General features: G+C 46.0%; 2 protein-coding genes across 2 annotated transcripts; one reads left to right on the top strand and one right to left on the bottom strand.

The window, feature by feature from the left end:
- The first annotated feature begins 34,487 nt into the window (after positions 1 to 34,487).
- On the top strand, positions 34,488 to 123,533 carry LOC147716816 (twisted gastrulation protein homolog 1-A-like). Its single transcript, XM_086923759.1, has 5 exons — positions 34,488 to 35,090; positions 80,758 to 80,926; positions 81,713 to 81,812; positions 112,527 to 112,739; positions 120,321 to 123,533. The coding sequence occupies exons 2-5, from the start codon at positions 80,801 to 80,803 to the stop codon at positions 120,605 to 120,607; spliced, it is 726 nt and encodes a 241-aa protein (XP_086779885.1). The 5' UTR covers positions 34,488 to 35,090; positions 80,758 to 80,800; the 3' UTR covers positions 120,608 to 123,533.
- On the bottom strand, positions 85,700 to 87,244 carry LOC147716817 (endogenous retrovirus group PABLB member 1 Env polyprotein-like). The gene has a single exon (XM_086920440.1). The coding sequence runs from the start codon at positions 87,242 to 87,244 to the stop codon at positions 85,700 to 85,702; it is 1,545 nt and encodes a 514-aa protein (XP_086776566.1).
- Positions 123,534 to 144,179: the final 20,646 nt, after the last annotated feature.

The following is a 144,179-nucleotide window of genomic DNA, read 5'->3' as shown; positions in this document are numbered from 1 at the left end:
GGAATGAACACACCCATCGCACCTCTTGAGCCCCTGGTGCAGTTCAGAGAAAATAATACACGTATAGATTTTCACGGCTGAGGGGAACCACCTAACATACGGGCATTTACCAGGGATCATCTAAAAGTTATTTTCATGTTCTAGGCAGAGGTGAGCTAGATTGTTGTAAACCCGGGCAGATTTGAATTATGGTAATATTTCAGCATTATGCGTTTACAAGAAATGTGTGCGTTACTCTGAATTTTTATAGGACGATTTTTGCTGTGGGAGACTGGCCCTAGGCCCTAACACTGCTAAAATGAGGTGACATGGAGACAGGAATGATAGTTACTTAACTGGCCCTGAGCACGTGCACTCAGCCCCTTTTATTTAGCAGGGTCATCTGCCTGATGACGCCTGTGGTGGGCGGGTGTTCAGTGTGTGACAACATGCTGAACACTAGAACGTATCCAGTGCGATACTACATGGTCTACGCAAAAAATGTCTCGCCGATTCTTCGTGTTTTGTCATACGAGACACTTTAAACTATAAGGGTAAGATCTAGAGGTGAGCGAGCCAACAAATTAACTGTGAGTGCAAAACCAAAGCTGAACAAAGATCGGCTGTGGCTTTAAGACCCCATGCACGAGGCGAACCTTAAAAAAATATGGCATGCAGTGCCGGTCCTAGGCCTTCTGAGGCCCTGGGCGAAAGGGAAGATGTGAGGCCCCTCTAATTGCATATTGTGTCGCAAGAAGTGACATCACAGAAAGTGACGATGGCTTCTGGGAGAAAGGCTGTCATGCTGTCTTGACTATATACACCACTGTCTCCTATATTATCCTCACTGTATACACCATTGCCTCCTATACCATCTCTATACTATATGCGGTACTGCCGCCTATACTGTCTTTACAGTATGCAGCACTGCCATCTATACTATATCTTGACTATATGCACCACTGACCCCTCTACTGTATTTTCACCATATGCAGCGCCTCTTTTACTGTCTTCACTGTATGTACCACTGACTCCTTTACTGTCTCTACACTGCATACAGCACTGCTTCTTATGACTGCATCTTTACCGTCTGCAGCACTGTCTCCTATATTGTATCTTAACTCTACGCACCACTGCATACTGCACGTTATCTTCACCGAATGCACTGTAGCGCCTCCTTTACTGTGCTACCTGTATGCACCACTGCCTACTATATTATCTGCACTGTATGCACCACTGCCTCCTTTACTGTCTTCACAATGTATGCAGTACTGCCTTCCGTTTACCGTATGCAGCACTGCCTCCTATATTGCCTTCAGTGTATGCACCATTGCCTTCTATAATTTCTCTAGAATGTATGTATCGCTGCCTCCTATGCTATATGTTCACCGCCGTATTATGCACCACTGCCTCCTACTCTGTGTCCTCCCTGCATGCACCACTGATTAACACTATGAGTGCATGCACCACTGGCTGGTATACTGTATTTACTGTTTGCACCACCAACCTAAAACAGGATCTGCCCTGCACAGTATTCACTGCAAGCTGCAGCGCCTGCACCTTACCCTCAGCATGTATGTAACACTGGTCCCGCCCTTATGAATGACAAGCGATGGTGGATCAAGAGTCTCTCTATAGTATGCAATCATCATCATGTATATATAATATAGCGGGAGGTCTCATTTCAAAAGACTGCTTTTGTATTAGTAAAGTTATGTGGTAATGTGCAGCTAGGGCAGGAGTCGCAGCGTGTGATGTGCGGGTGCTCGTGGGGGCGAGGGTGTAGGTGTGTGCCCCCCAGGGGGCAACCGGGGATGTGCCACCGTTTCGCCTTCTTTTACACCGGTGATTTTAATATCACGTACAAGATTTAGAATGTGTGCAAACGTTCTGAACCCGTTTTCCTGAGCCGAGGGTTTCTCCTGAAGTAGCCTGTGCATTGGGTGAATGGGTGCTCGAGCGTTACTGCCTGAACGTGTGTCTTTCTCTGTCTTCGCCCGGTGCAGGGTTTCTTGCCTTTGAGGAGCTGCTGTTTATGGCACTGAGGTTATATTGCACACAGTGTTGTGCACACAACACAGCAGCCCTCGCGTTAAGTACCTCAGCAGGTGCTGCGTGCTGGCATAAAAGAAACCGCTCATTTCAGGCGACCACACGCTTACCTTAAGACGTCACGTTAACCAACTTATGCATAATGCCAACCAACAACGAACTGGGCCCGTCCCGAACCGACTCTCCTCCTGGCCAGGGTGCGCGCGCCGCCTATGGGGTGCATGCTGCGTCACAGACAGTGCTGTTAACTGCAGAGCGGGGGCTGGCCAAAATGATGTCAAGGGCCGTCATTGGTAGCGCTTTCACCCGCTACCAGATTGATGGCCCTGCACTGCGCACGGCATCTTCACCACCACTAAGGCACCACCACCACGAAGCTAGGTGGTCACGTCACTAAGCTAGGTGGTGGGGTGGGTGCTGCATTCACGGTGTCTGACGGACTGCAGCCTTACTGTAACTTATTGCCTCAGCTGCACAAGTGCGCGCAGCGCTTTTTAACCTAATTTGACGGTCCGGCCGGCGGTGGGCCCCCTGTTCTGCGATCTACTGCGGGGCCGGCGGCGGGGCCCCCAGGAGCACGAGGCCCTGGCCAGCTGCCCATACCGCCGATTCCTAGGACCGGCCCTGATGGCATGTAAATCATGCAACAAAAATCATGTTAATAATATTATAAAGTAGCCTCAGAATTAAAAAAAGTTTATCCATGGAAGCCATTCACCTTAGTACCTCAAATTATATTTGTGCTTTGGGAAGTATTATTAATAGTGAGCGTTTTTAAACATGCACTGAGAAATATTCCTGCTCCGCCCTGATGACAACACTAATAGCGAACTAAAATGCGAGTCAGTTGCTATGTGTACCTCACATGTGGCCTAAGGACCTCAGTTACAACAAAATGACACAGTGCTGTGCCCCAAGCCATTATGATGCGCTGAATTGGCTCACTTTAAAAGCACAGGATGCATCGTATTTACAATACAACACATTTGTTTGCTTTCCCTAGCGCTGGCGTACAATTGGCTGCTGTGTGCCAGTGCAGGCCTCCTTGCACCATGGTACAAGGGTGCCTGCATTGCGGGTATGATTGTTATTGTGCAGGAAGTGTAATCTTCCTGCACAAAAACAATCAATAGAGGTGGAAGGGGACAAAACGAGGAGAAATTAAGGTATTTCTCCTTGTTGCGCCACTCCTACAACTTCCCTGGGGAGGCATAGGAAACTGACACATTACCAGGTTTATGAACCTTGCAAATCTGGGAATGCAGGAGACTCCATGGATGTTGTGTGGGAACACCCACAGTACCACCCATGGAACGCCCCTTTCATGCAGATGTATGCGTGAAAGAGGAACATATTTCCATGGCCACGAAAAGCCAAGCATCGTGTCTTTGTGTGACCTTGTAAATATGAGCCACCACATTGCACCGCTAGTGCATCAAAAAAAGTGACGCCCGGCAGCTCAAGAGCATTGTAAATGTGGCCGACAGTACACATCTTGAGCTTTTCTATTCAAAGGTGCTCTCAAATGTGATAATGCACAATTGGAGGCTCAGTGAACTAAAGTAACCAAGGATCACACAGATTGGTCAAGCTTGGAAGCCGGGATTGATCCCAACCATATTTTAAAGTTTCAAACTGTGCAATCCTAGATGGGTACCTCTTTCTGACATTAAAGGTTAATGCATTGTCCTTAATTCTTTTATGGTGAGTTTAGAGCATGGGCGAGCGAGCCTTGCCTAAAGACATTATGTAGGAGAGTAGGGTCTGCTTCCTATGTTTACCCCTACTTCTGCTGTGTTTCACTGGTTTTTCGACTTTAGTCTGGCTGTGGCCCTGCTAATCAGGACCACAGCCTAGCTGTTCTCGCTCTAAATTGATATCATGTACTTTAGGCACATACCAGATTGGTTACTGAGTTACCTTGTGAGCCCCTAGTATATGGTACCCTAGGTACCAAGGGCATAGGGACCCCAGAGGCCTACCAGGGGCTGAAGCATGAATTATGCCACCCCTGGGAAGCCTTCCAAAATGACACCACAGGTCTGCACTTGCAGCCTGGCTAAGTTGGTTTAAGCACCCCTTAATTCGATATAGTATACCTATATCTACCTATATATATAGACCCATATTAACCTATAAATCACTCCTATGGCAGGCCTTGACAATCCTGAAGGTAGAGTACTTTGTTTTGTGTGAGAGGGTGCCCTAGCATGAGCTGAGCCCCTCTGCAGATTTCCAAATCCATTCCTTATAGCTGATCTATGATATAGCCATACCATTAACTCTTAAGTGCATTATAATCCTCGCGGTTAATGCTAACTTTGGTTGGCTTCAAAAAATGTCGTGTTTGGTGTTAAACATGTTGGAATCCTCCCCCCCCCCTCCACCAGTTCTGGCGGCGGGGGTAGAATTCCACCCTTCTAGAGGTACTGGTACACCCGGTAAATGTTTTAAAGAGCCTCAGCATCACAAAATGGATGCTGCTGCCACAGACATGAGTCTGACCTCCTGCTGCTGGACAAAACTCCGGCAGGGTCGGCCTGAACAATAGGTTTCCTGTCCAGGGAGGTGCCAGCACCTCCCCAGACAGGCTTTAGTGTATTGTGGCAGGGTGGGTTGCATTCAGTGAATGCTTTTCAGACACTGCCTGGGGCACACAAGGTGCTCCATGCATTTCCCAGTTCAAACCGGTTGCTTGGGCACTCAGCCCCAGCTCTGGCGTGAAACTGGACAAAGGGGAAGGGGTGTAACCACCCCCTCCCCATGTCCTCCCAAAGGTGGGGCCATAGAGTTAGTCCATCCCCTAAATTTAGTATAAGATTAGGAACCCAGACCCTAGGATTTTAGATTACCCTCGGCGAAAGTCTGAAAATGAAATCTTGGACGTTCGACATTCCATATCGACTGGAAGATGGAAGAAAATCTCCCTTGGGGTCAAGGAGTGACTTCCATGTGCAAACAGGCACCAAAGAAGCATCTTGCCGGTCTGCATTTTTGAGGCTCCCGCCGGATCCCGAAGAATTTGCGACACAGGACACGAACTTCTAGAGGCTGACACAAGTCCCCAGCAAAGCTGAGACCTGTAGCTATCACGAGAGACGTGGGACCGGAACTCCTGGACATCCTACAAGTTTGCAAGTGCACCTACTTCCCGAAGTTTCCTGAAGTTGTGCAGTGGGCTATTTGTTGCCCTTGCCCGAGCACCTTTTGCACCGAAGCTGAGAGGCCTACACTCCATGCCACCACAGCTCGAGGCTCCTTCACGATCTCTAGTCCATTGGCTAGTGGGTCCCCACGAAGGATAATCCTTTGTTCCTAGTTCCTTGAGCTTTCCTGGTTGCTCCAGATGTGCTCTGACTCCCCTCCAAAGGGTGAGTCCCTCAGGCCTTGCTGGTCTGCACCAAAGCCAATCATGTAATCTTGCGTGGGTTGCTGTTGCCATGGCTTGTTGGGTCCAATCCGGATTCCGACGATGCAGCACTCGACATCCTTTGAGGCACAGCTCAAATCCAGCTCCTGTTCATCATCGACACCTCGTGGTCCTCGTGGCTGAATAGTCAATCTTCCCCTACGTCACCTTAAAGCACCCGACATTGGCTGGCATCTTCCTGTCGCCATCCTGGTCACTGGCTAGTGACCCAGACTCTGTCCCCTCTGCTTTCAGATTCTTCAGATCTCCGATCCACCCTTGGATCCACCCGGACACTTCTCCTCTGGTCGCCTGCAGCACTTCTTCGCAGCTCTCCATTGGAATCAACTATAAAACCCGACACGAAAAGACACCTATGCACCCGGCTTCCCTGGGTGAGGTAACACGAGTACTCCGGCACTCCTAAGTGTCCTTAAACTCTAAAATTCTAACTTAAACTTTCTCCAAAGAAGTCAATGGTGATTTGTGGCTGTTTTTAGACACTGTACGCGTCCCCCGTGGGTCTCCTACATCCCTACCTTGGGTGGTTCCTGGTTGCCCCAGCGGTTCTACAGGCCCTAGGCGTGGTTCTTATACCACTATTTTAGTATATGGTTTGTGAGGCCCCTAGGGCAAAACGTATACTGTGCTATTTACTGTGTGCTTGTGGAAAAAGGTAGGGCCGATGACCTTTTTCGGAGTTGCCCGGCGTTAACCGCCTCTATACCCACTCAGGTTACCAAACAAAGAGGCAGGCGCTGGAGACTGGAAGGCAGGAAACAGAAGTTTTATTCCGTCGGAGCAGAACACCTCAAATCAGACAACAGGGTATCTTCTCGAGGTGCTCTAATCGCATCTCCGAGGCCTTGGCCTCTTATACACAAGTTTATTGTTTTATTACGTCAAACACATCTCTGTCACTACTTTGATGTACGGAAAGACATCCTCGGAATCCCCGCTTCAGGCCCGTTCCCACACACATTTACAGTTGAAGTCCCCACCCCGGTCACAACAGGTGATGATTATCGCGCAGCTGGACATTCCGCCGATTCACGGAATGTATGTGGTTGATCGGATCTCATGGGGTGGGGGCTTTGATCAACTCATGGATCCTTTGATGGGGGAAGCTTCCTACTGTACAGGGGGGGGCAATAAACAGTATCCGCAGGGCCAGGTGGCGGCCTGGGAACGAGTAAGATAAACGGGCACAAAGGAAAGGGGGTTTTATCAAAGGATCCGGGACCATGAAAGGAATTGGAGGGAGGTGTCGCGCTGGGAACAAGATGGGGTTCCGAGGCAGAGCTGCGCTGAAGAGGGGTTTATGACCCAAGGCGTGTGAGAGCGGGGGCTGTCATCGTGTGGGGGATGCTTTGCGAGGTCAGGAGAGAGAGAGAGACGCGCTGGCTATCAACGATGGGCAGAGAGGCCATGGTATTCAAAATGGCTGCCGCTTACACGCACGAATGGGCTCGAAAAGGGGCAAGATGGCGCCGATAATGTTGAAGCTGCAGCCTAAGTTTTAACAGTCCTCCCTTTTCAACATATCTAACCAGCTTGCCTACTCGATATCGATCTTCATTAAGTTCCTAACCTCGGCATCATACAATGCTCCCATGCGTTCATTTCCAAAGTCCACAGTCTTAGGGCAAATACAATTTGTACATAATGAACACAGAGGTGGCAGGCATTGAATTCCCAAGCATAGACCACATATTACAACTACAGGAATCAGGATAATGGTAATCAGTCTCCAGCCCCAGTTCTTAACAGTACTCCAGAACCATCCACCAAGTGACCATTCTTCCTGCTCCTGGTGGACTTCTGAAGAGAGTCTGTGGAGATGTTCGATGGCTTTGTACACTGAGGGTGAATTGTCCGGTATATATGTACATAGCTGGACCAAATAATGCGGCATGCTCCACCACGGTCCCAAAGAACCACATCTAGGACAAGGCGGTTCTGGAGAGCCACCAAGCGGACCGCTTGAAGCTCGGCGGTGTTGTTAGCAAGGATACCAGCTGTGATGTTCATTGTTGTCTCGACTGCCTGAGTCAGATGTCGGATGGCACAGCTGTTTGCCATCGGGCCCCAGAGCGGAACAAGTCCCTTCATAGCATCGAGGAACTGTGCTCCTGTTGAGTCGGCTTGTTCAATGTCCTTGGCTCGTTTTTGTCTATGGTGATTCGCTGGAGCCACATAAGTCGGAGGAAGGATGAAGGAGATGAAACAAGTGCCCCCCCCAGCCTTTGGGAAGCCAGGTGTAAGCCTTTGTGCCGCAGACGAAGTACATGTTTGGAGACGATACGAAGGAAGGTGGATCGGTGGAGTCCAAGGTTCTGGTAAAACGGCAAGCACTGCGGCCTACCAGCTGTGTCCCAAGCCCTTCTATGCACATGTGGCCTGTGACGTTGATGACAGATAGAGCCACAGTCAGGGTGGCAGCCGTTCGTTTCCGTAGGTAGGAGAAGGTGGGTCTGGTTGGATTGTTGAACACCTGCATTTCAATTCGTTCTTTAGCAGGGATGTCCATGTGGATAGAGTCGTTGGAGGTCTGCGGGCAGAAGTGAGTCTTGGTTTGGTTTCGCCAGACCCCATGAAAGAAATGCGTCATTGTTTTGCTGGAGGTGGCATTGTCCTTATAGCTTTCTTGCAGGAGGATCAGCCAAGCAAGGCAGGAGCCGTGAATTGAGAAGGGTGAAGGGATGAAAGGTATTGAATGTCCAGTGGTGTGGGGTAGCAACCCACAGATCCAACAGTTGGTGGCATTGGTGGCAAGATTGTGCTGGTGCAGCAGCTGTACAAAGGAGTTATTCCAAAACTCCTTTCGCCTCTCTCTGAGTTGAGGAGAGAGCGAAATCAGATAATGTTCCTTCATGGTGGTGGGCTGAGCAGTGGTCAGGAATGTTTCATGAGCAGGTGCATTTTCTTCCACAATCCAGAGTGTGGTCATGAGGAGAAAGCAGAAAAGGATTGCGATGAAAAGTGCAATTGTCTTTGAGCTGTGGAGTCTGTCTGTTTTTGGGTTTCTGTAGTGGGTATTTCCAGTTGCTTCCATCATCTTCTTATTTGGCGCTTCCATCATCTTCTTATTTGGCGCTTCCATCATCTTCAAGGTGCTCGGTAGCGGGTAGAACCACAGACTTCGTTTAGCTTCTCTCCGGGTGACCCTTGGTGGTGTTTAGGTCACCGTTCTGAGATTTAACTCAGTCCGTGGTCTACTTAGCCGAAGCTCCCTCCTTTCGACGCAGGAAATACCCTTCTCTGGATGGCACAGTGGGATCAGAGAATTTTGCAAGTTCAAGTGCCTCGGTATCAGGATAGCAGTTCAGCGATGGTCGGTCCTTGTTCAGGAGCTCTTCCTGGTTGTCGATGCTTTCTGTTGTGGCCAAGGTCGAGGAGACCTTTTTGCAGTGGTGCGCGTGCCGCCAGTGCCGTTTCCCCTCCACTCGAAGAGCCGTCCGGGTGGTGATCAGTACTTGCCAGGGGCCCGTCCACCGGGGTTCCAAACTCTTCGCCCGTTGAAAATTTCGGATTAGTACATAATCCCCCGGTTGGATGTCGTGGCCCGGACCCCTGGAAGCATCGGGGATGGCCTGCTGCACCTGCTGATGAATGACAGACAGAGTTTCAGTCAACTTATACAAATAATCCGACATTAGGACGTCCGGGACGTCATGAATGGAAGTCGGTTTTGGTGCAGACCAGACGCTCATGGGTCGGCCGAAAACGACCTCGTAAGGTGTCAAGTGGTGTTTGGTGGGAGTGGAACGCATCGATAGCAATGCCAGGGGGAGAGCGTCTGGCCATTTCAGTCCTGTGGTGGCCACTATCTTGGCCAATTTTAGTTTTAATGTGGCATTGTGTCGTTCGACAAGTCCAGCAGACTGGGGGTGGAAGACTGCGTGGAACTTCTGCTTGATACCCAGCCCCTTTAAGATGAGCTGGATGACTTCGGCTATGAAGTGGGGGCCATTGTCGCTCCATAAAATTCGACAAAGGCCGTAGCGAGGGAAGAATTCTTTTAACAGTACTTTTGCAGTGGCCATAGCAGTGTTGTCACGGGTTGGGTATGCCTCCACCCACTTGCTAAATGCACACACCACAACAAGTACGTATTTCAGGCCTTGGCATCTGTCTAGCTGGATGTAGTCCTTCTGCAGGACTTCAAACGGGTGATTTGGGACCCCAAACCCTCCCCAGGGTACCACAGACAGTGAAGGTGGTGGCAGTAGAAGGAATCAAAGTCAGGATGGTGGTGATGTCTGAGACCACGGGGTACTGGGGTATAACCACTTTGTTGATCTCTCGAAGGTCAATGATAAAGCGGTATGCTTTCTGATCTCCCTCTCCTTGTTTCTTGATGATGGGCAAGATAGGGCTGTTGCAAACGTTGCTAATCACTTCCTCTACCATTCCTGCGTCTATCAGTGACTGAATAATCTTTACCAATGCCTTCTCGCCCTCGGGCGATATCCGATATTGTGGAAGTTTTGGCAGTATCGCGTCCGGCCGGACAGTAATGTGCACTGGGTCAATCATCATGCGCCCTACGTCCGAATCTGTCTTGGCCCACAGATACGGAGGCAGAGTGTCAAGCAGGGATGTGTCAGCGTCAGTGATGGAAAACATGCGTCGGGGAGGGCAATGTCTAAGCAGAACGGGGTTGTCGTAAAGGAAAACTCGAACTCCGTCTTGGGAACATCTAATGGTCGCTCGGAGGTGTTTCAGTAAGTCAAGTCCCATAATGGCGTCAGGGCTATTGGAGGAAAGCAAGAACGTGGTGTCAGTGGTGTTGTTTTCTAAGTCGAAGAGGATCGGAGCAGACAAAGGGTTAGTGGAGGGCGTTCCATCGAAACCTGTCGATGTTATAAGTGAGCCAGACAAGGGTGCCCTTGGAATCAGTCGTTTAGATAACGCACTACGTGTTGCGCCAGTGTCTACCAGAAATGGAGACTTTGTACCCAGGACCTTAGCAGTGACATAAGGGCCTTGCTGGTCAACATAGAGCTCGACTGGATCCCTCCCTTGCCCTTGGCAGTCCTATGCAAAGTCGTGGGCGTCATCGTAGTCAGATTGCTGGCACTGGTTCTGTCTGGGTCGGTCAAATGTATTTGGTCTGCTTAATCTATCGTTAGTCGTGTCATTTGCGGGCCCTCGTTGCTGTCCCCTATTTCTCGGTCCGCTTGCTACGTCCTTGGGGTCCCTATTTCTGATTATTTCCAAAAGAACCGGGCACTGGGATTTCCAATGGCCGGATCCTTTACAGAAAGCACACTGGTCCTCTCTAATGTCTGTACGTCCAATGTGGGGAGTCGAAGTGCGGTCTTTGGGAGGTGCGGTCTTAGGGACAATCGTCTGATAGTTTCCTCTGTATTGATCTCGTCCTATAGTCACCCCTTGCAGTTGTGCCATCATCACCCTCTCTTTCAAGTCTTTCTTCTTTTTCTCTGTTGCTCTATCGTTTTCATTTTTCTGGTGTTCGTAGTATTGGGCCATCTGAAGGATAGCCGCAGGTTTGGAGGCTGCCCAACTACTCTCGCTGGCCTGCAGTTTCTGGGAGACCTCTGGTGACAAACCCTTAACATAATTCTGGACAAACAGGTGGTGTCCGGTTGCAGTGGTCATGTCCTGGCCGCTGTAATCGGAGAACACCGTTTCAAACCGGGAGAAGTAGTCCGATACATCCTCCTGGGGTTTCTGACAACAGGCCGTTACTATTGACCAGTCCACTTTCTTTTCTGGAATCAGGGTTTTCAATTTCTGTACGATTTTATCTGGGAGGTCTAAAATGGATTTCAAAGGCTTCTGTCCAGGTTCTCGTTGCCTATCTATGCCATCGAGTTGTGACCAGGTATGTCCAAACAGCTCAAGGTGGTCGACTTTCCGGATTTGCTTCCACACATCAGCTGGTAGACATAACCCGAAAAACAAGTCGATGTCAGCCAGGGTCATAATGGTTGAACCTAGGGCTGTACCTAATTCAGTATAGAAGGCAGTGGGGTTTTTACGTAGATCAGGCAGAGATTTCCGGAACGTCAGAATATCTTGCCGATCCCATGGCTGGTAGACCCAGTTGTACACTACCCTCCCTCTGGCATCTTTGTGGTTGACATCATCGTTAGTTCCTTCACCTCGTGGAGGAACACAGTAAGGGGCAGCCTCTCGTATTGGCATCATGGCGTTAGATCGCTCAGTTTGTGGTTCGGTTGCTACAGATGTCGTGGGTTTAGCTTCCGATTCTTGTTCAGTGAGGTGGCGGAAAACCTCAAGCGTACGCGTAAGGAGGTCTGTCACATCACACTCACCCTCATCCCCGATATCGACCTTCCTGTACAGAGTCGTTAGGCTCTCGGGACCTTTGTCTCGATATCGGTCCTCGTATGCGTTCAAGACATGATAACACAGTCGTACGGTAAAATGTCGTCTGTGACTCCCTGCATACGAGTTGAACATATCCGTGATGTACTCTTCACCTTCCTTTCTTTCTACCAATGTCCTCGCTATCTTGTCAATCCCTGCTCGCTCATCCTTGCTTAATCTATTTGTTCTTGCGGAACCAGCCTTTCGGGTCTCAGGGTCGCCTAACGTTGTCGCTTGTGTAGTATCTAATACAAGGAATTCAGCCGGCACAGAGGCCATGGGGGCCGAAGCTGTGGCGCTACTCTCGTTTGTGCTTGGGGGTAGCGGGTGCTGTGCTAAGGGTTGGGAAGGGGCGTATGGAGGGGGCATGTAGATGATCGGAGGGCCTAACAAAAGATCATCGTTGGCCCGTTGTTTTAAGGGTAATTCAGGATAGAGCATAGAGGGCGTTCTAACCGGACACTGGTTTGATGTTTCTACCTCTGGTTTCTGTTTGGCTTCCTCTCTTTCCTTAATCTCTTCTTCTAGTTTCTTAGCAGCTAGGTGGGCTGCCTTTCGCAGCTCTTTTCCCAACCTACTCTCATTTCTCTTTTTACGCTGTTCGGTTTCTTTGCGCCACATGCCAAGACTATCAACCATAGTGGGCGTTGTCTTGTGTTTCCCAAGGGCTGTTTCTAGCGCGCTTATTTTATCCTCATCAAAGGACCCTATCAGTGGCCACTGACTTTCTCGATCCTTTTTCGTATATTTATGCCACAGCTTGCTATACGCTATAGCGGTCAATCCATGCTTCATGAACATGTCCTTATTAGGGGTGCCTTCCAGTGGAGCCGGATGGTTCATCTCTAATAAGCGGTCCGGGCTAAACAGGCTACCAATCAGTGGGGAGAAGACAGGCATGACGGATTACAATAGGGACAAAAGTCTGCACTACCTATCTTATCACTGCGTGCAAAGACTAGACAGAATATTTCTATTCTTCGTTGTTTGCAGGCAGTGAATACCTCAAAAGAACCGATATCGAACAGTCAATGTTCAGTCAATCAAACAATCAATGGGGAGAATAAGTAGGCACGACGGGTTACAACGGGGACAAAAGTCTGCGTTACCTACCCTTTCACTACCTGCAAAGAGAGAACCTGTTCTTTCCTGTTTGCAGACAGAGAATCTCCAGAAAACAATCCGCGAACAACAGTTCGGGTCAAACAATCAATCAGTGGGGGAGAAAAGATAGGCACGACGGATTACAATGGGGACAAAAGTCTGCGTTACCTATCCTTCACTGCTTGCAAAGAGAGAGCCTGTTGTTTCTCCATTTGCAGACAGTGAATCTCCAAACAAATCAACAAAAGAGTAATACTAGTATTTTCCAAACAAATCAAACAATCACTTCGCAATTTGTCGTGTTTACACGACCTTACCCGGACCGCATGGACAGTTTCTTGTCTTCTGAATCCAGCGCCCGATCGTCCTCTATTCTTCGTGATCCTCGCGGCACTCCTGATGGTTCCCAGTCAGGACCATAGATCACTCGAGAGAGGTCTGTTCGGAACCAGTGAAGTTCGGATGATCGGCTGTCAGACGAGGGTCTATCGGACAGGAGCTCTCCCGATCGTTGCAGTCGTTCACTCTGTCGTCGGGACCTCTCCCACTGGATCCACGAGTCGCTGATGGGCCCCACGTTTGGGACGCCAATTGTGGAAAAAGGTAGGGCCGATGACCTTTTTCGGAGTTGCCCGGCGTTAACCGCCTCTTACCCACTCAGGTTACCAAACAAAGAGGCAGGCGCTGGAGACTGGAAGGCAGGAAACAGAAGTTGTATTCCGACGGAGCAGAACACATCAAATCAGACAACAGGGTATCTTCTCGAGGTGCTCTAATCGCATCTCCGAGGCCTGGCCTCTTATACACAAGTTTATTGTTTTATTACGTCAAACACATCTCTGTCACTACTTTGAAGTACGGAAAGACATCCTCGGAATCCCCGCTTCAGGCCCGTTCCCACACACATTTACAGTTGAAGTCCCCACCCCGGTCACAACAGGTGATGATTATCACGCAGCTGGACATTCCGCCGATTCACGGAATGTATGTGGTTGATCGGATCTCATGGGGTGGGGGCTTTGATCAACTCATGGATCCTTTGATGGGGGAAGCTTCCTACTGTACAGGGGGGGGGCAATAAACAGTATCCGCAGGGCCAGGTGGCGGCCTGGGAATGAGTAAGATAAACGGGCACAAAGGAAAGGGGGTTTTATCAAAGGATCCGGGACCATGAAAGGAATTGGAGGGAGGTGTCGCGCTGGGAATAGGATGGGGTTCCGAGGCAGAGCTGCGCTGAAGAGGGGTTTATGACCCAAGGCGTGTGAGAGCGGGGGCTGTCATCGTGTGGGGGATGCTTTGCGAGGTCAGGAGAGAGAGAGAGACGCGCTGGCTATCAACGATGGGCAGAAAGGCCATGGTACTCAAAATGGCTGCCGCATACGCGCACGAATGGGCTCCAAAAGGGGCAAGATGGCGCTGATAATGTTGATGCTGCAGCCTAAGTTTTAACATGCTATTTAAAGTTCTTGTATTGTACTTTTTCCTCTATCCTCAAAAAGAGACTAGAGGGGTTGTGTTTAGAATAAATACATATATATTTGATCTATACCTTGTGTGGTGTACTTTCATTTGATCTTTCAAGAGATTATAGACTGGTAAAACAAGCTGCTTTAAATTCCTTCAAGACTTAGCCCGAAGGCTGCTCTCCACAGCTACCACTAGGATAGCTTTCTATAAAGGTTGTCTTAAACCTACCATCAATAAGGGTCGTTTGGACTGGTGCAAGGTGCCCACTAGAATAGTGAACATCATATGCCAGTCCAACTTCTCACACATAAGTCAAGTCAAGTCAAGTCAAAAAGATTTATATAGCGTGCTACATACCCATAGGGTCTCAAGGCGCTTGAGGAGGGGTGGGGAATTACTTGTCGAATATCCAAGTTTTAAGTTGCTTTCTGAATGCTAGGTGGTTCTGAGTAAGGCGAAGGTGAGTAGGAAGAAAGTTCCAAGTTTTAGCTGCCAGGTAGGAGAAGGATCTGCCTCCCATGGTGGTTTTGTTGATGCGAGGTACAGTGGCAAGAGCTTGGTTGGAGGATCGTAGCTGACGGGAGGGGGTGTAGAAGGACAGTCGTGTGATGAGGCATTCAGGTCCAAGTTCGTAAAGTGCTTTGTGTGCGTGGGTTAGGGGGCGGAAAGTAATCCTCTTATTTACGGGGAGCCAGTGGAGGGTTTTCAGATGACCAGAGATGTGTTCTTTACACGGGATATCTAGTATGAGCCTGGCAGAGGCGTTCTGGATGCGTTGGAGTTTTTTCTGGAGTTTTGCGGTGGTACCGGCGTAGAGGGTGTTTCCGTAGTCCAGGCGGCTAGTGACCAGTGCGTGGGTGACCGTTTTACGAGTTTCGGTGGGGATCCAGCGAAATGTTTTTTTGAGCATGCGAAGAATGTTGAAACAAGATGATGAAACGGCGTTGACTTGTCTGGTCATCGAGAGTGAGGAGTCCAGGATGACGCCCAGGTTCCGTGCGTGGTCTGTCGGGATGGGTGCCTTTCCAAGGGCCTCTGGCAACCAAGAGTCATCCCAGGCGGAGGGGGAGGTGCCTAAGATGAGGACTTCTGTTTTGTCGGAGTTCAGTTTCAGACGGCTGTGCTTCATCCACTCGGCTACTTCTTTCATTCCTTCGTGTAAGTTGGTTTTGGCGGTGTTAGGGTCTTTGGTGAGTGAGAGGATCAGTTGAGTGTCGTCAGCGTAGAAGATGATGTTGAGGTTGTGTTGGCGAGCGATGGTCGCAAGGGGGCTCATGTATACGTTGAAGAGGGTGGGGCTGAGAGAAGATCCTTGTGGCACGCCACAAATGACTTCAGTGGCCTCTGACTTGAATGGTGGGAGGCGGACTCTCTGGGTTCTTCCGGTGAGGAACGAAGTGATCCATTCCAGTGCTTTTCCTTGGATTCCGACGTTTCTGAGGCGCTGTAGAAGGGTGCTATGACAGACTGTGTCGAAGGCAGCGGAGAGGTCGAGGAGGATGAGGGTGACTGTGTCTCCGTTGTCCAGTAGAGATCGAATGTCGTCAGTTGCAGCGATGAGTGCGGTCTCAGTGCTGTGTTTGGCTCGGAAGCCGGACTGTGAGGAGTCGAGGGATTTGTTGGTTTCGAGGAAGGCGGCGAGTTGATTGTTGACAGCTTTCTCGATGACTTTGGCAGGGAATGGAAGAAGTGAGATGGGGCGGTAGTTTTTGAGTTCGGTGGGGTCCGCTGTGGGTTTTTTCAGAAGGGCGCTGAGTTCTGCGTGTTTCCAGCTTTCCGGGAAGGTGGCGGAGTTGAAGGAGCAGTTGATGACATCTCGGAGGTGTGGTGCTATGATGGAGTCTGCTTTGTTGAAGATGTGATGAGGGCATGGGTCAGTTGGGGATCCTGAGTGGATGGAGTTCATCAGGCGGATGGTGTCCTCAGTGGAGATTGGGTTCCAGTCGTTGAGGGTGTTCAGGGGGGGTGAAGGTCCTGCAGAAGGTTGGGTGGGTTGGTCTCTGGGTCGGTTGTCGAAGCTGTTGTGGATGTCTGCGATTTTGTTGTAGAAGAAGGAAGCTAGGGAGTCGCATAGGGCTTGGGAAGGGGTGATGTCGTTGGAGTTGGCTGATGGGTTGGGGAATTCTTTGACGATGTTGAATAGTTCCTTACTGTTGTGGGCGTTGTTGTCTAGTCGGTCTTTGAATGCAGCTTTCTTGGCAGACCGGATTAGTTGGTGGTGTATGCGGGTGGCGTTTTTGAAGGCGTCCCTGGTGCTGGTGTTTGGGTCTTTTTTCCAGGCCTTCTCGAGGGAGCGACAGAGTTTCTTCGATTTCTTAAGATCATCGTTGAACCAGGAGGCGTTTTTGCTGCCAGGTTTGCTTTGACGTTTTTTCAACGGGGCTAGAATGTCGGCGCTGTTGGATATCCATTGGGTGAGGTTAGTGGCTGCTTGGTCGGGGTTTGAGGAGTGGACAGGAGGGTTTTGAAGAAGCGAAGAGGAGATCTGGTTGATGGTGATTTTGTTCCAGTTTCTTCGCATGGTGGGTTGAGGATGGTTGTAGATTGTGGACTTGTTGTATTTGAAGTGAACGCAGCTGTGGTCCGTCCAGTGAAGAGCTGTGGTATGACTGAAGGAGACATGTTTGCTGGAAGTGAAGATAGGGTCTAGTGTGTGGCCAGCAATGTGGGTGGGGGTAGTGACCAGTTGTTTGAGTCCGAGGTTGGCAAGATTGTCCAGAAGGGTGGTGGTGCTGCCGTCGTTGCTCTTTTCCAGGTGAAAATTGAGGTCTCCCAATAGAATGTAATCCTCGGAGGGGAGGGCGTGTGGGGTGATAAAGTCAGTGATGTCTTCACTGAATTGTGCACGGGGTCCTGGACGCCGGTAGAGGAGGGTGCCTCTGAGTGTGGTTTTGGGGTCAATGTGGATCTGGAAGTGGAGGTGTTCGGCGTTGGCGAGGTGGGCGTCAGAGCTGGTTGAGATGCAGATGGAGTTCTTATGGACGATAGCGATGCATCCTCCTGTTTGTTCAAAGCGGTCCTTACGGATGATCTTGTATCCTTCCGGGATGGCAATGGTGATGTCTGGGGCTGATGAGGCATTCATCCATGTTTCTGTAAGGAAGGCGACGTCCGGTGAGATGGTGTCGAGTAGATTCCAGAGGTCGATGGCGTGTCTGTGGACCGAGCGGGTGTTGAGCAGGATGCATTTTAGGTGGTTGGTGTCAGGTCTCTGAGTGGTGTTGGTGGATGAGGAGCTGGATTTGGTGCCGTCGAACTTGCAGGAGTTGCAGGAGAAGGGTCCATGGGTGAGTCCAGGAGCGGCTTGGACGCAGTTGGGGGGACGGCCGGGGTTAAGGGCTAGGAGGGTGGAGGCGTCGTAAGTAATGCGGGAGGGCTGGGCATAGCGTGGACCAGGGGGTCTGGCACTGGGCGCGGTCCAGGCGCGGACGGGCGTAGACGGGCTTACCTTTGGCGCACCTTCGGCGCGGCCGTAGCGCGTGGACGCTGCGCGTTGGAACATCTGACATAAATGGACAGTGGAGGGGGCGGAGCGTGGGAGGGGCAGCAGGGAGGCAGTAGTGTGGCTGAGGGGCGGGCCTGGGGAGATCAACAACAACAAAATGGAGGGTCCGAGGGCAAGGCACACAGGGGTAGCAAACACAGAAATACAGCGAGTGAGCAGTAAGCACAATGTGTACAAAAGCGCTGATGAAATTAAACACCACAACAAGCTATCGAGTGAGCAGCAATCCTGACATCACATGCGCAGACAAGCAATAGTGATCCCAATAGCGCTGAAAGAGGCTGATAATCAACAGATTAACAACTGAGATTGCATGTGCTGCCAATCCTTTTACTCACTTATTTATAGTTAGAACACCTGACCATTAAACAAATGTTCCTAAGACCAAAGAGTGTCGTTTTACTTATATTTTATTTTGAAAAAAGGGGTTATATTTTATTATTAGAATATCAACCGATTTTTGGGAATTTTCAAAGCAGAATTTTAGACCTTATATACAACTAACAAATCATCATTATATAAACACAACAAAACTTTTTCAATAGAAATCTTTTTTAGACTTTATGAACAACATATAATACAAAACACTCAGTCATACTACTCACAAACCACACTATTTACATATCTACAAACAATACAAAGAGAGAACATACAAATTATATCTACAATGTAATCACTTTTGATTTACAATGAAGCCTAGAACCTAGTCATATATTTACAAAGCTATTCAAAAGTAAATATCATCCATTTTTTTGTTTTGTTAAAGGCTTGAAAAGTCTACGCGTTTTGAACTCATATGAGTGAATGAGTTCTCATCAGGACCAAGGTCTCTCAGTCACTTAGAAACCAGAAAAACAGCGAGTAATCTGGACACCCAACCATATAATTCTGGTGGGGCCAGGCTCCCTGACGACTTTGGGCGGTCGAGCTCCGGCTCGGGGCTTGGTGCTGTGTCTTCAAGCAGCCGGTTTGGGATCAAACAATGGTCCGTGGCACTTTGGAGTTAATCTACCGGCAGGATTGTTGATACCAGGCAGCGTTCTGTTTTGCCAGTCGTCCGAGTCTTCGGGGTCCGCAAAGGATCCTGGGAGTGTAGGCGGATCCAGGATACCAGGAAGCGTCACAGCTGAAGCACAGGAGGAGCGTGGTGGAGCGACCGTACTGAAGCTGGTCCAGGTGGTCACAGTTAGGCTGGGAGAGAGGAAGGCTCGATGAACGTGGGTGGGAGGGGCAGCAGGGAGGCGGTAGTGTGGCTGAGGGGCGGGCCTGGGGAGATCAACAACAACAAAATGGAGGGTCCGAGGGCAAGGCACACAGGGGTAGCAAACACAGAAATACAGCGAGTGAGCAGTAAGCACAATGTGTACAAAAGCGCTGATGAAATTAAACACCACAACAAGCTATCGAGTGAGCAGCAATCCTGACATCACATGCGCAGACAAGCAATAGTGATCCCAATAGCGCTGAAAGAGGCTGATAATCAACAGAAGCGCTACGCGTGTGAGGCGCCAAAATACAAAGGCAGCAGCAGTTCAGCGCGTTACAACGATACCAGGAAGCGTCACAGCTGAAGCACAGGAGGAGCGTGGTGGAGCGACCGTACTGAAGCTGGTCCAGGTGGTCACAGTTAGGCTGGGAGAGAGGAAGGCTCGATGAACGTGGGTGGGAGGGGCAGCAGGGAGGCGGTAGTGTGGCTGAGGGGCGGGCCTGGGGAGATCAACAACACCAAAATGGAGGGTCCGAGGGCAAGGCACACAGGGGTAGCAAACACAGAAATACAGCGAGTGAGCAGTAAGCACAATGTGTACAAAAGCGCTGATGAAATTAAACACCACAACAAGCTATCGAGTGAGCAGCAATCCTGACATCACATGCGCAGACAAGCAATAGTGATCCCAATAGCGCTGAAAGAGGCTGATAATCAACAGAAGCGCTACGCGTGTGAGGCGCCAAAATACAAAGGCAGCAGCAGTTCAGCGCGATACAACGATACCAGGAAGCGTCACAGCTGAAGCACAGGAGGAGCGTGGTGGAGCGACCGTACTGAAGCTGGTCCAGGTGGTCACAGTTAGGCTGGGAGAGAGGAAGGCTCGATGAACATGGGTGGGAGGGGCAGCAGGGAGGCGGTAGTGTGGCTGAGGGGCGGGCCTGGGAGATCAACAACAACAAAATGGAGGGTCCGAGGGCAAGGCACACAGGGGTAGCAAACACAGAAATACAGCGAGTGAGCAGTAAGCACAATGTGTACAAAAGCGCTGATGAAATTAAACACCACAACAAGCTATCGAGTGAGCAGCAATCCTGACATCACATGCGCAGACAAGCAATAGTGATCCCAATAGCGCTGAAAGAGGCTGATAATCAACAGAAGCGCTACGCGTGTGAGGCGCCAAAATACAAAGGCAGCAGCAGTTCAGCGCGATACAACGATACCAGGAAGCGTCACAGCTGAAGCACAGGAGGAGCGTGGTGGAGCGACCGTACTGAAGCTGGTCCAGGTGGTCACATAAGACCACTCCATAACTGACTCAGACTACGTTAAAACCTTTTTAGATAGGAATATGCTGCTATGATATTCACGCAGCATCACCTCAGCACAGCACAAACTTAGCATCACTCAGCATTACCTGAGCCTAGTGCAGTGGCACCACCTCAGCATGATTCAGCATCACTCCCCACCACTCAGCATCAGCACAGCACCATCTCAGCACAGCACATCCTCCTCATCAGTGCACCACCACCATTCCCGCACCACCTCAGCATCAGCACAGCACCAGCAAAGCACCACCTCAGCACCAGGGCAGCACCACCTCAACATCAACACAGCAACATCTCAACATCAGCACAGCACCATCTCAGCTTCAGCGTAGCACCACCTCCTCATCAGTGCCCCACCACCAGCACAGCCCCACCTCAGCACCAGCAGAGCCCCACCTCATTACTAGCGCAGCCCCACCTCAGCACCACTTCAGCATCAATGCAACATACCATAGCACATTACAAACTCAGCATCATTCAGCGCCACCTCAGCAGCAGCTCAGCACAACCTGAGCACCAGTGCAGCACCACCCCCACAGGCTCACTCAGCACCACAACAGCATCACTCAGCATCACCTCGGTGTTACTCAGCATCAGCTGAGCATCACCTCCGCACCAGCACACCACCAACTCAGCCTCAATAAGAACCACCTGAGTACTATTCAGCATCACCTGAGCATCACTTCCGCACCACCACATCAGCTCTACCTCATCATCACCCAGCACCACCTCAGTCTGCATTCAGAATCTGTCAACTGTTTATTCTCCCCTAGTGTCCGTCCTCTGCTCGTGTTGTAATTCAGGTACTATTTCCAAACCTCCACTCTCCCTTTGTTTATGTCCTCCCTCTCCCCCAAAACAAAAAAAATGATAACAGACAAGCATTAGGAAAGGAAAGAAGTTGCCAGCATTGCAAGGACAAGTAGCGAGAAGACAATTTTTTATGTTAATTATTTTTTAATATGGCCGTTCAGTTGCACATAATGACTTCTTGGTTATATATAAGGTAACGAAAATGCTTAGAACGCTTTTAATATAATTGTTCAACATGCTGCACAGCAGCCATGCTGCACTACAGACATGCTGCACTACAACATAGCTTTAAAGACATTGCAAAAGCCAATAGCACTAACTTAGCATTTATAGGATTCCAAAGGTCAGACCTATTGGCTATGACAATGCTTGTAACATAGTACTTTCAACAATAGTTTTGTAACTTCATAACTGTATTACTATTACCAAACTCTGCATCCACCTTACCAGAATGGCTTACCCAGGGCCAATCCAAGACTCTATGCTGACTATAAAATCAGGTGTTTAACTCACTCTTCTGTTATAAGATCCAGTGTGGATCTGCAGAGGTTACAAACACATACTCTACTTTTCCCGGACAGCTCTGATGGCGTAGCGTATGCTGCAGCTATCTGTGTTTCTCCTGAACCATAGACTAGATTCCCCACAAGCAAAGGAGTAGCCAGAAAATTAAAATGCCTCCTACTTTGAACTAAACTTCTAATAATACCGAATCAGCAAAACAAGTAAGCCCAGAATTCCTAGACAGGTTGCCTTCACCCTTTCATCCTTGCTTCCTTTCTTCCATCTTTTTACCATTCCATCCTTTCACCTGTTGTAAATTGGCAGCGATTGGGTTAGCATTAGCAGAAGCCATCTGGTATTTAGAGGCTATCTTGTCCATTTTGTGGAATCCATTTTGTATTTCTGGCAGCCATTTTGTTTGCCATGGGCTGCCACGTGCTCACCATGTGCTCTGTCCTCCCTCAGTGTTGACTGCTCTTGTAATCTGCCTAGAAACGAACTATATTTAGCATCTTCCACCTTCGCACATACTCAGTTGAGTTTGCAGCCGTCCTTGCAGCTGTTAGTAGTATGTAACTGTCAGGATGTGTTCACTAGCATTGGTAAACTGTTAACTCCTCCTACTTGTCGACTGTGCATTTCTATATGACCTTATATGTACATAAAACCTTCTTCTGTACTTGTACCGCCTTCTTTTGAGCCCCTGTGTGGGTATAAAAGGACCATGCTCTTTCTGTTCGGGATGCTACTTCATACATTACCGAAGGGTGCTGTGTGAATGTAGTTCCACCTCATGAGGTTTATTAAACTTTGTATTTTCTATTCCAGTTTCTGTGCCAACTTCTTCCTATTGGTCTGAGGACTTGTGCAGAGAAGGGCGAACCCCTTGCACTGGTAGACCTTGCTGAGGCCACTTCTACAAATTGGTGCTCCAACATGGGGCTCATCTGCGACTCGGATGCTCAAAGGACTGGTCGAAACGAAGGATTGGAATCTCGGTTTGGACGCGATCGCTGCCTGAGGAGACCAGAGTCTTCGCAACCACTGCATTTTTCCTTTCTTTCTGATCTGACCATCCAGGTGGTGCCAGTTCTCGACTGAGATCTCCTCTGTTGATTCGCCATGCAGTGACCATTTGGTCGATTTGAGAACTTGGCAGTTGGAACCTGGACACCATTTGATTGGTAAGAGTCGTTCTGCGGCACTTGCTGTTGGGTTTTTGGATGCCTTGGATTGGTAAGGTAGTTTTAGTAACACTTACTGTGGCTTAGATTTGCGTTGGCCAACTTTTGATTAGTATGTATGTATATATAAATTGCAACTTATATAGGCAGGTAATGAGGAAATTTTCTCTGTCTGAATTTGTTTGAACTGCGCAACGTACGAAGAGTACCTTAAGCGCTACTTTGATTATAATACTGCATATTTTACAATATTTTTGGCATTCCTGTTTTTAGCACACTTCGTAGGATGGGTTGCTTTTGTAGTGGTACCAGTGTGAGACTCGATGAATCACAACCGCCCCCTCCGGAGGGGACGCCTAATAGGAATATATATATTAAGTATGGTCTTTCTTCTATAATGTACAGCACATTATGGAATAAATACACTTGTAAGGATCCTGAGTTGCGTTGGCCTATGCATGGGTCATTTGATTTACGAAAGATTCAGTATGTGGAACAATGTATGTTTAAGAGAAAGACTAGGCAAGATATGTTTGACTGCGTGCGAATGTGGGAGAAAGAAGTGCCTGAACGAATGAAGCGTGAGCAAGCCTTGCTTGAAAAAGAACAGCGAAAGAAAATTTATGCCAAAGCATTAGAGTTAAAAAACAAGGAAACGAAAGAACTAAGAGAGAGAGAGTATAGGGGCGCCATTTACAAGTAACTTGCCAATACGCTGTTAGGCAGTCCCTTTATCCTATCCTTAATAAACCACAAGATGATTTCTTGTTATTAGATCGTTCTCCACCTCCGTATATTTTCCCTTCCGCTCCTCATAAGTCCGATGAGGAATCTTCTACAGATCAGGACAAAACACGAGAAACTCGTTCTATGTTGACCACTGGGCGTTCTGTTGAGCTTAGATCTGCTGCTCGCAAAGCCATCCGTAATTCTGCCTTTGCACTTTTAGATGACATGAAGAATTGGCAGGAAAGGGAGCAAGTATATTTTACAGGGGTGTTTGCCGCAGAAGTAGTTGAATGGTTTAGGAAACATTCAGAGGAATTGGAGCCTGTTGATATAGAAAACGATTGCAAGCAAATGCGTGATGGTCTTTTTCTCTTTTCTCAGGTGCCTGACTCTATCAGGCGTTTGGTTACATTACGTGTTGAGGCAGTCCGTTTGCGAGAGGAGAAAATGGCATCAGACGCAGTTGCACAAACATCTCAAACCGGCTTCACACAAGCTTCTATCTTCGGAACAGACAAGACTATGATAGTTCATGCGAAACCCATGCGGGGAGCCGCATCTTTGTATGTTCCTCCTACAAGCGAGGGAACATATGATGATAAGAGTTCTGCCGATTCCAAGGGTTCTTTTATTTATAATTGGGTTGGAATAGAGCGGATGTTATGGCCCTTAAAACTGCATTGCCTGATCCGCGTAAAAATCCAGCAGCTTTTAATGAGGAAGTTGAGGGTGCTATTAGCTCTTGTACCATGACTTTGCCTGATATTGATTTGTTTTTCGGCTTGATATTGCCACCTGACATGTGGAGAACTGTGCGTAAAGTTGATGATCCTGCAACTTTTCGGAAAGAGTTAGAACAAATGGATGTAGAGCGGGAGCCTGCATAGAAACCGTGTTAATTAATTTTAGATCTCCCTACAGCTATATTAGTTAAGTTAAAGACTATTATTCCCCCTAAAAAGATAGATTGGACTGTGTTTGCGTCGTGTAAGCAAAAGGCAGATGAATCAGTTTCAGATTTCTTTACACACTTTGAGGAGGCATTCCACGATTTTAGTGGCCAGTCATTGACAGATGACATGGGTAGGCATCTGTTTGTCGATAAATATGTCACAAATCTTTTGCCAGGAATAGCTAGTCGCCTAAAGGCCAGTGAGAGTTCAAGGACTACCACCTCTCCGGTTTCTTTTTTGACTATGGCTCAGTATTATGAATACCAGGAATTAGAAGCAAAGGGTAATGAGGATAAGAAGACTAAAGAATTAAAAACGAAGGTATGTTGGCTCAGGCTTATGGTCCGCCTTCTAGAGGTAATGATAGAGGTAGATGTGGATCTTATCGTTCGTCTTTTCCTTCCTATACCCGTTCGAATTTATCTGTTGACCAGTGTGCATATTGTAAGAAGTTTGGACATTGGATTTCTGATTGTCCAGTACTACGTGCTCAGCAGTGCCTGAGTGGTCGGGGACAAATGAAAAATCGTTCAGGATATTAAGTGCCTAGAGGAAGCACGAATGATTGTGCCAGGTTTGATGCTAATACATGTGGACAGGATGGGTTTAACACTTTTGATAGACGGAACCAATATCAAATGTCTGACTGTGCCATCTGATTTTCAAGATTCTGCTTATGTATAGGTTTGCCTAGGATGGGGTAAGGAATCAGTTGAAGTTCCAGTAGATCAGAGGTGTCCCTATGTTACAGTACATGTTTTGGGTTCTACTGATCAGTTTCTGGTTGATACAGGAGCTACTCGTTGCGCCTTATCTAAACAATTGGTTCCAAGGGCTCCCCTGTCTGGCTCAACCATTACATCGATAGGGTTCGATGGAACACCTTCCCTTAGCCCACTGTCACAACCACTTGTATTCCATGTTGATATGTTCACTGCTCCATGTCCATTTTTGCTTTCTCCGAACACACCAGATAATATTGTGGGTCTTGATATGCTCAAGTATTTCAGGGCTACGATACGATGTTCTCCTGAAGGAGTGCGTGTTATTTTCAATGACAATTACCCCACACTTGAGAGATCTTGTCTTGGTAAAGAGGCTACTGCATTAGCTTCACTCTCTAGTACTTTGTGGGCTACTTCAGACACAGATGTAGGGCAGATGGTTAATTATCCCACCAGTGCATATTAGTGTCAAGGAGGGCGCTTCATTGCCACGCTTACCTCAATATAAAATTTCTCAGGAAGGCGAAGAAGCACTCATTCGCATTGTCCATGATTTGATTAAAGTGGGGGTTATGGAGGAAGTCCCTTACAATGTTTGTAACAGTCCTATACTGCTCATTTTGAAAAAGGATACTGATACTAGAATTTACAGATTCATTATTGATTTGCGAGAAATTAACAACAAGATTGTACTACCACAATACCCAGTGGTTTCTGACATAACAACACTACTTACTTTGGTTCTCCCGACAGCGACTACATTTAGCGTGATTGATTTGAAGAACGATTTCTTCTCAGTCGCTATTCATCCTGATAGCAGATATTAGAGTTCCTCAAGGGTATACTGAGAGTCCTTGTATTTACAGCCAAGCATTGAAAAGACAGCTTGATTCTTTTGTTTTACCTAAATAAGTGGCTCTCATTCAATATGTCGATGACATCTTGTTGGCAGCCGATACGCCTGAAAAGTGTGAGGAATGTACTTTGTCTTTACTTTCTTTTTTTGCATTGCACCATCACAAAGTGTCTCGAAAGAAATTGCAATATTGTAGACCAAAGTTAACCTACTTAGGTCACCTTCTGTCTAAGGAGGCCCGTGCACGTACCTCAGATCGTATTCAAGCAATTTTAGATACACCAGTACCTTCTACTCAGAAAGATGTTTGTGCATTCATTGGTCTGACTTCGTTTTGTAGGCAATGGATATTAGGGTTTTCGCACATTGTCAAACCCCTGTTAGCGCTTTTGACCAAAAACACTCCAGTGCCCCTTCCATGGACAACTGAATGTCAGAATGCTTTTCATAAGTTACGTCAAGCTCTTTGTTCTGCACCAGTGTTAGGCACTCCAGATTACACGAAGGGTTTTACACTCTATGTACATGAGAAAGATGGATGCGCGTTGTCAGTTTTAGTGCAGACACATGGTGATAAGCAGCGACCCTGTGCATACTTTTCTGCAATTCTGGATCCTGTTGCTCGTGCATTACCTGGGTGCTTTCGTTCAGTTGCAGCAACAGCTGTGTCCATACGTCAGAGTGCAGGGATAGTTTTGTCACATAAACTGTTGGTGCTAGTACCCCATGCAGTAGATGCCCTTTTGAATCAGACCAGACACAACACTTAACTAGTGCCCGTTTGACAGGATACAAATTAACACTGTTAGCAGCTCATATTACCTTGAAGAGATGTGCAACACTAAACCCAGCCACTTTGTTGCCATATCCTGTGACTCAGTCTCAGCCAAAGGAGCCTCACAATTGTATATTCCTTACTGAGGAACAGACAAAGGGTTGCATCGATTTGCAAGATACGCCCCTTTCAGATGTAGATGGGGAACTGTGGGTTTATGGGTCCTGTTTGAAGTTACCAGATGGCACGACCGTAGCTGCATATGCAATTACCACACTTTAGACAGTAGTGGAAACAGCTTGCATACCACAGAAGTCAGCCCAAGCAGCTGAGCGAATAGCTCTGACACGAGCATGTGAACTCAGCACTGACTTGCGTGTGAACATCTATACAGACAGCCGCTATGATTTTGGAGTGGCCCATGATTTTGGCCTGCTTTGGAAGGAAAGAGGCTTTCTTACATGCCATGGGAAGCAGATAAGGCATGGAGAATTAGTGCATAACCTTTTGACTGCACTGACATATCCGAAGAAGATAGGGATTAAGTGTAACGCACACAAGAAAGTGACTGATAAGATAGGACAAGGTAATGCCTTTGCAGATTGCGTAGCTCGAGAGACTGCGATGTAATGGAGCACTACTTCCATGTACGTAGTGAAGTCACAAACTGAGCGATGGCATGATGCTAGAGAGGAAGTACTAGATGTACAGAGATCAGCTTCTGTAGCAGAACTTGAGCAATGGGCCAAAGAAGGAATATTGGACGATGAGGGTTGTTGGCGCAACAAAGACGTGGATAGATGGAAACTGCCTGCAGCTTATTTACAACCTATGATTCAAATGGCACATGGACTGGCACATGTTGGAGCTCTAGTGATAATGAAATTGCTTACACGAGTTTGGGAGCATCCTGAGATTACCAGCACAGCTAAGAGAGTAGTACAGTCCTGTTTGAATTGTTGGCAGTATAATCCTGGTAAAGGGACACTAACTCCTACAGGAGGGTTTGCTACACACAACTGCACCTTTTGAAGTTTTGCAGATGGATTACATCCAAATTGAACGCTGCAATAACTTAAAATATGTCCTAGTGGTGGTATGTGACTTCAGCAAATGGATAGAGGCATACCCTACTGAGGATAATACAGCTCTCACTACAGCTAAGGTGCTTCTTAAGGAGTTTTTCCCTAGATACGGTGTTTGTAAACTTTTGTGGAGTGACAACGGACCTCATTTTATTGGGCAAGTTGTTGAGCATGTCCTGAAAGGATTAGGGATCAAGCAGAAATTCCATGCAGTCTTCCACCCACAATCAGCAGTATTAGAGGAGAGGTACAATTATACTTTGAAACTAAAGTTGGCGAAAATACTGGCTTTCACGTCTCTGAAATGGCCAGATGCACTACCTCTGGCATTGTTATCCATAAGATCGGTGCCACACTCACGATCTGGCCTTACACCATATGAGGTGGTATTTGGGAGAGCAATGAACATTTGGGGAGTTCCTAAGCAACGCCCCATACATGATGTACCTTGTGTTCTGATGAATGAATATTTGGCACAGTTAACTGACAGTTTGATTTCTATTCAGCAACAGGTTCGAGAAGCTCTTTCTGACAGATCTGCAGGTGAGGCCCACGATCTCCGACCCAGCGACCACGTTATGGTCAAAGTCTTCAAGAGGTCGAACAGCTTGGAGCCGAGGTGGCGAGGAGCCTAGCAAGTGCTTCTGGCCACTAGAACCGCAGTTCGAGTGACGAACCAGAAGAACTGGGTCCACAGCACACACTGTAAGCGTGTGTCCCCTGCCTTGGTGGAACCTGCTGTGCTGACTGATCATTGAGAGATCCTGGAAATGGAGAAAGACCAAGCTATTTCATCTGACGAATCTGAAGGAGTCTTCCCGGACCACACGATCGCTGGAGAATCCCGATATCAACTGAGACCAAGGAAAGAATCTGCTTTGCCGAAAAAGACTGGTTGAGCTACCGCCCTCAGTTAGTGAAACGGAACGCCGATATGGCAAGGGTGGGATCAGTCCTGCGTAGTGTAGTGACACCCGTCTTGACCCTCGTGAAGAAATCAGCGGCTGCCCAGGGATAAGAGCTCCAACGATTATTTCAACGAGTTTGTAGAAAGATCAATTATCACTATTGCTAAAATGCTGTAGGGTTTGTTGTTGCTCTGGTGGTTATGACAATAATCACCTGTTTTGTTGAGAAAGTGGCTCCTGCTCGACAGCTTTTTGTTTGCACTACTCCAGTACCAATGGAACATCACTACTTCACGCTTCCATATCACGAGCAGAAGCATCGACAATCCTACCTAAACAATACATTCATCCAGTTGTTGCATCATACTCATAATGCCACGAATACTATCAACTGTTGGGTGTGTGGGATGATACCTGCACATCAAAAGAAAGGAGGAACACCTTTTATTCCTCTTCCATTTTCCCATAAAGGTTCTTGTCAACCTTGGTATGCGCTTTTGTTTGCATCTGGAAGACGAACAGTAGGCGGGATTCTTTTTCGCCTTAATAAAGTATGCTACCAAGATAAGGATGGTTATCCTCAAGCCAAAGGGGCCAATTCGGAAGAGTATCAACCGGACAATATTTCAACACCATATGTCTTCACGAATATGAGAACTTTTACCAGTAATGAACAATTTGTGATTTCTGTTACCAGAGCTAAAGCAGATCTATGTATAAGTAGTACTGGGAGAATTCCAGTGGGGATAAGTGAATGTACTATAATTCTGACTATTGAAGGTGTTAATAACAGTAGTTTTATAGCCTCACATAATACTTATTTTATCTGAGGTAGCCAAGGATATCATCAACTACCTGCTGTGTGGTCAGGTGTGTGCTATGTGTCCTTTCTATTGCCCCCTGTGTTTCTGGCCCCTGCATCATATCACCGGGACCTTAAATTGTTTGACGATATCTCTAGAAATAAATACAAAAGGACAATAAGTGCTGACAAAGTAGACCAAACTGACACTACTCTGCAACAATATGTCGAATTTAATTTGGGGTTGTTCTTCTTTGTGGGTGCTGCATTAAACAGTAGGAAAATAAGACGATTGACTAGAGTTGTGGAAGCTGTTACCAATCAGACAGCTATGGCACTTGGGAACATTACAGAGGAGCTGTAAATTGCAAGAATTGTAGCTCTCCAGAACCGAATAGTTCTAGATGTGGCTCTGGCTGATCGAGGTGGTGCATGTCGCATCATCGGTAGCAGCTGTTGGGTATTCGTACCGGATCACTCACCTTCAGTATATGACGCAATATCAAAACTGCATAAGATTTCTGCAGAAATTCATCCTGAGACTGGTACTTGACTTTTGCTGGATGGTTTTGGACTCTTGTTTCTGCTTGGGGCTGGAAGCTACTGACTATCTTGTGTGTAATGATTACGATACTTTTTACATGCTGTGTATGTATCCAATGTGGTCCAATGCTTTGCTCCATTTGCATCTCTGCTTGTATACCTGCCAAAGGGAATGTTGCAGAAACAAAGGCCCAACAAATGTTGAATAAAGAGGTGGCCGAAATAATGCTAATAGTTGTACGGGATGAATATTTAGATTACCCCAGAGGAACGAATGTCTTCAGCCATCTGGTATTTAGAGGCTATCTTGTCCATTTTGTGAAATCCATTTTGTATTTCTGGCAGCCATTTTGTTTGCAATGTGCTGCCACGTGCTCACCATGTGCTCTGTCCTCCCTCAGTGTTGACTGCTCTTGTAATCTGCCTAGAAACTAACTATATTTAGCATTTTCCACCTTCGCACATGCTCAGTTGAGTTTGCAGCTGTCCTTGCTGCTGTTAGTAGAATGCAACTGTCAGGATGTGTTTACTAGCATTGGCAAACTGTTAACTCCTCCTACTTGTCAACTGTGCATTTCTATATGACCTTATATGTACATAAAACCTTCTTCTGTACTTGTACCGCCTTCTTTTGAGCCCCTGTGAGGGTAAAAAAAAGGACCATGCTCCTTCTGTTTGGAGTGCTACTTCATACAATACTGAAGGGTGCTGTGTGAATGTAGTTCCACCTCATGAGGTTTATTAAACTTTGTATTTTCTATTCCAGTTTCTGTGCCAACTTCTTCCTATTGGTCTGAGGACTTGTGCAGAGAAGGGCGAACCCCTTGCACTGGTAGGCCTTGCTGAGGCCCACTACTACACACCCATCTATTCTTTCACCTTTCAGTTCATCAGTTCACCCATCCAATTTTCGACTTTCTATCCATCCATCCAGTTATCATTTAGTTCACAAGTCAATTATCCATCCTTTCACTGTTCCATCCATTCATCCTTTCACGTTTTCATCCATCCTTTCACCTTTCCATCCATTCATGCAATCATTCATCCATTGATCATTTCGTTCACACATTGATAATCCATCCTTTCACTGTTCTATTCATTCCTCCTTTCACCTTTCTGTTAATCCTTCCATCCACCTATCAATTCTTCAACCCTTTCAACTGATCATTTCACACTTCAATCTATCCATTCTTTCATCGTTCCCACCATCCAGCCTTGCACCCTTTCTTCCTTTGTTCTTTTCACCCTACATCCCTTCAACTTTTCCATTTACATTTCTTCTTCCATATTTTCTACATTTCGCTTTTGACCCTTTTTTCCTTTGCACTTCTTTTCCATTTTCTTTCCTCACATTTTGTTTCTTTCCTTTCTCTTCCCTGTGGCTCTGTTTGCTACTGTCTGCTCTTTTTGGATGTTTTCCTAATTTCTGTCTCCTTCATTGAACTTGACTTACTCAGACACCTTTAGCAGGCCCCAGATTGCAAACAGGGTCATGGGTTGAAGTGGCTACCCCCCTCTTAAGCTGCTAAAGCAGGGGGTCAAAATGCCACTGCCCATAAGGGTGACACTGCCATACATACCAACATTGTAAAACTGGGATGTGGGAGATTTCGAAATGAGGGTATCATGTTTTCACATTGTTGGCTGAGTCAGATCTGTTGGCATGTATGCACTGCTGTTTATCATTGGAGTGTTAACAAGCAATGGTAAATTCAATCGGTCTTGGTTGCATTTTAAATACTGAACGGAAAAAATATATATATATATATCCAAATCAAGTACCGGTAGCCCAAGTGAAGCAAAACCACACGAAGTTTCAATTAAGCACATTTATTTGCATCCATTTCACTGCTCGCTCCAGGCAGCTAAACAGAGTCGTCTTCAAACATGAAAGCCTGACGCGTTTCAGAAAGTAATCCTTTCTTCAGAGGCAATGTTCGTAAAGACTTCGAAACAGTTTTGGATCACGTTTAATATTGCTCTCACCTGCCACAGTGGGCCAGAAACGCGTCTGGCTTTCAGGTTTGAAGACGGCTCTGTTTAGCTGCCTGGAGCGAGCAGTGAAATGGATGCAAATAAATGTGCTTAATTGAAACTTCGTGTGGTTTTGCTTCACTTGGGCTACCTGTACTTGATTTGGATATATCGGCTGTTGCCCAGCCGAGAGGCGAAGCCCACCTTTGGCGAGGGTCCGTGCAGCCTTTGTGAAGAGGTTTGCACACATAAGAACGAAGGCAAGCGCAGCGCCAACGCAGGTGGTGTTACCTAGAGCACAATTTCGCTGCTGCAAAGCGCTTTCAGACGGCTATCAGCGCTGGGCTCACTCCACTTGGAGAACACTGGTTCAAGATTGTAAAGTTTGAAAGCAGCCCCACTGTGGTAAGAGGTTTACGGACTACGAAGCACAGGATGCAGTGCGACATAGCCACGCCCACTGTGGCAGGTGAGAGCAATATTAGACGTGACGAACATTGCCTCTGAAGAAAGGATTACTTCCTGAAATGCGTCAGGCTTTCATGTTTGAAGACGGCTCTGTTTAGCTGCCTGGAGCGAGCAGTGAAATGGATGCAAATAAATGTGCTTAATTGAAACTTCGTGTGGTTTTGCTTCACTTGGGCTACCTGTACTTGATTTGGATATATCGGCTGTTGCCCAGCCGAGAGGCGAAGCCCACCTTTGGCGAGGATCCGTGCAGCCTTTGTGAAGAGGTTTGCACACATAAGAACGAAGGCAAGCGCAGCGCCAACGCAGGTGGTGTTACCTTGAGCACAATTTCGCTGCTGCAAAGCGCATTCAGACGGCTATCAGCGCTGGGCTCACTCCACTTCAAGAACACTGGTTCAAGATTGTAAAGTCTGGAAGCAGCCCCACTGTGGTAAGAGGTTCACGGACTACGAAGCACAGGATGCAGTGGACATAGCCACGCCCACTGTGGCAGGTGAGAGCAATATTAGACGTGACGAACATTGCCTCTGAAGAAAGGATTACTTCCTGAAACGCGTCAGGCTTTCATGTTTGAAAACGGCTCTGTTTAGCTGCCTGGAGCGAGCAGTGAAATGGATGCAAATAAATGTGCTTAATTGAAACTTCGTGTGGTTTTGCTTCACTTGGGCTACCTGTACTCTAAAAATATATATATAATATTTGAATACATTGCATTTACGAGTTAGTGAATGTAATTGGTCACGATTCAATGTACACTTGAAATACAAAACAGTCTCACTTGTATTGCAAGGCAAGCACTCTAGGTGGCAGAATGATGCACCAAACAAGCATTTGCATGAGGCGCAGCCAAAGTCCACACTGTGTACATTTCAAACAATTGCTAACAATAGGCCGCGCAGACAGCTACGCTATCAAGCCAGACCAAATAAAAAAAAGGAAAAACATTGTTTGGGTGGGTTAGAGGTAGTCCTGTGTCTTTACCGGTCCATTTCGCACATACTTGGGCTTCAGTTTATTAGCTGTGTACCCACACGCAGCCGGTGTCATAACGCTGTTCAGAGTGACGCAACAAGACACTGAAGTCAAATCACGCATTGACAGTTGTAGCAGAACAGATTATACCTAAGTACAATAATTGGTCAATGATAATTACCCAGGTAAACAAGATGCAGAGTAAAGGAGTTAATAAGAAGTACATGTCACTGCCAGCATGGTGTACGTCACTGGAGTGTCAGCTTGGTGTACGTCACTGCCAGCATGGTGTACGTCACTGCCAGCATGGTTTACTTCACTGACAGCATGGTGTATGTCACTGTCTGCATGGTGTACGTCACTGTCAGCTTGGTGTACTTCACTGCCAGCATGGCTACTTCACTGACAGCATGGTGTACTTCACTGACAGCATTGTGTACTTCACTGTCTGCATAGTGTACGTCACTGTCAGCTTGGTGTACGTCACCTCCAGCATGGTGTACTTCACTGACAGCATGGTGTACGTCACTGCCAGCATGGTGTACGTCAATGTCAGCATGGTGTACGTCACTGTCAGCATGGTATACGTCGAAGCCAGCATGGTGTACTTCTCTATCAGCATGGTGTACGTCACTGTCAGCATGGTGTACGTCACTGTCAGCATGGTGTACGTCACTGTCAGCATGGTGTACGTCACTGTCAGCTTGGTGTACGTCCTTGTCAGCATGGTGTACGTCACTATCAGCATGGTGTACTTCACTGCCAGCATGGTGTACGTCACTGTCAGCATGGTGCAGAGTTTCAGGATCAACACAACCGGTCTCAACAAACCAGGTTAGAAGTGGTGAGGAGGGCACCTTGTGTGTCATTCAAACTCAGTTAATTTCACTTTTAAACGGAGACAGGCCTTCCCTTGCTCTCGCTCTCGACGCTGCATTAAAAGATTGAGAGAACTATAAGATGATTGCTTAGATAGTGGTTTCAGCTTTACTAGAGTATGTGGGCTCCGCCTCCTTCATCTGCTGTGTGTGTGGCATTCAGTCTGGAGTGCAGAAACGTGAACTCAGTCTGTGCCTGGGGAAGACTGGCCCCCTGAGAGGGGCTCTGTCCTCCCTCCTCCCGCTCAGGCCTCCATCCAGATGTGCTGATCCTGTTTTTCCGACTCTGAAGAATTAAAGCTCTGTGTGTAGCACCGCTCGCCCCTCCCCCTACCTTACCGCCGCACCAGCTCCCCGAGAGAGGAAAGACACGAAGTGTGAGCGAGTCAAGTAAAGAAAACACTGGGACAGGAGGCGAAAGTAAAGCTCCCGCCTTCCCAGTACCCCTCACTTGCAAGGACAGGAAGTTACACACACAGAGGCAGACGACGGGCATCTCTCCAGGTAAGAACCAACGCGAGTTCGAACTAAGAAACTGAATATGATAAAAATGTACGCAGGAGACTAAAAGTGTAAGCTAGAAAAAGAATCGGGGGAGAAAAATAGAAAGAGTGTGTGGAGGATTACAGAAATGAAGAAGAGAGAAAGAAAAGGGAGAAGGTAGAGAACTGGAAGGAAGAAAAAAAGGAGAGAGTAGACAGACGAGCAGAAAGCAGAGCGGGAAGCACAGGGGAGGGAGAGGATGACGGTGAAGAATGGAGAGGCAAGCTGTGGGGAAGACAGCAGACACAAAGGTCGGAGAGGAAGGAAAGGAAAAGTGGGTGAGAGAAGAATGGAGAAGCAAGCAAAAGGGAAGAGTGCATGAGAGAAGGAAGGGGGATTCACACTGAAGGAAGAGGAAACGGAAATGGAAGATGGAGATACGCCATAAAGGGGAAACAAGGAACTCTCAGAGTAAACGGGGACAGGGGAGGCAAGGTGAAGTGGGAGGGAGAGCTGGGAAGAAGGACATGAGGTGAGAGAGAATGGAAAATAATGACTTGAATAAAGTTCCGTATGACTGTCAGTGTTGTCTTCTGTATCTCATTGTGACACTGAGTATGTGTGTTAGTATTTTTTTATATATTTGTTTTTATTGGTATTTTTCCGATTACAATAAGAAGTATGACACACGGGATTCTACAATGACTTGTGGAATTTTAGGATTACAATTATAGTAACAAATTTCAGTGCAGCATAACACAACAATGCCGGCAAACTGCGTCAGCTTAGTGCAGACAGAGCTAATAACATAACAGTCATTTGACGTTGTTGGTGGGCACTGGCAGCTTTGAACTTTGCCCTGGGTGCTGTGTGTGTTGTCTGTTGGGCCTGGTGTGGTGGGTGTGGGTGGTCTGAGGATTGTTTCTTGCTTTTTAGGCAATCTGGACATTGGCTGCTGGAAATGGGTGCGGGGCACTGGGCGTTGAATTCATTGATGGGCACTGGGTGTTGAATTCAGTGATGGGCACTGGGGCATTTGGGCAATCTGGGCTTTGGTTTTTTATGTACGCTGCTCTTTGGGTGGTGGATGTGAATGCGGTGGGCAGTGGGTGAGTGTCTTATTGTGTGGGAAAAGTGGGTGCGTTGGGCACGGTTGTTGGAGAGGTTTTGGGCATTAGTTGTAGTGTTTTGACGGTCATTTTGGGTGTTTGGGCTATTGAGGGTTGTGTGTGGGTGGCCTGGATGCTGTACACAAAGGTCTTCGTTGAGTGGCAGGATATCCCATACCTCCGGGTCTGGAATATACCAGGTGCGATAATTAGCTCTAATTCTACCTTTTCCCCACCAAAAATGAGGAATAACGTGCATTTCCCCCGTGATAAATGTTGGCAGGTTAAGCATGCCTACCAGAGGAAAAATACAGGGGATGTGGAAACTGATACATAAAGCAGAAATCTGACCTCCGCAGACTGGTGGTTGTGCAGGGGCCGGAACCGGTACACTCATGATCAGAAGGAAAAGAATTTACCCAGAGTGCTGGACCTTGAGCGTAGGTTGTGTGTGCTGTGAGCACTTCATATTAAACGTAGGTGTTCTGAGCAAACTGACGATTTTAACAAAAAAAGTGATTGTACTCAAACGGATCAAAAGTTACTATTTTTTTTACCTGTGTTGCTGCGAAGGTTAACTGGTCACTTTTCTAACAGCTGCTTTTGTATGTTATACTGGTACTAATGGCGCAAAAACTTTACAGCGACTGCTAGTATGTGTAAAAATGGCAACATAATAAAGTTTCATAAAATTTACCGCATTATGCTTCAGCCTTATTTTGCTGCATACGTTAGTCAACACTACGACATAATTTTGTATTGCATTGCTGCATAATTCATGTCTCCCCAAAGCAGGCAGCACACAATAGAACTGCTTGTACATGAAGGAGAGAGACCGTGACGTTTGAAAACTTGGTTTGGTGTGCGTTCAAATCCTGCATTGCTGATCCGTAGTTGGTTGTACCACTACAGCTGAAACAAGGCTAATGGAAGTACCAGTGGGTGAAGAGGGCTGGCCTCCAGGGTCCTGTGACCTCAGTTACAGAGTCACTGTTGCTCTAGGGCAGAGGTCTTCAAACTTTTGGATGCTGAGACCCCCCTGTCAACATTTTGAGGCGTGAGGACCCCCTCATGACAAAAATTTCTAAACCTGTAAGCAGGGCTACTGGAATTGAGGCATGGTACATATTATTTGTAGCAGGCACATTAACCCTCTGCACTGTGTGGGTGACAAGAGTCCCCATGTGATGCACGGTAAGCGATGCAACAGTGTGTGAGTAGGGTAGAGGAGTGACTTCCGGGTGAGTGAGGTGGCCGTATGAATTTGGGTGCGAATGCAAGTTCAGAATGGGACGAATGCATTTATGATTACTGACGGGCTTGTTTGAGTGAGTTGCATATTGAACAGTGAGGGGGACAGGTGAGTGAAGTGTCACATGAGTGCATGGCACTCACTCTCTACCTGGGGAGGTACAGCTTTGGTATCCTTTCTCAAGGGAGGTCTCTGCGGTTAGAATTATCCAGTAGAAGACCCAGGGGCATATTACCAAGCAATAGCAATAATTTTCGCTATTGCTTGGTTAGAGACAAAAATGTATCGCCGACCTGCGGCGATTTTTATCGCAGATAAACCTTGGTATTACCTTGGTTTATCGCAAATGCGATAGAAATCGTCCGCAATGCATGAATATCACTGAAAAGTCCGCGATATTCAGCAATGCTCTTAGCCATGTATACACCTCCCTTTGGATAACATGGCTAAGAACTGCTCAGGGCAGGTGTTAGCTTTTGGAGATATTCGCGCTTAGCATGAATATCTCCAAAAGTTGGTAATAGGAGATAGCGATGTTAGTGACTTTTTCCAGTCGCTAACATCTTGGCACGCCCACTTTGCATGTCATTAGTGATAAATATCACTGACATGCAAAGTGGGGCCCAAGATGGTCGCTATCTCCTACTAGCTGTCGCTAATTGGTGTTAGCGACAGCTAGGTAATAGGGAGATAATTTTATCTCTGCTTTCTTGGCTTTTAAAGTAAAAAAAGCGGAGATAAACCCCCTTGATAATATGCCCCACAGTTCCTTACAACATTATTGCTCTTTCTGTAGGATACTCTGTCTGCAGATTCTTTACCTCCTCCCACCTCCCCGTTATGTGGAATGGCCTCTTTTTAACATATGAAAAGGTCCCATGTTGGAGATCAGCCCGCACGCATCTTTCATTGACTTCATGCAGACCTTTCCTCATATAATTTCCTATCTTCCATTCTTCCTTTTAAAACTAACACATTTATTTATTTATTTCTTTATTTCGGCCAATTTGGCCATAAAAGACACATATACACATTAAAAAGCAGAGGATCATAGCAACATGCATACAACAACACTTTAAGACAGTAAATTTAAAAAATAATGCAAGAAATAATTTTTAACTCCTCAATTAAAAACACATTTCATTTTGACTGCAGATTTTTGTAAACATATACAGAGGTCCTACTCAGAGTATCTGACCATGTTTCCTGCGAGTAATGTAAACAGAGTAGAGGAACCTGCTTATACTAAATACACTGAACTGAGTTGTATTGCTTTTTATGATCCTATATGCTGTAGAACAGGATCTGGTTCCTAAAAGAGTGCACATGGGTTTTAACCATTTCTTTCAAGCCTTCGAGTAAGCACTACATATAAACAGCATATGAACCTCATTCTCCATACAGGGGTTTAAGCACATGGAGCAGCACCCGCTTTTGACATTCAGGTCTCCCAGTCTTTTCTGTGACCAGCGTTCTGTATTATAATTCAACATGAGGATCCCATATCTGAACTTCAAATAAAGGGACTTTGCAATAGGTGGCTCTATTTCATCCAAAAAGGATTCAAAGCGAAATTCATCCTTAAAGGATAGAAAATCTTGAATTAGAGACCCAACTCTAACACATTTAAATTCCCTACTCTCTTTTCATTCTGCCTTCTCTCCCCTACTGCAAACTACCCCAGACTATTCATATTTTTCTAGGCTTTCTTCATTCTCAAAAGTTAACCCCTATCTCTCTATACCTTACCTTCTGACTTCCTAGTAATCATTTGTTGAATTGTCACTGGGTCATTATAATCTTCTATTGGTAACATTTGGTTAATCGGATTTTCTCTTTGCCACAACACAGGATATTCAGCTCTTCAGTCCTGTGCACATTATAAAAATGCTGAATAAAGTGTATACGCCTATTACCTTTGTCAAAGGATATTGGACATGCATGCAGCGCCTTTGAGCAGGTAAAACCAGGAATGAGAAGATATTAAATCAGCGTACGCACTGTGAGCAGTGCAGTAAATACCAGCTGATTTCCTACATCTGACGGGACAGCCTATGCAAATGGTCTTTAAAGACCTGTGAAAAACTCGGGCGTGCCTGAGCAAAGACTCCAGTCACTGCCCAGCTGAGGCCCCAGCAGCGCGAGCTGCACTGCAGCAGCCCGGGCTGACTCACAGGCCGGAGGAAGAGGGGGGCTGAAGACCTTGGCAGAAGTGTGACTGGGAGCGCGACCCCCTTTGCATCGCCCCACGCCCCCCTGGGTGGTCGCGCCCCACAGTTTGAAGACCCCTGCTCTAGGGTGTGCTTCTTCGTAGGCCCGGTGCAAGACTGGAGGTGAACTTCAGTATAGATTGTGGTGGACAGGCCTTCAAGGTTAACCCACATTTGCCACCACTAGGGTCCACCTGCTGATGCTAAGACACCGGGGTCTTCTAAGGTCTAGCATTGGAATGTGCTCCCTCAGGAAAGTGGTCTGTTCATGAGGGCTGAACTTGATTCCCCACTCCAAATTCAGCAGCTCTGGCTGTAGTGCAACATCCTCTCCCTTACTGAACACCATACTGCCCCACTGAGAAAAACTCGCAATGCCTTCAGCTAGAACCCAGTTGTGCCCTGCTATAAACACCTGGATGTGACTCAATTCAAATTATGCAATAGACAAGAGTAATATGCTGCCTGGAAAAAAAATTAACATTTTGGAAAAAGCAAACACTCATAGGTTATTATTCAGAAATCAATGAGTTTTTTGCCTGCAATGTTAAGGACATGACTACAGGGCCTGGAAGGGACCCATTTCAATGCCCATTGCTTATATCCTTACAAAAAGTAAGCAGTATGGTTTAAAAAGACCACATACTTGAACACAGAGCTGCAGTACACATTTTATAAACTAAAATAAGGAAAGCAGCTATAAGGATCACATGAAACATTTTCCACTCCAAGCATTAACCAGGTATTGCAGTACCTCCAGGAATGGTGCACTTGTCCTCCTGAGGAAAACAATGCTGACAAGAAAACGAAAGTAACGCCTCAGCTGGCAAACTCTGCAAAGTGGCTCTAATGTGTCTGAGTGGGAATAAAACCTATCTCACCACTTTGCAACCACTCTGTTGTGCTTTATTTAGCTTTTATTTCCTTCGTATTTTGAACCTTTTTTTTCTTTCCATCAGGAGGCTGCACTTTGGAATAGAAAAATGCCAGAAAAAGACGATATTTCCAACAAAAGTGTTTCTTTCTTTTTTGGATCCATTTCACGGGGAACGAATGTAGGAAAGGAGAGAAAAGAGAGGCCAAGAGCCATTTCTTGAATTCAAGGTTTTCAGCAAGTGAGGAGGCCGAGACAGAAAGAGAGAAAAGAGGAAAAGAAAGAAAGAAAAGGGGGCGGGTCAGCTGATAGCGGCAGAGCAGGATAAGTGGACACTGCCCTTGTCTTCTCTGGGCAAGAGGGAAAAGGCAGAGTCCTTTCTTTTTTCTGCCCACCCATATTGTCCCTCAACCGCCGACCATTATCTATAGGCCTCGGCTATTTCTGCCATTCTGGGATGCATTTTTAAAAATAAATAAGTAGGGGAACAATAATATTAAATAAAACAAACTACGGGCACTCCGTGCCCTGCCGATCTCGCCCACTTCTACCACTGGTCAAGCATTATTTTATATACACAATCAAGACTGATACACACACTCAGAGACTAAATCCAAACCAATTGGGAATGTATAAAAAAATATATACTTGTATTTTATTTCTAGAACCAAGCAGGACTTTGAACAAGTAGGTAAAAAATACTTTAAATTGTAAACCTTTACACAGAAATACATTTGCGGATGGATTTGCAATTTTTACAGGTTCGTATCACATTAAAAAGCAGTTTGAATGGCACAGGAATTACATTTAGAATACTTTTTAGTTGCTCTTAGCTTTGAGTTAAAGTTTCTGTTTTACCATGCAAAACACAGTTCAACACGTAACATTTTAGGCCCAAAATCTCATAACATGGATTCCTATGGGAAAAAATGGTTATCGGTTTTGCAGGTAAGTAAACGTCTTACGAGTGGGAGTTTTGGGGGCTAGGATCAAGGTTCCCCAAGGTCTAGATAGGCATTCGAGTTATACCACCAGCGGCACTGGGGCAGCCGGGTGCAGAGTGCAGGGGCCAATTGTTAGGCTGTGGGGCTAAGGGGGCCTTCGGTTAGGGACTGCTTACGAGCAGGCCACTTGGATGTGGGAGCAAATCTCCTGGGGTTAAGATCAGCACTGTATGGGCCAACAATTAGCACAGGAGCTGCACCACCAACAGATCTGGGGAGCTGAGTGCAGGGTGCCGAAGGAGACGTCAGGGGCCCTGTGCTTTTCAAAGGAGACCTTCAGTTCGGCAAAGTCGCTGCAGGCTCAGGCAGGGAGACTTCCTGAAGGTGACCACTGGCTGGAAAGGTAAGTTGGGTTCTTGGAAGATACCTAGACACAGTTGGTTTGGCCACTCAAGGCCGTGGGGTGTCAGGTGCAGTGGTATCTTCTGGCGTTGGGTTTTCTTACCAGCTCCGGTCGCGGTAGGGGAACGCTTCAGGTTGGGGCTGCAGTCGTCGTCTTGAGGCTTGAGGGAGGTCGGGGATCACCAGATACCAGGTCAGGATCACTGGGGAGATATCCTGTGGGGTTGGACCACTCAAAGTCGGGCCGTCGGCGTCTGGTGTGGAGTGGTGCAGAATTGCGGAGTCGCCGGAATCCAGATTCTGGTCTTGGAGTCTTTGTTGAGCAAATTCGGTGCTCTCAGGAGACAGAGTCTGAAAGGTGAGTGCACGGCAGGTCCTCTGGGCTCTGGGGGACTGCTGGACACACTGGTTTCTTTGCTGTAGACAGGTTGGAGGCAGACAGGCCGTTAGGGCTGAGGCCAAAGCAATAGTTGACCTCTTCTTCATGGGTCAGCATGGCGCTTCGGTCCTTCTTTTTTCTTCCTCGAATCTGAGGACACATGGTTCGGGGTTTGCCCCTAAATACTAGATTTAGGGGCGTTAAAGGGGTGTTCAGGTCGGGACCAATGGGTCTCTTCCTAGGTGTAGGTACACCCCTTATCATGCCACCCTCCACTCTCCTTAATTGGCTGATTCCCCCCATCTCCAAGATGGAGGGGACTGAGAAGTGTGCTTCACCTCTCTTCCGATCCCGTAGGGGTGTGGTTGGCAAAGAAGGGCCCACTTCTCGTCCTAACTTGGTTTTCCCACTGATTCTCCCAACCAAAGTGGGGACCAGAACGGGTGACTGGCAGGAGCCTAGCGCACACTCAGTCAAAGTACATCAGCAGTTCGGCAAAACATGGGGGCAACCATGCAGAAACAGGGCACTTTCTCAATCCTATCATCTAGACTCTCAAATTACTGCCCTCCAACACTGCTTAGATCCAGTGACAAAGTGTTGCTGACAGACCCACTGGTCAGAGGGGCCTGTACAGGAGGCATGGTTTTCTCCTATCTAGCCCTTCTGTACTGAAATGGATCACCTTTGCACATTCACATGTGTGTGGATCATCTAGAATTTAGAAAATTACTGAGGACAGTGGTCTTTTAGTGTAGTAATGTCTTGTTGGCTTGTGTTCTGACTCGGGTCGAGATACCCCTCTTAGGGTGATTTGCATGCCATATAAAATATATTAACATAACAGACAAAACCATAAAACAAAACGGTTCCATCACCTAAAGGTGATTTACTCACTAAGGGAGTTGTAATTGAAAAAATATAGGATTGGGATCTTCTCATCTCCAGTCAGACTCTAGAATTCGCCTCCTGGCTACATATAAACTTTGTCATAAGGTAGGATGCTTCAGTGAGTTGAACATTCGCTGCTGAAAATGCAGCCACCTGATGGTCATACAAGAGACGCAGACTCAGCCTTATATCCTTCTTGTGAGGAAAGAGGTTTATTAAATGATGTAGTTTTGCAAACGCACCATGTAATATACTCACAAACCAATCTTGGGTCCAGTCCTGCTTGATTGCAAAACCTTAGATCAACACTGGGTAGCTATGGCTTCGAGTAGTCAGGCTTTATCAAAGAAACAAGTGTAAAGTATTTAGAAGTACCAAAACAGTTGAACAAGAAAGAAACATGGCACAAAGAAAATTCAACACCAATTCATAAAAATAGCTCACATTTTAATGAATGTTTAGATACCAAAATCCACCAGCGGGTTCCAGAGATATAAATGATTAAGCACATGATACATCACTTCTTTTCATTCAAACCGCAAACAAGCATTTGCAAGTACCGCGGTTAGTGGTTATTTTGAAAAATGTGAAAACATGTGTCAAGTTTTGTTAAGTCGAGTTCAGTTACTCTGGTGCACTTTGGGTGACCAACTACAACAGGGAGAAAATCACAGGGACCAGTGAGGCTTGGCAGAAAAATTACTTTGTAGTCAAATCAAAGATACTCCAGTCCAGTTGCAGGCTCTTTGGGTGAGCCTCCATAGACATCAATGGAGTGGTACTGAGCTAGGGATACAGGATGCTGAGGATGTAGATATACGGTACAAAAGGTGGTAGTGATGGACGGAGCATCTGAATCAATCAAACACTCACACCCAGTCAAAAGATCTGGGTTTAATCCATCACCGTTCCTTAGCCCACTCTGCCACCCCAGTTCAGACATGGCTATATGCAAATCAGTCTGACCCTGTGCCTCATGGGAACAGTCCAGCCCGAACTGCCACGCCATGTCTTTCCTGGACCGGAAACAAGCTTCCGAGGACCGCTTTCTGGCATTCCAGCCGTCTTCAGTCCGGGGTGCTTGAATCCAGTGGCAAAGTGAGCAAGGGACTCACGTCTGAGCATACCCTGCCACACTTATGGCGGCCAAAAGTGAGTACAAAAGGGGGTGGTGATGGACGGAGCATCTGAATCATTCAAACACTCACACCCAGTCAAAAGATCTGGGTTTAATCCATCACCGTTCTTTAGCCCACTCTGCCACCCCAGTTCAGACATGGCTATATGTAAATCAGTCTGACCCTGTGCCTCATGGGAACAGTCCAGCCCGAAAGAAAACATGAGCAACAGACATGCAACTTTCTAAAGAAGCCATTTGGTTAAGAGTTTCATTAAATTCAATTTGGGCATCACGTCATGTTTAATGTGACTATTCTTTTGATGCCTTCTAGTACCAACTTTAGTAGTCCCATTCAGAAGTTAGCACAGCTGAGTTATCAGCCTGTAACCCTGTGCTTGTCAATGGGACTACTAGTCTTTCTACGGCAAACACAATAATTTTAGGTTTTTACTGTTAGGACCAATAAAACACATGTCCTACTTTTTAATACACAGCACTCTGCCTTAGGGCTCGGTAAGCCTACCTTAGGGGTGACTTATTTATTAAAATGGAAGGTCTGCACTTTGTCAGTAGTTTAAATGACAATGATGAGTTTTTTTTTTTTTTTTTTTTTTTTTTTTTTTGCGCAAGACCTTTATTTAAAATCAATCATTTGACACAGCATGAGCCTACAACCCGGAGGCCGGCCCGCTACGTTTATTCCATTAACCATCATTGTGATCCAATGTTACACAAGTTCCAGAATATTGCAGAATGTTGCACGTATGGTTAATAGCTGGCATTCGAACTGAGTCTCACTTTTTTTCACTTTTTATAACAAGAACATTAAAACAACATACCCCAATTTGGCCGTATCGTGTAATCCTAATGTACTATCCAGCAGTCGCGTCAGTTTACCTAGGGTCCCTCTCCCCCCGCCGCCATCTCACACCTGTCCCATCAGCACTCATGCAGTCATGCAACCCATTCAGTCTATGTGTGGAAGTTCCTCATTATCCTGCAATGAGGTCAAATAGTCCTCTAGATAGATCCACATGTTTTTAGGTCGAGACTTAGCCGGCAGCAGTTCTTCGAAAGTTTGCAACTTGTCACGACATGTGGACATGTCATGCAACCATGTTTTTAACTTCGGCACTTTCCGACTATGCCAGCATTGTGCCACTTGTCTCTTAGCCAATAAGAGCGCTATCGCACAGAACTTCTTCTTCAAGGCTCTTAACTGCGGTACTATCCCCAGTAAGCAGAGTTTGGGTGTGCAGTGTACCTCCTCCTCCAGCATGACAGATAAAGTAGTAGTCACCTGCCCCCAGTATCCTGCCACCTTTGCGCAGTCCCACGCTAAATGTGCAAAGCCCGCACCCTCCGTGTTGCATCTTTTACATCTGTCCTCCTCTTGAAGCCCAAATTTAAACAATTTCTCTGGTGTGTAATATACTTGATGGAGGAATTTAAAGTGAATCAGCCTCAGATTACCGTTCGGTGTGAGTATTTGTGTCAAAGCGCATGTGTTAGCCCACTCTTCATCAGATAATGGCGCTTCTAGTAGTGCATCCCACCGCCCTCTCGCTTTCAACGCTTGCCCGTCCAGGTCCAATTGTGCGGCCGAGTACAGCCTGGACACCAGGTGTGATAAATCATTAGTTGTGATTAACAGTTGCAGTGGTGCAAGGCATTGCGGTTCTGAAGGGAACGTGGGGTAGTGCTCCCTCAGGGCTCTATTGAGTCTGTAATATGTGAAACGAAACATGGTTGTCTGGTTATTAACATAACCTAGGTTGTCCAGGCCCACGAACTCCCCATCTCGGAACACGTCCCCCATCCTATCGATACCGGCTTTGGCCAGTAGAGACATTCCGACGCTCTCCCCAGTCACCGAGAGCTCCTGGTGGTGGTGCAGCATCATGGCTGGCGCATACAATGGGGTCTTGTGAGCTAATTGCCCTAATTTATGCCAGGCTTTGACCGTGGCATCTACCGTGTTGATATCTCTAGCGTGTAGCGGGGGGCGGGTGTGTGAGATGATTGCCGTGAGTGGAATAGGGTGTGCGTCGCTCTCCTCAATAGCGGTGTGGGTGAGGTAAGGAACTGCGTGATACCAATACGCCGCATATTGTGCTTGCGCGCACAAGTAATACAGGAGAAAGTCAGGTACCCCGAAGCCGCCTCTTGCAAGTGGAAGTTGCAGAGTTCGCAGATCCACACGTGCCTGTTTACCCGCCCAGATCAAGGTCCGCACCAAGGAGTTAATGTGTCGGAAGATAGTCTGCGGTGGAGTGATTGGTATGTTGTTAAACAGGTATAATAGCTTGGGCAGTATGTTCATTTTGACAATCGCTATCCTGTCCGCCAATGAAAGGGGCAGATGTATCCAACGTTGTACACTTTCCTCCAGTTTCGTCAGCACTACTCCGTAGTTTGCCCTGAGCACCTCATCCGGATCTCTGTGGTACATGACCCCTAGGTATCGTATAGGATCCTGTTGCCATCCCAGCGGAAAGTCCACCACAAACTCAGAAGTGGTGTCCGTGAGGGGTATTATAGATGATTTGGACCAATTTATGGCTAGACCCGAATGCCCCCCGAACCTTATGTATTCCCTGAGTATGGCGTTCAAATGAGTCTCCGGGTCCCGGACGTATAGCAACATGTCATCTGCATATAATGAGATGTGAAGCGGCCTGGCTATGAAGTTCAGTGCCGATTCTCTGTAGTTTTGTCGTATCAGACACGCCAAAGGTTCTAGCGCTAATGCAAATAATAGCGGCGAGAGTGGGCAGCCTTGCCGCGTCCCTCGCTCAATCGCAAATTGGTCCGAAATGTACCCATTAATCCTGCCCCTAGCATTCGGTTTCGTGTAAAGCAGGGTGACCCATTGCACAAAGCGTTTGGGGAACCCCATTCTATTGAGGACTGTGATCATATACCTCCATTCAATAGAGTCAAACGCCTTCGCTGCGTCTAGCATGACCGCTACAGCTTTGACTGAAGGTTGTAGATAGTGCGATAGCGCAAATAGAGTCCGGGTGTTATGTGCTGTCGATCTGGTGGGTACAAAGCCGGACTGATCCGGTAGTACCAGACTAGTCATCAGTGGTGATAGCCGCTTGGCTATAAGCTTAGCAAGAATTTTCGAGTCTACGTTGATTAAAGATAACGGTCGGTACGAGTCACACTCCTCCGGATCTTTAGATGGTTTCAGGAGAGCGATAATCATGGCTTCGCGTAGCGTGGGGGGAAGTATGCCTTTCTCAAAGGCGGTGCCAAACATATCTACTAAGTGTGGCGCTAGTATGTCCGCATATTGTTTATAAAATTCCGGGGTGAACCCATCCGGGCCAGGTGCCTTGCCATTCGGAAGTGAGCCTATTATCTCTTTAACCTCATCTGCCGTGATAGGCCTTGCTAAGTACTCCCTGTGTGCGTCTGACAGCCACCCTATCGCTACATCTTGCAGGTATGTGTAAGTGTCATCCGCCGGAGCCGTGGGTTGTGATTTGTATAGGGATCCAAATGAATTTACAAAGCATTTCAGTATGTCATTAGCATGGGTTTGTGTGTTGCCCTCCCCATTCTTAACCCTAAGTATCGTAGTCTGGCCTCGACCTGTGCAGATTTTCCTAGCCAGTACAGCCCCCGGCCGACCACCTTCCCCAAAAGCTCTAGCCACATGTGTGCGGTTTAAATATTTCATTTCAGAGTCTAGAAAGGTCTCGTGTTCCGTGTGTATTTCGCGAAGCTTGGCCAAGTGCGTGGTGTCCTGAGTGGATTCATATAGGGATTCCAGGTCTCTCATTTGCTGTTCGCATCTTCGTATCTGAGTTCTAATATCCTTCAGAACCCCCACTGTGGTGCTTATACAGACCCCTCTTATCGTGGCTTTGAAAGCTTCCCAGAGGACGCCAGGATCTTCAGTCGATGGGGCATTAAGGTCAAAGTAATCTCTAATCGCCTTCTGAAGCGTGTCTGCATAAACGGCATCTGTAAGAGCACGCGCGTTAAAGCGCCATTGGAAGGGGGGGGTGTGTATAGTGGAACGTCCAGCTGTAGTAGGACAGGATTGTGATCGGACAGTGTGCGAGGGAGCACCTGTAGGTGTCTCACCCATAGTGCCAGATCAGAGGAACCTAGCCAGTAATCCAACCTGGACCAGCTATTGTGGGAAGCATTAACGTGCGTGGCCCCAGGTGCATCAGTGTATCTCAATCTCCAAAGATCCTCCATACTTAGATCCTTCATCATGTGTCCCACCATTGTGCGTGATTGCTTGTGCTGTTCCACCGAATTAGCTGAACGGTCTAAACCGTCCCGGAGTGTCACGTTCCAATCCCCACCACACAATATATGCGCGCTATTGTGTTCCTGCAGGTGTCCCCATACCCCCCTGAAGAAATCCGGGGCATCAGTGTTAGGACCGTACACATTCAGCAATGTAACTTTCTGCCCCCTCAATGTCCCTGAAACCATTAAGAACCTGCCTTCAGGGTCCTGTGTGACTGTGTGACTCACAAAGCCCACCCCTCGTTTCACCAAAATGATCACCCCCCTAGAGTAAGAAGAGTACGAGGCCCTGAAAACTTCCTCCGCCCATCTTGCCCCCAGTTGTGCTTGTGAGTGTGGGGCCAGGTGAGATTCCTGTAGGAAGGCTATATCCACATTCCACCTCGTCAGGCTCGCAAAAATCTGTCGTATTTTACGCGGCTGTGAGAACCCTCTAATGTTCCAGGTTAGTATGTTTAAACTGCGTCTACACACCTCCCTAGTCCCCATCAGTTTCCAATGACATAATGCCTGAACGTTCAGTACAAATCAATTGCAGAATGATTATGAGCATCACCCCAATAAGTGCTCCAATCGATCCAGCAGTAGCGGGGACCAACTCGGAACCAGTACAAAAAGACATTACACATTCTGTCGGCCTAACAGTACAATCACACATCCCGCCCCCCCAGAACCCACCCACTCCAGCAACCCCAACCTGCCGAAGCCTTTCCCGTCCAGTGCACCAAGTCAGAACTCCCATAAACAGTAACATAGTGCCAGAACCAAATTCTTATTGGGTAATACCCTTGTAGAGGTCCGCCAGGGGCACAACTCACCACCCGGTGTACAGGTGTGGGCGATGCTAAAGCAGCTTTATGAATCGCAGTTCTGGTGCATACCCGCCGCCCCCTTCCCCCCCCCCGCCCCCCGAACAACCAACAACCAAGCCACCGGCTAAGTGACATGACTGGCATAGCGTGTCCCCATTGCAATTCAAACAGTTCGTCAGCAAGGCACATTATTCCACCCTCCATATCCTGACTGCAAATCCTGACAAAGTGCATTGGGCCTCTCTCACAATCAGCGACGGAGGCTTTCCATAGTTCAACTATATCGAGCAGAGTACATCAGACAAAGGGGCAGTTTCTCGCCAGTCGCGCATTTGCCTGCATTGAGAAGTCGCCACCTGATGATAGCGTCACTCCATTGTGTATGTCAACACCGCCCTATGGGTTGCGCATGAGTTGTAGTGTATTCCCAGTGCAAAGTTAGTAGTGAGTCGCATCTCCGAACAGAGGCCTCTTAGCCCCAACTGGGCCTCTACACTCAGGCGCTCCGCGCATTTTGAGTCAATCCCACCACCAGGCAATCTGGAAAACAAGTTCTTAGCAGGCTAGCAAATGTGGAAATGAAAGGCCATGCTAAAACGCATGATGTAGTAACTGAATTGTACACTCACCAGTGGCATATCATGAAAGAACCCTTCATTGTTAGTCCGAGTCTTGTCGTTGTTCACGTTGCAAATTGTCTCTGATCTCCCGTTGAACCCTTTTGACAAATTCTTGTGCTGCTTTCGGAGTCGGTAGTATCGTCGCTTTCTCCTTCCACATCACTCTGAGGCGAGCTGGGTACATCATGGAGTAGACAATGTTCAACTCACGCAATTTAGATTTCACTGTAGTATATTCCTTCCGGGCCTGTTGGACCGCAACTGTGTGGTCCGGATAGAATTCCAAGGAATTCCCTTGATGTTGGATCTTCCCTTTCTCTCTTGCTAGCCGAAGGATCGTGTCCCTGTCGCGATAATTGAGGATACGCGCAACAATCGGTCTCGGCGTGGCACCGGGTGGTGGCTTCGGGGCTAGTGATCTATGAGCACGTTCCACAATAAAGAGGGGCGACAGGGCCTCAGCTCCGAACAGATCCCTGCACAATGTTTCCACGTAGGTTTCCATGCGGCCTGTGTTTGTGGACTCCGGCAGGCCTGCGATCCGTACGTTGTTGCGCCTCGAGCGCGCTTCTAAATCCTCCTCCTTCGCCTTTATAACCTCCAGTAGCCTTTCCATATCTGCGCACTTTGAGGTGGAGGCCCGCGCCTCATCTTCGACCGCAGATATCCGTGTTTCGGCCTCGTCCAGCCTTTCCCCATGCTTTTCCTGTCGCGCTGCCATGGTGTCCATTCTACAAGTTAAGTTGTCTAACTTGCCATTAATATCCTGCAGGTTTGACTGTATCGCTAGCAGGATCTTTTCGATGTTGTTATTGGGCGCCTGACCTGCCTCCTCCTCCGGTACCCCGTCAGTGGATTTCTGCGTTTTCTTCGTCTCAAAAGGCAGGCCCTGTTGGTGCTTGTCTGGCTTGCCCATGCTCGCGGATGGGGAGGTTGTCTTTCTGTACGTGGATCCCGAAGCCCTCGTCTGTCTGGTCGCTGACGCCGTGTTGAACCCCACCCTTGGGGCGAATGCCGCCTAGCAAACCCCCTCCACGTGGTGAACTTCAGGCTTCCCAACCTCGCAGAGGATATCACAGGCCCTCCGAGGCCCACAGTTGGTATGGCGTTGTTCTACGGCCAGCACTCTCCCCCCACTCAGTGTTAGAGTAGGCAGCCCTCCACGCTGGTGCGACGCTTCTGCAGGGCCAACATATGCCAGGCGTTGTCTCTCCGTGTGGCCCGCGCCGGCCTGTAGGTTCGGGGTCTGCGAGCGTCCCACCAAGAGGGGTCGCCCCGCACGTGGTCGTCTGGGAGGATACGCTATTTACAGCAGGCACCAACCCTGGCGCAAGAACAAGCAGTGATCTGTTCACATGTGCTGATGGGGTCCAGCAGCGGCGGCCACAGGTCTCCTAGCAATGGGCGAGCCCCCGCAGATAATTTGGCAGCACTGTCCACCGCCGACTGCTCGTTACTCACAGCACTCACCTCCAGCAGCCAGTACCACTCACCCTGCAGGAGCGCGAGTTCGACTACCTCTGCGTTAGCGCTCCGCACTGTGCACAACGCTGTGTGCTCTTCTGTTAGCTGATCTCCCCTCCGCTGTAACAGGCCACCTCTAGTATCACGCCACTTCCACAGGAGTCGGGGAGTAATCAATTATGCCCGCGTTTTTCGGTTTTCCGCCGCCATTTTGTCAGGCAATGCTTCCAGCGCTGGAATATGGCAATCCGGGGCTTAGCAGCGCCACAATTTCACATGTAGGGGTAGCGGGGGGGATATCCCTCAGAGTCCTACCTCCGCCATGTGTCCCTGCTCCTGGACAGTAGTGGGGCGCCTGTCCTCTGTCCGCCCGTTGCGTGGATGTCTCAACACGGCGGCCATCTTGTCAGGCGCCCGGGTTCCCCGCTACGGTTTATCGCAAATTACCGGGTTGCCTTTGTTCGCCGGTGGCCGGTTCTCATCCCGACATGCGCTCTAACATGTCACACATCGCGCTAGGCTGCCGAGGGGCCGGTTGCTCGGGCGGGGGCGGCGAAAATCACCACATTATGCGATCGCCCGACGGAGCTGCTTCTCAGGCAGCCATGTCGCCGTGCGCCCCCTAGCGCCTCCCAAATGACAATGATGAGTTAAAAGTTTGAAAACTCCTCTGCCAAACAGCAATGGCAGGGCGGAAGTCTTGCTTTGCCTTGTCATACTTATGATGGCATAATAAATGCTGCAGTCAATGAGGGGCACTATAATTTACAAGCCCTTGGTACCCCTGGTACCATATACTAGGGACTTATAAGCAAGTTAACTTATGGCAATTTTGGGTGAGCCAATCAGACATACATGTTTTAATGGTCAGAACACTGACACAGAGGTCTGGTTGGCAGCCCTGAGTGCACCTTCAGAGTTGAAAACCCAGCAGCATCAGTCCAAAACTTTGGGGGTGATCATGCAAAAAGAGTCATTTTCTCACACTTCTGATGTATGTAAAGTTCCGACTCCCGAGGTCGGTAAATTTAGTACTGTAAATTTGATAACAACAAATGTTATTTACAGCATTTAGAAACCACATAAGCATGGTGTGAAGTGCTATATAAAAAGCAAGTTATTATTACCTTAACCATAGCATTAAGAAGTGACCATTTTAAGATATGCAACACGCTACAAAACAACCTTTTTTATAGATAAATTTCTACGGCAGAGAAAGAATATTGAGGAAGAAATATCTTATTGCATAAATATCAAGGTAAAAAAATCGTGGGTCAGGAATATCGACAGAAAAATTCTCGTGGTCAAGATTTTAGGTAAGTAATATCCATTTATAAAATATCGATGTGTATAATATCGTTTACAAAAATATAAGGCCAGATGTAGGTAAATCTGAAATACCGACTACTTAATAGCAAATTTTACCGATTCGCTATTAAGAAATCGGTATTTCCTATGTAGGTAAAGATTTGGTAAAAAATACTGAATCCTTAATATTCCTTCTTACCGAATCGGTAATTGAGATTTGTAATAAGGAATACCTAACCATTCATTTCTTTGGGCATAGGAATGAATGTGAAGACATTCAGTATTAGCAATTCGGTATTACTGAATCAATAATACCGTCCTGATTTCCTCAGACACGGTCGCTCCTCCTCACGCTGCTCCCTGACCTGACTCCAGACGGGTATCGTTATTGCAAGTCCACCACCTGCATTGTAGATGCATATAATAATATTTTAATTAGCATCGTACGCCGCCTTTAAACCTGTTAAATCTGACTAATTAGCATAGCACCGTAGCGCGAGTCGCCCATAGCGCGCTGCAACGCTCTTGTAATTTGTGCTGCCTTTATTTTCACTGTGTGCCTGACTGTGTCATTATATTAGCGTTTTACCATTTTTGTGTCCCAACCCTGCATCGCTTTTGGCTGACTGCCATTTTAGTTTGTTTGTTGTTGTTTTGCCTTCCCTCCCCGGCTCTCCACCCCGCCTCCCGCCTCCCAGCTGCTCCTCCCTCGCCCCTCCCCTTCCACTATCCACATATGACAGATGCTTTTTTCGTGCAGCGTTCACGCGCAGCGGCCGCGCCCCATGCGCGCCAAAGGTAAGCATGTCTACGCCTGTCCGCGCCTGGACGGCACCCAGCGCCAGACCCCCTGGCCCTCGCAAACCGCACTCATCCCGCATAACGTACGACACCGCCACCCTCCTAGCCCTTATCCCCGGACGCACATCACAATGCTACGAGGCTGCCCCAGGACGTACCCACAGCCCCTTCGCCTGCCACTCCTGCAAGTTCGCCTGCATCAAGACCCCCACCAAATCCACAAACACAGCTCCGACCCTAACCACCTGAAGTGCATCCTGCTAAACACCCGCTCGATCCACAGACACGCCACAGAACTCTGGGACCTACTCGACACTGCTTCACCGGACATCGCCTTCCTTACAAAAACCTGGATGAACGCCTCTTCAGCGCCCGACATCGCCATAGCCATCCCGGACGCTTTCAAGATCATCCGAAAAGACCGCACCAACCAAACAGGAGGAGGCATCGCCATCGTTCATAAGAACACCATCAGAATCACGACCAGCTTCGACGATAACCTTGCAACCGCCGAACACCTCCACTTTCAGATCCACACCGACCCCAGGACCACACCTAGAGGCACCTTCATCTACAGACCACCAGGAACCCGTAAACAATTCAGCGAAGACATCACTGACTTCATCAGCCCCAATGCCCTCGCCTCCGAGAACTACATGCTACTGGGAGACCTCAACTTCCACCTGGAAAAGAAAAACGACAGCAACACCACCACCCTTTTGGATAACCTGGCCAATCTTGGTCTCAAACAACTTGTTGACACCCCCATCCATAAAGCCGGACATACGCTCGACCCAATCTTCACCTCCAGTAAGCACATCTCCTTCGATCACACCACAGCTCTCCATTGTACGGACCACAGCTGTGTTCACTTCAACTACAAAACCACCTCGACCCAAAACCCCCCACAACCTATTCCACGAAGAAACTGGAACAAAATCACCACCGACCAACTCCTCACATCGCTCAAACAAAACCCTCCCGCCCTCTCATCGGACCCAAACCAAGCGGCCACCAAACTCAAACAATGGATCACTCACAGCGCTGACGATCTAGCTCCCTTGAAAAACCACCAAACCAAACAGGGTAGCGAAAAAGCCCCCTGGTTCAACGAGGACCTTAAGAAATCCAAGAAACTATGCCGTACTCTCGAGAAAACATGGAGAAAAAACCCAACCACTGACAACCTGACCACCTTCAAGACAGCCACCCGCAAACACCACCAACTGATCCGATCCACCAAGAAGTCAGCATTCAAGGATCGACAACAACGCCCAAAACAGCAAGGAACTATTCAACATCGTCAAAGAATTTACCAACCCCACCACAGCCTCAAACGACATTACTCCCTCCCAAAAACTCTGCGATTCCTTATCCTCTTTCTTCTACAACAAAATCGCCGACATACATAACAGCTTTGAGAACATTTCCAAAAACAGTCCACTCCACCCACCTCTGAACCTAAACCGCCCTCCAACATCCTTAACGCCTGGAACCCAATCACCACTGAAGACACCATCCGCCTAATGAACTCCATCCATTCAGGCTCGCCAACCGAACCCTGTCCCCACCACATCTTCAACAAAGCAGACTCCATCATCACACCCCATCTCCGTGATGTCATCAACTGCTCTTTCAACTCTGCTACCTTCCCAGAAAGCTGGAAACACGCCAAACTCAACGCCCTCTTGAAGAAACCCACAGCGGACCCCTCTGAACTCAAGAACTACCGCCCCATCTCCCTCCTCCCATTCCCTGTCAAAGTCATTGAGAAAGCCGTCAATAGACAGCTCGCCGCCTTCCTTGAATCCAACAACTCCCTCGACTCTTCACAGTCCGGCTTTCGAGCCAAACACAGCACCGTAACCGCCCTTATTGCAGCGATAGATGACATCCGAACACTACTGGACAACGGAGAAACAGTTGCCCTCATCATTCTCGACCTCTCCGCCGCCTTCGACACAGTCTGTCATAGCACCCGCATACAACGCCTCAGCAACATCGGCATACAAGGAAAAGCCTTGGACTGGATCATCTCGTTTCTCGCCGGGAGACCCCAGAGAGTCCGACTCCCCCCATTCAAATCAGAGGCCACTGAAGTCATCTGCGGAGTACCACAAGGATCATCACTCAGTTCCACCCTGTTCAACGTTTACATGAGTCCCCTCGCATCCATCGCGCGACAACACAACCTCAACATCATCTCTTACGCTGACGACACCCAGCTGATCCTTTCCCTTACCAAAGACCCTAACACCGTCAAAACCAATCTTCATGAAGGCATGAAAGAAGTAGCCGAATGGATGAAAAACAGCCGCCTAAAACTTAACTCAGACAAAAAGGAAGTCCTCATCCTAGGATCATCCCCCTCTGCCTGGGACGACTCATGGTGGCCATCGGCCCTGGGCACGGCACCCATACCCACAGACCACGAACGTAACCTAGGCTTCATCCTAGACTCCTCCCTCTCGATGACCAGACAAGTCAACGCCGTCTCATCCTCTTGCTTTAACGTACTTCGTATGCTCAAAAAAATCTTTCGTTGGATCCCCACCGAAACAAGAAAGACTGCCACCCACGCTCTGGTCACTAGCCGACTGGACTATGGAAACACCCTCTATGCCGGAACCACTTCCAAATTACAGAAAAAACTCCAACGCATCCAAAACGCATCAGCCAGATTCATATTGGACATCCCGCGCCAAGCTCACATTACCACTCACCTGAAAGACCTCCACTGGCTTCCTGTCAACAAGAGAATAACGTTCCGTCTCCTCACCCACGCACACGAGGCCCTCTACAAACTAGGACCCGAATGCCTCAACACACGACTGTCCTTCTACACACCGACCTGCCAACTAAGATCCTCCAATCAAGCCCTCGCCGCAGTTCCACGCATCCAAAGATCCTCCATGGGAGGAAGATCCTTCTCCTACTTGGCAGCCAAAACCTGGAATTCTCTCCCCACTCACCTCCGCCTTACCCAGAACCACATTTCCTTCAGGAAGGAACTTAAAACCTGGCTTTTCGATAAATAATGCACCCCCTTCACCCAAGCGCCTTGAGACCCTCTGGGTGAGTAGTGCGCTATACAAATTCCTGAACTTGAACTTGATACCAAGAGGTATTTCAAGGGTGCCACCCTTGAAATGTGCATGTGTGCACATGTGGCGCACATACATGCCCTGAGGGCATGGATGTGTGACACATGGCACTTTAAAAAAAGCAAAAAAGTGTTTTTTTAAAGGACATCGGTAATTACCACCAACTTGAAGTTGGTGGTAATTATCGATTTCTTAAGGCTCAAAAGCACTCTTTAATGTGCTTCATATGTTGCATTTAAGTAATCGGTATTACCGATTCCTTAAATGCAAGAGCAATAAGGAATCGGTATTAAGGAATCTGTATTTACAGATTCCTTACCCACATTAGGAGTGGCTAAATGCCTGACGGTAACGCTGAAATTTACAGAATTTCGGCGTTACCGACCGGTATTTAGCCACCTACATCTGGCTCTATATGTGTTAAAATATTAGTAGTTAATAATAAAATATTTTTTTAAATGTAATTTTGTGTTTTTAGTTCCATAGCGGGTTGTGGGTTTATAGGGGAATAGGGTGTGAAGTAATTTAATTATATAAAATGTATTGCTTATTCATAGTAGTTATTAGTTATTTTTGTATTTGAAATTTGTGTTTAGGTTCCGTAGTTGACTGTGGGTTTATATGGGAGTAGGGTGGGAAGTAATTTTTTTACATACAATTTATTGGATAATTTATATTTATTAATATTTGTTTAATTGTGATGTTATAGTGTTAAATGTGTAAAAAAATAATATTTCAATAATTAGTTATTAATTAATTTAAATTAATTAATTAGTAATTATTTATGGTAATTGTGTAATTAATTTTAGGTATGTGTTGTGGTTTTTATAGGTGTAAATGGTGTGAAGGGTGGAAAGTAATTTATTTTTTATTGATGAATTATGAATTAGTTGGTAATTAATCTAAATGAATTAATTAGCAATTAATTATGGTAATTCTCCAATTAATTTATTTTAGGTGTTTGTTGTGGTATTTATAGGTATAAATAGTGTGAATGCTGGAATATGGCAATCCGGGGCTTAGCAGCGCCACAATTTCACATGTAGGGGTAGCGGGGGGGATATCCCTCAGAGTCCTACCTCCGCCATGTGTCCCTGCTCCTGGACAGTAGTGGGGCGCCTGTCCTCTGTCCGCCCGTTGCGTGGATGTCTCAACACGGCGGCCATCTTGTCAGGCGCCCGGGTTCCCCGCTACGGTTTATCGCAAATTACCGGGTTGCCTTTGTTCGCCGGTGGCCGGTTCTCATCCCGACATGCGCTCTAACATGTCACACATCGCGCTAGGCTGCCGAGGGGCCGGTTGCTCGGGCGGGGGCGGCGAAAATCACCACATTATGCGATCGCCCGACGGAGCTGCTTCTCAGGCAGCCATGTCGCCGTGCGCCCCCTAGCGCCTCCCAAATGACAATGATGAGTTAAAAGTTTGAAAACTCCTCTGCCAAACAGCAATGGCAGGGCGGAAGTCTTGCTTTGCCTTGTCATACTTATGATGGCATAATAAATGCTGCAGTCAATGAGGGGCACTATAATTTACAAGCCCTTGGTACCCCTGGTACCATATACTAGGGACTTATAAGCAAGTTAACTTATGGCAATTTTGGGTGAGCCAATCAGACATACATGTTTTAATGGTCAGAACACTGACACAGAGGTCTGGTTGGCAGCCCTGAGTGCACCTTCAGAGTTGAAAACCCAGCAGCATCAGTCCAAAACTTTGGGGGTGATCATGCAAAAAGAGTCATTTTCTCACACTTCTGATGTATGTAAAGTTCCGACTCCCGAGGTCGGTAAATTTAGTACTGTAAATTTGATAACAACAAATGTTATTTACAGCATTTAGAAACCACATAAGCATGGTGTGAAGTGCTATATAAAAAGCAAGTTATTATTACCTTAACCATAGCATTAAGAAGTGACCATTTTAAGATATGCAACACGCTACAAAACAACCTTTTTTATAGATAAATTTCTACGGCAGAGAAAGAATATTGAGGAAGAAATATCTTATTGCATAAATATCAAGGTAAAAAAATCGTGGGTCAGGAATATCGACAGAAAAATTCTCGTGGTCAAGATTTTAGGTAAGTAATATCCATTTATAAAATATCGATGTGTATAATATCGTTTACAAAAATATAAGGCCAGATGTAGGTAAATCTGAAATACCGACTACTTAATAGCAAATTTTACCGATTCGCTATTAAGAAATCGGTATTTCCTATGTAGGTAAAGATTTGGTAAAAAATACTGAATCCTTAATATTCCTTCTTACCGAATCGGTAATTGAGATTTGTAATAAGGAATACCTAACCATTCATTTCTTTGGGCATAGGAATGAATGTGAAGACATTCAGTATTAGCAATTCGGTATTACTGAATCAATAATACCGTCCTGATTTCCTCAGACACGGTCGCTCCTCCTCACGCTGCTCCCTGACCTGACTCCAGACGGGTATCGTTATTGCAAGTCCACCACCTGCATTGTAGATGCATATAATAATATTTTAATTAGCATCGTACGCCGCCTTTAAACCTGTTAAATCTGACTAATTAGCATAGCACCGTAGCGCGAGTCGCCCATAGCGCGCTGCAACGCTCTTGTAATTTGTGCTGCCTTTATTTTCACTGTGTGCCTGACTGTGTCATTATATTAGCGTTTTACCATTTTTGTGTCCCAACCCTGCATCGCTTTTGGCTGACTGCCATTTTAGTTTGTTTGTTGTTGTTTTGCCTTCCCTCCCCGGCTCTCCACCCCGCCTCCCGCCTCCCAGCTGCTCCTCCCTCGCCCCTCCCCTTCCACTATCCACATATGACAGATGCTTTTTTCGTGCAGCGTTCACGCGCAGCGGCCGCGCCCCATGCGCGCCAAAGGTAAGCATGTCTACGCCTGTCCGCGCCTGGACGGCACCCAGCGCCAGACCCCCTGGCCCTCGCAAACCGCACTCATCCCGCATAACGTACGACACCGCCACCCTCCTAGCCCTTATCCCCGGACGCACATCACAATGCTACGAGGCTGCCCCAGGACGTACCCACAGCCCCTTCGCCTGCCACTCCTGCAAGTTCGCCTGCATCAAGACCCCCACCAAATCCACAAACACAGCTCCGACCCTAACCACCTGAAGTGCATCCTGCTAAACACCCGCTCGATCCACAGACACGCCACAGAACTCTGGGACCTACTCGACACTGCTTCACCGGACATCGCCTTCCTTACAAAAACCTGGATGAACGCCTCTTCAGCGCCCGACATCGCCATAGCCATCCCGGACGCTTTCAAGATCATCCGAAAAGACCGCACCAACCAAACAGGAGGAGGCATCGCCATCGTTCATAAGAACACCATCAGAATCACGACCAGCTTCGACGATAACCTTGCAACCGCCGAACACCTCCACTTTCAGATCCACACCGACCCCAGGACCACACCTAGAGGCACCTTCATCTACAGACCACCAGGAACCCGTAAACAATTCAGCGAAGACATCACTGACTTCATCAGCCCCAATGCCCTCGCCTCCGAGAACTACATGCTACTGGGAGACCTCAACTTCCACCTGGAAAAGAAAAACGACAGCAACACCACCACCCTTTTGGATAACCTGGCCAATCTTGGTCTCAAACAACTTGTTGACACCCCCATCCATAAAGCCGGACATACGCTCGACCCAATCTTCACCTCCAGTAAGCACATCTCCTTCGATCACACCACAGCTCTCCATTGTACGGACCACAGCTGTGTTCACTTCAACTACAAAACCACCTCGACCCAAAACCCCCCACAACCTATTCCACGAAGAAACTGGAACAAAATCACCACCGACCAACTCCTCACATCGCTCAAACAAAACCCTCCCGCCCTCTCATCGGACCCAAACCAAGCGGCCACCAAACTCAAACAATGGATCACTCACAGCGCTGACGATCTAGCTCCCTTGAAAAACCACCAAACCAAACAGGGTAGCGAAAAAGCCCCCTGGTTCAACGAGGACCTTAAGAAATCCAAGAAACTATGCCGTACTCTCGAGAAAACATGGAGAAAAAACCCAACCACTGACAACCTGACCACCTTCAAGACAGCCACCCGCAAACACCACCAACTGATCCGATCCACCAAGAAGTCAGCATTCAAGGATCGACAACAACGCCCAAAACAGCAAGGAACTATTCAACATCGTCAAAGAATTTACCAACCCCACCACAGCCTCAAACGACATTACTCCCTCCCAAAAACTCTGCGATTCCTTATCCTCTTTCTTCTACAACAAAATCGCCGACATACATAACAGCTTTGAGAACATTTCCAAAAACAGTCCACTCCACCCACCTCTGAACCTAAACCGCCCTCCAACATCCTTAACGCCTGGAACCCAATCACCACTGAAGACACCATCCGCCTAATGAACTCCATCCATTCAGGCTCGCCAACCGAACCCTGTCCCCACCACATCTTCAACAAAGCAGACTCCATCATCACACCCCATCTCCGTGATGTCATCAACTGCTCTTTCAACTCTGCTACCTTCCCAGAAAGCTGGAAACACGCCAAACTCAACGCCCTCTTGAAGAAACCCACAGCGGACCCCTCTGAACTCAAGAACTACCGCCCCATCTCCCTCCTCCCATTCCCTGTCAAAGTCATTGAGAAAGCCGTCAATAGACAGCTCGCCGCCTTCCTTGAATCCAACAACTCCCTCGACTCTTCACAGTCCGGCTTTCGAGCCAAACACAGCACCGAAACCGCCCTTATTGCAGCGATAGATGACATCCGAACACTACTGGACAACGGAGAAACAGTTGCCCTCATCATTCTCGACCTCTCCGCCGCCTTCGACACAGTCTGTCATAGCACCCGCATACAACGCCTCAGCAACATCGGCATACAAGGAAAAGCCTTGGACTGGATCATCTCGTTTCTCGCCGGGAGACCCCAGAGAGTCCGACTCCCCCCATTCAAATCAGAGGCCACTGAAGTCATCTGCGGAGTACCACAAGGATCATCACTCAGTTCCACCCTGTTCAACGTTTACATGAGTCCCCTCGCATCCATCGCGCGACAACACAACCTCAACATCATCTCTTACGCTGACGACACCCAGCTGATCCTTTCCCTTACCAAAGACCCTAACACCGTCAAAACCAATCTTCATGAAGGCATGAAAGAAGTAGCCGAATGGATGAAAAACAGCCGCCTAAAACTTAACTCAGACAAAAAGGAAGTCCTCATCCTAGGATCATCCCCCTCTGCCTGGGACGACTCATGGTGGCCATCGGCCCTGGGCACGGCACCCATACCCACAGACCACGAACGTAACCTAGGCTTCATCCTAGACTCCTCCCTCTCGATGACCAGACAAGTCAACGCCGTCTCATCCTCTTGCTTTAACGTACTTCGTATGCTCAAAAAAATCTTTCGTTGGATCCCCACCGAAACAAGAAAGACTGCCACCCACGCTCTGGTCACTAGCCGACTGGACTATGGAAACACCCTCTATGCCGGAACCACTTCCAAATTACAGAAAAAACTCCAACGCATCCAAAACGCATCAGCCAGATTCATATTGGACATCCCGCGCCAAGCTCACATTACCACTCACCTGAAAGACCTCCACTGGCTTCCTGTCAACAAGAGAATAACGTTCCGTCTCCTCACCCACGCACACGAGGCCCTCTACAAACTAGGACCCGAATGCCTCAACACACGACTGTCCTTCTACACACCGACCTGCCAACTAAGATCCTCCAATCAAGCCCTCGCCGCAGTTCCACGCATCCAAAGATCCTCCATGGGAGGAAGATCCTTCTCCTACTTGGCAGCCAAAACCTGGAATTCTCTCCCCACTCACCTCCGCCTTACCCAGAACCACATTTCCTTCAGGAAGGAACTTAAAACCTGGCTTTTCGATAAATAATGCACCCCCTTCACCCAAGCGCCTTGAGACCCTCTGGGTGAGTAGTGCGCTATACAAATTCCTGAACTTGAACTTGATACCAAGAGGTATTTCAAGGGTGCCACCCTTGAAATGTGCATGTGTGCACATGTGGCGCACATACATGCCCTGAGGGCATGGATGTGTGACACATGGCACTTTAAAAAAAGCAAAAAAGTGTTTTTTTAAAGGACATCGGTAATTACCACCAACTTGAAGTTGGTGGTAATTATCGATTTCTTAAGGCTCAAAAGCACTCTTTAATGTGCTTCATATGTTGCATTTAAGTAATCGGTATTACCGATTCCTTAAATGCAAGAGCAATAAGGAATCGGTATTAAGGAATCTGTATTTACAGATTCCTTACCCACATTAGGAGTGGCTAAATGCCTGACGGTAACGCTGAAATTTACAGAATTTCGGCGTTACCGACCGGTATTTAGCCACCTACATCTGGCTCTATATGTGTTAAAATATTAGTAGTTAATAATAAAATATTTTTTTAAATGTAATTTTGTGTTTTTAGTTCCATAGCGGGTTGTGGGTTTATAGGGGAATAGGGTGTGAAGTAATTTAATTATATAAAATGTATTGCTTATTCATAGTAGTTATTAGTTATTTTTGTATTTGAAATTTGTGTTTAGGTTCCGTAGTTGACTGTGGGTTTATATGGGAGTAGGGTGGGAAGTAATTTTTTTACATACAATTTATTGGATAATTTATATTTATTAATATTTGTTTAATTGTGATGTTATAGTGTTAAATGTGTAAAAAAATAATATTTCAATAATTAGTTATTAATTAATTTAAATTAATTAATTAGTAATTATTTATGGTAATTGTGTAATTAATTTTAGGTATGTGTTGTGGTTTTTATAGGTGTAAATGGTGTGAAGGGTGGAAAGTAATTTAGTTTTTTATTGATGAATTATGAATTAGTTGGTAATTAATCTAAATGAATTAATTAGCAATTAATTATGGTAATTCTCCAATTAATTTATTTTAGGTGTTTGTTGTGGTATTTATAGGTATAAATAGTGTGAATGGTGGGAAGTAATTTATTTTTTGTAAACACTAATTAGTAATTATTTGTTAATTAGTTTACATTAATTAATTAGTAATTCATTATGGTAATTGTGGAATTAATTTTAGGTGTATATTGTGGTGTGTATAGGAATAAATGGTATGAAGGGTGTGAAGTAATTTATGTTTTAAAGATGAATAATAGAGGGGCGTGGCCAAGATGGCGGGGTGAGCGGACGCTTCCTCCCGTAGCTCCTCCGGCCCGGCTCAGCTCGAGCCCCGTTTTCTGCGCTTCTCTCCCCCCGCAGCTGCCCAGCGGGTGAGAGGCTTGTGCCGGAGCTCCTGGCGCACACATTGATACCACTTTGACTACCAGCCACACAGGAGGAGGAATCGCTATTGTCCATAAGAAATCAATCCGCATATCAACCAGCTCTGACGCCAACCTCTCCAACTCCGAACACCTTCACTTCCAGATCCACATCGACCCCAACACCACACTCAGAGGCACCCTCCTCTACAGACCACCAGGACCCCGCGCAAAATTCAGTGAAGACATCACGGACTTCATCCCTCCACACGCGCTCCCCTCCAAAGACTACATCCTTCTGGGAGACCTCAACTTTCATCTCGAAAAGATCTACGACCGCAACACCGCCATCCTCGTGGACAACCTCGCCAACCTCGGACTTAAACAACTAGTCACTTCCCCCACTCACATCGCAGGTCACACACTCGACCCCATCTTCACATCCAGCAACCATGTCTCCTTCAGCCACACTACGGACCTCCTCTGGACTGACCACAGATGCGTTCACTTCACCTACAACAAACCAAAACCCAGCACCCACCTCCAACCATCCCTGCAAAGAAACTGGAACAAAATCACCACGGACCAAATCTCCGCATCGCTCCTTCACAACACCCCAGCACTCTCTTCTAACGCTAACGAAGCCGCCACCAACCTCACCCTATGGTTATCCAACACCGCTGACACCTTAGCACCACTGAAAAAAAAACGTCAAAACAAACCTGGCAGCAAGAAGGCCTCATGGTTCAACGATGATCTCAAGAAGTCCAAGAAACTCTGCCGTTCCCTTGAAAAGGCCTGGAAAAAAGACCCAACCACCAACACCAAGGACGCCTTCAAAAACGCCACCCGCTCTCACCATCAACTAATCCGAAAAGCCAAGAAAACAGCATTCAAGGATCGTCTTGACAACAACGCTCACAACAGTAAGGAACTTTTCAACATCATCAAGGAATTTTCCAATCCCTCGGCCAACTCCAACGACATCACCCCCTCTCAAACCCTCTGCGACTCCCTAGCCTCATTTTTCCACAACAAGATTGCAGACATCCACAACAGCTTTGACAACCAACCCGGAAACCAACCCACCCTACCACCCTTTGCTGATCATCTTCCCCCCGTGAACACCCTCAACGACTGGAACCCAATCTCCACTGAGGACACCATCCGCCTGATGAATTCCATACACTCAGGATCCCCCACAGACCCATGTCCTCACCACATCTTCAACAAAGCAGACTCCGTCATAGCACCGCACCTCCGAGACGTCATCAACTGCTCCTTCATCTCCGCCACCTTCCCGGAAGACTGGAAACACGCTGAACTCACCGCCCTTCTGAAAAAACCCACAGCGGACCCCACCGAACTCAAAAATTACCGCCCCATCTCGCTGCTTCCATTCCCGGCCAAAGTCATCGAGAAAGCAGTCAACAACCAGCTTGCCGCCTTTCTCGAAGCCAACAAATCCCTCGACCCCTCACAATCTGGCTTCCGAACAAAACACAGCACTGAGACCGCCCTCATCGCAGCAACAGACGACATTCGTACTCTACTGGACAATGGAGACACAGTCGCCCTCATCCTCCTTGACCTCTCTGCAGCATTCGACACAGTCTGCCACAGCACCCTCCTACAACGCCTCAATAACATCGGAATCCAAGGAAAAGCACTTGATTGGATCACCTCGTTCCTCACTGGAAGAACCCAGAGAGTCCGCCTTCCACCATTCAAGTCCGAGGCCTCTGAAGTCATCTGCGGCGTACCACAAGGATCCTCTCTCAGTCCCACCCTCTTCAACGTATACATGAGCCCCCTCGCGGCCATCGCACGCCAACACAACCTCAACATCATCTCTTACGCGGATGACACTCAACTGATCCTTTCTCTCACCAATGACCCCAGCACCGCCAAAACTAACCTACACGAAGGAATGAAAGAAGTCGCCGAATGGATGAAACAAAGCCGTCTGAAACTGAACTCAGACAAAACAGAAGTCCTCATCTTAGGTACATCCCCCTCCGCATGGGACGACTCCTGGTGGCCGGAAGCCCTCGGAAAAGCACCCATCCCGACAGACCACGCACGGAACCTAGGCGTCATCCTGGACTCTTCACTCTCAATGAACAGACAAGTCAGCGCCGTATCCTCTTCCTGCTTCAACATTCTTCGCATGCTCAGAAAAACATTTCGTTGGATCCCCTCCGAAACAAGGAAAACAGTCACCCACGCTCTGGTCACGAGCCGTCTGGACTACGGAAACACCCTCTACGCAGGTACTACCGCAAAACTCCAGAAGAAACTCCAACGAATCCAAAACGCCTCAGCCAGACTCATATTAGACATCCCACGCAGCGAACACATCTCTGGTCACCTTAAAGACCTCCACTGGCTACCCGTCAATAAGAGGATCACTTTCCGACTGCTCACCCACGCACACAAATCACTCTACGACATCGGTCCAGAATGCCTCAACTCTCGACTGTCTTTCTACACCCCCTCCCGCCAACTACGTTCTTCCAGCCAAGCCCTCGCCACTGTACCTCGCATCAACAAGACCACCATGGGAGGCAGATCCTTTTCATACCTGGCTGCTAAAACATGGAACTCACTCCCCGCTTACCTTCGCCTTGCCCAGAACCACTTAGCATTCAGAAAGCAACTTAAAACGTGGATATTTGACAAGTAATCCTCCTCCCCTTCCTAAGCGCCTTGAAACCCTCTGGGTATGTAGTGCGCTATATAAATTCTTTGACTTGACTTGACTTGACATCGCCCCGGAGGAAGTACTTCGAAAGTTTGCTCAAAGATCGAAGCACGGAGGAGAGCCTAGGGGGCGGAGCGAACTGCAGTGCTGTCCAGGCGCCTCGGCTGGGCCTGGTGCTGAAAGCTGGCGATCCCGAGGGATCGGACCCGCCGCGCTCCGAGGAACAACGGAGCCCTCCATCCGGTGTCTAAGTGGCCGGTGTCGCCGAGGCACAGCGGACTTTGGACCCGAGTTGGCGCTTTGGCCCCTCGCTAGCGACGATGGCACACGGTGTGGTGCGGACCCCCGACTTGGAGGCGAAGGCCGAAGGCATCCTCACGGCGGCCGGCCTATATGGGCCCTCCGGTGACATTGTGGGGCATTGGCTACGGACTTTCTTTGATTACTGTGCCCCGGGGGCCGCCGGTGGTCCTGCCGGCCCAGGCCGCTCTCCCTGGCCCCGCCCTGCCGCCATCTTGCCCCTGAAGAGCTGGCGCTGGCGACCTCCACCCGTGCCTCTGGCGGGCGGGTGCTCACTTTTGCCTCGGCTCCCGGACTAACTTCCCGAGGGGAGTACTACGGAAGGACCCTAGCTTTGGCCCCCGGTCGCCACCCTGGCTGGGTGTCGCGACTGGCTTTGCCCGGGCCGGACCGCCATTTTGTCGCTTGTGACGCAGCACCCCTGCTTTCGGTGCGGACTCTACATCTGGTGCCCACGGACGACTGGGCGCCTCTGCGGCGGCCGGACTTGAGCCTTACCCACTGCAGCGGTCAAGATGTCTGGAAGAGGAGGCTCGAGGAAGGGGGACCGCACCCTGCCGGACATGCTTGGCAGGGCCCAGCAGCTTCGGGACAGAACACAACCGTCGCCGGGATCCTCCCGGGCCTCGGCAGACGCCACTGGAGGCGAACCGCCGGTCACGAGGTCCTTTATGGAGGACTTATTTAGCTCCCTCAAGGAAGACTTCCAGACCTTAAAGAAGGAAGTGGCCAGCGAGGTCCGCGAGGTGCGCAGGGAGGTAGCGGGCCTCGGCGAGCGAGTTGACACGGTGGAAACAGCGGCCCAGCGCCGAGATGAAGAGATAGTTCATCTTCAACAGGAAGTTCTCCGCCTCCGGGAGCAATGTGTCGAGCTCCAGGCCCACTCCGAAGACCTCGAGAACAGGTCCAGACGGAACAACATCCGGGCGCGGGGAGTCCCGTCCGCAGACGAGGGGACCGATTTGGTGGCCTATCTACAGGACTTGTTCCGTGAGATCTTGGGGGAAGATACAGATTTCCCGATTCGCATCGACAGAGCGCATAGAGTGGGCCGACAGCGCCAGTCATCGGCGCCCCCCCGGATATTTTGGCGTTCTTGCCCGACTTTCCTTTGAAGGAGCGCATCATGGCAGAGGCCCGAAAGAAGCAGCCTTTAACTTTCAGGGAGAGGCCTGTGGCGCTCTACCAAGATCTGTCCGCCATCACGCTGCAGAAGCGCAGGTCCTTCAGGATTGCCACTGACTTTTTGCGTGAACATGAGACGCCCTACTCCTGGGGGCACCCCTTCCGTCTGATCTTTAGATGGAATGGAGCGCTCCACCAGCTGCGCTCCCTGCAAGACATTTGCGGAGTATTGGGACTCACAGCCACGGAGGAGGACGGTGCGACGCCGTCGTGGAGGTGCCCAGAGAGACGGAGTCGACGGAGATCGACGAGGCGACAATCACCGGCGAGTGCGAGTCGCCCTGATTCCCCCACCATCAGGGCGGATATGGCGGAAGCTTTGAGAACGGCGGCCAGGAACTTGCCTGACTCCAATGGCGTGGCCTTGACGGCCTAACTTCACTCTGGGGGAGAGATTCTTAGCCTCTACGATGCTGGGTTGGGGCCGGGGGTTGGGGGTTGGGGGGGAGCGGTTTGAGGTGAGTGGCTGAACGTCCACTTGGTTGGTTTCTACGGACTTGCCCGTTCGGGCTTGACTGAGACAATGGGGTGTTTCTACTTGTTTTTGGTTTTGGCTAGTTGCCATGAGTATGTTTTGGGAGGGTGTAAGAGTTGTTTTGTTGTTGGGGGGGTCCCGTCCGATGTTGCCCATGCACACGCTCGGCCTGTCTTGGCCTTTCCCGCGCGCCTGCCCCATGCGCCCCCCCCCGCTGATCCCTTGCTTGCTACATAGCGCTTCTGTTCCCCGGGTGAGATGCCATCCTTAAAGGTAGTGACCCTTAATGTTAAGGGTCTGAATAATCCAGTGAAACGCAGAGCGGTCCTATCCCTGTTGGAGGGGACGCAAGCGGACATATGCCTTCTGCAGGAGACTCATCTGCTGCCCAAGGATTGCCATAGGCTGCGCTCTGCCAAGTTCCCCACCCAACTCTTCTCCTCAGCGGCGACCAAGACTGCAGGCGTAGCCATTCTTTTAGCTAACTCTTTCAGGGGCGAGGTGCTGTATAAGTATGCCGAACAAAAGGGGAGGCTTCTAGCATACCGCATGCGACTTGGGGGAATTGCTTTCACGGTAAGCTCCGTTTATAGCCCGAATGATCACCAGGATCGCTTCCTGGATTCCGTATTGGTGGACGTCACTGCCTCGCCCGATCGCCATGTTGTCCTGGGGGGAGAACTGAACATCGTCTTCGACTCAGCTATGGACAGGTCTGCACAACGCTCCCCGCAGACGGGGGAACTTTCCCGCGCGGTGCAAGACCGGATTGCAGAGATGGATTTGCACGACCTCTGGCGCGCTATGCACCCCACCGACTATTCCTATTTCTCCCACGCGCACCGCACTTACTCGCGGTTAGACTACCTCCTGGTGAGTGGCCCACTACGCACGGCCGCCACGGCGGCGGACATCGGGGTCTTGTCCCTGTCCGACCATGCGCCGGTTTCCGGCGTTTTCGCATGGCCTGCGGCCTCCCCCTCTCGAGGGTTGTGGCGGCTTCGTGATACTCTTCTACATAAGAAGTCTGTTGTGAAGCGCGTAGGGGAGGTCATTCAGGATTATTTGGTCCACAATGGCAACTCCGACACGTCTCAGGCGACGCAGTGGGCGGCCTTGAAGGCGGTCCTCCGGGGGGAATTCATCTCCATCTCCTCGGCCGAGAATAGGGAGAGGCAGTGTAAGAGGGATGAACTGACTGCGCAGGTCAGAGAACTTGAGCAGGTTCACCGCCGCACTGGGGCTCCTCGAGTTTGGAGGCAGCTGAAAGCGGCGAGAAAACTCCTGTCTGCACTAGACCTAGATCGGGCAGAATATGCCGCTTTGCGCCTGAAGCATGCCTTTCACACGGGGGGAGACAGGTGTGGTAAGCTCCTGGCCCATCGGCTCAGGGTTGCACAGCAACGTAATGTGGTGAAGGAACTAGTGGGTGCGGATGGGGTTACTGTTTCTGGTGACGCTGAGGTGTCGGACTCCTTTCGTAGCTTCTACGAGGCGTTATATGCCGCGGAGCCCTCCTCACCGAGGGACGCCGAGGACTATTTGGAGTCAGTGGCCCTCCCGGTGTTAGAGCCCGCTCAGGCGGACCACCTAGAGAGGGACATCCATGTGGATGAAGTCATCTCCGCTATAGCGCGACTGAAGCACGGTAAGGCCCCGGGCCCGGATGGCTACACGGCCTTGTTCTATAAGACCTTCTGCTCCGCTGTGGCACCAATCCTGACTCGCCTGTTCAACTCCTTCTCCGAACCGGGCGCTATCCCACCGGACCTTCTTAAGGCGACTGTGTCGGTCATTCCGAAACCCGGGAAGGATCGGACCTTGTGTGGTTCGTACAGGCCTATTTCACTCTTGAATGTTGACCTTAAGCTCTACACGGGGATTCTAGCGTCCAGGCTTGGACTACACCTGCCGGGCCTAGTGGAGGCGGACCAAGCTGGCTTTGTACCCGGTAGACAGACGGTTGACAACACCAAGAGAGTGACGCACATACTGGAAAAGGTCTCACGCGTTCCGGGGGAGCGGATGTTGCTGTCAGTGGATGCGGAGAAGGCCTTTGACAGAGTTCATTGGCCGTACCTTGAGCTGGTTCTCAGGAAACTGGGAATCGGCGAGAAGTTCCGCACCATGGTCTTCAACTGTTATAAAAGACCATCAGCGTCGGTGCGGGTCAATGGGCACAGCTCTGGCAGTTTTGTCATTGAGCGCGGTACGAGACAAGGCTGCCCCCTCTCGCCGCTTTTGTTCGCCCTCTATATGGAGCCGTTTGCCCAGAGGATTCGCAATAATCCTGACGCTATTGGGGTTAAGATGGGTCAATATGTCCATACTGTCAGCCTTTACGCGGACGATGTCCTGCTGACCCTGGACGACCCCAGGAGGTCACTCCCTGCTTGCGTCCAGGAACTGGACGCCTTTGCACGTGTGGCCGGCTTTAAAATGAATATGGCCAAATCGGCAGCACTGGACGTGTCGCTAACCGCGGACACCAGGAGAGACCTTCAGCGTCTTTTCCCCATGCAGTGGTCCTCGTCTACGGTGCCATACCTGGGGATCCTGTTAGCGCCCTCGCTGCCTGAAATGGTTACAGCTAGCTACTCTTCCCTCAGCAGGAAGATTAAAGAGGAACTCGGCAGATGGAGCAAGGGCCTGCTTTCGTGGCTGGGCCGTATCGCAGCGGTGAAAATGACGGTGCTGCCCCAGATCCTATACTCTTTCGCGCTCTACCTCTCCAGCCCCCTGTGGGTTGGATACAGCAAGCGCAGGCTGACATCTCCCGTTTTGTGTGGCAGGGTCGCAAAACACGGATGAAGATGGTTTTTCTCCACGCTTGCTCCGGAGGCGGGGGGTCTTGGTATCCCGGATCTCCGGAAGTACTTTCAGGCGGCGCAACTCCGATACTTGGTGGAGTGGAGCAGGTGGGAATCCGACAAGCACTGGCTCTTTCAGGACCAGGCGGTGGCGGGCCGTACCCTCCAGGAGGTTCCATTCCTGCGCCGCGCGCATCGCCAGACTAATCTTTATGCCTCTTATGTCACCCGGGTCCCCCTGCGGGTGTGGGATGCGGTCTGCGAGCCCTGTGAATTAACTACCTTCCCCTCACTGTTTACACCTATCGTTGGTAACCCGGACTTTGCCCCGGGCTTAGAGCCGGGAGCTTTTTCCCACTGGGTGAGTGCAGGCTGCAGGGCACTTTTCCAGATTTACGGGCCGGAGGGCGTGATTTCTTTCCAACAACTCCGACAGGACTTTGGCCTGACGGAGATGGACAGATTGCGCTACATGCAGGTCCGACACTGGGCTCTCCAACCCCAAGTGCGTGACGTCGCAGCCCGTCAAATCACACCTTATGAGCGGTGGCTGGTGACCCGGGCCTCGGACGCCAAGCTCATTACCGATCTGTATAAATTCCTCCAACCCCCAACGTTTCACTATCATAACCCGGGGAGGGAGCGCTGGCATAGAGAATTGGGCAGGACACTAAGCCACAAGGAGTGGGACAAGATTGCATATCGGGCGAGGCATTCTGCATACCACACTGGGCTTACGGAGACCTTTACTAAGGTGTCCACTTATTGGTATTACACCCCGGAGAGGCTATATGAAATGCACAAACATACTGACAAGGGATGCTGGCGGGGCTGTGGACAGGAGGGTACCCTGTCGCACATTCTTTGGGCTTGCCCAGTGCTGACTGCTTATTGGAAGGAAGTCTTGGATGAGGTAGATAGGCATTTCGAGATTGAGCTGCCGCGCTTCCCAGCGTATGTTTTGTTTGGCCTTCCCAATGACCTAATGTACCCGCTGAAGTCCCGCAGAGGTAGACAGATTGCTATTGCGCTAGGCTCAGCGGTCCAGAATATCCTTGTCCACTGGCGCACCCCCACTGTCCCCTCCATTACTGGTTGGCTACATAGACTCTGGCAGGTATTGGGTATGGAGAAGATGTCGCTTACAGTGGCAGGGAATGTAGATCAGTTCGAGGAACTATGGCAACCCTTCCTGGCGCTACTGTCCACGGAATTCCGGGAACTCACCTGCCCGAGGTACCTTCGTCTTCTTAGGCTGACGCCACCGGCAGCCCCGGCGGATTAGGACGAAGAGGGAATAGGGGATTAGGGGGCGGGGGTAGGCTGTTTGGGGCGGGTTATTCTACTACGGGCCATTGGACGAAGGGGTTGGGGTATTGTTTCCTTTCTCTTTTTTTTCTTTCTGGGGATGGGGGGCTCGAAGGGACTGAGTTGAGTTTTGTTGGATCGCTGTAAGCTACTCGCGCTCAGCTTTGGGTGGGGGGTTGGGGAACAAGAGAGGGTTATGTGCATTGCCTTATTGCCTTACAATTGATGTCTTCCCCTCCTGGACCTCCGACCTCCCCTTGATCATAACTGTTGACACACGCTTCTTTTTCTTTTCATGGTGTTGTATGTAACCTTAACCTCCTACTCCCCCTTCCCCATGTTCCTTTTGTTTCAATAAAAATGCTTTAAACCTAAAGATGAATAATAATAATTATTTGTTATTTTAATTGAAATTATTGAATTAGTAATTATGGTAATTGTGTAATTAATTTTAGGTGTATGTTATGGATATTATAGTGTTAAAGAATGTATACTCAAACAATGTTTATGTTTAAAAGAACACAGCCGACTTCTTCAGGGCTGTAAATTTAACAAACATAAATATACACATATATATAACATATAAACACTACATAACACAAAGATCATGATACAACATATGACATCCTAAGTTTTGTATATAGCAGTCCTATCTCAATGGCTTTATATGTTGTATCATTATCTTTGTATTATGTAGTGTTTATATGTCATATGTATATGTGCATATTTATGTGTATATTTATGTTTGTTACATTTTCAGCCCTGAAGAAGTCCTTTACTGGACGAAACACGTCAGCTGTGTTCTTTTGAACAAGAATTTTTGTGAATAAAAGAATATACTAAAGAAAAGTTTTATGGATATAGACCAATTACTTCTGTTCTTATTTGTTTAGTGGTGCACCTTTGCTTTTTTTTTAATCTGTTATTATCCATTATTGAGTTGCACCGTGGCAGTGGGTATATTAACAGTGTGCACACATGGACCTAGGGGGAACTTCCATTTAACATATATTAACCAGGGATAACAGATCAGGTGCTAGGTCATTACAGGGTACACTGTCAGCCGGTCTTCTTATTCATGAATGTTTATCTTTTTTTAATGTTGTATTTTTTATTCATGGTTAATTATGTTAATTATGGAAATAAATGTAAATAAAAATGTTCATATCTTTTTTTATTTGTGTGGTGTTATAGGATAGAAATACAATAAATACATTCATGTTTTAAATAATTTGTTTGTTTGTTATTATTTTCTCCTTTTAAGTAACTACTGTTTATAAATGTATTTATTAATTTATTTATAATGTATCTTTTTGTTTTATGTAATTAACATTATAATGTGTTCTTTTTATAAGTTTCCTATATTTAATTGTATATTTTTTAAATATTGCTTATTTTTAAGAATTTTTATTTTTTTAATTGTTTAAATGTTATTAGTAATTTATATTTCTCTGCTATCCAACACTTTCTGTACTGTTGCACTAATTGGAGTGGGAATAGTATTTTCTACCCCTTCCACTATCCAATACTTTCCCTACTGTTGCACTCACTGGAGTGAGAATATTAATTTTTACTCCTCAGCTATCCAAAACCTTCCCTACTGTTGCACTCATTGGAGAGGGAATACAAATTTTTACCCCGCGACTATCACATACTTTCCCTACTGTTGCACTCACTGAAGTGGGAATAGTAATTTTTACCCCTCCGCTATCCAACATTTTCACTACTGTTGCACTCATTGCAGTTGGAATAGTACATGTAATTATTTTGCTGTCCAACATTTTCCCTACTGTTGTATTTATTGTATTGTGAAATATGCATTCTAATTTTGTTTTATCAGTTTAATGTTTTAATTAATAATAGAAGGGTTTTTATTTTAAATATTGATATATGTATATATTTTATTTTTATATAATTTAAACGTTTAAAAATGTAGTGAAGATTTTAGTTAATAAATTATTTTAAAGTAAATATATGTATATGTATACAATATAATATTTGTGTGTTAATTTTTTTAAATTAAGTTTAATGTTTATATTTAGTTAAAATGTATATCAAATTAAATTAATTTTGTTAAAGGTAATATTAATAATTTATAATTTAATATATATTATTTTATTGATATTTCTAAATCGATGTTTTTTTACATCTATGTTTTTAACTTTGATATTTTTGATTGATATTTTTGTACTTACCTGTTTAATTATAGGGAGTTGATATTTTTACAATCTATATATTTTTTTCGATATTTTTACCATCAGTGTTTTCACCATCGATATTCTATCAGTGAACCCATTTCTACACATTGGCTGTTGGAAGAGGGTGTTGCACATGGATGCTCTTGATAGCTGATATTAAATAGGAAGTAATCAACATTTGATGCTGAGTGTTGGTACTAAACTTTTGTTAATTTGGGTGGTAAGCTCGGGATGCAAAGATTAGGGTTCTAGTTTCTTGTTTTTGAGTTTAGATGCTTGGCAGCAGGTTGATTGGCAGTAGCCCTACTGCCAATCCCTACTTGGAGGATCTGGAATCTGAACATTGGTTCTGTGTTTTCTGGACTTTGACAGACACCTGGGTCTTTTGGGAAGTTGGTGTTACATTTGAATGCTGGGCATTGACAGTTGGGATTTTGAGATGAGAAGAGGCAGCAGAGGGTCTGGGGCTATCAATGCAATGGGTGCGTGATGGTGGCTCTGCTTATCACAGTGATAAGAGGCCTGGGCCCACACACCAGCATTCATTTTTGGGAATTGGAATTATGTTTCATCCTCAGAGTTTGACCCAGAACTAGACAGAATCAGGTAGAAAGGATAAAAAGAGAAGGAGGAGAAAGAAAGAAAAACAGTGGCAAATAGAGAATGCAGGAATGAAAACGAACCTCCAAAAGTCAGATAAATGGCCAGGGAGGTTGTGTTGATAGATGAAAGAAGCATGTGGTGAAAACAGGACTATAGCAACCATTACGTTACGAAAAGTTGTCAGTTGGCAGCAATAGCAGCAGACTCACGCAAAAAAGGTTTGCAAATTAAACTCTGTTCTGGTCTCGATTCAGAGTTCAGAGATGAAGGCCAGTTCTTGATCGGAATTCGGAGTTGTCCAATAACTATCGCCTCCCTGCTGTATTCTTCCAACAGAATTCGCAAGGCAAATCTGGGTGAATTCTGGAGGGTAAAATGGCAATAAAAATACAAAACTTGCGGATTTCAGTGTGATAAACGTGTTAGCCGCAGGTTATGCCCCATTGCAGGGTTGGATTGGGATTGAAAATCGGCCCGGGCACGCAAAAAAAAGTGGCCCACATTTGCATATTACATTGCCGCAAAACACTGCTTCAGCGAAATGTTATTAAAAAGGTGTGGGGGAAGCGTTAAAAATAAAATGCAAGGATTAGTTAACACTGATGAAACACACCTGAAGACGAGGGAGGCCACTTTTGCTCAGGCCCCTACCCCGCTCAATATGCATACATTAATGGGCCGGACCAGCAAAACAAAAGGAGTGACACCTCTGCCCCTTGGTAAAAGGGAGGTAATGGACGCCCATTTACCTCCAGAAAGGCCACTCAATCAGAACCCAACTGGGCCGTTGGTGGCATGGAACAACTCAGAAACCGCCCAAATCGGCCCCCAAGCTGCTCAAAAAGCAGCCCACAGCTGGAGCCCTGACACCGCCCCCTCGGGCATTGCCCGAGTGCCCTCATTACCAATCCGACGCTGCCCCATTGAGATGTGGGTAGACTTCGAATAAGAGATATTCCATGCACTTAGTAAATACCTCAGCCTATGGTGTAGGCGTTTACCAAGTGCAGTAAACACTTGCCCCCATTTTGTGTTACTTTGACTCTGATCCTTGTCTTACCACTGAGGTGCTAGCACAACCTGTCGACATGTAGTATGTAGTATGAAAACATGTAAACTAGTAGTAGTGTATGGCCCTTGCTGATAGTAGTGCATGGCCCTTGCTTTGTTTCCTTGATCATCACCTTATAATCAATAAAGGTATTACAACATATTTATATGTAGGAATGTGTGTTGATGATGGGTTTAGAGTTTTGAGATGTAGTGCTTTGCTTCTAGTTTTGATCTGTGTTTTTAGGCATGTGTTAAGTTTGGTTACACTGGATATTTGGTGTAAGATAGGAGTGCTCTGCAACCCCAGTGCCAGCAACAAAGACATCACACCCTCGCAAGACCTCTGCGACTCACACACCTTGTTCTTTCACCGCAAGATCGCCAACATACACAACAGCTTCGGCTCACAGACCAACGACCCAACCACTGAACCAACGCACCCAACCGCCACCCTCTGCACCTGGAACCCGGTCAGCACCGAAGACACCACACGCACCATGAACACCATCTACTCCGGCTCCCCTACCAACCCATGCCCACACCACATCTTCAACAAAGCCGACTCCATCATCGCACCCCAACTCTGCGATGTCATCAACAGCTCCTTCGCATCAGCCACCTTCCCAGAGAGCTGGAAGCATGCCGAACTCAGCGCCCTCCTGAAAAAACCCGACGCGGACCCCACGGACCTTAAGACCCTCCGACCCATCTCGCTCCTCCCGTTTCCTGCCAAAGTCATTGAGAAGACGGTCAACAAACAACTCTCCGCCTTCCTCGAGACAAACGGATCCCTCGACCCATCACAGTCCGGCTTTCGAGCCAACCACAGCACCGAGACCGCCCTCATCACAGCCACCGACGACATCAGGTCTATGTTCGACAACGGGGAAACCGCCGCACTCATCCTCCTAGACCTCTCAGCAGCCTTCGACACGGTATGCCACCGCACCCTGATACAACGCCTCAGCGACACGGGAATCCAAGGCGCCACCTTAGAATAGATCACCTCGTTCCTCGCCGGCAGAACCCAGAGAGTCCGCCTCCCCCCATTCCGGTCAGCAGCTACCGAAGTCATTTGTGGCATCCCACAAGGATCCTCGCTCAGCCCCACCCTCTTCAACGTCTACATGAGCCCCCTCGCAGCCATCGCATGCAAACACAACCTCAACATCATCTCCTACGCCGACGACACACAGCTGATACTCTCCCTCACCAACAACCCCGCCACCACCAGAACCAGCCTCCAGGAAGGAATGAAGGATGTCACGGAATGGATGAAGCTCAGCCGCCTGGAGCTGAACTCTGACAAAACGGAAGTCCTCATCCTCGGACTCTCGCCCTCCGCCTGGGACAACTCCTGGTGGCCACCTGCCCTGGGCACCGCACCCAAGTCAACAGACCTCGCATGCAACCTGGGCTTCATCCTGGACTCTTCCCTCACGATGACCAAGCAAGTCAACGCCGTCTCATCGTCCTGTTTCAACACCCTGCGCATGCTCCGAAAAATCTTCCGATGGATCCCCACCGCACCCAGGAAGGCGGTCACCAAGGCCCTCGTCACCAGCTGCCTGGACTACGGAAACACCCTCTACGCCGGGACCACAGCCAAGCTCCAGACAAGACTACAGCGCATCCAGAATGCCTTGGCAAGACTCATCTTGGACATCCCACAGCCACATCTCTGCCCACCTGAAGGACCTGCACTGGCTCCCCGTCAGCAAGAGGATCACATTCCAACTCCTCACCCACGCACACAAGGCTCTCCACGGCGCGGGCCTCAGGTACCTCAACAACCGCCTCGCATTCTACACGCCTACCTGCCAGCTCCGCTCCGCCAGCCTCGCCCTCGCCACCGTCGCACGGATTCACAAAACCAACGCTGGAGGAAGATCCTTCTCCTACCTGGCAGCCAAGACATGGAACTCCCTCCCCACCCACCTCCGGCTGACACAGGACCATCTTGCCTTCAGGAAGCAACTCAAGACCTGGTTGTTCGAGCAGTAGCGACCCCCTCTGCGCCTTGAGACCCTAAAGGGTGAGTAGCGCGCTCTACAAATTCCTTGATTGATCGATTGATTGATTGGGTGTTGGGTGTGCTTTGACGTTGGCACTGCAGTTTGATTTGGGTGCTGGCCATTAATTGTTAGATTCCGTTTTTTATGGAGTTTGCTTATTAGATTTGAGTGTTCTAAACATGTACGGTCTAACTCACACAAAAAAAGAAAATGTGCACCCAGAAAGATTCTCGTACAAATGGCTGTAAACGTGCTACTTTTTTAGAATTCTAAAACATTGGCAGTAATAGTCTTGAAAGCTAAGCTAGTTGCAGGTTTTCTGTTTACTACTGTCAAAGACATGTGACATCAAGCGTGCAACGCCCATTGGGCTCAACAGGCTTCATCCCCCTTAAAACCCCCCACCCCACCCCCCTCCCCCCCGTTGTGTGTGACAGCCCGCCTGAGACAGCTTGCTGGGCTGACACACAGACACTGTTTGAGCAGCCAGTCGCATTCGAGTACTTCACAGGTCACAATCAAACCCCCACCCCCGAAACTTTTATCACCCCACCCGAAATTTGTCTCTAGTTGTGCCTCTGTGTGACATTATTACGTGTTGCTATTTCTCCAATGTGTAATTGTCTACAGCATACATATTTACACAATTGGCAAAGGCAGGCCCTTAGATAATTGCACTCTTTTTCCTTTTTTTTCCTAAGCAAAAACATTTTTCTTATGGCAAATATCTTACATCTGCAAACTCACCAACTTTGGAGATGTTTCTGTTCCCCTTCACAACCTGGAAGTGAATCTACTATAGCTTTGTGTCAGGGCAAATCTCCAACCATTTCCAAGTGGGGAAAGGGTCGAAGAGGACTTTGTAAATATCTACAATCTCTCACGACCAGCCACGCCTTGATCCACCCACTCCTGAAATCCAGCATTGGATTTACAACTGTATCATTGTATGAAGTCGTGGCATACATTTACACAGAGGTAAATGCAGTTATGCCTGCTAGAAATGTATCTTTGTGGATACCAGGCAGATGTAAATGGAGACATTGTGAAAATTAAGCATAGGATTAGCACCAGAATGGCTTTGTAATTTTGGCGTATAGTGTTGTATTCCAGTGCTTTTATCGTGGAGTGCATAGTTTGGGAAACAACCTTTTACAACACAACTTTTACAACGCACTACCATTACAACGAAACTTTTACAACACAACATCCATTTCAACGCATGCATTTATAACGCACCCATTACAACGCATGACACTACAACGCACACCACTACAACGCATGTCATTACAACACAGTCATTACAACACATACCATTACAACGCATAGCATTACAACACATAGTACCCTTACACTATCCAACACTTACCCTACTGTTGCACCCCCTGGAGTTAGAATAGTAATTTTTACCCCTACACTATCCAACACTTACCCTACTGTTGCACCCCCTGGAGTTAGAATAGTCATTTTTACCCCTACACTATCCAACACTTACCCTACTGTTGCACCCTATGGAGTTAGAATAGTAATTTTTAACCCTACACTATCCAACACTTACCCTACTTTTGCACCCCCTGGAGTTAGAATAGTAATTTTAACCCCTACACTATCCAACACTTACCCTACTGTTGCACCCCCTGGAGTTAGAATAGTAATTTTTACCCCTACACTATCCAATACTTACCTTACATGCAATGTAATGTTATGCGTTGTAATGGTATGCGTTGTAAATGTAGTATGTGTTGTAGTGGAATGCGTTGTAAAGTCAGTTTCAAAGAATTCGTTGTAATGGCATGCGTTGTAATGGTATGCGTTGTAATGGATGTTGCGGTGTAAAAAATGCGTTGTAAAGGTAGGCGTTGTAAAAGTATGCGTTGTAACGTCATACATCCCATAGTTTGGGTGCTGGATATTGAGTGTTGGAAGTGGGTTATCTGGGTGCTGAATTTGGGTTTTGTAGAAATTGAGTCTCATATTTAGGCGATCTAGGCATTTAGACTCTGGAGTATTATAGTTATAATATAAATGTGTGCCCAGAGCATAATGGTATTACGTTTGGATGCTCTAGAAATTGGATTTTAGAAGCGTGAGCTCTTGGCATTGGATGCTGGGAATCAGGTGTTGATCTTGGTTGGTCAATCCCTGTCCCACTTCCTCACATTTCTCACTTCTACTTAATTTCTTTTCTCTATCTCTTCTCCTTTCAGAATACCTGGAAATTCTATTTCAGCACTTCCATAAATGCAGTGAATGAAGATGTGCTGGCCCAATGGCTGTGCGCTGATCCTGGCGGTCATGTGCTATTCTCTCATCTACCCTGCGAATGGCTGTAATAAAGCCCTATGCGCCAGTGACGTCAGCAAGTGCCTCCTGCAGGTAAACAACAGGAGACAACTAACCATTTCTTCACATAAACATACTGGCTAGTAAGTAGATTGGGATAGTCAAGTGTCATGTCAACGCTAACCGACACTAACGTCATAACGCTGAGTGGGAAAAGAAATGAAATTGATATGTTGACATTTCACATGAAGGATGGGTTATGTTGCTGCCATAATTGTGTTGGAAGCACAACTATGTCTACCTAAAAAGAGAGGCCAAGAACTCGACAAGTAGCTAAAGACACATCTCTTAACGGAGCACCACATCTGTCACTGTTGTGAACCTCCCTGCTCCAGTGGGCTTTGGAGTCAACAACCAAGCGACTCTCCCACATGTCACACCTTCCACAGCTGCTGAACGGCTATTGGATCATTCCAGGCCTCCCACTTACACGTACAGCACTCTTTTACTCCCTATCTAACATTGTGCTTGTTGAAGGAAAATCACAAACAAAGTACTTTTCCTGGATTGGTTATGCTCGTTTGATTATTCAGTAAAAAGAAAGTGATGGTCTCACATGGCGAGGTTAGGAGGAAACTATTAAACACTGGGTGCCCGTGACTTATTTTCCTTCTTGCTGCCTTGGGGCTAAGTCAGGGAAAAACACAGGGTGGTTATTCACAAGCCCTTTGCGCCGCCAGTGCGTCACTTTTTTGCAATAGAAACTTTGCCTACTTTGTATTTTGCCTAGTCTTTGCTAGAAAACCCTGTTAGTTTTTCAGTGGCTGTATTTGGTACTCCTCCAGGGCAGGCTGTGACATGTTCTGGTGCTCTCCACAGGAGTTGTGCCAGTGCCAACCCAAAGAGGCAGGCTGTCCATGCTGCAGGGAGTGTGCCCTCTGCCTAGGGACACTGTGGGAGCCGTGCTGTGGCTGTGTAGGTAAGTATAAGAACACACTTCACATCTGGTATGGTGTCTCCAACATGGCGTGAAAATGAAATGTGGTGTTACAGATGACCGGGACTGAGTGACCTCCTAGGGTTTCCTGGTGAGGTTGATGTGCGCCGATGAGTAAGGTTTCTAGCAGAGGGTGTTGTAGCATACATGACTAATATTTCTAATGGGAAGGTTCTAAATGGCTGTATGTATGTGTCCTGTAATATTCTGCTTATATGTGGATGATTTTCCCATTTGGGGTGCTGCTATCCCTGGGTAGTGGGTCAAGGTGGGATTAATATTTTAACTGGGGTGTTTTCTGGAGCTCAGTGTAGACTGTCCTGCAGGAGAGAGATGTAACCAGTAGATGATAGTGTTTAAAATGGGGATGATATGACCACATGTGGTGATATCTCAAGATGGAGTTGAAATGTCTAACTGAGAGGACCTGTCTTCAGCTGCAGGTCGTTTATACAGAAAATGATGATGTTCTCAGCTCGGGTGGTGCATCCAGATGGTAATTCTGCATTCAGCTGTGTGGTGCTTAACTGTGGGTGAGGTGTTCGTTGGTGGTATGCTAGCCAGGAGCAATATGCATGCTATAAGCGCAGTATATTCGGCTGTGGGTGAGGTGCCAAAGGTGGGAAAGGGTTGTGTTAACCAGAAGATCAGGACTGAAATGGTGTAATGTGGCCACCTGCTTTATGGTACTTTTAAAAGGATGTGTCTAGCATTGTCTATCTGAAGGTGTTGTGTCCTTCTAGAACTAATGATGTATTGACCTTAGAGTTACCTTTTTCATGGAGGGAGAAGGGGTGATGTGTCCAACTGAGTGATATATATTCAACTTCTTTTTGAAATTAACAAACATTATCAGTAGTGATCCTAGAAAGGTATGCAAGTTGCAAGATTTCAGTCTTACTACTGCCCAAATGGCATGAACAATTTTATGAGTTGCTACTTCTCTAGGTGTAATTGCATGCACTGTACATTTACACATTGGGTAATGGCAGCCTACTGTGTAATGAAAAATTACTTACCTTTGGTAGAGACTCTTTCTAGCTGCAGATTCCTTATGTTAGAATTTTACCTAGGCGTCAGACTGGACCCGGAAGATTTTCAAGTACCCTGTACGCCGGTGGCATAATTCGGCAATGCGTCGGCATTGTGCGCGCTGGAAGCAAACAAGAGAACCTCAAATAAAGGTACAGAAAGAGCGTTCAATGTTGTGGAAACCACACCATGATACAAACTTATCTCTATGGCAGGCGTATACCGACTTGATGGAGGGATGCCTGGCTGCCAGAATAACATCACAGAGTTCGGGAGGAAGGTTGAAAGCTGTCAACCTATGCTGCTCAATCTCCACACATGAAGGTGAGGGGGTGTGCTGGTTGGTGTGTAGGACCCTCCCCCATTGCTGTAACAGAAGATCCTCTTGAGGAGGCAGCCTGACTGGAGACTGCTGGTCATGCTCAACAGCGTTGGAAACTAACCCTTCATGCCCAATCTGGAGCCACAAAAATGACTTGGGCCCAGTCGTTCCTGATTTTCTTGAGAACTCTAGGCAGGAGTTGCATTGGCGGAAAGGCGTAGGAGGCCAAAGCTCCACTCAAGAAGAAAAGCCTCTCCGAGAGAGAGTCACCTTGGAAACTCCAGGATGTAAAACTGCAGACATTGAATGTTTTTGGAGGTGGCAAACAGATCTAACCAAGGCTCTCCCCACTAAAGAAAGAGACCTTGCGCCACCTCTAGTAGAGGCACATTTCAAGATCCGCTAGGCATCTTCAGCTGAGTTTGTCCACTTTGGTGTTCAGAGAGCCAGCCAGGTATTGAACCATCAGGGAATTGCCCTGATATTCTAGCCATGTCCAAAAATGCAGGGCCTCTTGACAGAGGGTCCACAACACCACCCCACCCTGTTTGTTGCAATACCATGTGCCATTGCCCTTCAACACCTGCACCAGCCTTCCCCTGATAGAAGGAAGAAAGACTTTCAATGCCAAGCTATTCACTTGAAGCTCCAACGTGCTGATGTGGAGCTTGGACTCCGCCTGAGGCCAGAGTCCTCTGATCTCCACCTCTCCCAGATTGATGCTCCAGCTCAGGAGTAATGCATCTGTCACTACAGTCAGATTTGATTGGGGAAGACAGAGGGGTCTGTCACTGACCCAATCGTGGTTTGTTAGCCAGCACTGCAGATCTCTTGCAGTTTTATCCCAAGATCGGAACCGTGTCGTTGAGATTCCCCTGTTACTCTGACCACTAGACTTCAAGTCACACTGCAGAGCCTGTATATGCAACTGGCATGATTAACAAGCAGGATGGATGAGGCCCAAAAGCCACAGTGTCAGTCTCACCAAAATGCAAGATAGAGGCAGAAACATCGGATTCATAGCCTGAATATCCTGGACTCGCCACTCAGGAAGATAAGAACTGCTCCAATGGAAGGGAGCATTTGACACGGAGTTGGTGCGACTTTGCATGTTGATAACGACCTTCAGCGAGTGCAGGAGGTTCCCCATAGTCTGTAGGTAGGAGACAACTTCCTGGGGTGAGCCCTCCTTCAACAGCCAATTGTCGAGGTACTGTAAGACTGGAACCCCCTACCTCCGCAGATGAGCTGCAACCTCTGACCATCACTTTCACGAACTCCCGACCACACTCCGAGGGGCAGACAGGACTTGGGCAAGTGTGAGCATTTTGGCATTCTCTTTTTTCCCGAAGAGGTTGAGAAGGCACAGATCTAGAATAGGACAAAGTCCTCCACCCTTCTTTGGCACAAAATGTAGCAGGATTAATAGCCACTACCTACTTCTGATGCAGGCGCTCTCCCTATGGCTCACCTGGCCAAGAGATCCTGTACTTCTTGACAGAGCAAGGACAGCTGCTCCGTATTTTTCTTGAATACGCTGCTGTGGTGCAGCACAAATTCACAGTTGCCCTGAGAGCAGCGTGAAGGACTGGGCTATTCTAAGGCCCAGCGGTGCCAGGGAACAACACCTGAAACCTTCGTGGGTTACCTGTTCCGGCGTACAAATCACAGAGACACGGGACACTTCCTTCGGCGTCAAAGATCAGCGTTTATTTACTGCAGGGATACAGAAATCGCAAGAAGTGCACTACGTGTAGGTTCTGAGAGACTGCTTCGAATTGCAACAGTGGATCGCTCCTTTTATACATATTTTAGTCATGGCACAACATGGCGAACAAAAGGTTACAACTCATTCCCACAGTAAACTTCAAAAGGGTTGCTTTCATGTATTCAGGAGCCCGGAACATAATTACAGTAGCATCGCCGGTTCCCAACTGTAAAAGTACGTTATCCCACCATTAAGTACATTCTATTCTAGCTGTAAACGAGTTAAGAAAAGAGACAGAAACAGGTCCAAGGAAAACAAGGATAAACAACAGATTGAAAAAGAGTGTAGGGGGCAATATCGGAAGCATGATTTCAGGATCAAAGGATTCGTGCCTAATGCATGCACGACTGAAACAATAGACCGGCACGGCAAGATGAGCCTCGAGCGGGGCCATCTGCCTTTGCAGTGTCATCCCCCTCGTCATAAAGACACCCTCAAAGAAACACGTGTCTTCCGCAAGAGCTTGGGAATACCAGGGTCACGAAGCGGACAGTGTCCGTTCGTTGGCTACTTGAGGGCAAGAGACAAAATGGATGTCATATCTAAAATGGAACCCGTGGGTTCAGATGAAGAAACCAACGAATAAGACGAACGATTCAAGGCAGCGTAGCGAAAACGCGTACACCCACTAAACTCGTCATTTGCGGTTCATAGATACCAAACTCGTCCATATTCGAACAAGTCAAAAACGCCATTATGATTCTCACGGAACCTCAGACGCTCCTTTTGCCCTCATGTAGGCAAGCACTAGTCTTTATCAGAATCGATCTCGATATTCATCAGATCGTTCAGATGTTGCTGTAGCATTATTCTATCCATCAATGCTTCCTTGGTAACAGATGGCCGTCTTATACACGTTGTAGCACAGAGGCCACATAAGGCAGGACCACACTGCACGCAAAGACAACAAGTGAATAGAAACGTGACAACAACCCCGATGATCATCAGAATCTTCCAACCCCACGTCGACATCAGGCCCCAAAACCATCCTAGTAACGTCCAATCACCTACGTCCACGTGTATGGACTCGGAGATCTTATGCAACTTCGAGATGGCTTGATATACAGTTGGAGCGTTATCAGGAATGAAAATGCAGCAACTCGAATGGATCACCTTGCACACACCACCTGCAAGAACAACGTCTAGAACCATACGGTTCTGCAATATCATAAGCCTATCCGCCTGAAGCTCTGCTGTCAGATTACCAAGAGCACTTGCAGTTATGTTAGCAGTCGATTCGACCACACGAGTCAACTGTCTCAGGTTCCTACTATTAACCATAGGTCCCCAAAACGGCAGGAAACCCTTAAAGAAGTCTCCTGCTTCTTGACCGGCAGTGTCCTCTTTGCTAATAACGCCTCTCACAACTCTAATCTTGTGATAGTCCGAGGCAACTGTGAAAGTCGGTGGCAACAGATTCGCAATATAACAGGTGCCCGAGAAGTCACGGGGCAACCATGTATATGCGCGATCGTAACATACAAAGTATGTACCCTTGGCAGTCAGGAAAACAGGGGAAGAGAGCATCGGTAAAACATATGTTTCAGTACAAGCACTCTTCCCAAGCTGAGCTCGCGGATTTCGACCAAGACCTTGCAAGCAGAAATTACCGAGATGGGGTACGATCCAGATCGGAGACGAGCTTTTAAGCTGTCTATCACCCACTGACATGCTATACTCAGCCTTACTCAGGTCCTTGTATGCTCGCACCTCTTCCTCCGGAATAAGCGAAGCATCAAAAATATCTCTATCTAAGTCAGCAATCGCTATTGCCAAAGTCTTATGGTACGGGCCGGGACCAAGACCTGCAGAGCGTGGCTCTCGATGGGGGTAGGAATCAAGTGCACTACGGAACATAGTTTGGAATGCCCGAGCTGACCCCTGGGAGCTGTAAGGAAGGACCAAATACGGAATACCCCTATCCATGGTATGTGGCATTAACCCACACACCCAACAGTTAGTAGTATTCATCACCAACTGATGCTGATGTAGGAGCTGGACAAAGGAGTTGTTCATGAATTCTGCACGTCTAACCTGTTCATGTTGGGGCAGAGGATGAAAGGAATGTGGAGAAACAGTGGGAGTAGAATTCAGTTCAGAAGAAGAAGAAGTAGGTGAAGCGGAAGGCAATAACGACTGTATTCCAAAATACACTCCACCCACCAATAACATAGAAACAGTCAGAAACAGCAGGAATACCTGAAACAGAAAGCATTTTGTTTGTACAACCTTATGCAACTTCGATCTTTGAGCTGACATCCTCTCTTCTTCCGACAACTTAGAGAAATCCATCCTCTAAAAACCGTCCGTAACGTTCTTGACGCACTTCGTTCTGAGTAGCGATTATCAATTCCCAGGAGTTCCCCAGAATCGACAAAAGTAACCAACCTAGTGTCTGGAACCTGCTAAACAGAAGGAAGTACCCGCATGGCCCTATGGTCAACCCGGATGAAAGGTTTTCTTAATCAAACATTCAATTTTAATACAAATCTCCTAGCTGTGGAAAAAGAGAAACCCACGTGAAAAAGAACTCAAAAATTAATAGAAGATGCAATTGTTCATAATGTTCGTAACAACAGTAAGGGGGTAATATGAATTCAAAAAGAAAAGCAAAAAGGGATTTCTTTATTAGTCTTTGTCACGTGAACGAAGGAAATATCTACTTCTTCCAGGACGAGTCTGTTCTTCAAATAATTGGTCAGATTGCGAAACAGCGTTCGATCGATCAGATGACAGTTCAGGCCTTGAATTCTCCAGTGCTGACGATTCAACAGATGTATCTGGCTGCAATGAATTGTTTCCTACAGGTTGAGCATCACTAAACGGCACAAAACGTAGAGGGGTCTCTGTTTCCGTTGCGGCAATTCCAGTTCAAACCCAAGAATCTGTTGGCAAAGGGATCGGGACTTTCTTGGTGTGGGTGACATGCACCCAATTCTTTCTGCCTTCCAACCGAACTGAGTCCTTGTTGCCAGCAAAACTTGGAAGGGACCCACAAATCTTGGCTCCAAATTGCGCTTTCTCCCAAAGTTGCGGGTGACAACCCAGTCACCCGGTTGGAGCCGATGTCCAGGACCCTCTGTCTGTGCCGGTAGAGCTTCAAAAACCTGTTGACGAATTAACCTCAGTTTAGCAGTCAGATCATGAAGATAATCAATCAACATTGGGTATTCGAGACTATCAAATGCCTTAGGCCTCGGGACTCCCCAAATGTTCGCAGGACGACCGAACACAATCTCATATGGGCTAAGCCCTACTCGAGAGTGCACAGTCGCCCTGGTCGACAAGAGAGCTAGGGGCAAGGCATCGGGCCATGACAAACCAGTCGTAGCTTGAATCTTAGCAAGTTTCAGTTTCAGAGTGCCATTGTACCCTTCGACTAAACCTGCCGACTGGGGATGATTGGCGCTATGGAGTTTCTGTTGTATTCCAAGGCCCTTACACACACTCTTCATCACACTCCCCACAAACTCACTTCCGTTATCCGACCATACAATCCATGGCATTCCATACCGAGGAAAGTATTCCTTCAGTATGACTTTCGCTGTGGACAGGGCAGTATTATCTTTAAGAGGATAGGCCTTAATCCATCTTGAGAACGCGCAAACCACAACTAAAACATATTTCAGGTTATTGCATCTCTCCATATGGATGAAGTCCAATTGGATAACCTCAAAGGGACATGTAGGAGGAGCAAAATGGCCAGGTGGAGTGGGGGCGCCCTTGCCAGGATTATACATCATACATACCATACAATTCTTAACCACTCTCTCAGCACACTTAGCAATACCATCATTCTTCCATACAGGGGACAACAACTTACATATACATTTCACGCTAATATGTGACAAGCCGTGAGCCATAGTCACAACGGCTAGCACATATGCATCTGGTAACATCCACCTCTGACATTCCGACAAATCAATTCAACAGCCATGCGCATCTAACTTTCCCGTGCTTTCTTTCCACTTAGTTTTTTCAGTTTCGGTGGCCTCATTCTGAATCGCTTTCACGCTTTCAACAGTGTCCTCACACATACCAGTCTCCGCCGGCCACCTCACTGAACTGGTAACATACATTCGGGTTGCAAGATTCTTAGCTGTTTCCTTAGCAATCTCATCCGCAAACGCGTTACCACGACCAACATCATCCGTAACCTTTCGGTGCGCGCTGCATTTAATGATTGCCACCTGCTTTGGCAATGTAAGTGCATCCAAAAGATCGTTCACGAGCTGTCCGTGTTGGATCTTCGTGCCATGCGATGTCATAAATCCTCTTTCTCTCCACAATCGACCAAAGCTATGTGCAACACCAAACGCATATTGACTATCTGTAAACACATTCACTCGCTTTCCCTTAGACAAAACACACGCTCTCGTCAACGCAATCAACTCTGCCGCTTGCGCTGAATTCTGGCTTAATCTCGCAGTTTCCACAACCGTACTCAACGTCACCACAGCATACGCAGTCGTCACATCACCATTCGGCAACTTGAAACACGAACCCTCAACATACAAAGTAACATCGGGATCTGCCAATGGACTGTTTTTTAGGTCAACACAACCCTTCGTTTCTTCCTCAGTTCGTAAATAGCAATCATGTGGTGGTACATCATCTGATTCCATATTAGTCGGCAACAATGTCGCCGGATTCAGCACATTACAACGCTTGATCTGTATATGACTTGCAAAATGCGTCACCTCATAACCAGACAACCTTGCATTCGTCAAGTGTTGAGTTTTTGTTTGATTCAAGAGAGTGTCAACTGCATGCGGAACCATCACCGTAAGCATATTATCCATGACCAGTCCTGCAGATTTGCGGATGGACACCGCAGCTGCCGCTGTCGCTCTTAGAGAACTCGGCAATGCTCTAGCTACTGGGTCCAAGGTCGAGGAAAAATATGCACATGGACGCTGCTTACCGCCAAATTGTTGCGTCAAAACACTCAACGCACAACCTTCTCTCTCGTGAACGTATAGTGTAAACGGCTTACTGTAATCAGGAGTACCCAACACAGGAGCCGAACACAACGCATCACGCAATTCAGAAAAACTTTTCTGACACTCTTCAGTCCATGGCAAAGGAGTCGGAACATCCTTGTACGTGAGGGCTAACAATGGCTTCGCTAGCAATGAAATATTTGGAATGCATTGCCTTCAGTATGACGTGATATCTAGAAAGGCACGCACATCTCTCTGAGTTGTTGGCACAGTCATTCGAGCAATCGCTGCAATTCTTTCTGGGGTCAACCTTCTTCCCTCCTTTGACAATAAGTGACCTAGATAGGTTACTTCTTGACAACAATATTGTAGCTTAGAAGGTGACACCTTGTGATGTAAGTCACAAAGATGCTGTAACAGCGATACTGTAGCCGTTTTGCAAATCTGCTTAGTGTCAGCAGCCACCAACAGATCATCAACGTACTGAATCAAAGCCGCGCCAGCCGGTAACACAAACGCATCAAGTTGACTCTTTAGGGCTTGGCTGTAGATCGATGAACTCTCACAGTAGCCCTGTGGAGCGCATTTAAACCTGAAGCTACGACCACCTAATGAGAAGCCGAATAGATCTCTGCTTTCCTCAGCAATCGGAATGCTAAAGAAAGCATTCTTCAAATCGATTACCGAGAACCAAGAGGCAGAGGCTGGAATCAGAGTCAGTACAGCCGTAATGTCAGGCACCACAGGAAATTGTGAAATCACAATTTTATTTACCTCTCTTAAATCAATGACAAAACGGTACACAGGAGGCTTGGATGGATCAGTTCGTTTCAAAATAGGTAACACCGGACTATTACACACATTTCCCCGAGTTTCCTCAATAACATCCTTCTTGATCAAGTCATAAATGATCGCTAATAGCGCTCGTTCACCATCAAGAGAGATACGATACTGGGGAATACGTGGTAATCGCACATTCGATTTCAATTGGACAACATAAGGTGATATGTCCAGCAGGCCCACGTCATTGGGACCTGTTGCCCACAAAGACTCAGGAAGAGAACTCAATTCCGGTGGAAACTTATCAGTTGACAAGTACATAGGAGAGATCACTCTCTGACCCAATGTAAGCTCCACTCCCACAGGAGAACAGTACAAAGTCGCATATAACCGTTTCAACAAATCCAGGCCCAAAAGATTCTCACCACAACCAGTAGTTAAAATCAAAGGAGCTTCTAGCTCACGAGGCCCAATTGTGAGGGGCAAAGGGCTAGAAACCGGATTGCTAACGGGGGCGCCAGAGAATCCAAAGGAAACATTCGTTAAGCCAGACAAAGGTGCGCCAGGGAGTTTCGAATGCATGATGGAACTTTTCGCTGCACCAGTGTCCAACAGAAAAGGCTCAACTACGCCCGATGTGGCAACTGCGACGTAAGGCCCTCTCTGATCGACCGGAACTGATACTACTCCCTCTCTTTGTCTGTGGCTGTCCTAGTACTTACCGTCAGCATCAATATCGTGCTCAACGTAATAGTCGTCTACATGATACTGTGCAGATCTACCTGATGATGAATCGCGCTGATCAAAGCAATTGTTCGAGTCTGATGAAGTGGTAGAACGCTCATTCTGATTCTGAGTGACACCATGACCTCTACCACGAGATGCCTGTTGAGGACCACTACGACCTCCTCGAGCCGAAACACCATTGTTTCGATCACGCAAAACCGGACAATTAAACTTCAAATGGCCCTCACCTCTACAATATGCGCATTGATTGTACCCAAGCATAGATCTCGGTGTAGAGGAGTCAGTACGCGACTGCGTCCTAGAAGACTGTGATTGTGATGTATTTTGCTGTTGTGAGTCATTGTTATTCGAGCGCGGAGGATACGCTTGTTGCAACAGAACCTTAGTTTTAAGATCTTTCGTTTTCTTATCTGCACGATCACTTTCTTCCTTTTCTCTGTTTTCATAATATTGAGCCGTGGCCAATATTTGAGCAGTAGTCGAAACAGCCCACTAACTTTCGGAATTTTTCAATTTGTTGCTTAGTTCAGGCAACAAATTCGATACAAATTTATCTACAAACAGTCTCTGACCTCCCTCAGTGCTCATATCCTGACCACTGTGATCGATAAATGCCTCCTCAAATCTGGTAAAGAAATCAGAGACACTCTCGTCCTTCTTTTGCTTGCACGCAGACAGTTTATCCCAATTAACTCTCATTGCCGGCATAAGTGTCTTCATAAGTGTAATAATCCTCTAGGGCAGATCAGTAATAAGCTGTTCAGGCTTAGCCCCGCCAACTTGTCGTCCGTCAGCCGCCGCAAGAGCAGCCCAATCACCGCCTAACTCGGCTACGTGATTCTCTTGACTGATTTTTGCCCAAATTGGTTGAGGTACTATATTACCGAACAACATGTCAATATCGGCGAGGTTCATAATAGTAGCATCCACTAATTGGGATAACTCCTTATAATAACCTGCCGGATTTTTGCGGGGGTCAGGTAAAGTTTGTTTCACCTGCAAAACTTCCGATCGCTTCCATGGGAGATGTATCCAAACTCTTTGGAAGTGTGGCAAAATAGCAGGATTAGCTGCAGCATCACCTGGCATCCACACTGGGGGAACTTCTCGCATGGGATACTGACCAGGTTGTGCCATCCACTCCTCAGTGTCATCATTAAACAATGCTCGAGGTTGTACTGTAGATCGAAAGGATAAGAGACGCTCTAAAGCACGTCGAACATTACTACCCACAATCATACCGTTCGAAAACTGATTCTGAAGTTCAGTCATTTCGGGCGGTACATTGTCTACCTCATCATTATCCCACTCCTCTCGTAAGGATTTACACATTTCCTCAAACACAAATCTTTGTGTGGGCTCATTAAATTGAGAGGACGTCTCGAAAACTATGCGCGGGGTGTACTTAGCAGGATGCCTAATCCACTTACGCGTCATTTTCACTAACGTCTCACTCTCCCTACCACCAGGAATTTGACTTCGTCTCTGAGAGACATCAGAAACATCGGACCCAAGGATCGGTCCAAATGGAGAGTAAAGATTAGCAACAGCATTAGGTATGCGACTATGAACAGAAGGAGAAGAGGAGAGAAGTACAGGGGCAACAACATGGGGACTGAACGTAGGAGCAGTAGGAGTAGCCAAGACAGCAGAAGTAGCAGAAACAACAGACTGAGAAGGTATAGGCAGTGGAGCAGTAGGAAGAAGGGCAGGTAAGGGAGCAGGGACAACTTGAGGAACAAGAGGATTCAGAAGGACAGGACCAACGGCAGGCTGACCAGCAGCTGCCGGAAAAACAGGTTGAGGAACAGGAGGAACTACAGGAGCTGTAGTATCCTGTGCGTATGGAGGTGGTGATTTCAGTAGATAGGACAGCAAAGGGTCCTCTACCGCTTCTTCTCCCTTCTTATCAGAACTGGACGGCAAAACAGGATAACACTTATCCACCGCCATATGTTGCAGTCTAGCAAAAACTTCCTTTTCCTTCTCTTCTTTGTCTCGCTGAAACTGCTCTGCATTTCGCATCACCGTAATGATACCTTCTCTCTTATTTTTCTTGATCTGTTTGATTTCTTTCTGCTTGGCCTCTTTGCGCCATAACCGAAAGGAATCAAACATGGCCGGCCTAGCTTTCTTTTGAAACAATTTTGCTTCAAGATTGTCCAAAATTGCAGTTTCGAAATTACCATGGGATGGCCAACTAAGGACACCATTGTCTTTAGTGTAGCGGATCCAATAATCATTATATACGATAGGACCCACTCCATGGCGACTATAAAGCTCATAGATCGGAGTTCCAACTGGAGGTATCGGACACGAGTCCTCCAATCGGGAATCCGCACCGCAACATTTAAAGAAACCAAACAAAGTACTACTGCCAGGCATCGTGCACACTAACCGCGTTTACAAACTTCAAGGGTTTATCGAATTACGATGTCCTCGCAAAAATGCAAGACCCTCGGTTTTTGGCAAATAAAACCCAACAACTAAGAACCAACAACTAAGAACCACAAATGTAATGGAACCATGCAAACAACCAAGTTTCAACAACAACGACCAAGGACTATGGGAGCGACCCACAAATACTTAACTGAAAGTGCAATGGCGTCACCAGGAAGGCCTGTCTATCGTCTCGCCGTACAAAGGACTACGCCAGGCACCAAAACAGGTCGACAGTCAGGGCATCAGTCCGTCGCAGCCGTCAGGAGGTGGGAATCTTCACGGGAAAAGTCTTCGGACCACTTATTTCGACAACAGGATCGATGAAGCGGGGTGCACCTTCCCTCGGAGATTTCACACAAAGTTCCTCACGATCGTCGGGCTTTGGACCGGTACCGTTGATGTCGCCCTACGTTGGGCGCCAACTGAAGGACTGGGCTATTCTAAGGCCCAGCGGTGCCAGGGAACAACACCTGAAACCTTCGTGGGTTACCTGTTCCGGCGTACAAATCACAGAGACACGGGACACTTCCTTCGGCGTCAAAGATCAGCGTTTATTTACTGCAGGGATACAGAAATCGCAAGAAGTACACTACGTGTAGGTTCTGAGAGACTGCTTCGAATTGCAACAGTGGATCGCTCCTTTTATACATATTTTAGTCATGGTACAACATGGCGAACAAAAGGTTACAACTCAGTTCCCACAGTAAACTTCAAAAGGGTTGCTTTCATGTATTCAGGAGCCCGGAACATAATTACAGTAGCATCGCCGGTTCCCAACTGTAAAAGTACGTTATCCCACCATTAAGTACATTCTATTCTAGCTGTAAACGAGTTAAGAAAAGAGACAGAAACAGGTGCAAGGAAAACAAGGATAAACAACAGATTGAAAAAGAGTGTAGGGGGCAATATCGTAAGCATCATTGCAGGATCAAAGGATTCGTGCCTAATGCATGCACGACTGAAACAATAGACCGGCACGGCAAGATGAGCCTCGAGCGGGGCCATCTGCCTTTGCAGTGTCATCCCCCTCGTCATAAAGCAAGAGCTTGGGAATCCCAGGGTCACGAAGCGGACAGTGTCCGTTCGTTGGCTACTTGAGGGCAAGAGACAAAATGGATGCCATATCTAAAATGGAACCCGTGGGTTCAGATGAAGAAACCCACGAATAAGACGAACGATTCAAGGCAGCGTAGCGAAAACGCGTACACCCACTAAACTCGTCATTTGCGGTTCATAGATACCAAACTCGTCCATATTCGAACAAGTCAAAAACTCCATTATGATTCTCACGGAACCTCAAGCGCATTCAGCATAATAAGGCACACTTTCCCTGTTTGCACCAGATGCACCTTGTTGTATCTTAACACAGGTAGCCGAAATGTCTTTGAAGTATTTCTTTATTAGTCTTGTAGTTGCAGGATAGTAATCATGTACAACTGTCCATTAGTCTGGTGTTCCTTAATCTCCAGTCCCACCAGGAGCAGTCTGCCTGCTGCTTAGCCCATCTTCCAACTGTCACCACTCATCCACACAGGCACCCAAGCATCACAGTCACACCAACATTCCACTTCCAACACTCATACTGGCTGAGCATTAGGGAGATAGGTAACCAGGGATAGATATGATAAAATAAGCAGGATATACCATATCCCCCTCGTTTTAAATAAAAAATGAAATCAATATAACAATCAATCAATCAATCAAAGACATTTATAGAGCGCACTACCTACCCGTAGGGTCTCGAGGCGCTTGGGGGGGGGGGGGGGGGTGCCGCTACTGCTCGAACAGCCAGGTCTTGAGCTTCTTCCTGAAGGAGAGGTGGTCTTGGGTCAGGCGCTGGTCGGCCGGGAGGGAGTTCCAGGTCTTGGCGGCCAGGTAGGAGAAGGACCTTCCTCCTGTGGTGGCTCTGTGGATGCGTGGGACGGCGGCGAGGGCGTGGGTGGCAGATCGGAGGTGGCGTTTGGGAGCGTAGAAGTTGATGCGGTTGTTGAGGTAGCTCGGGCCTTCATCGTGGAGAGCTTTGTGTGCGTGGGTAAGGAGGCGGAAGGTGATTCTCTTGTTGACCGGGGCCAGTGTAGGTCTCTTAGGTGTCCGGAGATGTGGCTGTGTCGTGGGATGTCGAGGATGAGTCTGGCTGAGGCGTTCTGGATGCGCTGGAGTCTCTTCTGGATCTTGGCGGTGGTTCCGGCGTAGAGTGCGTTGCCGTAGTCCAGTCGGCTGGTGACGAGGGCCTGGGTGACGGTCTTCCTGGTCTCTGTGGGGATCCACCAGAAGATCTTCCGCAGCATGCGCAGGATGTTGAAGCACGACGAGGAGACGGCGTTGACTTGCCTGGTCATGGAGAGGGAGGAGTCCAGGATGAAACCCAGGTTGCGTGCCTGGTCCGTCGGTTTGGGTGCGGTGCCCAGGGCGGGGGGCCACCAGGAGTCGTCCCAGGCAGAGGGCGAGGAGCCCAGGATGAGGACCTCCGTCTTATCTGAGTTCAGTTTCAGGCGGCTCGTCGTCATCCACTCGGCTACCTCTTTCATCCCTTCGTGCAGGTTGGCTCTGGCGGCGGCGGGGTCGTTGGTCAGGGAGAGGATCAGCTGGGTGTCGTCGGCGTAGGAGATTATGTTGAGGTTGTGTTGGCGTGCGATGGCCGCGAGGGGGCTCATGTAGACATAACAAGTGATGAACTATAAACAAGCATATACATAAGTAGAGAAAAAGTTCAAGACTCAGGGAAGGAACCTAAAATACAACTTTGCAAAAGTCTGAACACTATGTAACCTGGAAGGAAAGGTATATATTGACAAGCAACAATAAAACTTTGACAAGCAATATAATCCATCCTCCCCAATAAACAGTTTTTAAAAAAATGCATAAAATGTAGCAAAGGGTGAACCAACCCTTAGACAAACACCCATGAGCCAAAACTGTAGAAAGGGTGAAAGTAATGTGACTGGGACACAACCCTTAAGACCTACCCTGTGTGGGGGTGTAAAACCAAATTACACGAGAAGCACCATGTGACTTACACACCATATGTATGGAACATAAACTGCGAGGCGGCTTACACAACCAATAACAACATGTGTAGCGCAAGGCGGCAAAACACTAAACACTGAAGTGAAGTGCATGACAACTTACACACCGACAAGACGAGACATGTAGCGCATGGCGACTTACACAAAACGAACCAACAAGACATGTAGCGCATGACGACTTACACACAGAACACAATATGTACGTAATGTAACTACAACACATAGAAATGGGAAACAACTCACTAAGAGACCAGAACCCCCCTCATGTAAGGGAATGCAGTGTGGAAGTGTAATGATACCACCACCCACTTCAATACAAGAACTTCCCTTGTGTAAGGATACCTGAAATGTGACATCACTAAAACAATATAATACAGCTAAACATGTCTCCAAAATAAACACTAAATAAATGCAAACATTTTTTCTATTCCTCTTGTAGTTTTAGACCTGTACCCCACACCGGTGAGTGACCTCCCGCCCAAGTAGCACTACTCTGCACACACACTAGTACGGTGCACCCCACATAGCAAATGAAACATGTAGTACCTTTGCATCACTACTACACATGCCAGTAACAACTAAAGTTCACTGTTTTAGCCTACAGATCAAAAGTCAACAAAAAGTTCCCACCTCAAAAGTCTCACACATGACGCCAATTAGAAAGCGGATCCTTTATCGTAGTGCACTGCGTCTAAATCTAGATTTCACTGTAATCTCCATAACAACAAAGACTTGCTCGAGGTGCAAGCACTGTGACGAAGTAGTGAGGCTCACACCACACAAGGATGAATGTGATTTTTAAATGTCCAGTGAAACATGTCCAGGCTCAGGCTGTCCGCTGACAAGGACACTCGTGGGGCTGGCTTGCCTGGAGCTCCATTCTTGACGCTTTCCTCTTAGTCTTAGGCAGCTTTTTTAAATGTTGGAGCACATTTGAGTCCAGGTCCAGCTTGTCGCCAAAAATATGTTGAATCTTACTAAAAGTAGCTAAACTGTCTTTGAAGTATTTCTTTATTAGTCTTGTAGTTGCAGGATAGTAATTAGGTACAAATGTTCATTAGCCTGGTATTCCTTAATCTCCAGCGCCAACAGGATCAGCCTGCCTGCTGCTCAACCCATCTTCCAACTGTCACCACCCATCCACACAGGCACCAAAGCATTCCAAGCATCACAGACACACCAACATTCCACTGCCAATGCTCACACTGGCTGAGCAGCAGGGAGATAGGTAACCAGTGATAGATATGTTAAAATAAGCAGGATATAACACACCTGCTTAAGGTGCACCATGGCCCAAACAGGAAAAGTTCACCCTATCTGTAATAGGGCCCCAGATGCCGTGCGGTCTAGCGGTAGAACTGGTCCACCTTGCTTCCACTCCATCCATTGATCTGTCACCCAGAGACCTTTCATCATGCCTCTCCCTGCCTGCCAGAGACCCACTATTGCAGTTAGTTGGCCTTCTGCCAGAGCTGCCATGCTCAATCAATCAATCAGGAAATTGTAAGCTTGCTACTCACCCGTGAGGGTTTCAAGGCGCTGAGGGGGTTGGGGGTCAGCAGGGCTGTTTAGCGGAAGAGCCAGGTCTTGAGAGTCTTCAGGTCTTGCCCGCGATGTAAGAGAAGGATCTTCCATCTGCTTTGGCTCTGTGGATGCGAGGGGTTTTGGCCAGTGCAAGGTTGGCTGATCAAAGGATTCTTTTGGGTACGTGGAGGGGGATTCTGTCATTGAGGTATTTCGGTCCAGTGTTGTGTAGGCATTTGTAGGCGTGGGTGAGAATTTTGAAAATGACTCTTTTCTCCACGGGGAGCCAGTGGAGGTTTTGTAGGTGTTGGCTCATGTGCTCGTGTCGAGGGATGGCGAGAACGAGTCTGGCAGCGGTGTTCTTCATCGTCTGAAGTTTGGAGAGTAGGGACTTATTTAAGCCGGCATAGAGTGAGTTTCCATAGTCTAGACTGCTCGTGATGTGTGTGGTGACTGTCTTCCTTGACTCAGGGGGATCCATTTGAACGTCTTACGGAGGATTCAGAGGGTGTTGAAGCAGCTGGAGGCGATGGCATTGACCTGTCGGTTCATGGTGAGGAATGAGTCGAGTACGATGCCGACGTTTCTTGCATGGTCCATGGGGGTCTGTGGGCTTCCAAGGGTGGTGGGCCGCCAGGGGTTGTCCCATGCTGAAGGGATGGTTCAGAGAATGAGAACTTTCATCTTCTCGGCGTTGAGATTTAGGCAGCTGTTGGTCATCCAGACTGCCACGTCCTGCATTCCTTTCTGGAAGTTGAGTCTGGCGTTGTGGGGTCTTTGGTGAGGGAGAGGATGAGCTGGGTGTCATCAATGTAGGATACAATGTTGAGGCCATGGTGTCGGACGATGGGGATGAGGGGGGCTTTGGGTCAGGCTGAGTGATGACTCCTGTGGACTCCGCAGGGAATTTCCATGGGATCGATGAGGAAGGGTGGCAGTCTGATCCTTTGGCTTCTTCCGGTGAGGAATGATCTGATACAATCTAGGGTGATTCCTTGTATGCCGGCGTTATGTAGTCTGGGGACGAGTGTGTGGGAGTCAGTGTTAAAAGCTGCTGACAGGTCGAGTAGGATCAGGGCTGTGGAGTGCCCTTGGTCAAGGATGGTGTGGATGTGATTTGTGGCTGCGAATAGGGTGTTCTCGGTGCTGTGGTTGCTTCGGATTCCGGATTGGGATGGGTCGAGAATGCCGTTGCCTTTAATGAATCTGGTAAGTTGGCTGTTGACTGTCTTCTCCGCAACTTTGTCCGTGAAGGGGAGGAGCGAGATGGGCCTGTAGTTCTTGAGGTCCGTGGGGTTAGCTGATGGCTTCTTGAGCATGGGCCTGACTTCTGCATGTTTCCAGTCATCTGGGAAGGTGCTTGTTCCGAATGTGGTGTTAATGATGCATTGTAGTTCGGGTGCGATGGCAGTGGTGGCTCTGTGGAAGATGTGTGGGGGCAAGGGTCAGTGGGAGCCCCTGAGTGGATGCCTTTCATGGACAAGGCGGTGTCTTTGGCCGTGATCAGCGTCCAGGTGGAGATGGTGGGCTGGCTGGCATGTTGTGGGGGGCAGGTTGGCTGTGGTGTCTGGCGGGTGGTCGACAAAGTTGTCGTAGAGGTTTTTGATCTTGAGGTGGAAGTAGGTTCCAAGCTCGACGCAGAGATCTTGGGATGGAGTGATGTCTGTGGCTTCGCTGCAGGGGTTGGTGAATTCCTGGATGACACTGAAGAGTTCCTTGGAGTTGCTGGAGGTAGTGAGGATTTTGTTGTGGATGAAAGTCCTTTTGGTTGTTCTGATTCTGTTGTGGTAGTCCGTCATGGCGTCCTTGTAGGTGGTGTAGTTTTTGGGTGTCTTACTGTTTCTCCAGTTCTTCTCCAGGCATCTGCAGGTGTGTCTGGCTTCTTGGAGGTCAGTGGTGAACCATTTGGCTTTCCTGGGGCGCTGTTTGTTGGGGTTGCATAGCGAGTCGAGCTTGTCTGCGCCGCTGGAGATCCACATGTGGAATTCCCTGCCTGCTAAGTTGGCCTTGGAGAATCGGGGTGTGATTGTCTCAGATGAGGGTGGAGTTAAGTTGTTCATCTGTAGGTTTACTCTAGTTTTTTCTTAGTGGGCTTGGGGCTGGTTTGGGTGGCTTGAGTTTGTCGACGATGAAGTGTATGCAGTGGTGGCCAGTCCATGGCGGTTGTGTCGTGTGGCTGAAGTAGATGCTGTTACCTGCTGCGAAGATGGGGTCAAGGGTGTGTCCTGCTCTGTGAGTCAGTGTGGTGACGAATTTCTTGAATTCGATGTTGGCGAGGTTTTTCCAGAGAGTGGTGGAGTTGGGATCGCTGGGGTTGTCGATGTGGAAGTTCAGGTCTCCGATTAGTATGTTATTCGTTGAGGCGATGTTGTGGGGTGCGATGAGGTTGACTTTGGTGGTGGCGAAGTGGGCCTGTGGCCAAGGGTCTATAGGCAAGGGGGCCGTTAAGTGTGGAGTTGGGGCTGGTCTGGATCTTGAAGTGCAGGTGTTCAGAAGAGGGGAAGGTTTCACTGGAGGTGGTGAGGTGAAGGGTGTTCTTGTGGACGATGGCGAGGCCTCCTCCCGGGTGGTTGGGGCGATCATTCCATTATATCTTGTATCCGTCCGGGATGGCAGTGTTGATGTCGGGGGTGGAGGAGGCGTTGGTCCAGGTCTCCGTGAAGAAGGGGATGTCGGGCGAGAGAGAGCCCAGTATGTTCCAGATCTCGACAGCGTGTTTGTGCACGGAGTGCAAGTTGAGGAGGAAGCATCTTAGGGTGACTCCAGTGTTGCTGGTGTTGGTGGCCGGGGTGGTGGTAAGGGTCTGACTGCAGTGGAGGTAGGAGAACTGGCCATGGGTGGTGTTTGGCATGTCGTGTTGGCAGTCTCTGAGTCTTCCGGGGTTGAGTGTGTGGATCACTGACATAATATCGAGGGACATAATACTGAGTTCCAAAAATATTGGCGACAAAATATCGACAGACAAAATATCGACTTTGTATCTACAAACAGGTAAGTACAAAAATATCGAGTAAAAAATATCGTTTACAAAAATATAGTTTGTAAAAATATCGACTTTATTAAAAATAATGTTAAATTAAATTAATATTAAAAACGATTTACTAAAATATACTTAAAAATACTTAAATTACCTTATAATAATTAAATAAATAATGAAAGTTATAAAAAAAATTTTTTACAATCATATTCGTTAAAACATATATATATAGTAACATAATATAATTAAAATATATCCAATATTATTAGGGTAGGATAGCGTAAGTATAAAATTACTATTTCCAACCCAGAGAGTGCACCAATAGATAAGGGGTTGGATAGCATAGAGGTAAAAATTACTATTCCCACTCCAGAGAGTGCAACAGTAGGGAAAGCGTTGGATAGCGTAGGGGTAACAATTACTATTCCCACTCCAGAGAGTGCAACAGTAGTGAAAGTATATACTTCATATATTATTTAAAAATATATATATATATTATTATCTATAAATTTTTTTCATTAAAAGTAATTACCACTTTAATATAATATAATAATTAATTAATTACAAATACTAATTTAATTGTATCATTACAATTAATTATCTATTAACACTAGTTAATTACAAATTAACAATTAATTAATTAGTAATTAAACAGTTACTTAACAATTATAATCTAATAAATACACAAAAAAAATTAACATATGTAATTAGTTATAATTAAATTACTTCCCACCCTATTCCCCTATGAACCCACAACCCGCTACAGAAATTAAATTACTTAAAATAACATAATTATCAATTAATCAATTAAATAACATTATTTGGCAATTAAAATGTAATGAATTACTAAATAAAAATTAATTAACAATTAATTATAAACAAATACCAATAAATACATTTACATATTTAATTCATTATAATTCAATTACACGACATACATCAACATATTTAATTAATTATAATTAAATTACACTACATAAACTAACATATTTAATTAATTATAATTAAATTACTTCCCACCCTACTCCCCTATAAACCCACAACCCGCTACAGAAATTAAATTAGTTAAATTAACATAATTATCAATTAATCAATTAAATAAAATGAATTGGCAATTAAAATGTAATTAATTACTAAATAAGAATTAATTAACAATTAATTATAAACAAATACTAATAAATAAATGTACATATTTAATTAATTATAATTAAATTACTTCCCATCCTATTCCCCTATAAACCCACAACCCGCTACAGAATTAAATTACGCAAAATTTAAATAACAATAAATTCATTAATTAAATTACATTATAACATAAATAAACACTTTTAACACATAAAATACACTATAAAAATTTAGATATTATTATAAGTTTGATATTTTTCTTAACCTATATTATGTACTTCGATATTTTGACTATCTATATTTTAAAATTCGATATTACATTACTTACCTTCAAAACGATATTTTTGATGTCTATATTCTGTCCATTCGATATTCTGTCCAGCCTATATTTTGTACTCGATATTATGTCCATTCGATATTTTGTAGTCAATATTTTGTCTGTTTACCGAGTGTGTGGAGGGCGGCTGTATTGTAGTGGTTCAAGATAGAGGGTCCCTGGCGCTGGTCGCGGATCCTTGCCTTTGGCGCAGCTTTGGCATGCCCTCTGCGAGCATCCGTTGCGCAACCGTGCAGCAGCTTCCATTAAGTAGGGGAGGGGGGAGGGATGAGAGGCTGGGAGCGGGAGCTGTCCTGGGGATGGGGCCGTAGGGGCAGCAGCGGCAGAGCGGAGGCAAGCACCAAAAGAAAACTGGGGAAAAACAAAATCAAACATACAGGTGGCACAACAGTCAAAATTTACATAAGTGAAAGAGCGGATGAAAATAGTTACGGTGGTGGCTGATGGTAGGCCAGTTCCTGGGTAGAGAGGGAAGCAGGTGCGGGCAGCAGCCTCCAATCTCCCGGAAGGAGGTCGGGGTCTAGAGAGAATGAGTCGGCACACCGGAGCTGCGGGGAGAGAGTGGACCTAGACCGAGGGTGCTAGCCACTGAATCAGTCCACAGGCAGTTAGCATTTGATATTTTCTTGTATTCTGTATTGATCTTTACTTTAGCATCCAACATTTCTAACAGAATTTAGAAAAACGTGGAGGTTCAGGTGATTCTCCATATATTCTTGGGGATTCATTGCAAGTTGATGCCCATTTAAGAGCTTAGATTGTTTTGTGGAATGTAAATGTGGGTGTACTTGTAAAGCACACTGTGACTCCAAGGAGTATCCTGGCGTTGAAGACTGCTGAGGAACCCGTCCTGGTTTTCCCTGTGAGATGGTCCCTTTCTGGGTATCTCCAAGGTGAAACCAGGCATCCTCGGCGTCTGTGGGGGGCTGTGGTAGAGATGAGGGAAGCTTAATGCCCAGAGTTGCCGAGTGTGTTTCCTGGTTAGAGTAGGCACAGAGGCGAGAATTATCGAGTCCGTTTGACCCTGGGCCATGACCCTGCGACGTCGGGAATTGAACCCTGGTCCCGGGTTGTTCTCTGTTTACGGGTCTGCTGCCTCTAACCAGTGAGCCACACCACTCCACTAAAATGGAAGTAGCTTTCATGTTTAGCTTTACCTCCATGAAAGTTTTCTGTTTATAGAAATAAAATTATGCTTCTTACCCAGGTTTTTGAGAAATCATTTCAGATTTTCAAGTAATTTAATTTTTTTCATCAGCCAAGTAGTCCTTGCACGCCTGCTGTGTACATTGCGCCCTTTGCTACTATCTTTATATAACAAAATACTTAGGTACGTCTTTTGGAATGAATTCTCGGGGAAGGTGGCGGTCGTTTGTCAGAGATCGCAGTAGGGCTGTTTGTACAAGACCTACAGATGCACCATCCTGCTAGGTCAGTGTCTGGGTTGGCTTTTGGCTGTTTGGAGACCTGTTTTATGGTCTGGTGAACTGGTTTTTTACTGCTGCTTTCCTAGGTATTGCGTCAAACATTGCCTGCAGCAAGTACAAATGCATGCAGTCTCCCATAGCACTATAAAGCCTGTCTTTGCAAGTTTAAAACAGCCAGATTTAGAAATGTGGACCTCTATCTGATTCACTTATGGGGACTCCTTTTAGTTCGGTGCCCGAAGCTGTTTTCTGGCCGAGCCCGACCTTGACAATTTGGTGCAGTAGATCTGTAGGGTTGTCACATAGACATAATATATAGCTAATATGTCTCAGACCCTAGTCTGCCTTGTGTCATGCGGTTCAGGCTTCTGTCAGAAATTGTGTAATACGTCAGTTTCTCACTTTCACCCTATCACACCATTTCTTTCTTTCTTTGTTTTTTTATTCTATTATGTTATTAATCTGAGGAAGAGCCCCTACTGGACAGGGAACACCAGTAACTCTAGTTCACTAATATCTTGTTTAATATGTTATACTTTTTGATGTTTACCACCCTAGATGGTGTACAGAATATTAGTTAAATACAAAGCATATAGATCATAAGATTACTGGTATGGGTATCTTCCCTTGGTTTCTTAACACTGTATGGATTCCTCACGATCGATATTTTTTCTCACAAATGGTGTACAGTCTTTGACACGAGCAGAATAAAGCAGCAGTGGGGGAGCAAGTTTGGGATTTTTTTCTGGTCAGCATAATTAAAAGATTTTTTTTTAAAGTTTTGATTTAAAATTTAAAACTGTTCTGGGATGTTCTCAGAGCGATGAAAATGTGTTCTAGTCTTTTAACGATATGCTCAGAATTGTAAGCAAGTCCATTTTTAGTCTGTCCTAGTGAAAGTTTATGCTGTCTCACCAACCTATTTTAACCTTGAACATGAGTACATCATATTCTTAGTAACTCTAAATACAGAGTTTGTGTCAGCCTCCTTCAGCCATTGCTCTGTTGGAATGACATTCACACGTCAGTTCAGGTCATAGGAAAGAATACGTGGAGGGCGGAGGCTGAGTCACCCTCCTTCAGCTATGGGCTTGTAAGCAATGCTATTCACAGTTTCTGTCAGCCCACTGTTAAGCAGTTCCACGCCAGGTGTGTCAGGCAGTATGAGTGATTGCACTTTTCCTGCTTACTGTCTGGTTCCACAACCAGAAGAACAAACACTGGCAGGCAAAAGAGTTTATCTCAATCTGCAAACGTCTGCTTTCCCCCTGTTCCTCACAGTGAGAACAACAATGCACAGTAATGTTTTTAATATGGTAATACAGTACCACAGCACCAATTCACAAACATTTGGGATCTTGACACTGTAGTGCCTTTGTACTAAGGACACACTATTATTAGTATGGCTATTACCACTGACATTACTACCACCATTACACCACCAACACCACTTTATCAAACACCACCATTATCAGCACTATTACCACAACCACCATTCCCATCACCCCCACTATCTCCTCCATGACCATTACCACCTCTAATACCGCACACACATTACCACTTCTATCACCACACGATAACCCATTTTGCCACAATCACCACCTCTCTTACCACCACTACCACTGCCATTACTGCCACCACTATTATGACTTGCACCAACACTACCACCACCATGATTCCTATCATCATTACCACTGTCTTAACCCCATCATTACTGCTGTCTTCACCACCATTTTGACCATCACCAGTACCACCATTACTATTAATACTATCATTACCATTTCCACCTCTACAACATCTCCATTACCACCACCACTATTACCTCTGTCATTACCACCATTACCACTGGCATTACCACCATAATAATAATAATAGGGGGTTTTGTAAAGCGGTTGGTGACGCACAGCGGCGTGTCCCTGCGCTGTGGAGCGAGTGCTTGCAGGGAAACTGCAGGGGGGCAGAACCTGTTACCGGGTGAATAGTATTGTTTTTAACTTGGCTCTAAAGATTGGTTTGGATGGCTCAAGACGCGACGCCGCAGGAAGTTTATTCCAGCTTAACGCAGCCAGATGCCTGAAAGATCTTCCGCCCATCCTTGCTTTAGACACCTTGGGCATGGACAGACGCCCCGAGCCGGAAGATCTAAGGGAACGGGAAGGCTCGTATTGTGTCAGCAGTCCCTGCAATGGAAGGGGTGCCCTACCATTGACGATTCGATGGCAAGTGCAGAGTGCTTTAAATTCCACTCTGATTCTTACCGGGAGCCAGTGCAGGGTCTGAAGAGCCGCTTTAGAGGCAGCCCTTTTGGGTAGTCTGAGCACCAATCGGGCAGCAGCGTTCTGCAAGACCTGCAGGCGGCTCAGATTCTGCTCTAAGGTCCCTAAATAGAGAAGGTTGCCATAGTCCATCTTAGATCTGACTAGTGCATGCACTAGCGTTTGGCGTGCTTTGATGGGTAGGAATTTCAGCACCTTCCTAAGGCTCTTGAGAGTCCCGAAGCAGGATCCAACCACCCGATTGATCTGGGGGCCAAAGGTCAGGTTGGAATCAAACCAGATGCCCAAATTCCTCGCCTCCTGGCAGGGGGTAGGTGTTGGTCCCAGGCATGGCGGCCACCATGCCGACGTCCACGCCGCCTGGCCACCCCCTACAACCAGCACCTCAGTCTTGCCTCCGTTGAGCTTGAGGCAGTTGGCGGACATCCTCACCATTACTACCCCTTCTACTACTACCATTACTGCAACCATTACCACCACCATTACAATTACCACCATTGTCACAAATGCAATTACTGCTACAATTACAACATAATCACCAAAATTACCAAAGGTATAACTGCTATTGGCATGATTACTAGTACCACCATTGACAGCACCTTTATTACTACTGTTATCAATATTACACCCAAAACCATTACCTGTACCACCACCATCACTACCACCACCATTACGACAACCCCAACAGTTATGATGGGGACTATAACCATCACGACCATTACCACCACTGCAAAACCACCAGAAACATGATTCCAACCATTAACACTACCATGACCATTACCGCTAGCGCAAGCACCGCCATTACCACCTCCACTGCCATCACAACTTCAAAATCCACCATCATTCCCACCACACTCCCAGAATCACCATTACCATCACCACCACTTTCAATATTGGTGCCAACACCACCACTGCCACCACCATTAGCATCATTGCCACCATTACTACCATTACTACCATTACTACCATCATTACCACGACCATAGCAACCAGAACAACTATTACCACCATTAATGCAGCAGCTATCAATATTATTATAACCACCATCATCACGACCAGTATCACCATTACTACCAAGGTCGCCACACAAATTACAACCACCAACATCATTACTACTGCTACCACCATTACCAATACCACCAGCACAAACACCACCATTACCACTGCAATCAGTACCATTACTACTGCCATTGTCACCACCATCACCATTACAACCACCTCCGGTACTACCATTACCACTACCACCACTATTACAGCCATAGAAATAACCACGACATCCACCAGCACCACCAGTATCACTGCCACTATTATAACTGGTATTATAACTAACAGCACCGTATCCACTACTGCAAAATTACCACAGCAATGACCACAATCATCACCACCAGCTTCCATCACAATTACGACACACAGCATCCAGGGCTTATTTTTAGCTGTTAGTTGTAGGGAGGCCCACCAGCACCCATTTTTGAGGACTGGCACTTATTTCTACTCATCATGCTTTGACCCAGAGCAAGAGAGAGAAGCACACAAAACTGGGGGCGAAGGAGGGAGAGACACCTGGGAAAACAATGACATAGGAAGAAAGTAGGGATGAAAAATAACCTGAAAGATTGAGATATAAGGGCAGGATGTGTCTGGTGGTGGAGGAAAGAGGCATGAGTTGGAGCCGAGACAAAACAGCCTTGGTATTTGGCAATCTAACATTTGATAGAGCTGGGTACAGAATTCTGAGCAAAACCTTGATCTTTGACACTCATTCTTTTAAAAATTAGCCACCACATTGCCCATCAACATTACCATCAACACCACAAGTAATATAACAATATTACTACCAATAGCAACACAACAACCTTCATTACCACAGCTCCCATTACGAATTTCCAACATCACCACCACAAACTTCGCCAAGTACCACCAACACATTATCATCATCACTGTAACGAGGCCCACCAATATTATCACCACCACCACCACAATACAGGTACCACCACTATTACTATTACAACTACCATTAAAACCACTATAACCTGAACCACACTGATTACCAAAATTACATCACCATTAGCACCATTACCTTCCCCATTACCACCACCATCATTAACATCGCCATTACCACAGACACCCATATTACGCCCACCACTGTCATTACCAGTACTTGTGTCAAGGGCTAGTAGCACAAGCCTTGCTTCAACACTCAAGCTGCTGCAAGAAAAACTGCAAATTATGAACTACCTTGAATTGCATTTACCATGATACACAGGGGAAACTGGAACAGATGTGCAACCAGTGTGTGACTCAGTGTCAGCAATGTGTATACTAGCTCTTGTCCCATTGGGGCAGGTGGTGAAAGGTTTCCAGAGCAAAATGTCCGCACCTGGGAGCTGCTTGGCCCTTATCCCCAGAACATAAACAGGAGGTCATAATCGCCCAATACACTGTTTGCCCTTCAGAAGAGTTCAGAAGAATGGAACACTGGTGTCAAGGTCTAGAAGCACAGACTGTGGTTCAACAGTCCAGCGACCACAAGAAACAACTGTAAGTTGTGGACTACCTTGATTTCATTTACCATGATGGCCTGGGGAGAACTAAGATAAACCTGTGACCAGTATGTGACTCTACTCCCTGGCAATGTATACAATCTCCTGTCCTTTAGGAAGGTTGTTGATCGGTTTGCAAAGCCATGAGTCTGCATCTGGGAGCTGCTTGGCACTTATCCACAAACAGAAAGCAGGGAGTCATGTTCCCCTCAAGAGACACTTTGCCCTTCTGAAGAGTTCAAAAGTACAAAACACTGGTGACAGGAGCTAACATCACTGGCTGTGCCTCAACACTTGAGAGACCAAAAGAAAAACTGTAAGTTAACAACTACATTGATCTTCATTTACCATGATGTCCTGGAAAGGACTGAGACATACCTGTGACCAGTGTGCGACTGCACAGTCACCACAATTTTAGTCACCAACATTACCATTAACCATTACTACTTTGAATATTATCACCACCATTACCACCTCTACCACCGCCATTATGACCACCATCATTTCCATCATTACCACCACTAGTATCACCACCACCAATATTACCACCATTATTACCAATACCGCCACCATTACTATCATCACTATTACACTACCAACATTAACACTGCTACCAATTTTACCATCATTACCACTACCATTAGTACCACACCACTACCATTACCACCACAAGCATTGCCATCACCACCATTACTACAACTATTACCACCACAGCAATTACTACTGCTTTCACCATTACCACCTCCAGAACATAACTATCACTACCATTACCACTCCCACCAATATCACCACGAGTACAACCTCCCCAATTCCCACTAGTGCCATTACCACAACCGCCACAAATGCCACCATTTCTACACCAGAATTATTACCACCTACCATCTGCTCATTACCACTTGCCACCACCTCCACTACCTCCACTATTACCAGGGTCACTGGAATTATGTGATTATACGGCTGCAGCGGTTTTCGCATACTTATAGATTTACTGCATTTGTCACATATTCTGTCATTTGCCGCTCAATCTGCAGATTTTAATAAAAAAAAATGTTTTTGTTTCTGGCTCAAATGGTTCAAAAGGTACTAAATATGGAGCGACAAGTCTTGCAGCACACTGGAAGGCCGTTGGCAAAACTGGACGGGCCATCTTTTTGTTGCTTATTGCTAAATTTGGGTGTTAAACTGGTGCTGGCGAGGTGCAACCAATGCTTAGCCAGTGTTACCAAGTTTAACAATGACTAAATAATGAAGTAATACTATTATAAAATGTGCTGCATTTTTCCGCATAATTTGCCCTTTCTGGCTGTATAAATTACTAAAACCTGCCCCATTATTTGGCCTTCTCCTGATGCATAATTCCAGTGGCCCTGACTATTACAACCACCATTACCACCATAATCATTGACTCAACCATTACCACACCATTACAACCACCACCATTACCTCCATCATTACTCCTATTCTGATTACAACCACCACCATTTTTTTAACATTATTTAGTCTCAACATCATCACCACTACCACCAACATCATCATTACTGTTATAAAAATAACCACAACTGCACTGCCATTACTACCACCATGACAGCCATTATATCCATCACCAATATTAGAACCACTATTACCTAAATAAATAAATTCCCACCTAAAGTAAACAAAATGCATTTTTTATTCTGTATTACTAATTATTAAAAGTAATGTAAAGAAGTACTCAAAAGTAATGCAATTATTTTTTAATTAAAAAGAGTTCAAAATAATTCTGAATGAATAGGTTGTTGAAATATTCTTTAATTAAAAAATAAATATGATGTCGTTTTAGATGATTTTTAAGTTAAAATACATGTATTTGTATTATTAATTATTTAAAACAATTTAATTCAATTTAACATTATTTCCCATGGGTTTTATTTTATGTTGCAGTACCAATGGTTGGCCATGTGTGGTACTGGACTTACTCCAGCTCTGAGATGGAGTAATTTTCTACTAGATTGGGTCTCCTTTTGACTGTACTAGCTTTAGAAGTGGAGATTGTGAATAGCAATGGGTATACTCTTTTGTAGGTGTGTGCATTTCCCCCACTAAACCTCTACCAAACTGTCCCTAAATCCCTTCTTTATCCCCCATAAACCATTACCACCATCACAACCACAACATATACTTGCAGCACCTCCAACACAACTTCCACCAGCACTATTGACACTACCATTATCACCACCACCGTTATTAGTGCCACCACTACTACCACCAGTGCCATCACCACTACCAGCAGCACCATTAACACCACCATTACCTGTGCCAACAGATCCATTACCACCACTACCATTACAACCATCACCATTAACACCATCACCACACTCATTGGCACTGCCAATGCCACACCATTTCTTCCACCATTACCAGCACACCCAGTATTACTTCTGTTACCACTAGCAACACCACAGTTACCATCACTACCAATGTTAACACCACGATTGCCTCTACCAGCAACACCACCATTATCACAAGTACAAATACCTCCATTACCACTACCATCAGTATCACCACAGCGATTACAACCACTGCCTTTACTACAGCCAACCATAACCTTCATCATTACCATGACTGCCATTTCCACCTTTACTGCCACCAACAAAAGTACCACCTCCACAACAACTACCCCCATCATTGCCAGTGCCCGTACAATCACCATCATTATCATGCCAGAGTTACCTCTACCACTCCACCCCCATTGCTACAACCACTATTAGCATATTACTATTAACACCACCATCATGCCCACCACGACTACCACCACAATTATCTGCACCACCACTACCACAGCACCATCACTATTATTGCTGCCACAATTTCTACATCATTACACAACCGTTACTATCATTGTCACTGTAAACGTTATTACTAATGCCATCATTGGAACCAATATCACCAACATTACTTTCACTATCGCCACCACTGCCGTCACTATCATCACTTCCACCACCTCTATCACCGCTGTTATCATAACCACCATTTTCACAAACATTATTTCTACCACTATCACCACTACACCACCACCACTACCAGATTCACCAGTACCACTAACACTCACCAACATCTCAACGACTGACACTTTAGGTATCACCACTACTACTGCTACCACCACCACTTCAACTGCCACAATCATCCCTTCTATTACAAGCACTATCACCACTACTACAACCACATCATAGCCATCACAACTATTACCACTACCATTATTTACTCAAGTGTTTACATGTTTAAGGGTATATTTTGTGTTCTCCAGTGGTGTGTCCATGTGTAAAAGGAAGGGTGGCCTAGCAGGTGTGTGACTGATGTTGGGTGTTTGCTAGCAGTAATAAAACAAAAAGGCAATGCCTGTTCGCTTTGCCAATGTCTATTCTTGTTTTTTCTTTTCCCCCACACTGGCCAGGCCTCTGTAAGGAGAGGGGTAAAGTGGACACTCATCCAGCCTCACGCAGCTCTGTTGAAGATCTTCCATCCCCCATCCCATCACTATTTCGTGCACTCTCCACTGTCTCTGACAGCGATCCCCCACTGGGCTGGAGCAGCTTCTCCTTGCCTGTGTTGGAAGAGGTTCAACAACAGCATCATGAGCACCACCTGGTTCTAGGGACTCACAGAGGTGAGTGCTAAATGCACAGCAGTGAGTACTGAATGTAAAGAGATGAGTATTGACCTCACTGAGCTGAGTACTTAGCGTGTGGTATTGCACCCTGAGTTTTGATAGAGTGCTGATCAAATAGAGGGGCACTCTGAGAGCAAACATGTGACATCTGCTTACACAGATGTGAATGCTGAAAGTACAGATTTAACTACTCATGCAAGAGTCAATGAGAGAGATGCTATTAAGCACCCAGTGCTGAACTGACCATAACATGAGAACTAAGGCCCTAGTTACAACTACTGGGCGTATTCAGTTTCTAGTATAGTTGCAAACTGTTTGAGGCTGACTTGAGGTTCTAAGTCAAGTGTTATTTTCCATGTGCAAATTGTTGTTCGCAATTACGTTTTCCGGAGGTACAAGCTGGTGAGGATGTTCTTGACAAATAGTGTAAAATTCGAATTCGCACACCATGGAACTTTTTTAAGTGTGCGCAAATCAGAATTTCACATGCACAGTTAGCACCACAGCAAACACCACTCCGCTTGGAATCCTTTTTCAGGCACACATTCTGCCAAATATAAAGTGGTACGTGCTGAGTCAGAGGTTTCAGTACTGTTTGCACAGAGGAGAGAACTGAGTGCTCAAAGGTCAGTACTTAGAGTAATTGCTGAGTACACAAAGATGAATATTAACCCCACATACAGATAGGTATACTTAGGCTGCAGATGTACATAATGTGCACTAAGGTGATTGCTGACCACCCTTAACTCTGTCAACACACTGCACACCCATTCTTCAGTGCTTCCAGGCACTCAAACTCTGTGACCAAATGGTTGGTAGAAATAACAGATCGGCTAGACGAGATTTGGTATTTTTAGATTGCAAGGGGAATGATTTCACACCGGCTTGGCTAACGCTAGAAAGAGCAATCCTAAATGGTCTCGAACCCCTAACCCTACTCTCAGCCAACAGACACCCTGAAGCCAAAAGCACCATTTTCAAAAACACTAAGAACTCTCTTCTTAAAGTAGACAAGAAAATGGAGAATAGCATTAACAACACAAGGTGGGAATCCATTTGGTTCAACACAAAAATAAAATACAAGGACAAGACACTAAACATGAGCTCTTGGCACGAACGAGGCATCTCCACCCCCAGCCAACTGGAAAAATTAATTAAGCACACCACTCACATTTGACACCCTTAAACACCTCCACAATCTACCAGACATAGATTTCTACAGTTTCCTAAAAATAAGGGCGGCACTCACCAAGGCAGATCTAAATAAAGAAACCCCATCAATCCTACAATACCCGGCTAACCTAAACAAAGTTGGCCACCAAACATGGCACCTTTACAAACTACTAAGCCCAACTTCTACAAAGCTAAACACCAAGACACTAGAGTACTGGGAAGGCCAACACCATAGGTGCTTCAATGATAAGGAAAAAACTCGCCAGTGGAACTGAGCAAGCACAAACAAAGTCACCCCAATCCTAGCACCGACAAAATACTGGCTCCTACGCAAAGCATACTGGACCCCGGCCAAACTAGCGGCCGTAGGGATCCGAGACAACGACCTATGCTGGAACTGCCACAAACATAAAGGTGACCTTGCTCCTCTTCTCTTTCACTGTCCCAAAGTCAAAACATTCTGATACAAAATAAGAGACTTCACAAATAGCATAATGGGATTCCCACTACAAACAGACTTTGCAGGGGTAGTCGCGGCCTTTATGGACCAAGAAACTCAATCTAAGAACGACAGCGAGCTAATAGACATCCTACTCACAGCAGCAATCAAGACAATCCTAGCAAACTGGAAAGACACGGGGAAAGCATCCTTGAAGAGTTGGATCACCTTCCATCAAAGCACACACCCAACTCTACCGCGAAGGGAGAGATGTGGCACACCCTAGACAACTACCAGGCATCACACAAGCCTCCGTAGGCAATTTACAGAGATCACCACCCCAACACACTCCCCACACACACACAGGTGTACTCCAGCATGATGGGACTTAGCAAGAGAAGCCAATAGCATCGACCACGACTCTATCTCTTCTTTCCCACTTTTTCTTTTCCTTCCTAGGAGGGCAATATACAAACAAACAAGGCCAAGTCGCAGTATGCCTAGCCTATGACATTTTCTACCAGTCGACTACATGAGCAAGCTGGAACGTGTGACGCCAATTGTAACCCCACTGGCATACACCAAAAACAATATTGCTGTCACCATATCTGTACTGTACCTACAAAATCTTGTAATAAAATCAGTTGAAATAAAAAAAAAAGAAATAACAGATCAGCTAGAGGAGATTAGGTATTTTTAGATTGCAAGGGGAATGATTTCAAAGGAGGAGAGGTTGTGATCTATGAAATGAGGAGTAGGTATTTTACAATGATAGAGATTAAGGCAGACAGGCTTGAGACTTAGAATAGTCTGTACTTCGAGAGAGGAGTCATGCAGAAGATGGAGAGTAAAGAGAGGGTAATTGGAAAGAAAACAAGGAGGGGTGACAATTGGAAGTTAAGGTCAGTTTTTCATGCATGGTTTTATGAATACAGGGGAAGATTTTTGGAATAGCATGCAAATGAAGGATGCCAAACTGTAGTAGGAAATGACATACTTGCATGTGAGATATTGCTATATTAGGTGTTTGTGAAAGCCACTCTACACAAGTAAGTATAAAGAAAGAGTGGTCCGAGTTACAGATCAATTAGTTTACAGGTTATTCTGTATTACTCCATACAGATAAACACCACATATACATTTCACTAAATATAACTGAACAAATTGAAAAGTGAAATATGCAATATTCAAAATCAAATTGCATTTATTCTTGCAATCGTTTACTCATGTAAATTTTTCAACATGGAATGTTTCATGAATCAACAACATTAGTTCAATGTAATTGTGAAGTCATTACATTAAAAGTGCTCTCAGTGAGAAAGGGGAGGGAAGTGCAGAAGTTGTGAGGGACCAAATTCCCATCAAAAATAAACAAAAAATGTATTCTGTATTAATAATTATTAATACTAATTATTAAAAGTGATGTAAAGAAGTACTTAAATGTAGTTTAATTATATTTAAATTAAAAAGAGTTACATGTTTTTTTCTGAATGCAAAGGTTGTTCAAATATTCTGTAATTAAAAAATAAATAGTTTTAGATTTCATAAAGGAAAAATATATAATTTTTATATTGCTAATTATTTCCCATGGGTTTAATGTTATGTTCCTTCCTCCATTATTTTCTTTGAGATGGTGTTGCAGTACCAGTGGTTGGACATGTGTGGTACTGGACTTACTCCAGCTCTGAGATGGAGTAATTTACTGCTAGTTTCGGACTCCTTTTGACTGCAATATCTTTAGAACTGCAGTTTGTGAATAGCAATGGGTTTAATCTTTTGTAGGTGGGTGCATTTTTCTCACTAACCCCCCATGTTAATTTCCCTAACTCCCTTCTTTATACTCCCTAGACCCATCCGGTTTAGTAGTAAGCTTGCCGCTTTTCTCCAGGCTCTTCCCTGCACCTTATCACATTTACTACTAAGTAATAAATCTACTTGTCTGTGGATCTGCCCATCAAAAAGATAAGAGAGGTAGGGATCCACATTGATAGGTTTGGGAATTGCTTTTTGTAGTAGTTTACTAGTTCTATTGCATTGCAATATTGCTAAAAGTACTACAAAAGGAAGTTTGTATATAGGCCCCAGGGAATCTAAGTAAAATTTTCCAGGACCCTGTCCCAGAGTTACCCATTGGAACAGATGCCTCCCTAAGTAGGTGGGGACACAAATGCAGGGACCGAGAAGAGCCAATGAACAATAAAGCCTCAGAGAGCCAAGCTAAATGTAGACCTCACCCCTGAGCATGATGATAGTTGTGCTAGCATGCAATTATCCCACATTTCTATTCAACAAACATTGCAAACATGACAAGGACCTGAATTTGTTTCTTGCTATCACACTTCCAATATAACCCCTAACACACATTCAGTCTATGCGTCTCCTAACACACACTGGCATGTGTCTTCCTTGAGGTAGTGGGGAGGCAACACTGCTGGCACTACAGAAACCTCCTTGAATAAACAATAAACTCTCAAGTCATCTGGATGGACAGGACTACTAAAATGTATAAATCCTGAAACAAGGGGGAACTCCAGGCAGTCCTCAGCAAGTTATAACAGCTATGGCAGAACTGCACAAAGAGAAGCAAAATAATAATAGAAGAGACAATTCAACCCCAAAATGACTTTGCAAACTTGGTTAACTAGATGATCGAAGCTGTTTAAACGTATAATTCAACATTTGGACCCAACGGGAAGCATCAGCCATTTAATTTGAACCCAGATATCCTCAAGAGAGACCATGAATAAAACACTTTTCAAATGGAGGTAAAAAATATTTGCTTACATTTTTTCTTCAATACCAGTGGGTACATGGGATGGCTGAATGCAGAGAAGAGCGCAACATCTTTATTCAAAAATGTTTATGCAGCAAAATATATAAAACCCTCTAACCAAGGATCAGTTTCTTACTGTGAAGGATTGGAAGATATGACCACTTAAGCCCAGAGTCACTGCAGTGTGGCTACTGAAGTCTCCAAATTTCGTCACCTTCAGTTGACACCAATTTCATGTACATTCTCATTGAAGCCAGAAAGTTTGTCACTGGGAAATGCTATCCCTTTACACAAAAACAAAAACAGAAACTGTGTCTACTGAACAAGACAGCACATCAATACAAAGCAGGGTGTGAGCGGACCATAGTAGGCACGTGGACAGGAGGGACCCTTGAAGATGGTTTGACTACAGTGCCAACTATTCTCTGCCCCCGGAGGGGTCTGAAAATGCCGACTCCTAGGGTACCATTTGGACCGGCAAGTCTTCACTGTCTTTGCATGCCTATAATTTAGTGTGCATGCTACAATAAGAACCTTCTGAGTACAGAATCATCACTGGAAGAGCATTAGTAAAGCAAGCCCGCCTTTAAGAATGTCCAGGACCTTGTACAGCCATCACTGTAGGGCAGAAACATGTTGGCATATAAGGGTCATGGGACCATTGCATTCTTGTTGCCCTTTTATAGTTTATTTTAGTCATTTCTCATCCACCCCGCTAATAAAGGGATACCTTGGGAGTGGAGGATTAATTTTTATTTACACTAACTTCCCCCCACATAATTATATACAAAGAGCTCCCACCTTGACTTTTAGGGTTCAGGGTGAACCCGATGATAAAGCATGCCACTACTAGAGTGGGTGGAGGTTGTATATAAAAAGGATTATTTTTCCTTTTTCACACTTCTCATTGAGTTGGTGTCTTGTCATGGAACTCACCCTTTTCTATCATAAGGTAGAGGGATACTCTGACGTTTGTTGCATTAACACAAATCAATATTTTGAAGTGCCATCCTGGGAAAAACCTACAACAAAAATGTACATACCATGCTGATCAAGTGCTGATTAATAATGAGAAAATGGACCAGCCTACCCTTCCTTGTGGCACATTTCCCAACCAGCTGGCGTACAGAAAAACATCAGTGACTGCACTTTTTCCCGATCTGAGTAATGCCCACAGGTCTTGACAGTTTCAAGTACAACGTTCCTTTAGTGAAAAAAACATTTTCTAGCTAAGGGAATCAAACAAAGGGTATAACACCACTAGTTAGTTAAGCACAGTCGTGAACAGCAAGCTAAAACATATGCCATGGAGTTATGCTTTTACATAGCTATTGTGTCAGCCTCTAGAGTCAGTGAAATACACACACTGTTAGAGGATAAATATCCCAAATAACACCTTAGTTTACTACCTAAAGCTCTATCAGAGTACTACATGAACCAACCTAAATAGTTGCAGTGTTCAGAACTGGTAGGAAGGATCTTGCACACAATAAACTGTAGCATGATGCTACAATATTGCGATGACAGAGAAGGTACTATCATGAGCACACAATACCTACTTGTGGGTTTTGGATTCTTGCTAAAGGGTACATATGCATTTACATTCAATGTTCCATACTAAAAAGCGGGCAGCATACACGAATGCTGTCATCTTGCAAAGAAATAAGTGAGGGGTACATCTAAATAACACTCCAAGTAGGAAAGTGGCTATTGTGATGTTTACGATTACATGACTTCTTTAGAGCTACTACAAAGCACTAATTTTACACATTTACAAAACAATACTGTCTGTTCTTAAAGATCAGACAATATGCATAGGGCGGACAAGCAGCATTAAGAGTTGGATTGCCACCTGCCGTCACCACTAACCTACCTCCCTTAAGGGCATTACCTGCTCCCTCATGCACACTACATGCATCAAGAATACGTTCATGATGCAAAAAGTCAGAGGTATTGCACTATAACAATACTTTTCAGCTTGATATCTGTTTTAGATAAACCTAGGGAATAGCCTATAATCTACAGGTGTCAAGCAAAAGTGTGGAATTGCACTCATGTTAACACTAATCAGTTGATCTTTTGAAGCAATCACATTGTCGCGCGACATTCAGCATCAAGTGGATCCCATGAATATATTTTTGGGGAAGCTTAAAGAAGTTAGTGAAACCATTTTCCATATGGTAAAATTATACACATTATGTCAATCCGTACAAAAGATTAAGGTGCAATACTGTTACAGGTAAGTTTATTTAATTCAAGCTAAGCTTAGTCGCCTAGGCACAATGCATTGGTGAGTAACTAGCTTTATTTCCAGCCATCTTTACTTGGAAGTAAATCTTGTACCGCAGGCAAGTCCAGAAACAAAAAAAACATGCAGAGATAATTATAGTTGTATTTGTAATTTTGATTCTTTTACCTAATTACCAGCTTAGTGTATTGCACCATGGCTAGTCCAAGTTTCTGACTATTTACAAATCAGGTTACTGTCTGTGCTGCTGAACTCTAATTTTGAAGGGAGCCATATATTTCCTGACCGCCCTTTGATACTTGACTTCAGTAAGGCTAATGCCTGCCCAGTATGCCTCTCTCTCTGCAGCTACCTGTTCAATTAGCTGACTGCAGTCTCCATTTTGCTTCTGTATATCAAATTATCTGCTGCATATTTCCACCTCTCTGGTTTCTCTCTATGTCCCTGTCTACTCATCATTGGATATGCAGCATGTCACATTATATGCAGGGTTCCTCAGTGGCTATTTCACACCCTTTTCTGAGTGACTGACTCCTATTTTCTGAACTCTCCTGGTATAAACTTTTAAACAGTTGATGATCCTGTGCAGAAATTGTTTTCCTCTGTCGCCTCGCCTCACTTTCTCTTTAAATGTCTCATCAGTGTCTAACTAATCTTATACCATTCTTAGTAGTCTGGAGGTTATTTACAGCTTTGCAGATGTAGAATATCCAGCAAAAAGCAGCAGATGTCTGATCCAACCTATTAGACTGTATCTAAATAGGACAGGTAGAAGATCTGCTTTTTGCAGAAATGTCTCGCATCCTCAATGGTGACTGACCCTTGTTCCTCAGGTCTTTAGCTGTATGCCAATCTCTTCAACTGTTGAGTCCTGGCCCTTATGTCTCTCTGTGTATAAAGTTGGCTACTCTTTGTCTGACCTCTGTACCTCTCTTCCTACTCTAGCGCTGGAAGATACCCCTGGCAATGGCTCAGCTCTCTGCACTGTCCTGTACTTCGGTTCCTGCATGTCTATGAAGCGATGCCGTCAATCCTGCGAGTCTGTAGGAGCTTCACGGTACCGGTGGTTCCACAATGCCTGCTGCGAGTGTGTAGGGCCAGACTGCTGGGCCTATGGGAGCAAAGATGCCAGCTGTCAGTTCTGCCCCCTGCAACGGGTATCAGAAAGAGACAGTCAAGATGGGCCTAGGGAGAGTCATCCAGGTGATTCCAAAAATCCAAGCACCCCTTAATGCAACCATGCCTCAATCACAGTATCTTGTCGTTTGCCTGTTCCTACTTCTTCATCCCTATTTACCTGAAGTTCAATCACTCCCACAGACCAGGCAGCAGTATACACCAGCTTCCTAAGGAACATATTTAAGCAATATTTTTATATCCAGTATACCATCACTTCATTCTGCCTCTTGCACTTTTACTCAAACATATCCCAAATAAACCCTTCTCCCAAAACCCAACACTTTACTATCCCACTTTTTTGTACCTCTTAAACATCAGCAAATATACTCAGGTGTCCACAGACATAACCTGTCTAACATTCATTCTCCTGATTCCCGCCCCCTCTAAGTGCCTCAAATACCAAAACACTACCAAAGACCGAAGCCGTTTACGTCTTATCCTTTAAATTACTGCACTTCCATCACCGACTGCATTTTTTATAATTCACCCTCTCTGCCATGCCCCCTACTGATTCCTGCACCTCATGCAACTCAAATATTGCCCACCCTTCTACCCCAAAATACAGAAACCACCTCTTATTTTAAGTAATATTTTATTAAAAACATTTCAGCCGGTGCAGTGACTCAAAAACGTAGCAAGTACAATACCGTTCAATAGTCTGAACTCACTGGAATTTTAAACCCCCTTCCCCTATACTTTCTCCATAAACGGAGTCTCAACTAATACCAACCTAAACATTACTCTCTGTGAAACAGAAGAAATAAAATTAAACAATAATAAATAAAACAAATCAATATGTTCAATAATATAGGAACATGAACAGTTTAGGTCCAATCAATTTACTCATCTGAAGCAGCCCCAGCTCTTTCTCACCTCATATTTACTAGCAGGACTGCCTTTATAGACGCTACTTGGTGCATCCGATTGGTCCACTCTCTAATGAGTTGCGTAGCTCCTGTTTACCAGTGCCTCAATATAATCCAGAAGGCATTTATCAGAGAAATCAGCCTCCACTCCATGTTGACCTGGCATTGGCTGGTGGACCAATGGGACTCCTAGTATTGATGCCATCATGGATGCATTCCTTGCAAGTTCCAGTGTTATATCTATTTTGTGCAGGACAAATTGCCAAACTCATTATATCCTGGGATATTCCCACAAGTCAACCTCGGTTCCAAGACCCCTTCAGCACATCTCAGAACATGACCTGTCTTTCTTATGTACTTTGACTGGCAGCCTGTATGGTTGATGAAACACAACAATCCATTTCATGTTGTCATCTATGGAGCCCTTCCCCCTTTGGCAACATGATATCTATATCTGCCCATGCGTCTAAGGGAGCCCCATTTTATCCAATTCTATTGATTCTTGCACTGCCATTATTCAAGTGCCCCAATCTACTCATGACTACAGTATTACCCAATTCTCATATTCATAATCTTCAGTCACCTAACACTGTTAACAATACAGAATTATTGCATGCATCTTCTAGATTGACCTTCCTGTATCTCATCAAGAAACATAACTTTCCTGTAATGTCTTTGCTTTAGAATGAGTAGTCTCTCTAGAGTTATCAGATGCATTCAGAACACAATCCTCTGACTAGCCAAATTAAATTAACGTAATGTCTCCTTCCCCATTCAAAACCCATAATCTTAAAATGCAGGGTAGACTACAAAGATGCTTTACAGGTCTGAACCATTTGTCTCCTTACCTCTCTTCCCAAGCTATGAAATCAACCATGCGATACCTGTACCTTAATATGATTTCAACCTCCAGTTCCTATCTCGAAATAGTTTTATAAAGAGAGATGGGACCCTATGTGTGGATGACCTAACAAATTAACAAGGACCAATTGTAATTAAGATAAATTACTCCCTAAACCTGGTTTGATGAGTTGAGGACAACTAATTAACTACTTAGGACAAATTAATTTTACAGGTATCAGCAAGGGATATTACAAGAGCTGGCCTAGTGGAAAAGGGAACTCCAGAATGACAATTGTGAAAATCTGGATCGAAACAAGAAAAGCTCTTCAAAATCAACTCCAGAGTTTACCAGAGCTTTATAGTCTCCTAAGCAAATAACTTTTTTTAATAGCTAAACATTCAATGTTCACAATTTACTCAGAAGTTACTTGCCCTAACTAAATGAAATGAAAATATAATTGCTTTGTTTTAACACCTCAAAGACTCATTACTTTTGCTTACATAGCATTGCTACTTTAACACATTCAGAGAATCGCCTACCGCCATTAACATTAAACCATCCTTTGACAGCTAATGAATGAATGTCAATCCATCTAACATGAAGAATGTTTGAAATCACAATAATTATTGCATTCTTTCATTGGACCATCATACTCTGCTGTAACTGAAAGCCTGAGAATGAAGAACGTAGATTGTAAATCCTATTATATGTTCTAATAAGATTATTTATAGAGTGTATGACTGAAACTGAAATCACCTCTTGTGGGCTTAAGTTATTGTCTGTATCCATTCTCTCATTTGTGACAAAAATCCTGAGGAATCAGATTTCCAGCATTAACCCGCCATTGAGTTATTTGCAATGCATTATGATTCCATCTCATGTTGATTTACAAATTGTCTTGCAGAGTTTTCTGGAAAAAAAATGTTTATTGGGTAGTGTCTGAAGGGCACGCCCTTGGATGGGAATAGTTGTTCTAGTAACTTTGGTGTTTACCTTGTACATGAAGACCTGGGTTCTAATTGTGCCTTTCGTCAATTGAAAAAGAATTCATGCTATTCCAGGTAGTTTAGTCTGTCTCAGTTTGTAAATAAGTGTAATTCAATTTGTGATGTGACAAATAAATAACTACTATATGGTACTGTCCCAATTACATACTCTCATATATTCTGTTATCTTTTTTCAACTGCACACAAAACACAAATATTTTGTGTGCAGTACCAAGTGTTGTAAATGCTCTGCTACAATAAAGAACTCGATGTAAAGTGGTTACCTGCTCAGTGGATGTAGCTCTGTAATTGTCGTGTTCTAATCTAGGACCCTGATCGATACTGTGACCTTATGCCCCTATTCGGCTATAAATTCATGTATTCCCTATATTGGCATAACCGATCAAATGCAATATTCATAAACTCGTCTCTGGCCTCACACGAACAGAGCCACATTTCAGAATCGCTTTCTCTGCCACTTCCTTTGCAACCAATTAGTGCAATGACATAGCAGAAGTTACTATCTGAGATTCCTAGATTAACACTCCGAGTTCTTCAACAAGATAAAAACTCAGCGACCTGGAAATCCCCGCTTGCTTTGTTTTGATTAGTAATCTATCTTGGATTCTACCATACAGACCCTCCCAGTATCTTTCTTCTTCCCCCCCATTCGCAGGCACCAGGTTCCATCGCATGACGATTGGACAAGGGTGGATCATAGACATAGACATAAAGGTTATGTACAACGCCCGCATTTCCAACCGCCGGACACACCCTTTTGCCATTTTAATCGCTTTAATTGTCTGAACGGTTTGGACGGGGTCGACTGACTTACTGTTTGCAAGCCAGCGACTGGAGATAATGGCTCTTGCGGACTCTTGGAACTGCCCATTTTGTCCCCTGGCACAATCCCTGGCCCATTGAACGACCTAGCGGCTTCAGACTACGGCAAATTCGAATCTTTTCATCTAGCCACTGACAGTGTAGCCGCAGATGAGGGGACAACCACGGTCCCTTTCCCTGCGGATAATGGTGAGCCTAGATCCCCTGTGCCATGTACATCTCCTGCTGCCCTTGCCCTAGGCCCTGCAACAGAAGTGGGGCCTGGAACCATCTCCTCTGACCCCTATGGTATGGCAACCTCCACCTCCGAACACTTGAAGCTAATCTCCTGGAACATCGCGGGATTGGCTAATAAATTGGAAGAGCCGGACTGGGCAAAGTACATAGAGACTGGCGACATATGTATGTTCCAAGAAACCTGGGCCAGAGAGGATTACGGACACCAAGGCTATTCATCATTTTTCATCCCAGCAAGGTGGGAAGGCAAAGGCCGCCCATCAGGGGGGCTCACGACGTGGGTCGCAGCTCATTTGGGCTGTGTGGCCACACGGCTGCCACTCAACTCTGATGACATCCTTGTGGTCTCACTAACATGGCCAAACAAAGCTAATCTTCTGTTGGTTAACATCTACTCCAGGCCGATGGGAATGGCAAAGGAATCACCAACCATTGATGAACTTTCGAATTTTTTATCTGAACTGCCGATTGATTCATACTATGTGGTGGGTGGGGACTTTAACTCTCACTTCGAGCCACTCCCCGGCCTTCTTGAAGGTTTTTCATCGGAAGAAGAGGCTAGGTGGGCAGTACCATGGGTGGAAGCTCCACCCCCGAAAGCCTGGACCCCACTGGCACTGCAAATTACTGCCCTCACTCTAAGGTTCGGACTCAGAGCCTGTAATGGGCGTATGAAATCCGACGTACCCAGCAAAAATACTTACAATAGACGGGGGAGAGAGTCTCATTTGGACTATGTCTTGGTCCAAATAGTGAGGTGGTCGACAATACAGGATTTCAGGGTGATGGACAGGACGGACAGTGATCATAACGCCCTTGAGCTAGATCTTGTCCACCCAGGTCCCCAGGCTCCAGTGTCTTATGAGGAAGGGAATAACCCCACGCTCCTCCTGGACAACAGTAGGAGAAGAATCAGGTGGGAGCACATGGTTACAAATAAGGATAAACTTCCGCTGCTCTATGCGGAGATTGCTCCCATCTTGGAAATCGTTGGGAGCCTTGATATTGAGGCAAACAATAGAGACGCAAAGAGCAAACTGTTTGACGCCCACGAGGAACTTATAAAAGTTGCGGCACCCCACTTCACTCGCAGCTCACGAAAGCCTAGGGAGAGGTGCCAAGGCAAAACACAGTGGTACAATGCAGCATGTAGACGGGCCAAAACAGAACTTCTTGGAGTAATTAAGGAGGGCATAGGAGGGGAATGCCTTAAACAAAGCAGGCAAGCCTATAAGAAGCTTCTTGTTCAGGCTAAAGTAGAGTGGGAGGAAAACCAGTGGGAAGAACTCACAAAGGCCTTAGCAATCCAAGATCAACGCCTGTTCTGGAGGACCGTGAATGGGGGATCAGGGAGTCTTCATTCGGCAGTAGAGCCCAATATAGCTCCTGGAGTGTGGCAGGTCCACTTTCAGTCCCTATACAGTTCTGAGCCCGGAGAACTCCCTGCTCCTATTGAACTGGAGAGGCCGGGCTCCCGAGGGGATCCAATAACATTAGGCGAGGTTACCGCTGCTATTTCAGGTCTGGCTTCGGGGAAGGCGCCAGGACTGGATGGGCTACCGGGAGACCTGTTTAAACAGGAGCCCACCGTCTGGGCGCCTTACCTCGCTGCTCTTTTTAACAGTGTCCTCGGTGGGATGGAAATCCCTAGTACTTGGCTGGGGGCTGAGGTGGTCCCTATTTTCAAAAAGGGATCCCCCCTCCTCCCAGCCAACTACAGACCTATTAGCCTGATAGATGTAGCACAGAAGCTGTTCGGCAGGGTTTTGCTGAACAGGCTTCAGGATTGGATGGAGGAGGTGGGCGCCCTCAGTCCCTATCAGGCAGGATTTAGGAAGGGGGTATCCACAGTGGACCAGGTTTTTAGACTGAATCTGGTCTACTGGAGGACAGCGAAGTTCGAGGGCGGCAGTCTGTACACAATTTTTGTGGATCTACGGGCCGCCTTTGACCTGGTGCCCAGGGGGAAACTTTGGAGTGTCTTGGAAGGGATGGGCGTGCCCCCAGATATCCTACTAACCCTGCAGAGGCTGCACCACAATAATTACGCCCGTGTGAGGTGCGGGAGGTCGGGGGAACTGACTGACAGATTCCCCGTTGGCAGAGGGGTAAGACAGGGCTGTGTGCTGGCGCCGACCCTGTTTTGCCTGTTTTGCCTCTTCGTCAACGGGGTAATCGCCCATCTTAATGCCACTGACTACACAGACGCCCCCAAATTAAATGGCAACAGGGTGCCCGCAATAATGTTTGCGGATGACACACTGTTTCTATCTAAAACACCCATGGGCATACAAAGGATGCTTGATGCCTTTGTGGCTTTCTGCCTGGATAGAGGGCTTGAAATCAATGCCACAAAAACCAAATTCATGGTATTGAATCCGAGCCTGAAACAGCGCCCGAATCCACAACTGGGAGCTGTGCGACTGGAAAGAGTAGCCACTTTTGAATATCTTGGTGTGACGCTCAACGAAACTATGACCTGGGGACCCCACCAGAGTAGGGCCAACCTTAAATTAATACAAACTACCGGGGGTATTTCCCGGATGATGATTGGCTCGTCCTACCGCCCATTGGGGGCCTTAATCCAGATATATAAGGCCCAGGCCAGGGGGGCGATCATGTATGGGGCTGAACTGTGGGGCCACATGCCATGCCGGAACCTGTCTTCCACAGAAAATAAGTTCATAAGACAGATAGCCGCACTTCCATCAAGCACTCCACTCCTTCCCCTGAGGCTTGACGTAGGGCTACGACCACTTGCTGATGAGATAAGCTTGAGACCCATTGCCTTTTGGCGTAGGCTATGGAGCAGCAACGACCTCGCCGACTATAGGGCGGAACTGGTCGAACTACTAAACCACCCCAAGGCGCTTAGTATTCCCTGGGTCCAAAACATCCAAGCTATTTGCACGGATCTGGGGCTCCCTGAATTGTGGACTGAGCCGGCAAACGTAGCACCAAGAATCTCCAAGAGAGCCCTGGCGAATCTGTATCATGAACACAAAAGGGCAAGGGCCCAAGTTACCCAGACAGAGGGGTCCCTATCATCCGTGTTCCTGCAAAGCAAGGATAGGCTTTGGATCCTATATATCCCACACATACTAGGAAGTTATTCCTCCAATGGAGATACGGTACATTGCCCTTTCGGTGTCCTTCACAAGTTCCTGGTCACAGGCCCCCTCCACAAAGCACTGTCCTCTCTGTGATGATAAAGAGGAAAATGACTTGCATGTGGTCTTTTTCTGCCCAGCCTACAAGGCAGCCAGAAAACATTGGCTCCTTCCCCTGATTAAGAATTTGGGTGGCAGGGAATACGCACCTATGTACAGGATTTTAAAATCCGATGTTTCCGGCCCAACTGTTTTTGCACTTTCCAAATTCTTCACTAATGTTTGGTACACACGCAATCGCTTTTTTTAAAAATGCTGGGTAGTCCCTAGAAATGCTTCACCTCTTATAAACTGCTTTTATCTCTGTGTTCTTTTTAACTCATGTATTGATGTTTTATCAGATTTTGACAGAGTTCCATGTGATTTTATCTGTAATGTGTATCTTTTATGACCGGATGGTCGAAATAAAGATTGAAAATAGATTAGTAATAGAACTCTAATGAGCACTGATAGACAATCACTTCCTAGTGACATCTTTATTGACGTCTTATGTCCAAAAACTTACGTCAAACAAGGCACCTTTCAGGTATAAATATTACCAATGTTGCCTTAAGCAAATGCTGTCTCATTGCTGAAGCTATCAATGCCATCGCTGCTGAAGAAGCTGCTGTTATGCTGATGATACCATAGCTGCTATCGCTACTGCTATCGCTGCTAACTAGCAAACGATGGTGTGGTGAACTTGGGAGCTGAACAGCCGTCCCCCTGCAAGAGCCCAGCAGATGCAAGCTGCCCGCGGACGCTGCCCCTCCTCCTCCTCCTCGACGCGCTGAGAAGAGACGCTGCCTTTCTCCTGCAGAGAAATCCAGCTCCGGCGTTTCTAGTCTACCCTTGCGGGTGACTGGGATATCGACCCCCTGAAGGAGATACCAGACCTCCATCATTCTATTCCAGAGGAATGGTGTTGACTAAACCCTTAGAGAGAATTCTTGAAGCAAACCTTGGCAAAACCAACTTAACTTAAAGCTACTTACTTACTCCCCTCCCAAGTATTAGGCTTAGGTCAGGTACACTGGGGTAGGCGTAGTGAGAAGCACCAGTTGAGTATTTTAGCCTAATGTATATATGAATGTATATATGTTTTTATTCATTTTAAAACCATTGTATGGCTAAGAAACCATATCAATGCTTTTACAGTATTATTTCGCAATACTCATCTTACTGTACGTACTTTTTATAGTAACAAGTCTTGCAATTGTAGCAATTCATTTCTCTTGTACGAGAAGAAAGACTGTTCAATAAATGTTACCCTTTATTGAAAACGCCCGTCTCCCTATTCTCTACATATTGTGAAAGTAAACTGCACAACCACTGACTGAGTAAAATAACTGTCTATTGTTTCACACGACCCTAGAGATTGACTCTTGATCTGAGGAGCAAAGTTGTCATGTTGCACGGTTGTTGGAAAACTGAATCCCTTCTTGGTTGTGCCAGGGAAGCTGATCACTTCCTACTCAGTCAAGAAAGTTTCCAGTGACCTCTGAGCTAGTTGGTAACAAACCCAATTAAGTTTAGCATAGTCAGTAGAGGCCTGGAAGATCCGCACTTCTACGTCGATACTACTGTTTATGTTATTCCAATGCGCAGGGCCTATTGGGAAAATAGGAACTACACTACATGGCGCCCAACGTTTGGTAAGGCGATAAACTAACGCAAGACGTTAGAGTAACTCAGTCATGCATTTTTCACACAGACCCCTTTCTCCCGTAAATACTCCAATAGACGTCTGGAGTGGGTGAAAGGTTAAAATCCGCCCGAACTCAGTAGGAAGAGATTCCTATGTAAAGCTCTGGTTTATTCAACGTTGAAGGATACAGTGTTCCAAAATATTGTGCACCTAATCTTTGTCTCCTTGGAGACCTACTCTGCAAAACCTGCATTTATAAAATGTCAGACAGTGAAGAAGAAAGGGAAGCAGCTAGGCTGGCAACCCTACTAATAGAGGAAGACTCGAGTCTCCTACAGACTGACCCGGATGCTATCGACATCCCAGTCCACTTAAGAAAGTCTATAACTTTAAAACTTATAGAAAACGGACTGACACCACAAGGTGGTACAGTGATCTTCGTGATAGAGGCACACGAATATCGGCAGACAGAGGTATTCTATTCATGGATAAACTTTCCAGCGGCAAACGCTATAACAAAAGAGTTTCACTATTACAAAATAGAGAAACCTCCGGATGAGTACGCTCCTTTCGAGGAGACTGAAATCCCACTAAAATTCCAAGAGCACCTGCTCTGGTTTAATGGCGCCCTAAAACATAATGATCATATTACCAGGCTCGGTCCACTAGGTAGACCAGGAGTAACGTGGCCGGTTCTAGCCAGCTACACACCACATCCGGACATTGCAAAAATGTCTAAAGAAGAGCTGTTAGTACGGCTAAAAACATTAATTAAAATACATAGGCAATTAGTCCAATATGTAATGCGGACTGCAACAGTCCAACCAGCTGTTAATGTACCACAGCTGACCCCTCATCAGGGGAACACTAATAAAATCACACCACAGAACATACAGTCATGTCTTGGTAAAACACCCGTAAAACGGGAACAAATTCCTTTCTGGTTAGCACAAAAAATCACTCAAATAGAGGCAGTATTTCCGGATACTACCCCTATCGAGAAACACAGAATCTTGACCATCTGCCTTCCTATGGGAATCGCACCACACGTGGAGGACTGTGACACTTGGGGTACAGTCTTTGCTTCCATTTACACAAAAACACATGGTGTTCCGTCTATGGCGGTAATACCGGATGTACTACGACAGATTCAAAATGAATACGGTCCTGAACCTGCTTTAACTCTTGGTATGAAATTACTGAAAGACTTCAAGCAGGTCTCGGCTATATTATTAGCCAACATTAAAGGAGAAGCAGCATCTGTGGCGATCCGCCAGAAGTTGAAGGAAACAGATATAACAGATCAGCCAGTTGAGCTTGCCAGAATCATAGAGAAATGCTATGAAGAATTAGGTAGAGACAGCTTGGGTGGGAAACCAGTAAAGCCCCAACTGCTCGAAAACCCTGAAAAATTATTTATTAAAAATAATTCAAACACTCCTAAAAAGAGCTGGGATGGAAATAAACAATCCACTCCCAAGGAAAAAGTTTTCCAGTCCAGAGGAAGGTCTCCTCGACGGAGGGAAAGAACTCCGACTCGAGAACAAAAGTCTACCCAGAGGGAGCCCTCTGAGAAAAGATACAACCTTAGAAATAGGGATAATTTGAAAAAACCTGATAGATATCAAAGTATTGATACACGTCCCTCTCGATCTTTTTCGCAGAAATCGGAAAGAAGAGGACGGTCAGACCCAGGAGAGCACACCAAGTCTAAAGACAAGGAACCTGCTCAGAGTAAAAAATCTCAATTTCCAAAAAAGAAGGTAGCTAGTATTAGAGTAATCAACCATGCCGAGAATACTGAGGACACAGTTGAAAAACGGGGAGTGGGCACAGACAATGTTGGACAGTGCAGCAGAAATCACTATAGCACGCAAGATCTTGATGAGTCATCTGGAGACAGTGGACACGAATGAATACATTCAGGTTGAAACTGCCGACACCAGACTTAGCGAGCCCCATAAGATATACGAAATAACATTGCATATAGAGGGTGATAAGACTAGGAAAATAAAGGGTCTATTTTGGGATAAACTCTCAAAAGGCTATGATATTCTGTTAGCTGAAAAAGATTGGCCCCCAGAGTTTGTCAGGGAGTGCCCTCGTGGCGAAGAAATGATTATGCCTGCCTTCTCGAATCACATTCCGATTCACAAAAAATATACTTATGCAAGGAAATGGGCAGTAGCCCAGGCACCGGCACTATATAAAAATCATGTAGGATGGGATGAGGACTCACCTCCTCACAGAATCCAATTAAAAAATGAACCAACTGCCCAACGGCAGTATCCCATTAAGCAAGAAGCTAAAAAACAAGTCAGGGAGATCTTAGATCAACTTGAATACCAGGGTGTGATTGAAACATGCACCTCTCAAATGAAAAATCCTTTGTTTCCTGTCTCCAAGCCAGACAATTCATATCGTCTAGTTCTGGACTACAGACACCTTAATGCATGTTGCACAACTTTTGCAGTACAAAACTTGCATAGTGCAGCCCTAATGAATAACATAGTTAGAAAAAAATACAAAACAACATTAGACATATCTAATGGTTTCTTTTGTCAAAACATTGCACCAGAAAGCAGGTATTTGACCGCTTTCTCCATAATGGGGTCTCAGGAAAATTTCTGTCGACTCCCACAGGGGTTCAAGAACAGCCCAGGACTATTCTCAGCTAGAGTAACAGAGTTACTACAAATATATGATGATGAGGCATTATCTTACGTAGATGATATCTACCTCACAGACGACGACTTGGATACTCACTTGAAAAGAGTGAACACCATTATACTTGGGTTCGCAGCAGAGGGTTACAAATTCAACTTTAAAAAGTCTCGAATTGCCCATCTGACAGTACTATTCTTAGGATACGAATTATCAAGTGAAGGAAAAAGCCTGGCGGACAACTTCTTAGAGAAGTGCGCTGTACTCCAAGCTCCAAAAACGCTGAAGAATTTACAATCCATACTAGGTTTTCTGAATTTCGGAAGAACATACATTCTAAATTACGCAGAGAGGGTTAAACCTTTCTACGAAGTAATTAAACCTGATTTTAAACAAATCAATTAGACTCAAAAACACACAGAAATTTTGAGATCACTGCAAACAGACATGTTAGCTAAAACAAAATTAGATACACGTGATAACACACGCGATCTTGTAATCCGAGTCATCCCAGGAGGATGCGGATTCACGTACCTGACCTCTAATGAGGGAGAAAAGGTACCAATTTCAATTAAATCTCACTTGTACACACAAGTAGAAAAAACATTCAGTCACACAGAAAGAACTGTGAAAGCAGTGCAAATTGCATTAGCAAATGAACGAGAACTAGCACACGGCAAAAGAATTAATATCCTCACAGCGGAATCCGCCTTCGAGGCGCTATTCAGCCCAGTAAACCTGCCTACAGTGTCACTGGATCCGAAATGGATACAGTGTATAGATTCTCTAGGAGCGGTAGATGTGAAATACTATTTCGCCCCGCAATTCGAAGAACTGAATGATTTAGAATATGAAGAAGAATATCCTCTGCCAATCGAACTTCTGCCTCTCCCACAGTACGCCTGTATAATCTATACAGATAGATTTGTACAGCATTTCAACGTAGAGAGCAAATCCTACGATGCAGCCTGTGCGTTTGTTAAAGGTCGTTGGCTGTGCGGTAAATTCAGACCGAAAGTAACAAAAACTGAATCAGTAAAGTACTGTTCGGCTCAAAGAGCTGAAATCAGATGTTTAAAGATGGCGCTTGAAAATGCAGAACGTGAATTCCCCACACTTATCGTGTGCGATTCTCATTTTTGCGTCAACTCTTACAATAATAAACTGCAGAGCTGGATTGAAAACGATTACAAAGATGACACAGGTGCCACAATAAAGCATAAATTTCTCTGGAAACAGGTAGCTCTTTTTCAGAAAGAACTACAAAAGACTCACGTGATTCACGCACAGAGTCTTCAACGTGATGGCGTTCACGTTGCAGGGAATTCATTGGCTAATACAGCCACAGCGGAAGCAACAAAACCGGCTTCCGTAGCCACAATAAAGCGTGCAGAAAAATACATAGACGGGGAAACCATGCTGGCAGTCAAAACGTCCGTAAAAGGCGACTGTGCAGCACTACCCGTGAACTACCCACTCAATTATGCATACGCAATCGATGCAAACTCCGTTCCTTTTGCTCGAATCCCTGGAGTGGGGGATAGGGTAATTCCAAACAGGGACCGGAGGGGCTTCCTATTACAGGAAGCACATATGGGGTTGGGTCTGAGACACCAAACAATCAGGGACTCTCTGAGAGAATTAGAATCAGAGTACTGGTGGCCGGAAATGAGTGAAGGCATTCATGAGTTTGCAAAAAACTGTGAAGACTGCAACAGAGATCGCAGTGGAGAACCGGCCAGTGTAGTGTCAGAAGCCCTAATAGAAAGCATCAGGCAATCTATCCGCGCAATCAAAAAAGAGAACCGCGTCCCATTGTACATCATTAAGGCTAAACACACGTAAAAAAATGTGGCCTCCAGCGCTCGGCTGACGCCAGAACGGTTATAAAATATCTGCGAGTCTTTATCGGCACATACGCAATTGCCACGTTCCATTCTGACCAGGGTCCTGCTTTCCGCTCTCGAGCTTATAGGGAGGCCATGGCCAGCATGGGAATTGGGTTGCGGTATTCTTGTCCGTCGCACCCCGAAGGGAATAGTGTGGTAGAAAGAAAAAACCGGGACATAAAGCGATCTATAACAGCGAAGGTATTAGGTTCAGGCGCTGGGTGGGTCAAACATTTAATAAGTGTCCAGACCAGTCTTAACAATTTGCCAAGAAATTCTCTAAAAGGTTTCAGCCCATATGATCTATTGTTCGGAATTAGGATGAGAATTCAGGACAATTATCAGTGGTACAAGATAAGAAAACAGACTTTGACCTCAAAGATCGTTTGGCTGTTTTACAGGACCTGAATGAAACAAGAAAATCCTTAAGCAACATAAAGTTAAAGCAACAGCCAGATACCATTGACGAGGCACCACAAGCAACAGCCCCAGCAAGGCCTGTCTGGATTCCAAAGATTGGGGATCTAGTCAGAGAAAAAATCGCGGTGAAGAAGGAATTTGGGCCTTCGTACAGAAAAGCAGTACCTGTCTTGGCAGTCACCGGAACAAGATCAGTTGTACTACCGCTCCTTGCTGGTAAAAAGGAGAACAGAGTTGTATCTATCGACCTGGTAAAACCACAAGCATGTGGCCTATAATCAACAGGAGGCCCAGTGGACTCCCAAGAAACAACAGAATACCTAAACTTGCAACAATCCAAGAGGTTCAAACTGAAAGACTAATCACATTCGATCAGCCTGCAGTGCACAGAGAAGGACTATGCAATAATGCCATGGAACTCTTGCCTCAAACAGTTCGTCAAGAAACACCAGTCTACAATAATGTGGCATCAGAAAGTGCTACCGAAAGACAGATTGAAAGAACAATCCCAACAATTGACAGAACTGCCTCTGGTTATTTTATCGACTTCGACAACTTCTCCGAAGATCAAAGTAACCCCGAAGTGATGCCAGAAATAAAAAAGACTTCTAAAGAAAATACAACGGAACTCTTTCAACAAATCAAAGAATTATATCTGGATTCACCATTGATTGAACATTGGATTATTTCAGGGGTATTCATACTCCTACTATGCCTAATTTTAGTTTTAATTTTAGGAAAGTTTATTACAATTGAATGGACACAGCAAGTCAGAACATCAACCTAGTCCTCAAAACACACAGATCATCCCACGTGAAGAAAAGTGAACTGTCAACAGGGAATTTCACAGCCATTCCAATACCCGGTGGGGTAGTATGGGAGAAAACTGACTATGAGATCTATGGTCCGGTCGAGATCCTGAAGTATCCTCATCAACTGAAGGTTTCCTTAAGTGACTTTGTAAAACCTAGTACATTCTCTGATGATTGGGACTTTAACAGTATTAATGACATGATGTCTGATTTAGTAATGTCAGCTAGATTCACAGAACATGATTATTTACAAGGTTCGTCTAGTTATGAACAGTTGTTCTGTTATACACATTATGGCGATCATTATTTGCATAAATCTGCACAGCCTAGAAATGTTTTTAAGTATAATCAATGGGAACATTGTGCTACACCACCTAAAAGCAGTTCTAAAACATTCTTTGAGAAATTCAAGTACTTCTCAGGGTTTAACACCAGTGATGCAGAAACGTTTTATTACAAACTGTTAGATAAAATAGGAATGAAAACAATGCTGACAAATACTAAATTAATATATTCAGAAGCATTTTATGAAAAAATTATGACATTTGGTTTTGATTATTGGAAAAATAACATTGAAACAAAAACCATTTGGAGTACGAAAGATTGGCAGGTACAAGGCCTAGAAGCACTATTCAGAACCTGCATGATACCAGAACAAATAATGTTTTTAAATGACACAATTCACCAAACATCCTGTCTTGGCCTAGCTAAGATCAAAGACCTAAACAAACCGTCTATTCCAAAGCCTATACCTGAAAATGCAACAACAGATATTGAGATAGACGTAAATAAAATTTTACAATTTTAACAGAACACATCCTGATTGGAAAAAGTGGTTAATCTGGCCTACTTACACAAACAACTGTCAAGATAGATTCCTGAATAAAACACAGGGGTTAAAAATGAGCAGACAAGACCCTAGATACTCCCAGAGACAACATCCAGGGATAGTAACAACATACAGTGTAGGGAAACTCTGCCTCGAATGGCTAGGAACATCCACACTGGCTGAAATTAAGCAACACTTGTCTTTACTTAAAGAGGGTGCGATTTGCGCGATTTCATTCTTGGACCACGCAAACAGCGTCAAAAGCGTTTCATAGTGACCAGTATCTATGCTGCGTACAATGAGACTTGGAAAGTCACACAAATTGAAACAGCAGAAAAAATACGAGAAATTGATCGTATTAATTTGGAAAAATCACTTTCTGTGGTGGACAATGCGTTAATGACTCTGTCCTCCAGAATATATTCGTTGGACAATATTGTATCTTCTGCCTTTGACATAATAGACAGAGACTTGCTAATGTTACAGCATGGCCAGTCACAATTACGTTCTATTGTACAATTAGGCTGGACGCTGCAAAATCTTCGTTCAGGCTATGTGCCTTGGCGTTTAATCAACACAACGTCATTATTTTCCATTTTTAACCTTACTGATAAACAAATCAGCTTGGCACAGAAAGGAGCAGACTATACAATCCTGAGCATCGAAAAAATTGAGAGATTACCATTGACAATGTCAGAAAGTCCTGTCATTGAATGGATAATACACGGAATTATCACTATTCCGATAACAACTTTCCAATTTAAAAAGTGCCTTGAATACATACCTACTGGCCAGTATGAACGATTAGGTAAAGGTTATGTTAAGTCAGCATGGAAATTACCATACACACATTCATGCTATAGTGACAGTGACAAAAATGTATTTCTTAGTGGTGAAAACTGTAAACGTTCACTAAGCGGTAAACTTTTGTGCCAGGGTATTAATTTACAGCCTGTGAAGGTAATTCTAACAACCTTTCATGCCGCCAGCTTGTCACACCTGCAACGCAGATAGAGCCCTTCTTTATGCAACTCGCGAATGGGAGTTACATTCTAAGAACGGATCACAGATGTTGTGGCCTTGTGCCAGGGAAAAGTTATCTCGTAAGCGTAACTTCCATGGTCAAATGCTGTATGCAAGCATTGTTCCCGAGTGGGCCTGGAGACATAGAGACTCCATCTGGCCTCTTCTGAATCTCTATTCTATACGAATTGATACTTTAAGCAAAATAAAGTCTGTGCTTTTGCAGACAACAGTGCCCATCACGTCATCAAAAGAGACGTATGATCTCCTAGTTGCAAGGACAGCTACGGAGGTTCATGACCTTTTATCAACAAATTGCCCCGTGCATTTCGTAGAAATGTTGAGCCAACTCCTTAACATGTCTAGTGCCACAGGCATCCCAGGCATATTTAAGACGATTTTTACGGGACTGCTTACACCATTTCAAGCAATCCTGGGAATCGTTCCAAATTTTGTCCACTCTGTTTTTGGCGGCATACCCCTATTTTTGGGACTTGTAGCAGGGATTTTATTTTTGACCCTCCTGCTTCGTTATGGCAACCCACAGCTCAGACATGACTCCTATGGGAATGGAAGAAACAATCCTAGCAATGCTCTACCGGGACAGAATAACTAGAGTCCTTGGATTGGCCAGGCTGAGAGATCTAAACATGACCTGGTTCCTTTCATTCAGACCGATATGGCAAAACTGCATCTTACCTGTACTACGATGTATGCTATGCGGAGATGAGTGCGTGTTGGACCAGTCTAAAGGGAAGATGCTGGTCCTGCATAGTAGCATTGCATTAAACGTAAGACTCCATAATGATATCATCTGAGAAAATAGAGACCAACCAACATTTCCAGATAGAATGTATAAATGCTCGGAACCCAATGAGAAACATGGATTTATGCCATTCTATATTGAAAACAAAGCATCAACGTGGAATATCATCTTCCTTGAAATTATATTAGTATATATTCAAGGATTGAACTTCAAAACAATACACAAAATTATTAGGTCCTGGGGATGTCCACACAAATTTGAAAACGTGTGGGGCTCTTGGGGAAATGAGGAAGAGGAATTGGAGTGGGTTAGGGTGGCGGCAGGGTTATGCAGTCACCACTCTGGTTACTAAGGTGATCATGACCGAGCTTAAAGCGGAGGTTGACGAACAGGGACAGGAAGCCAGATGGAACGATTTTTGTAGCACAAGGCAATGGAGGTGAATAAGTGGATGTGGATGGACATTGTGATATGATTGTGGACTTCGATTCAACAGTTAATAGATTATGTACAGAGTTTTTGATTGTGAATCAAGTATTCATTAAACAAATATAAAAATGATGAACTATTTTATGTAATTCACAAACGGATATACATTTTTTTTTATTTTACTAGGCAAGTTGGAGCTTTTCTAAATTCAATTGAGGCCACTCATTGTCCAAACTATACTTTGTTTGATGCACTTGCTCTGCTATCACGAACCAATCTAAGGATACTAATATAATTTTTAGCCTCTAATTCCTTCACATTTACAAAATGTTTTAAGATCTTCAAATTTCAATTTTGCTACATTATTTGTGTACACTTGATTATGTTATTAATAATGTTTATTTTCTATGCAGTCACGGACCCCATGAGTAGGCTTTGTGACCAGGGGCCGCTGACCACAGGTTAAGAAACACTGTATTCGAGAATTTCTGTACAGCTGAATACCTCAGTTATAGTGGAGCAATTTACATAGAACTAAGCATCAAGTGTTAATAAGGTACAGTAACACAGAGAGCATTTAAATAAGGTGCATATAGGGATGACATAGTGTGGGATTTTTTATTGGAGGAACTTTATAAGTAAAGTATTGTAAATAGTTTACTGAATATACAAAACATACAAGCTTGCAGCATAGAGGAAATTACTTAGCTATGGTATGGCATAAGCAAATATAGTGTTGTTATAAGTAAGCGATATTTCAGTGAGGCGGGGTGTCGATGAATGTGTGATTGAGAAATTAGAAAGTGAAGAGAAGGATTCTTTCTTGACCATCTAAAATCAGTTGGTTGGAGCTAGGTGTGGTACATGTATACATGTCAAAGGAGAGTTTCCTAGTAAAGTAGCCAGGTTTATTGTAGATGTATGATTGTGCTCACTTTTTCTGGGGATCTGAAGAAAAGATACATGGAAACCTACTTGAAGTGGGAGGAGTGTGGTGTCTAAAAGGCCAATAAGAAATGTGTTCAGTCTTCCAATGTGGACAAGGCTGAGAGTTCTTACAGTTGTTTGGGTAGTGTTGGACTTTAGAAATGGTGATCTTGCACAGAAGGCAGATTTGGTTTCAGGCTCTTTGAGGTTTTTGTTGGTGTGACCTTTGACATGGCGGAGAAAGAGGAGAGAGAAATGGGGGTGTTGCATTGGTCATAGCCCAGTAAGGTCTGAGCATGCACTTTTTTTTACTGTTGATAAGAACAAATTCTGTTACAATAGTGTTAAGTTTGTTGTACATATCAGACATCCATGAATGAATGGAATGTAGCCAACCTTCAGTAGTGGGATCCATATCGTTCACATATTGGTGGAGGATGATATCATATTAGAATACTGGTACTTAAAGATGATTGATCGTGAGGCCAGTGCCTTGGAGTGCTCCATATTCTGAATTCACATGCTGTGCATTATTCTGCCATCTAGTGAGCGGGTCTGGATTTGTCTCTTTTAGTCACTTTTCTCTCTTTTTATTTTGTTGTGGGCCACATTCCTACCTGTCTCTTCCTACCTGTCTCTTTGCCCTGGTAGCCATATTCAGATTCTTTTTTTTCACAGTTGGGTTGGAAGCAGAGGCAAGAGCACCAAGGAATGAAAATGTTTTCATCCAAAGTTCTATGATGTCACCAAAACCTGGAGAATTTTAACTAAACTGCAGACAAATGACAAGGAATTCAACAAGGCATTGAAGTAATCTGAAATTCGTCTAAGAGTTTCTGAAGGAAGCACCAACCATTTGGGTCAAAGAAAGGGCAAGAGGTATGGATCACATCCCATTTAGATTTTGAACCAACTGCCACCCCAAGTTTGCACAGAAGAACAACAGACAGATGTGTGCAACCTTTGTTTCATGAAAGACCACAAATCAGAGGAATATGCTGCTTTTCAGGCCAAGCCCCTCAAGGCGACAGAAGTGGGCACATCATGCTATGGTGGTCTACCAGCAAAAACAGGTTGCTTAAAGATCTGGTCTTGTCAAGCAAAGAGGAAAACCCCAAAGAAACTGTATTGGCACAAGGGGTAGGGCTCTGACACAGAAGAAATAGTTGAGGTTGAGTAAGAATAGTTGCAGAAAAGAATGGTGATAGCCAGAAAGGCCAGGTACCACCTCCAGGGCATAGGACAGCTGAACCGAAATATTCAGCCTTGAGGCACACAAAGGCAACCTTGGTGCTGAAAACACTGGAGATTGAAGAGAGACAGAGGCAATAAGACGTCCAAGAGTTGAGACAAAAATACATCTTCTGAGGCAAGTCCTCAGAACTGTCCTCAACTCCAAAGTGTGAGCAAGATCACAGGAGGGATATGCTCAAAAGTCAAAAGGAAGAAACAGAGCTTCGAGATGGAGGCCATACTGAGGAGGAAGAACACATTTGATGACTCCTTGAAAACCTTCAGAATCCCTTAAAAGTCATCGACAGAAAAGACCAATGTAGGAGAACCCATTGAGCTGCATCCTCCATCCACACCAGAGCCCCACCAAGAGGCAGAAGAGGAATTCTTTGAATATGAAGAGGAACCAGAGGAGGGGCAACTCAAGAATAAATCTTTCCAAGGAGGAGACACTACAGATGAGTAGCTGTATCTCTACACATATTCAATGTATACTTTGAGTGGAATGGTGCACCAGGAGGATATGTCTCTTTCCAATAAAAATTCAAGATGATGTATCTTTGTAGAAATAAATTAAATCCTTTATTATCTTCTGTAAAACAGGCATTTTCACATGAAAAGATCATTCAGCCAACTCATTTCGTTCAGTAAAAAAAAAGAATTCTGAACTTCTTCAGGGTTTATCAATGTCTTGGAATCAGTGTCAGAAATAAGCTACAAAGAATTTCCCAATACATGTATGGTACATGGGGAATGTGCTCCCATCAAGTATACCCGCAAGAATAAATCACCTGACACACAAATCCAAAAGTCTAAAATGATTGAATTTATTTCTACAAAGACACATCATGTAGTATTTTATTGGAAAGAGACATATCCGCCTGGTGCACCATTTAGCTCAAAGTGTCAGTTTCTATCTGCGACGCACTGTTACCAATCAATGGCGGGTACAGGATTGCAGTGCACAGGACCTCACTTTATTTAACACGGAAAGAGGTGCAGGATCTGAGGTCCGCTGTTGGTTCTTTGGACATATTCAATGTATTAAGGAGTCAAATCCTACCCATCCATACTATTGCACCAGATGACAGCACTGTATACAGCTTAAAGATGAACAGACTGGTTCTTCTTTTCACCAGGAAACACTTCTACCCTTACAGGAAAAGAACCACTATGTGTCCAGACTGGACAGCATCCAGAACCAAAGACAGGAGGCCTTTTGCTGTCACACTAAAGGTAGAAAAGAAGTGAAGGCGCTCTACCTGGTTACAAAGTTACGTCAGGGGCAAAGTGGCAGAGGCTTCACTCACAACGGCACATAAAATAGCAAATGCACCAGCCACTATAAGACCCAGTCCTGATAAGCAGAGAAGACAAGTGAACATGGTGGGCCCCAAAAGTGAAAGATCATCAGCAGCACAGTGGTGCATTGCCTACTCCAGTGCACTGCTAAACATATATGCCTATTAACAATGGGACAAAACTGAGGACCTAATGCAATATGTAATACAATATCTCATGAGAAATACGGGAGTGAAGACTGTACTTCAGGAAGGCAAATAAATAGCCAACACTTGCTAAACGTCCTCACTTAAAGCTGCAGACATGGTCAGCAGACAGCTTTGCAAGGCTCCCACTTTCAGAAGCAAAGCTAACAGTTTAAAAGGAGATGCAAGCCTCTCCCATAAACATGCCTCTCACAGGGAACAGCCTCTTTGGCACCACAGTGGATGATGCATTACAGCACCTGAAAAAGTACAAGACTGCTTAGGTAATCTCTGCTCACTCGTCAGAGACGCCTCTTTAGGGCAAATGAAGGTGAGGATGCACCAAAGGAAGGCCCAAGGCAAGTCCTTCTGCACCAGTCCATGCTGAATGTCGCCAGGAACCCAGAACTTGACTGCTTTAACTAGAAAATCTAATTCCATAACAAAGCTATACTACTCCTCCGCAAAGCTTCAACTTTACAATTCTACCCCCAGTACTCTGGCGTCCTCCTCTAGCACTGCCCTGGCCATTTCCCTTCTATCCAAGAAGGGCCTGTCACTTGTTTAACATGCAGGTTCCCCTGTTTCTCTATTCCCTTTCCGCTTCCTGATGTTCTAGCTGCTAGGTCCGTATCAGTTAACTCCAAGTGCCCAACCCCTATAAAGAGTCAGAAGTCCGATCGACTGTTCCCTACTTCCAGCCACATGTCCCTTTCTACACAAGTGCTTTAAATAGCTCATATTGTAATATCAGACCAATGTCAAAGCATGCAACAGAACTTTGCGGCTTGTTGATCCCCCTATCTTCAGACGTGTGTTTTTTTAACTGTAACTTGGCAGAGTGCAGCCATGGTACCAGGTATTCCACTAGCTCTCCCAGAGTCGTATCAATTGCTAAATCTGGAAAGAGACACTAGACCTGGGGAGGCGTGGCTATCGCTTTCAGAAACACAGTCAATATAGTAGTAAATCGAGACCTTGCTGGCTGAGTGGGTAGAAATTATTATTTTTAGAATTTAACTCTCAGCTACAGATTTTTGGAAGGGCGCTTTGTTTTACCATCCGCTGGGAGCAAGAGTGTCCACTTCAAGCAGGACACATTGCTCCATATATTCTGGCTTCCAAGCACTAATGTACTATCGGAGGATTTTAATTTCCATGTTGAAAATACTTAAAATTATGAGGTAGCACAGCTTCTAGCTGATATGGAGATGTTGGGCATAAGTCAGATCATGGTGGGTCCCACCCACTCGGCAGGTCATACCTTAGACCTGATCTTTGCCAATTGTGTGTAGGGTTCTTTGGACGGATCATTACCTGATAGTTTTCCATATGTCTAAGTCAGGTGAATCTGTATTACCCAAGAAAGAGAGCAGTCTGGCTTAGAGACAATAGAAATCAGTCTCACTTTTGCTATGAAATTTTCTCCCCCTGTGCTTCTGTGTGATTCAAACATGGACATTGCTCTGGGCAGTTTTCATGACTCTCTCACTCAGGGCTTTGACCAAGTCGCCCCCCTCAAAGCTTGAAAGGCGATGGCATAAGACTAAATCCCTTTCAGATAAAGAAGCACTAAAATTGCTGCTTAAAAGCTACCATCATAATATTTAAATTGAATTCTAACCAAGAAGGGCCTGTCACTTGTTTAACATGCAGGTGCCCCCATTCCTCTATTCCCTCTCCGCTCCGTGCTGTTCTAGCTGCTAGGTCCATATCAGTTAACTCCAAGTGCCCAACTCCTATAAAGAGTCAGAAGTCCGATCGACTGTTCCCCACTCCCAGCCACTTGCCCCTTTCTACACAAGTGCTTTAAATAGCTCATATTGTAATATCAGACCAATGTCAAAGCATGCAACAGAACTTTGCGGCTTGTTGATCCCCCTATCTTCAGACGTGTGTTTTTTAACTGTAACTTGGCAGAGTGCAGCCATGGTACCATGTATTCCACTAGCTCTCCCAGAGTCGTATCAATTGCTAAATCTGGAAGAGACACTAGACCTGGGGAGGCGTGGCTATCGCTTTCAGAAACACAGTCAATATAGTAGTAAATCGAGACCTTGCTGGCTGAGTGGGTAGAAATTATTATTTTTTTAATTTAACTCAGCTACTGATTTTTGGAAGGGCGCTTTGATTTACCATCCGCTGGGAGCAAAGAGTGTCCACTTCAAGCAGAACACATTGCTCCATATATTCTGGCTTCCAAGCACTAATGTACTATCGGAGGATTTTAATTTCCATGTTGAAACTACTTAAAATTATGAGGTAGCACAGCTTCTAGCTGATATGGAGATGTTGGGCATAACTCAGATCATGGTGGGTCCCACCCACTCGGCAGGTCATACCTTAGACCTGATCTTTGCTAATTGTGTGTAGGGTTCTTTGGACGGATCATTACCTGATGGTTTTCCATATGTCTAAGTCAGGTGAATCTGTATTACCCAAGAAAGAGAGCAGGCTGGCTTAGAGACAATAGAAATCAGTCTCACTTTTGCTATGAAATTTTCTCCCCCTGGGATTCTGTGTGATTCAAACATGGACATTGCTCTGGGCCGTTTTCATGACTCTCTCACTCA

This window comes from Lissotriton vulgaris, chromosome 5 (assembly GCF_964263255.1).
Source record: "Lissotriton vulgaris chromosome 5, aLisVul1.2, whole genome shotgun sequence".
NCBI lineage: Eukaryota > Metazoa > Chordata > Amphibia > Caudata > Salamandridae > Lissotriton > Lissotriton vulgaris.
The sequence above is the reverse complement of the archived record's forward strand: the minus strand, read 5'-3'. Positions and strand labels throughout refer to the sequence as shown.

Bases quoted from the DNA above. Each gene is read 5' to 3' on its own strand.
- LOC147716816 (XM_086923759.1), top strand. From the start codon at position 80,801: ATGAAGATGTGCTGGCCCAATGGCTGTGCGCTGATCCTGGCGGTCATG. The intron at 81,813-112,526 runs GTAAGTATAAGA...CACACTGGCCAG, and splicing joins GCCGTGCTGTGGCTGTGTAG to GCCTCTGTAAGGAGAGGGGT. The intron at 112,740-120,320 runs GTGAGTGCTAAA...TTCCTACTCTAG, and splicing joins GGTTCTAGGGACTCACAGAG to CGCTGGAAGATACCCCTGGC.
- LOC147716817 (XM_086920440.1), bottom strand. From the start codon at position 87,244: ATGGATTTCTCTAAGTTGTCGGAAGAAGAGAGGATGTCAGCTCAAAGA.